The 143,131-nt window shown below is 36.4% G+C and overlaps 11 protein-coding genes and 1 long non-coding RNA gene across 14 annotated transcripts; 5 read left to right on the top strand and 7 right to left on the bottom strand.

Moving 5' to 3' along the window:
* The first annotated feature begins 3,051 nt into the window (after positions 1 to 3,051).
* On the top strand, positions 3,052 to 6,231 carry LOC104244541 (flavin-containing monooxygenase FMO GS-OX-like 9). Its single transcript, XM_009799988.2, has 7 exons — positions 3,052 to 3,738; positions 4,054 to 4,124; positions 4,440 to 4,598; positions 4,672 to 4,754; positions 5,049 to 5,184; positions 5,305 to 5,478; positions 5,573 to 6,231. The coding sequence occupies exons 1-7, from the start codon at positions 3,186 to 3,188 to the stop codon at positions 5,762 to 5,764; spliced, it is 1,368 nt and encodes a 455-aa protein (XP_009798290.1). The 5' UTR covers positions 3,052 to 3,185; the 3' UTR covers positions 5,765 to 6,231.
* Positions 6,232 to 6,947: 716 nt separating this feature from the next.
* Positions 6,948 to 9,230, bottom strand: LOC104244542 (pentatricopeptide repeat-containing protein At2g02980, chloroplastic-like). The gene has a single exon (XM_009799989.2). It carries the CDS (start codon positions 9,127 to 9,129, stop codon positions 7,345 to 7,347), a length of 1,785 nt encoding a protein of 594 aa, XP_009798291.1. The 5' UTR covers positions 9,130 to 9,230; the 3' UTR covers positions 6,948 to 7,344.
* A 25,574-nt stretch (positions 9,231 to 34,804) lies between these two features.
* LOC104242551 (DNA excision repair protein ERCC-1) lies at positions 34,805 to 39,032 on the bottom strand. The gene is made up of 9 exons (XM_009797629.2): positions 38,688 to 39,032; positions 38,464 to 38,560; positions 37,321 to 37,424; positions 36,970 to 37,069; positions 36,800 to 36,876; positions 36,445 to 36,544; positions 36,200 to 36,271; positions 36,049 to 36,117; positions 34,805 to 35,432 (listed from the first exon to the last, which is right to left on the bottom strand). The coding sequence occupies exons 1-9, from the start codon at positions 38,942 to 38,944 to the stop codon at positions 35,109 to 35,111; spliced, it is 1,200 nt and encodes a 399-aa protein (XP_009795931.1). The 5' UTR covers positions 38,945 to 39,032; the 3' UTR covers positions 34,805 to 35,108.
* A 6,940-nt stretch (positions 39,033 to 45,972) lies between these two features.
* On the bottom strand, positions 45,973 to 50,092 carry LOC104242560 (uncharacterized). Of its 2 annotated transcripts, XM_009797643.2 has the most exons (5): positions 49,969 to 50,092; positions 49,796 to 49,825; positions 48,589 to 48,829; positions 47,730 to 48,405; positions 45,973 to 47,532 (listed from the first exon to the last, which is right to left on the bottom strand). In XM_009797643.2, exons 3-5 carry the CDS (start codon positions 48,814 to 48,816, stop codon positions 46,181 to 46,183), a joined length of 2,256 nt encoding a protein of 751 aa, XP_009795945.1. In that variant the 5' UTR covers positions 48,817 to 48,829; positions 49,796 to 49,825; positions 49,969 to 50,092; the 3' UTR covers positions 45,973 to 46,180. The 2 variants fall into 2 exon arrangements, with proteins under 2 accessions (XP_009795945.1, XP_009795938.1); XM_009797636.2 differs by having other exon boundaries at positions 49,796 to 50,085.
* A 7,310-nt stretch (positions 50,093 to 57,402) lies between these two features.
* Positions 57,403 to 65,485, bottom strand: LOC104242572 (uncharacterized). The gene is made up of 6 exons (XM_070168670.1): positions 65,326 to 65,485; positions 64,970 to 65,111; positions 58,918 to 59,068; positions 58,736 to 58,761; positions 58,463 to 58,592; positions 57,403 to 58,341 (listed from the first exon to the last, which is right to left on the bottom strand). Exons 2-6 carry the CDS (start codon positions 65,096 to 65,098, stop codon positions 57,674 to 57,676), a joined length of 1,104 nt encoding a protein of 367 aa, XP_070024771.1. The 5' UTR covers positions 65,099 to 65,111; positions 65,326 to 65,485; the 3' UTR covers positions 57,403 to 57,673.
* A 5,183-nt stretch (positions 65,486 to 70,668) lies between these two features.
* Positions 70,669 to 74,620, bottom strand: LOC104242535 (probable LRR receptor-like serine/threonine-protein kinase At1g74360). Its single transcript, XM_009797609.2, has 2 exons — positions 74,208 to 74,620; positions 70,669 to 73,999 (listed from the first exon to the last, which is right to left on the bottom strand). Exons 1-2 carry the CDS (start codon positions 74,275 to 74,277, stop codon positions 70,779 to 70,781), a joined length of 3,291 nt encoding a protein of 1,096 aa, XP_009795911.1. The 5' UTR covers positions 74,278 to 74,620; the 3' UTR covers positions 70,669 to 70,778.
* Positions 74,621 to 85,395: 10,775 nt separating this feature from the next.
* On the bottom strand, positions 85,396 to 87,556 carry LOC104242542 (uncharacterized). The gene is made up of 3 exons (XM_070170592.1): positions 87,349 to 87,556; positions 86,007 to 87,224; positions 85,396 to 85,598 (listed from the first exon to the last, which is right to left on the bottom strand). The coding sequence occupies exons 1-3, from the start codon at positions 87,554 to 87,556 to the stop codon at positions 85,396 to 85,398; spliced, it is 1,629 nt and encodes a 542-aa protein (XP_070026693.1).
* Positions 87,557 to 88,083: 527 nt separating this feature from the next.
* Positions 88,084 to 93,569, top strand: LOC104242543 (uncharacterized). The gene is made up of 5 exons (XM_070170591.1): positions 88,084 to 88,480; positions 88,605 to 88,958; positions 89,072 to 89,668; positions 90,231 to 90,466; positions 93,402 to 93,569. Exons 1-5 carry the CDS (start codon positions 88,084 to 88,086, stop codon positions 93,567 to 93,569), a joined length of 1,752 nt encoding a protein of 583 aa, XP_070026692.1.
* A 22,992-nt stretch (positions 93,570 to 116,561) lies between these two features.
* On the bottom strand, positions 116,562 to 119,751 carry LOC104242536 (WEB family protein At5g55860-like). 2 transcript variants are annotated; one of them, XM_009797610.2, is made up of 2 exons: positions 119,389 to 119,751; positions 116,562 to 118,176 (listed from the first exon to the last, which is right to left on the bottom strand). In XM_009797610.2, the coding sequence occupies exons 1-2, from the start codon at positions 119,494 to 119,496 to the stop codon at positions 116,650 to 116,652; spliced, it is 1,635 nt and encodes a 544-aa protein (XP_009795912.1). In that variant the 5' UTR covers positions 119,497 to 119,751; the 3' UTR covers positions 116,562 to 116,649. The 2 variants fall into 2 exon arrangements, with proteins under 2 accessions (XP_009795912.1, XP_009795913.1); XM_009797611.2 differs by having other exon boundaries at positions 119,597 to 119,745.
* A 10,075-nt stretch (positions 119,752 to 129,826) lies between these two features.
* LOC104242537 (uncharacterized protein At5g01610-like) lies at positions 129,827 to 133,159 on the top strand. The gene is made up of 3 exons (XM_009797612.2): positions 129,827 to 130,138; positions 131,633 to 131,687; positions 132,464 to 133,159. The coding sequence occupies exons 1-3, from the start codon at positions 130,037 to 130,039 to the stop codon at positions 132,841 to 132,843; spliced, it is 537 nt and encodes a 178-aa protein (XP_009795914.1). The 5' UTR covers positions 129,827 to 130,036; the 3' UTR covers positions 132,844 to 133,159.
* A 1,914-nt stretch (positions 133,160 to 135,073) lies between these two features.
* On the top strand, positions 135,074 to 137,404 carry LOC104242538 (eukaryotic translation initiation factor 5A-1). Its single transcript, XM_009797614.2, has 5 exons — positions 135,074 to 135,417; positions 136,338 to 136,460; positions 136,554 to 136,610; positions 136,746 to 136,820; positions 137,166 to 137,404. The coding sequence occupies exons 1-5, from the start codon at positions 135,295 to 135,297 to the stop codon at positions 137,265 to 137,267; spliced, it is 480 nt and encodes a 159-aa protein (XP_009795916.1). The 5' UTR covers positions 135,074 to 135,294; the 3' UTR covers positions 137,268 to 137,404.
* Positions 137,405 to 138,105: 701 nt separating this feature from the next.
* On the top strand, positions 138,106 to 138,660 carry LOC138888787 (uncharacterized). Its single transcript, XR_011406356.1, has 2 exons — positions 138,106 to 138,241; positions 138,330 to 138,660. It is a non-coding gene; the product is annotated as an uncharacterized lncRNA (long non-coding RNA).
* Positions 138,661 to 143,131: the final 4,471 nt, after the last annotated feature.

The raw sequence follows: 143,131 nt of genomic DNA, 5'->3' as shown, positions 1-143,131 counted from the left end.
AACTCTAATATTTATTCGCTTATATACTGTATTATCTCGTATAAAAACGGGATGTGCAAGGCTGTTAATTATTATATTAAAAAAACTAACTACGAGGTAACAATATGGACGAGGTTAGTAGTGTATATGTTCAATATTTTCATGTAATTGAAAAGAAAGATATTGTGATTTGTGTACATGTACATTTGTAGAGGATGAGGTCCTTATTAATATACACTAGAAAGTATATATTGAAAAATGCTTTATCCACATTTTCTTTTTAAGAGCAAAGAATCATATACAAATTTGATTTTTGATTTTAAACCTTTCCTTGGGTAAGGTGGGGGAGCTGCAGTCAAAAAAATTAGTCATGAGCAAGTCAATCTGGCTACACGTAAGCAATTACAACTAAGGGGTCGTTTGGTAGGGTGCATAAGAATAATGCTGAATAGGGTGTATTAGTAATGTTGGTATTAGTTATACTTGCATTAGCTATGTTGGTATTAGTTATACTGTTGGTTTGATGTATTAAAGCATTGCATATTTTCTAAAAAAATTGTTTGCTTACAAAAATAACCTCAAAGCTAGTCCACACTCTAACTTTTTAAAAGAAACATATGTTGAGAAATCTTTTTATATGAAAAAGTTTAAAAAAAATTATTTTATTTGTCTACCTATAATGTAAAATAAATTAATTATTTATTTATAAAAAAGGAAATATGTTAAATATTTATTTATTTACTAGGGATATAATTTTATTTCTCACTATTTGGATTATTTTGAACTTGCATTAATATACTAACTAGTATATTTTAATCAAGCATAAATTTTGAAGGATAATTTTGTCTTTAACTAAGCTAATGCATGCATTAAAACCCATTGCATTGCTAATATTATTGTTTTCTATGCATTAGTTATGCATAGGATAATACCAAATAGATGTATAACTAATGCATAGGTTCAAAATGTCTACCAAACAATGTATTATTAATACACAAAGTTAATGCATACATTAGCTTATCCAATGCATCCTAACAAACGGCCCCTAAGTTTATTACTTGTTAAGAATAAATTTATTGTAATAAACGGGTAACAGTAATACAGTATATAATTTCAAACCGTCCTTTTAAATGAACACTTCAATCGATTTGTCCAAGACTCCAAGTCAAGCATCACTCTCTCTCTCTCTCACGCTTATTAATTATATGGTCTTTTTACAGAGTATTTATAAATATAAGAAATTCTATTCAAATAATTGAGAGGTTAAATTTTAATATGAAAGAAATAATGATAGTATAACAGATACTCCTCGTGGATTACAATAGTTGAGCTATATATCCCATGGCTCGAGGGGTCCATGGCCCCCAAAACTCTAGGTAATTTTAACATGTTATAAGATCTATTTATTCCACTCAAATTCTCTATATATCCACGTGTAATCGCAAACGTTTTATGTATGTATTTTATATTAGATGTGTCAGTTAACAACTACTGATATAGGATATAGGGTGTGTTTGGTACGAACGAAAATATTTTTCAATTTTTTCATTGATTGGCTTAAATGTTTTAAAAAATATTTTCCTTTTGAACTCATTTTCCTCCAATTGGAGGAAAATTCTTTATCAAAAGAAGGGAAAACATTTTCCAAAACTCCTTCTCAAATTTCTGATTTTCGTTTTTTTACACCACCCACTTCCCCACCCCGCACAACAAAAAGTTTTTTTTAAACTTTTTTTTTTGTAATTTTAAATTTCTATTTTTTTTCGTTTTTCTGCACACAACCCCCCCCCCACCCCCACCCCCACCCCCCTTCTAGCCGCCTAAAGGAAGTATTCAAACATAAGGCCCCCTCGCACAATTTTTTTTATTTTTTTTTTGTAATTTCAAATTTCTGTTTTTTTTTTGTTTTTCTGCACACCCCTCCTCCCTCAAAAAATATTTTTTTAATATATTTTCAGTTTTAGTTTTTTCATCTTTCGGTTTACAGGTTCGAAATTTTACGAGTTCCAAAGTTATAAGTTCGGAGGTTTATGTGTTTTGAAGTTTACGGGTTCGAAAGTTCGCGATTTCGAAAGTTTAGCGGTTCAAAAGTTTATGAAATTTGTAAGTTCGGAAGATTGTTGATTCGAAAGTTTATGGCTTCATGTTTATTGTATCTAAATTATTTATGAATACTCTTGAGAAGTTATTTTCCTTAATTCGCGTACCAAACATCAAAAAATAAATTAAATTACTCTCTATTTTCCAAGAAAATATTTTCTTGGAAAACATTTTCCGTTATACCAAACACACCCATAATGTAAATTAGAAAGACTCTAAAGGAATGTTTTTAAGTACCCCACCAAATCACCTAAGTCTATAGGGTATCATTATTAGTAATTAAAAGAAGTGGGTCGCACCCCATGCACGTCACAGCAGTAGTAGAAAATTAGAAATCATAAAAACAGCTAAGAGCTAAACAAGTGGCTTCTTTTTAAACTGCCCAATCTTTTGGTAGCTTTGTGGACCTTTAGATGTAAGTTATCAAAATGGGAGCCTTCTGCTTAACGCCAAGTTCCCCTACCATACATTTTGGGAAAATTTCTTCCTTTTAATTAAAGCTAGAAGAGTTCTTGGAGGAAAAAATTAAAAGGTAAAAGGAAGAAAACTTACCCCTTCTTTTTTTATTACTCCATCCGGTCTACTTTAATTGATTTTTTGGCCTTTTTTTACGGTCTATAATATTTGATTTATCAGATATGTTGTCGTTGGAGTAAAGAGCCTAGAAGTATTTGTTATAGTTTCAACAAATAAATTAAGGTTAATATGGTAAATTTTATTAATTAATTAATGCTAAAAAGTGAATTCCTTAATATGTGTAAAAACAATCAAAAAATCAATTAAAATAAACCGGAAGAAGAAATGAATAAAAGTAGAATTAATGACTCAAAATTAATGCCAACTCAATAAATCAAACAAAAGGAGTAAACTTTCCGATCGAGACATACAAGAGCAATTTCGAGACATACGCCAACCAAATTATTATTTAGTCACGTGTCTCTCCTTCCCAGCAAACTTATAAGATATTATAATAGCTAATCAGTCTCATTTTCTTTTAGTTCCAAGTTACTTCGCCTATATATAAACTCTTCACTTCATTTTTAATCTCAATAAACATAAAACACGAGAAATTACTGCATTTCTTCCAAGAGTTCTGAATACCAACCATGGTTTCTGAGAGAAATTTGTCCAAGAATGTGTGCGTGATCGGTGCCGGACCGTCGGGATTGGTGGCTGCAAGGGAGCTAAGGAAGGAAGGGCACAATGTGGTGGTTTTAGAACAAAACCATGATGTAGGAGGGCAATGGCTATATGAACCTAAAGTTGAACATGAAGATCCTTTAGGAAGGACTAATGTCCAAAATGTACATAGCAGTATTTATGCATCATTAAGGCTCATTTCTCCAAGAGAGATCATGGGATTTACTGATTTTCCATTTGTGGTAAAGACAGGGAGGGATTCAAGGAGATTTCCTGGCCATAGGGAACTTCTCTTGTATTTAAAAGATTTTTGTGAATACTTTGGATTAAGGGAGATGATAAGGTTCAATACTAAGGTTGAGCATGTGGGGATGATGAATTATCCTGAGTTTGGTAAGGATTTGAGATGGATTGTGAAGAGCAAAGAGAAGGAGTCTGAGATGGGGGTGGAGGAAGTCTTTGATGCTGTGGTTGTTGCAACTGGTCATTACTCTCAACCAAGGTTGCCAAATATTAAAGGTTTGTCAAACTCTCCATATTTTTCTCACTCGAGTTTAAGTTTTGTGCATTGATCGTATATATATTTCATACCATGAAAAGTGGCAACGAAAATCCAGGAGTTATAACTAACTTTATCAATCAAAGCAACTTCTTCATAGTCAGGTCATGTCAAAGTACAGTTAACAATAAAACCATAAGACCTTTTTATCAAAGTTACAGCATGTATTACATACTTGCATAAACACTATTTGTGTTCTGATATTTACTTATTTTCTTCTTATTCAATAGTGTAAGAGTGACATTAAAGGCTTTTTATCTGTTTCGTTTTATAAGGAATGGATGCATGGAGAAGAAAGCAGATGCATAGCCACATTTACAGGGTTCCAAACCCCTTTCAGGATGAGGTAATGCAAAAATTCACTTTTTCCTTTTTCATCTCTATACAATCATAGAGATGAATAGTTGGATTCACTTTTTCCTTTTTCTATTTTAAATAATAATTCTGTTGCAATACTAGCCAGAAAAAATAATTAATTAACATCTCACGTTGTCATAATTCGAATTCCAGTGCATGTATTCGAATAAAATATACAAAAAAGTTCAGAGTTGCCACCTGTGGAGCAGCATCTAAGTTTACTCTTAAAAGAAGTGTTAACTTTGGTTTGAAACAAAGTTCTGAATCTTGCCCCGTACAACTTGCTAACTGTTTTTAACTTCAGGTGGTTGTGGTGGTTGGAAACTCACTAAGTGGCCAAGATATAGGAATGGAGCTTGTAGATGTGGCAAAGGAGATCTATCTCAGCGCCAAATCTGTTGACGTTTCTGAAGGATTGTCTAAAGTTATATCCAAGCACAATAATTTACATCTTCGTCCTCAGGTTTGTTGTTAGAAATCCGACAATGAAAATACTGATTATTCAAATAAAATACTGATCCAAAATGAAAATGTAGATAGATTCATTACATGAAGACGGGAGGGTTTTGTTCGAAGATGGCACTTCAGTCGTTGCAGACACTATCATATACTGTACAGGGTAAGTGTTTTATTCTTATACATTAGAAACTAAAAAAGGAAGGTTGAAAAGATAAACCCAAGCAATCACACTAGATATTCTAATATTTCTTCTGCTTCATTTTGTATGGCAATTGTTAGTTGAGGAGTCATTGTTTACTTTGATCATAGTTTTTCAAACATTTTTTAATATTCTTATTTACAAGAATATATATCAAGATTCATAATATTGAACTAGGTAGTGCTTAGACGTGGTCTTGTCTTAAAGTGAAAAGAATATTGATAATGACAGATCCAAGTTGGTATGTTTCTGCAGGTACTCCTACTCCTTTCCATTTCTTGACACCAAAGGAACTGTAGTAGTTGATGATGACAGAGTGGGGCCCCTTTACGAGCATACCTTCCCCCCTTCTCTTGCACCCTCTCTATCCTTCATTGGCATACCCCGAAAGGTAAACCACTTCAACTGTTAGATCCTACGCATTTCTATAACCAAGCATTAATCAATCAAGTTTTGTTTTGGGAGGATAAATCAATTTTAATAGATGCTCACTCTCTTATTTATGATGTAGCTTATAGGGTTTCCTTTCTTTGAGTCACAAGCAAAATGGATTGCTCAGCTGCTGTCTGGGAAAAGAACACTGCCATCATGGGATGAAATGATGCAGTCCATCAAGGAGTTTTATCGTTCAAGAGAAGTTGCTGGCATTCCAAAGCATAATACCCATGATATTGCTAACTTTGAGGTACAACACTTAATCCAAATTCTACAACAAAAAGGATATTTCAGAGCCTTTGCACCGTATTTATATGTTGTGTTTGAATAATTTTCTTTGGCAGTATTGTGACAAATATGCAGACTACATAGGATTCCCACACTTAGAAGAATGGAGGAAAGAACTCTGCCTATCAGCACTAAGAAATGCAGATATAAACTTGGATACATATCGGGATTCATACGATGACAGTGAGATGCTGCAAGAAGCTTATCAAAGCTCACACTTCACTCACCTTGGTCCCGAGGCTTTTTGAATCTGAAAGCATCAATAGATACAGATGTTTAAGATGGAGTGCGGTCAATTATAATTCATTTATTTTCTGGAGTAGATTTGGTCACCTATTTAGTATACTTCGTATTTACTAGCTTCTACCAGAGTGGAAATAATTTTTTATTTATTTATTACACTCGTCTTCATCCTTACCTATGAAAAAAAGGGCAGAAAAGATATCTGGTAGAATGCTCGACTGTGTAAGAAAAGATGAGGATATTCATGAAGAAATTTTTGTTTTCTTTCTATTAAAGAATTTTAGCTTCAAGGCTATTCTCTAGAAACTATTGTAGGATATGTGAAGTGAAATCCATTTATAAGACTCGCATTCATGTTCTGATTAGCATCAATTGTAATTTTCACTCCTCAATACGTTGCCACCCAATTAAATGAAAATGAGGCACGATGTAATGGTTTCATGGAACTATTGGAGGTTCCTGCATTTAAATAGCTCCTCAAGTGAAGGACTTTTAACATGAATGCCAATTATTTCAGGGATAAAAGGCTAACAAATCCTGGCTGCCAAAGCTAGCCCAAGAAAGGGTCAAGAAGCAATACATTTGTTATGGCAATAACATATTCTGCCTCATTAATCAAATAAGAGTTTTAGCTGAAGATCCTACAAAAAGAAGCAATAACTATGTGAAAATAAAAATTAGGGTAGAAAGCAATGTACCTATGGTGTATATATTTTCCCGCAGAGATTTAGATACTCTGTGTCACCATCATTGACGTCTAGAAGGTGAACTTCTCATAGCATTATGGGTCATGCCAAGATGTGTTTCACCTGAAAAAACAGCTAATATGCTCAAAGGACTGTAATACAAACTTCAACATTAGTCGAACTGAATTATATGCCGGAACTACCTACGATCATGGATAAGGCAAACAGTCAGCCCATCAGTTCTGCACAGCTAGAAAAACACAAGTAAGCTCAGAAAACCTGAGAGCCTTCAAAGCACACATTCTGCAGTTCAATCGCCCGAAATATTTAGGATCTCGACAGAGTCGTAGAGCTCAAAATTAAAAAAAGATCTGTTGAGCCTAGTCCAATATTTCTCAGATATCAAGGACTAAAACTTTCACAAAGGAAGGTTTCTAGTAGCAAACTCAACTCAAGAAACCGTGATGATATTGGCAGAATGACTACCCAAGTAGCATAGAAGTTCATCTGAGGAGCGGTATCAAACACCATAAATCATATCCAGCTTTTACACATGCCATACTAGGCTGTCTAATGTACATTGTACAACAACAACAACAACAACAACTACTACTACTACTACGCCTCAGTCCCCAACAAAGTTGGCATCATCCGCTAGGCTGTTTGATGTATCAGAAACAAAGTAAAATATCCCACTTATCCTTCCATCAAAAGAAGAAATAACTACCCAAGTCCTGTGGCAGATTCTGAGACCTCTCCAGTACACTACCTTGGCTGAAAAGCGGACCATTACATTAATATTTGAAATATACATCCTGCGTGAAAATTGCCACTCTCTGAAGCAGTAATTGCCCCTCCTAACTTGTCAGAAGACAGAACAACACCGATACACAAGCTATTCACCAATAATCTTTGCACGAGCAAAGACCTCCAATGAAATGATGGAAGCGCTTTATATCTCTAACAACAATTGTCCTTTTATAAATTGCTGAAGCAAGCTTAAAGAATTGGTGGCAGTCCTGACAAATCCTCAAATTCTTCATTATCCTTAATGTAGGTTCAGATGAATTTAGCAGCCCATATGCAAGAGCAAGCTTTTCACTGTGGTATATCAGATTATGCTCCTTGTCCTCTTCATCAATATCATACAGAGCCATCTCTGTTTCAGCCACATAACCAGCTAATTTCAACTTATTTTTCATGTCTTTCAACATCTTATGGATTTCCTCATGCCCTGTTTTAAGAGGATCAGAGGCCTTAAACTCATACATTACATTTTCAATTTCAATTGAACTGCATCCAGGAATCTTTTTAATTCCGCCGCTGTCCATCAATTCCCTAACATCTCCAACTTCAGCCCATTGCTTTTTTCGAATGTAAACATTTGATATTAACACGTAGTTTTCCCCATTTGTTGGTTCCAGTTCCATTAGCTTACGGAAAGCAAATTCACCAAGTTCTTCTCTTCCATGAAATCTACAGGCACCAAGTAGCGCCCTCCATATTACTGCGTCTGGATTTATTCTCATAGAATGAATCATTTCTAAAGCTTCATCCAAGAATCCACCACGTCCGAGTAGATCAATCATACACCCATAATGCACAATCTTCGGCTGTAAGCCAAACTGATTTATCATGTTTGAGAACCGCCTTCTACCTTCCTCAACAAAACCTTGGTGACAGCAGGCGCACAAAACGCCCAAGAAGGTAACATCATCAGGCTTAAAGTCTTCTACAACCATCCTATCGAAAGCCTGCAATGCAGCCTCGCCTTGTCCATTCATGGCATATGCCGAAATCAATACATTCCATGAATAAATATTTTTAAAACCCATAGTTTCAAACACCTTTTTCGCCTCATCAATATCTCCACATTTAGCATACATGTCAATTAGCGCAGTACCAACGAAGACATTCACTCTCAACCGATTCCTCACAATGTAATCATGAATCCACTTCCCTTGGCTCAGAGCTCCCAAATGAGAACAAGCTGATAAAACTCCAACCATAGTGACTTCACCTGGCTTAGCCCCAGAAGCTAACATTTCCCTGAACACATCAATTGCTTCTCTAAATTTCCTATTATGCGTATAACTCGTGATCAATGCATTCCACGTAACTACATTTCGCTCAGGAATTTCATCAAACAGTTGGAGAGCATCATCAGGTTGTTGACAAATACCATACATATAAACAAGAGCAGTGTTCGTATAAATATCAGTATTAAAACCCAATTGAATTGCATTACAGTGGATGGACTTTCCAACTTCACCATAACATAACTGAGCAACTGATTTGAGAACGCTGGGGAATGTTGAGAAATCAGGAAGGATATTCAGTTTACGCATTTGGGTGTAAACAAAAACTGAATGCGAGTGCTTTTTAGAATCTGTATAGCGTCTGATAAGTGTGTTACAAAAATTACAATCAACGAAACGAGAGAACTCGTGGAATAGAAGAGCAGTGGGAGCAAACCCATTTGAAGAGAAAGAAGAATCAATTAGGTTCATGAGCGAGAATTGGTCAATGGTTTTGTCGCAGGCTATCTTTTGATTCGTGTGGCTCTGCGCCGGCATTTCTTGTAGCACTGTACGCATTGGGAAATCGACCGAAGCTGAGATTGTGTAAGCGCGGAAGCCATAGGTGGATGAAAATGGTGTAAGGATTTTCAGTGATGCTTTCATGGTGAAACAAATTGCAAGCTTTCTGCTACTATTATGACAGGAAATAATGCCTTAAAACCATCACGGTTTCATGGTCAATAGTTGAGTTTTAGCAAAGATTATAGTCTATTGACTATTGACAACAGAAAATGTTGTATGGTTTTATTCTTGAAAATGCAATTAAATAAAGCTTCAATTGTCACAAATATTTTTAAAATTTTAAAATACTTATTGTACTTTTGAGACGTAATATTCCTTGTAATTTCTACATAAGAAAATGGATATAGTTCTTATACAGGTCAAAATCTAACCATAGTGATCAACCAAGGTGGGACCTCGCCCAGGTGGCGAAATAGCGAAAAGCACCACGACCAACCCCAATCAAATCATCGAGTGTATGTCAAGTAAAAACGGTACTCGAATAACGACGAAAAAGGCTGTCACGTGAAAGCACGGTGGTCAAAGAACACAGTAAAACTCCAAGAACTATATATATAAGGGGATTCTCGAGAAAAGGGGGCGGGACTTTTCCTCCCTACTTTTTCTCTCACAGTCTATTTTGATGAAGGATGTAAACTCATTTCTCTTTTCTTCTTATCAAAGATGAGATTGTAACATCAATAAATCTAGAATGTTCCTACTTTTCATTCATGATCTCACTATACACTTTTAGATCTGAAGTTGATTATGCTTGGCTAAGATTTACCCTTCTTCTCATCATTAATTGGTTTAGTCAATCTATGGGGATTTCTTCGCCAAATTCTTTAGTTTCCTTCAGATCCAAAATCGGTGAAACATAATCATCCGCCAGAAAGAGTGGTAAGTAAACCTCACGTGCTAATCTAGATCATGATGCTACATACAAGCAAGAGTTACAACCAACATCCACGCAAATCCCACAAGAGGAAACGACACCTGCTGCGCAGTCCTATAAAAGAATTAGCACATCCTACCCTACTCTGACATCCTCCCCCCACACCGGGTGGTCCATGAACAAGTTAAGGCGAACCCAACCCATGCGGAGCTAGAGGACAAGGGGGGGGGGGAGCGCTGAATACGACCACCAAATTTAGAAACTACCATCACATCAACCATTTAAACGCCAGGGAGAGCACGCAAACACTATAAGTCTACCCTCGTTCACCGACTCATCAGATCAAGGTAAGGAAAATATCATTTTAGTTCACCTTCTGTTGTTTGTTTAAACAGGAACACAAGCGCTGCACAAGCAAGCGAGCAAAGGAGCATCTCAACTAGAGAATGGAAAACTACTACAAAATAACTGGAATATCGCTCGTCTGACACTTCAACTTCTGGAAAATGACGTCCCTTAAGTCGTACTCTCTCCCCCTCACCCAGGTGTTGTCCTAATTATGTTTTCCCCAGGAGGTTTTGACCGAGTCGATGAGGGGGACGTCACCGAGTTCAAAGTATAATTCATCGCCCCGCCTGCCAATGACATCTCCAGGCCGGAAGGTGAAAAGACTAGACAGGGAAACTCCAATATATGCATGAAACGAACGTGAGCAAAATAGCAACGGTTTATACCCTCCGACATCACACACTCTGATATAGACAAAACCAAGCGAACTGGGACTCACCCAGGAAACGTAGAGGTTGAGCAAAACTGGGACTCCTCCAGAGGACACTCGAAACTCTCCAAAAAATCGGGACTCATGGCGGGTTAACATTTCGACCAGCTCGAAATAACACCCCTACGGCCAAGGGCCATCGCCAAAATAGAAGAGTTCGACCTCGCTCGAATTGCAACGGGTTAATATTTCGACCAGCTCAAAATAACACCCCTACAGTCAAGGGCCATCTCTAAAATAAAAGAGTTCGACTCCGCTCGAATTGCAATGGGTTAACATTTTGACCATCTCGAAATAACACCCCAACGGCCAAGGGTCATCGCCAAAATAGAAGATGTCGACCTTGTTCAAAATGCAACGGGTTAATACTTCGACCAGTTTGAAATAACACCCCTACGGCCAAGGGCCATCGCCAAAATAGAAGATTTCGGCCTCGTTCGAAATGCAACGGGTTAGCATTTTGGCCCACTCGAAATAACGCCCCTACGGCCGAGGGAGGTCGTCAAAATGAAAAATTCGACCTCGTACGAACTGTAAGGGGACAATATCTCGATGCTATCTCGAAATAACATCCCTACGACAAAGGGCCAACGTATGAGGAAAAGTTTGACCTCGCTCGAACTCAACAACGCCTTCGCAACTATCGATCGTCGTCGTACATTTTCCTTTCTACTTGCTAAAAATTGATTTTGCTGCAAACTCCAAGTTCGACCTCGCTCGAATATATATATGTAAAAAAGAAAAGGGCGACTTCGCCTGAATCAACGACAGTTTGATCCCACTTGGTCGACTCAAGTCAAGATTGACTTCATTCAAAACAACGAATCCATTATATAACCTCGCTTGAGCCATGGGCGAATCTGCTTAAATCGATGAGTCGCAAGTCGATCTCGCCTAAAATAGGCGAGTCAAATGAGACTTCATTCGGACTCGCACGGTGAAGTCCTACTCAGTCCGATTAAAATTGGTCTTCTTGAAAAATCAGTAATTCACCATACGGAAATGCGAAAGTTCATGTCAAAGATATGTAAAGCAAAAGGAAGAAGGAGAAATACAAAGGACGTACAGCGACGAAAATCCCTTTTATTTAAACAAGTTTCGTAAGTGGCCGCAAATTACACATGGCTAACACCAGTCCAGTAGAAAAAAACAACAACAACAACAACAAACAAAAAAAACAAAGATAAGCAACCTTCCTACTCGGCATCATCACCGTCGTTCTCCTCATCGCCATCTCCAGGAAACCCCTCTTCAGTATCGACATCCTCGCTGACCTCCGATATCACAGGATCGTAACCACAGTCAACACGAGCCTCTCGTGTCTTCGCCTGAGCTCCTTCATAAGCGGACTCAGATACATTGCTCGTTTCCAAAAACTCTTATATATGTCCCGCTGGGCCTCAGCATGGACCCAAAGCTCGTGCAAATGGCGAGGAACAACGGTGGAGGCGGGTTCAACTTGGTCCAACAATTGCACCTTTTTGACCTCATGAACAGAGACCCGATCTCCCAAGGTTGAAGTTTCTCGGTCAATCTTGCCAATACGTTCCTCGAGCCTCGCCTCCCTGAGCGTAGCCGTCGTGCTTTCGGACTCCTGCTCGAATTGAAGGACGCATATAGTGTCCTTTAAAGTCACCGCCCTCACCGAAGCCTACACCAAGGCACTCTCCAACTCGGAGACTTTCCTCTCCAGCTCGGCTAAATTCCACATCCACTCCACACTGAGAGCTTCGACTCTGATGGCACTATGATCCAGCTCGGACTGCAATGACCGCACCTTCGCCTGAAGATGTTCACACTTTGCAGCTACCCCTTTGCTCAACTCAAGCTCTTCGTCCTTTACACGAAGTTGCTCCTCGAGCTCACTATTCCTACGAATAGCTTGCATCAGCTCCTGATCCCTCTTCTCCAGTTCCTCGCCGAGAGATTGGTTACCGATGTTCGCCCTTAGCCCTTCATGCATCTCACGACATCTGTTGCGGTAATGCCGATACTTCTCCAACATCATCAGAAAATATTTGGCCCGAGTATCGGCCCTACGAGCACTTTCAATCTCCACCATATACATCTAAAAGACGAAAAGATTTGGTAAAGGCCAAGGTCGCCAAAGATAAAAGGAACACAAAAAGAAAGAGGAAAAACTTACCCTCATGCCCATAATAGCCACGTCATGCATCAAATCGACGTCACGGATGTCCCAAAGAGCCTCACACTCTGCGGTAGAGCACAAAAGGTCAAATTGTGGTACCAAGTCCTCTGTGTCCCCTAGAAGGTTAATCTCTGACGGGATCTCAAGTATACATGTCGGACCTCCAGCCCTTATCACCGTACGAGTAAGGCCTTCCTCGAACATCCTAATATCATCAAGATCAAGATTGGATTCAGATTCGTAGTCATCGACCATGACATCTTTTCCCCTTTCTGCGGCTGAGGAAGAAGCACGACCCGATCCAAAAGACAAAGGCCCGCCCAAAGTAGCAACAACGGCCTCGGGATCTCGACTTTCCATCGCAATAGTCTGTTGGTCAATCATAACAGCCGAAGTCTCTGCTGTCGGGTTGGTTACGGTAACCGGTTCTACCTCTGTGGATGGGTTAGCATCACCTCCCATCTCAAACTTCGTCAAGGAGATGTCGCCCTCTAAACATACCACAACTGAAGGAGCCATTTCGGACTCCACTCGTCGTCTCTTTGACGGCCCTTCCCCGTCCTCAGCACGGGAAGACTCCCCCGTTAAGCGGGCAGTAGGAGTCGGAGCCCTAGACTGGGGAAAAGTTTCCATGCACACGGCTCCGGCCATAGATTCAACTTGATTAGCCCTTGCTATAGGTCGGATAACAGACCTTGATACGGGTCGAGCAGAAGATGTTGGCTAATGAAATGCAAGTGGAGGAGCCCTCGCCCTCTACACTCTCCCTAATAACGAAAATAGTCGTATAAGCAACAAAGTCAAATTGCAAAGCAGAAAACATAAACTACGGCAAGACGAATTATTAGTAAGGGGCTTACGTCCATATTTCTCATAGAAGGATGACCATTCGTGAATTCCCGCTGTATGAGGAAGAATGACATTCACCCATTCGCAAATATCGTCAAGCGTAGAGGGTAGTCTCGTGGCTGCAAAAGCAATAATAATTTAATACTACCCAAAGACGAACGGTCGACTATCATTCCGGCAAAAGATATAAAACTTACATGTGAAGTTCCACCTCTCGGGGAAACTTGCAGAATCCTCCACAAGGTGCTCGGTCCGCACATAAAAATAGTTTTCGTAGAAACGACAATTGGCTCTATCATCCATCTTCACCACTAGACTCTTCGTCCCTCGATGGCGCATGTGGATCATCGTGCCTCGAATGAGTTGAGGGGCAAAAATATTGAGCATGTGTCTCAGAGTGATCTCCCGACCCGCAAGCTCCGGTATCTTGAGTAGCGTGAGGAACAATTTATATAAATACGGTGTAAGTTGAACCAGACACACCTCGTAGAAACGACAGAAATCTACTACCAAGGAAGGGAGTGGAAGCATATACCCGACAATAAAAGGATATGTGTAGAACGCACAATATCCTGGGTGGTCGAAATGTATAATATCATCTCCCACCGCAGGTAGCATCTCGACGTGGTGCGGAATCCCCCACTTGGCCTTCAGCTCCACAATCGCTGCTTCATTCATAACAGAGGAAAGAGGTTTCGATTCCTCTCTGGCAGGGCTGTTGAAATTGGTCCATGGCTTCCCTGGACGAGGCAATATTTCGGCCGTCGTTGGAACCCCCTCATCCTTTACTACTCTTACTCCTCCGGGAGCAAGAACATCAATTTCCAGAACTGCGGCAAGATTGTCAGGCGCAGGAAGAGGTATCAGCCATTTATCTCAATTGAATAGAATGAATGAACAAAGGAAGTAAGAGGGAAGACGGTGATGTCAATTTCTAACCAACAGAAGAGAATCGAAAATCTAAAGTATCGGGGAAGATGAAGATTCGCAAAATTCTTTTGATAAATCAAAAAAGTGTGCCAATAAGAATGGTGTTTTCCCCTATTTATAAGGACATAAATGCCCCAAGTGGGAAACCCAAGAGTCGCCAATCAAAACTGATAGGGCATGAAATGGTCAATCCCCGGGAAACAAGTGTCATAATGATAGTAACTGCAAATGACGTTTTGAATCAACGTAACGTTTCGACTCCGAACGGAAGCGATGATCCAAAGGCATCGTTGAGGCATTGCACCATCGCCTTGATCTAAAAACCTCGTTCAAGGCATGAACAGTCAGATTTCTCCTAGCCTTCGAATATACAGAGTCCGCCCGCCGAGCCCACCAAAGGACGACCTCAACTGATGGGGGGACTAACTGTATAGGTCAAAATCTGACCATAGTGGTCGACCAAGCTGGGACCTCGCCCAGGTAGCGAAATAGCGAAAAACACCACGACCAACCCCAATCAAATCATCGAGTGTATGTCAAGTAAAAATGGTACTCGAATAACAACGAAAAAGGTTCTCACGTGAAAGAACGGTGGTCAAAGAACACAGTAAAACTCCAAGAACTATATATAGAAGGGGATTCTCAGGAAAAGGGGGCGGGACTTTTCCTCCCTACTTTTTCTTTTACAATATCTTTTGGTGAAGGATGTAAACTCATTTCTCTTTTCTTCTTATTAAAGATGAGATTGTAACGTCAATAAATCTAGAATGTTCCTACTTTTCATTCATGATCTCACTCTATACTTTTAGATCTAAAGTTGATTATGCTTGGCTAAGATTTACCCTTCTTCTCATCATTAATTGGTTTAGTCAAAAGATTTAACACTTTCTGGTCAAAGAGTTCTGATGTAATTTTTTGTTAGAAATTAAATAGTATGGTTTATATACCCCAAAACATAGTAAAATTACTCCAAGTAAAATTGGCATAAGACTTCGCTAAGTTAAGGGATAGAAATCCTCTTCCATTCACATGTCTTTTTATGGCAAACATGTTTATGGCAAAACTTGTTTTTAGTTTTATGACATCGTCTCCTTTTTTACTATCTTTTACACATAAGAGATTTAAAAAAGACATTTTTTTAATGAAAGAATTACAAGAAAATACACATGACTTCACACCATAACAAAAAATGGCTCATATTTTTAAGTTTTACCCCACCTAGCCCACATTGTACATATTTTGAAAGCACTTGCAAATTCAAAATCTGTTTTCTTACAACCATTGCCTCTAAAAGATATGGAGTTAATTTTTTGTTCTCACAACCATTGGTTTCACTCTCTCTTCTTCTCACATCTTCTACATATTCTTCAAGGGGCCATGTATTTTCTGCTTCTCCTCTTGTGTCACCTGCTTGCAATGTAAGAAAATTGAAGAGTATAAGTTCACCATTGAAGACCATTCAAAGCTTTGCTTTTGAAAATGGATTTTTTTGAATTTGTTAGTTATTTGGATTGAGTGTTGTTCCAATTGCTTGAAAATATCAAAAGGAGTTCAAAATTGAAATTTGAAATGATTTGGAGTAGATTTGAGCTAAATTTCAGGAAAGACGCTAGGAAAAAGACGAAGTCAGTTTTTTGTATAATTATGTATAATCTTGTATAATAGTGTATATGAGTGTAGAAAGACACTTTATACACTTTTATACATCTTTATACAAGCGTCTGTAGACGAACTTCTTCCACGATTTTCAATTGCAATTCTTGTTCAAAACCAATCCAAATCTCCATTAAATGACTTCAAAATTTATATACAACCTCCTTATACTATTTATAATAAGGCTAAATAACAGTCACTCCAAATTTCTCACAAAATTAAATTCAGAATTTAAACCCATATATTTAAGCTTGTTAAAAATCTAATTTTCACCACCCTAATGAATTTGGTTTGTTAAATTAATATTTGAGTCACAGTTACTGATTCGAAAATTAATTTAAAAGCTTGAGGAATATTTTTTAAAAATTAAATAGTAATTTTGAGAACCTATTGGAGTTGGATGTTGAATCTTAACCTATTATTTTTGAGCTAGTTGGTTGTAAACTGAAGTATGGACTATAAAATTGAAAAGTATGGAGCTCAGTTGTTCTAATGTGAAATTTTCCCTTTTTTAATTTCAACATTGTAAAAAGTCATGAAAGTCCCACCCCCACCCCCACGATGTTGCCAAGTACACATATAGCCATTTTAGGACCCATATGTAAAGAAAAGTTTTTTTACATTCCTATGCCATATAGGAAACTATATTACCCTCTGTTTAAAGTTTGATATAATTACATTTAGTATACCTAATTACCAATTATATACCATTAGTGGTTTTTAAGGGTATTAATTACTCTCCTAATTTAATGGTACCGTATATTCCTTCTAATATCACTCCCCCCACGTTTCTCTCTCCAATTTTCACACCTTCACCCACGTTCCCCCTCCCACACCCACGATTTTTGTATCAAAATCCCATTATTTCTTCCATAGCCAAGGCTTTGAATTCGAATTTGGGTTTTCAAAAGACATTGTTTGTTTGGATTGGATGTTGTTGCAAAGAATTGAGAATTCTCTCTACGTCTCTCTCTCTATTTTGTAATCCCAAATTTTAGTAATATAAGAGGAAAGGAAAAGAGAGCAGCAATTCCACTATTGATAGCCATTAAAAAGCTTTGAATTCTAATTTGGGTTTTCAAAAATCATTATTTGTTTGGATTAGGTGTTGTTGTAAATAATTGGGAATATGAGTTTATATCTCAATTTTGAGGGGTTTTGGTGAAGATTAGACTTGGTTTTGGCTGAATTTCAGATCGAAACTCGAAGAAGAAGAAGAAGAAGAAGAAGAAGAAGAAGAAGAAGAAGACATGACATACATGATATTGCAGAAATTGTAAAAAAATTGTAGACTGTTGTTTATTTATTTTTGAGCTTTGTGTTTTTATGTTAAAAGTTTTGATGGGAGATTATTATTCCACTTCGTCTGTTTTGGAGCTAACTTGTGCAGAGGAGAAGATGTTTTTTAAGTTATATATATTGCTATAGCTTTAAATTCAAGGAAGTATGGTTTCATTGTATTTAAAGAGGCGTGAATTTGTAGAATATGTTGAATGTGAGGAATGAGTCAAATAAGGCTCACAATGGCTTGTTTTCTACATTTAATCTGCAACAAAACTACATATCATTTGAAAAATTAATATGAAAACACAGAATTTCAATGTTTCTACAAATTATCTACAAAAGTTCTTAGGAAGATCTATCCCTTCATCATGTTTTTTTGGATTCCATATTTAGCATAAGAGTTTCGTAAGGAGTAACAAGAGCATATAGGAGAATCACAGAAATTGTAGCATAATCGAGATTTTCGACATAATACAAATAATCTACAATTTATCGACAAAATAAATACAAACTGGGTACATTGAATTTTAATATCACAATTCCCATTCAATTGTAGCATAATTGGAATTTTTGACATAATTGCGTTTTTTGCAGAAGATTTGTAGAAGTTTAGTCGTTTTTTATTTGTGAAAACAGAAAACAAAGCATCTACAATCAGAATACAAATAATCTACAATTTATCTACAAAATATCTACAAACTGGGTACATTGAATTTTAATATCCCAATTCACATTCAATTGTAGCATAATTGGGATTTTTGACATAAATGCGTTTTTTCAGAAGATTTGTAAAAGTTTTAGTCGTTTTTTATTTGTGAAAAAAAGAAAATAAAGCATCTACAATCAGAATACAAATAATCTACAATTTATCTACAAAATATCTACAAACAGGGTCCATATTTGGACTCGACATGCTTCCCCTGAAATGTATGTTTCACATTTTTGACACATATTTTTGTCCAAAACAGTACTAAATCATCCACTTAAATACAATTTTTATACAATGTTGTTCAACTTTCATACAATAGGTAAATGAATAAAAGAAAAATAAATAAACAACAGTCTACAATTTTTCTACAATTTCTGCAATATAATGTATGTCATGTCTTCTTCTTCTTCGAGTTTCAATCTGAAATTCAGTCAAAACCAAGTCTAATCTTCACCAAAACCCTTCAAAATTGAGATATAAACTCCAAACCATTTTCCCAATTATTTTCAACAACACCCAATACAAACAAATAATGATTTTTGAAAATCCAAATTTGATTTCAAAGCTTCAAAGCTTTTTAATGGATGTCAATGGTGGAATTGCTGCTCTCTTCTGCAAAAAACGCAATTATGAATGTGCTTGATTATGTCGAAATACGCAAATCTTCTGCAAATTCACATAAAACAGAGTGTATACAAATCTTCTGCGTTATTCGATATAATTGTGTTATTCGACAAATTCGCATAAAACAGAGTGTATCACGCATGTAGACATGTGATTTTTGACCCTCCCCAAGATTTTTCATATTTTAGCACGTAAATATATAATTTAGGCCTAATATAGCTATTTCAACTCATTTTGATTCTTTTACTTTATTTTGTTACAAGAAAAATAAAAATCACAAAAAATATTTTAGTTTATGTATTTTTCATAAATTTTTTTAAAAAATATATAAAAATGGTACCTTATTTTTATCTTTATATAATTTCGAAAACACAAAAATAGTTTCATGTTTAGTTTAATTAATCAGGATTAGCTTTGGATTGTGTAGTATTTTTATCTTATTTTAAAAGGAATCAATTAAGGTGTTGGATCATAATTTTAAGAGTTTTAGAACCCAATTCTTGGCCCAATTCGGATTAATCCATTAAGCCTAGGGTCCCTTCTAGACTCTTCTTTGGAATAAAAAAAAATAAATAAAGAAGACCCTAAGGACTTAACACAAAAGACCCATGGACTAATGGGCAAAATACACAAAGATACACCTAAACCTAGACTCTACCTATAAATGAGTGCTTAAAAAATCAAAAAAAAAAAGAGAAAAAAGGCTGAACGAAAAAGCTGTGCAAGGAACGACCCCTCCCCCCCCCCTCGGATCGTCTTCTCCGACGCCCTCTCGCCTGTTCATTTTTCTTCAGCGTTTTGAACAGAAATGACCCCGACTCCATCTTCTCCAAACGACCCCCCCCCCTTTGAGTCTTCTTCTTCAGTAGCATAAGCCCAAAACAATAACTCCTCACCGGAAAACCAGAAACCCACTACCCTAGCCAAGAGTTTTGTGCGTTGCCACTGCTTTGCCATATTTTCCGGCGAGTTTCGAGTTCGTCGAGGTCCCTCTGAAGATCGTCTTCTTCGCAGCCCCTGAAACCAACAACACCCAACAACAAAGAGGCAAACAACGCTGACCACGATTGCTTGATACTCGTCGGAAAAACGAGCCCCAACAGCTCGTAGGATTTACGAGCTCCAGACGCAGCCTCTGAAACCAATGACACACAACAACCAACTTCTCCATAGCTGCCAAGCTCCATCACCAGCTCAAACAAGAAAACAACCACGACACACGTACACGCTGAAAACAGTGAGGAGTTCACAAGCTCGTTTAACACTTTTCCGGCGAGTCTCAAGTTTTTCTGGTCGAGTTTCGATGACTATTCTGTTGGTTCCTTATCGAGGATGAATCCATCTTAGAGTTCGTTTGCGAGATCCGTACAGCACCATATATTGAAGTGTCGGGTTCGTCGAGGTCTCTGGTGCAAGCTTTTCATTTAGTCATTGATTCGAGTTTACCGCTGAGGTCGTCATCGAGTTTTCCGGTCAGTAAAGGCCCTGCTAGCATCGCCGACGTATTTTCCGGTCGGGCGTTGGTCAGTTGTTGGCTTGCCGTTCAAGGTCCGTTGAGATCCTTCTCACTATTTTAGATTCCTCTGTACTAGAAGACTTCAGTTTTTTAATTAAAAGGTCAGTTCCTTCCTTCACGGCATTACTCCATTTTCGAATAGTTTTGATGGACTTTGCTGGTGCACCGCTGCTTCATTTTCATTGATGCTTGTTTTAGAATAACGTATATCATTAGTAGTGTATGCATTAACTGCTGATGTTTGGTTGTTTCTGTGAATTAACTTTCGTTGTGTGGAACCAGGATTAGTATACGCCTTAACAATAATTTGAGACGTAGGTTTAATGTTTAAAACACGTAAGAGTGATAAATAGACTATAAGAGATAACGACGAGACTGTTCTGTTTGGATTAAATCACATTAGTTTGGATTTGTGTCATAGTTTAATTACATATTGGTCTAATAGGTAGAAATGACCATTTCTGATAAATTGATAGCATAAAAAAATAAACTCGTAGTTGCTTTAGGCGCGATATTTAATAATTTACTTTCCTAAACTCGGGTGCGCATTTATGTGACCCAAATCCAAATCTCAACAATGTTATATGAAATGTGTTGCGAACTACTGGTGCATTTATGTGACGTGGTTCGAGACATATTTTAAATGACGTTGCAATCTTCCTAAAAATGAATAAAAGCAGCTAATAAGTTAAAATGGCACCATAAGCTAAAACATGTATTAAAATCAGATAATCGGCCAAATATAACAGTTGAGCGACCGTGCTAGAACCACGGAACTCGGGAGTGCCTAACACCTTCTCCCGGGTTAACAGAATTCCTTACCCGGATTTCTGGTTCGCGGACTGTGATACAGAGTCATTCTTTCCTCGATTCGGGATTTGAACCGGTGACTTGGAACACCATAAATTATCCCAAGTGGCGACTCTGAATTTTTAATAAAATGATCCTGTTTCGATCATCACTTTAAGTTGGAAAACACTCCCTTATATACTCCTCTTCCGGGGGTGTAGGTAAAAAGGAGGTGTGACAGCTCTGGCAACTCTGCTGGGGAGCGAACCCAGAATCTCTGGTTCAGGGTTCAAGAATTCGAGCTTAGACGAATTGTATTTGGTTTTATTCATTATCTGATTTTATTACATGTTTGGGTCTAATGTGCTAAATGTTGCTTTTACCGCTTTGATATTAACAGTATATAAACTGCTACGAAACCCTTCTCTTCTCATCTTTGGGGATGTGCTCGCTGGTCGAGACTCCCTATTCTGTTAGTGTCATATCTTGAAATAAGAAAGAGGCTCGGACAAGTTACTAATTCGGATGGCCTTTTGGTTCCCGGTACGTAGCCCCCTCCTCGGCTCGAGTTGTCCACTCGGGTACACAGTCTATCACACAAACCCAGGTTTTGAACCTAGAATAACTCAGCCTCATGCCGGATCCCTAAATAGGAACGTTTGTTTGCATCATGTGCATTTGACTTTGGAGACTCAACACAGGGGTTGGGTCCATCTAGGACAGGTATACCCCAAAAAATAAAAGACCATCCTGATGCATCTTATGTGCTACATGTTGCATTTATTCAAGGGTAAGAGAGTCATTTGGCGGACCAATGATAGCTGAGGGTAAATGAAGAAATGAAAAAAAAACAATGAAAAAAGAAATAAAAAAAAAAGAGAAAAAGAGAGGGTGAAGTGTGAAGATAAAGCGAGTGGAGCCTAATTATGTTTTCTGTTAAATTTTGTTAAGAACAAAAAAGAGCTTGAAAAATTCAAAGGATTTTTGTACTTTTTTATCATTTTTCAAAAATCAAATCAAAAAAAAGGGAAAAAAGAAAATCAAAAAAAGAAGAGTTTACATGTTTCATCATTTTTTTAAAAAAAGAAAGAAAGAAAAGAAGAAGAAAAAATATTTTCTCTAAATTAGTTGTTATTTTTATTTGTCACCCGTATCCAATTTGCCCGAACTACGCATACCTGATTCTCATCTTTCGGGGCGTGATACGTACGCAACCCACATAGGGTCCGGTCTTCCTAGTAAATCTTAGGTTCTTGGCTTTGTGGGGTCATAGCCAAAATTCGCACTTCTAGCCACCTTTTGGCCAAATAAGTCATTTTGCAAAAATAGCCTCAATCATGTCTTGCATGTGTCTTAGAGAATGTTATTGTCTCACATAGTGCTAGTTTAAGTTTTCTCATATAGGTGTGGATCTACTTACCGGAGTTTGAGCACGAGAGATACCCCAGGATCACTGCATTCAGGAGCTGCTCGAGGAGCCATTTTATGTTTTTGAGTCAATTGTTTTTGTTTTATTTTCTAGTCCTGTATAGTAGTATTTAGTCTTTAGGTGATGTTAGAGTTTGTAATAGTCAGGTTAAGTTTGTCGAGTCTTTTGTTATTGTATTTCTTATTTTGTATGTGGAAATGTGTTACAAGTCGAAAATCCAGGGAAAAAAAAAGAAGAAAATTTGCATTTTTTTTATAAGAAATACAAAAAAAATTTCCTTTGAGATTGTTTTTCCTTTAGGCAATTAATATCTAGGATTTAAAATGAATTATTTTTATATTTCCTCTACTATATTAGGATCAAAATTCAAAAAAAAAAAGAGAGAATTTTCATTTAGTACTTCCTTAAAATCTTTCTTTAAGGTATTAATTCTAAAATCCAAAAAGATTTAGAATATGTACATAAAAAAAAACATACTTTGTCTTTTGTCTATCATTAGAATTTTTCCTTTAGGCAATCAAAATTGAAATCCAAAAATATTTTGTTTTATTTTGTTTATTGCTTGTTTCGAAATATTGCGTCACGATATCAAATAAAAATTCAAATACTTTTTTGTGGTTTGTTCTTTAGATTTTCTTCATAAAAAAATGAATAAAAAAAGGGAGATTTCTCTTCTAGGATTTTCCTTAATAGAGTATTTGTTTAAAAAAACATGCTCATTAAGCTTGAGTTTAGAATAGGTTATAGAGCATTCAATCTAGAAAATTCAAAAAAAAAGAAAAGATTTGCCTCTTTTATTTCTCTTTTCTCATCGGATTAGTCACTAAGGTAAAAAGAAAAAAAGAAGAAGAAAATGAAAAAGAAAACGTTAGTTTATGTGCTTTACTCTCGATCTTCCCGAACTACGCAAAGATCTGATTAATGCGGCGTCATGATACGTAGGCAACCTACATAGGGTTCGATCGAATCATTTTTTTTTATTTTTTAAAAGAAAAGAAAAAAAGAGAGAGAAAGATGGTGAAATTATGGGATGTAAGAATTGAGAAGGAAGAAAAGAGCGACAATCAGAAAGAAAAAGGGAAAGAAAATGAGCGAGCTAAGAAGTGCGAGGAAAGAAAAGAAAAGAGAAGATTCAAATGGACAGATTGGGATGATGTCAAGTGACCTTATGACCCTCGAAGTCATTCTAGAACCATTAATTGTTGCTAGGTGCATTGCACGCAATGTGATATTTCTGGTGTTAAATGCCCTAACGCTAACGGGATGACCCCATTTTGTTCCTTTTAATATCTTCATAGCAGAAGGGTGGTTGGTTTGTGTTTTTTTTTAAAGTGGTAACTCTTCTCTACAACATAAGGTCAAAAGGCAATGGCAGACAACAATAGAATTGAGTTGGTTGATACCGGTGCCCGGAAGCAATTGTTTGAACAGGACAATGGGTTGGTTGAAGAGGTAAAGATCTTAAAACAACACATGGCGGACATGTATCAGGCTTGGATGACTGGGAAGGCACCACCCCCGCCACCACCTAGCTTCCTAAATGATACCCTTACCCAAACACCGGTCACAGTGCCAGATGATCCCCCATACTCTCCAGATCCACCCGCTTATCATGGCTTTCCCAACCACCCTAGTAGCTCCATCACTCATCTTCCAATTACCTTTCCCAAAAATTGCCCTCCTGTCTTATCCACCATCCCCAACAATGAACACCCACTCAAAGCTCACGATGCCCAATATTACCCCTCAAAAGTTGCCCACAAGGTTCCTAACTCATACAAGCGGGGCCCGCGGATGAACCTCATGTTGAAAATGAAAAGTTCACAGGAAGAAAAGGGAGAGATGGGATACCCAGGAGGCCGAAAGGCATAGAACAGTCCTTAAAGAACAAGCAAGGAATGGGAGACCAGGGTAGCATATCTTACAAAGAATTGTCTATGTCCCCCGACGTTCGTCTGTCTGCGGGGTTTAAAGTGCCAAAGTTTAACTTGTATGATGGGTGTGGGCATATGGTAGCCCATTTGAGGGATTATTGCAGTAAAATGAGAAGTGTTGGCGAGAAAGATGATTTGTTGATGGCGTACTTCAGTGAGAGCCTGACTGGGGCAGCTTTGGAATGGCATAATCGTCAAGATGTTGGTAAATGACCTACATTGGGTGACATGGCTTAAGATTTTGTTCGATACTTTCAATACAGATCAGGTGTTGTCCCAGACCACTCCTCCCTATCTCAAATGGAAAAGAAACCCAAGAAAAGTTTTAGGGATTTTTGGCTCAGATGGAACGAACAAATTGCTCGGGATAGTCCTCCCATTGGTAGAAAAGATGTTGGTGAGCCCCGCCGACGACAGGGTCCAGTGGTCGTTCTTGCTAAATGCTTTCAGCCTCAATGTCGACCTCGTGGATATGCTTGTAATCCTCCCCAATGCTACTTCTTCCCACAGAACTCCCAAAGTCGTACATCACTTGCCTAGTACCCTGTCCACAATGCACCACCATATGCTCCACACCCACAAGGCCCGCAATAGCCCACACCACTTTCCCAAATGTCTTACCCGCCCCCACAAGCCTGCCGAAATCCCCTTGGATCAGGTTTTCGGCCGAATCAAGCATTTAAGAATGAGAGGTTGCTGAAAAAAGAAAGAACTTTCACCCCTATTGGAGAATCATATGCCAATTTGTTCCAAAAGTTGAAGCAATTGGACATGTTGAAGCCGATTCATATAAAAATGTCAACCCCTCTGTCAAAGAAGTTTGATTTTTCTCAAAGGTGCGCATATTGCTCAGATGCCCCGGGGCATAACATAGAGAAGTGTTGGAATCTGAAGAAAGCAATTCATAAGCTTATTGATGCAGGCGACATTGTCGTGCAAAATCCAGATGCAGCAGACACTAGCCAAAGTCCATTGCTTGTGCATAATGAGGCGCATATGGTGGGTATGGTTTATTTTGGAAAGGAATGTGAGAATTCATCTGGAAGCCTCAGAGGTCCACGTGCTACTAAGCTTTCAGCGCTATAAGGGATTGATCTTAAGAACGAGTCGGCAAAAGGAACCCAAAAGCAATTTGTTAAGAACAATGTGATGAAGACTTGTGAAGGTCCTAGTATTGCTGATGCAGAATTCAGTGGCTAAGATACCGCGCCTGGTAATTGGAAAGACGCTCCATTTCTTGGTCAGTCGGAGAGGAGCTTGGTGATTTAGTTTGTTGTCATTTCTGTTGTCCGGGTTATTGCAGGGTTGTAATCCGGATATCGTCTTGTGACTCAAATCCTTCTATCCTTTATTTTGTCTAGTTCCTTTAGTCGTATTATCTCACTTAGTGTTTTCTAGGTTTGTAATCCCAGTCTAGTTTGTTTGTTTTGTTGTCCAAACCCTTTCACCATCTGTCTAATGCAATTTTCTGTTTTCTGTTATTTTTGTGTAGTTCTCTTTTCCTTTTATAGTCCTTTTCCTGTTGACTCTAGTGACATGACATGCACACGTAATTCTCATCCTGGTTTTAAAAGTCAGTTTAGTCACGAAGCAACGAAACAATGTTGAATATGTAGGGACATTTGAGGGAAATAAATGAAGGCATTTTGAGATCACTTCAAGCCCGAATTGTGTGAAACTAGGGCAGATAGAACATAAAAACACACTATTGAAATGCATCATGCTGCATCGGGTGAAGATAACGACAATTTTTTCCCAAATTTGTAGGGGGCCATTCATGGTAGTGAGAGTGAGAGTGTTGACCAATTGTGCTTTGTATTTAACAAATATAGAAGGCGAATGTGTGGATATGGTCATCAAGTCTGGCGCAATCAAAAGATGTTACGAATGTTTTCCTTGATTTGTTTAATTGTGTTGTTTGTACTTGGCATGTTTTGAAGATTGGAATGACGAAGGCATTTTGTTCTGCTATCTAAACAACTTATCCTTCGTCACCCCTTTGAGCCTCATTTATTTTCTTTCATACCCCTCTTTCGGAATCAGTAGCAAAGATCAGAAACACAAGCGTGAAAGATAAGTAAAGGAAAAGGAGAAAAGAAAAGAACGAAAAGGGAGAGAAGAAAAATGAAAATCAAAAAAAAAGGAAAAAAAGAGAGAAAGAAAAGAATGAAAAGAAAAAAGAGAAAAAGAAAGCAAAAAAGAGAAAGAAAAGAAAGAGAAAATCACAACAACAAAGTAATTCCTATGTCATGAACTATATTCGACCTGATTCCTTGTAAGAATACGTAGGCAGCCTCACGGTTTGGTCTCGTCAAAATAAAAATCCAAAAGTCCCCAAGCAAGAAACTGGGGCAGAAGTTGTGGTTGTTGTAAGAAATCTGATTCCGAAAGTTGTAATTTTGAACCCATGTGAATTGTTTTGAGCCTTTGATATCCTTTATTTTTAACTCTATCCAAAAGCCCACGTTACGATCCAAAGAAAGACCTTTCGATCAGTCTTCGAGAGATGCCAAGTCAAGCAAGGAGAGGTAATTCATATCAGGGGCAACACTCTGATCCAAGCAGAAAAATAATGAAAATGAGAGAGTCTTGTTGGTGAAAACCCTCACGGGCACCGTAGGGCGACAAGAGCTGAGAGAAATCCAAAAATGAGAGAGTCTTATTGGTGAAAACCCTCGCGGGCACCGTAAGGCGACGGTAAGTTAAGAGAAAGAACATAATGAGAGAGGCTTGATGGTGAAAACCCTTCGGGCACTACCAGTCGAATAAGGATTGTGAATCAGATTGGATAATCGGAGCATTGAAGTCCAGTTTCATGGTTCAGGGGTATAACAAGAGTTGAACATCAGACTTGTTTGACAGATAAGGCCACCTAATCAACATGTGCATGTCATGGTCATTAGAGCTGGTATCCATATCTGATACCAGAAAACTTTGTAGTTTTCTTGTTAGGAATCATCTCTTTCCTTTGTCCTTTACTCTGTTCCTTTTGTCTTGTTTACTTCCTCTTCCTGAGTCTGTGCGGTTAGAACAAGTGAGAAATGAATTCAAAATTCGCCACCAGCTGTCCAATTGCACAAAACGGGATCTGGCCAGTACATCAAAGTGTTATAAGTCAGGAAAGAACAACAAGCGCACTAAGCTGGTAACAATCAACATGCTTTGGGACCCTTGTGAAATACAAAGGTTTGTTACACATCAATTCAGGAACAATGCAACAGATGAAGGGTGTTAGGTAAACGGATCTAAGGTATTTCCGGTGAAACACGAAGGTTTGGTACACATCAATTCAGGAACAATGCACAAGATGGAGGGTGTTAGGTGAACGAATCAAAGGTATTTTCGGTGAAACACGAGGGTTTGGTGCATATCAATTCATGAACAATGCAACAAGATGGAGGGGTTTGGTGAACGGATAAAAGGTATTTTCTGTGGTAAGATTGACAAAAGGTGTTTAATCAGTAACAAGCGAGGTCCTCCGAGTAGAAATCAAAGTTATCGTGGCAAGTGAAGGAGCAACAGACCTCAAGGCCAGGGCCAGTGGTTTAAGTCAAGAAAAAACAACATGCGCAATGAGTGGGTGGCAATTGTCGTGCTTTGAGATTCATGAGAAACACAAAGGTTTAATACATGTCAATGTAAGAGCACAATGCAATAGATGAAGGGTATTGGGTTGGAATGGATTAGAAGTATTTTCCGTGATAAGGGTGATAGAGAAAGTGGTTAATTAATAAACAAGCAAGGTCTTCGAGTGGAAACCAAAGTTATCATGGCAAGTGAAGGAGCAATAGACCTCAAGGCCAATGCCAGTGGGTTAAGTCAGGAAAGAACAACATGCACATTGAGTGGACAGTAATTGACGTGCTTTGGGATTCATGGGAGACACAAAGGTGGGTAAATGTCATGAGTAATGCGACAGATAGAGGATATTGGATCTGAACGGAGAAAAGGTATTTTCTGTGATAAGGATGACAGAGAAAGTGATTAGTCAAGGAACAAGCAAGGTCTTCGAGTGGAAATCGGTTATCATGAGAAGTGAAGGAGCAACCGCCCTCAAAGTCAAGGCCACAAACCAACCACCACATTTTTAAACTGACAAGATTTTTCTTTGATTTGAAACAGGGGCAGAAAATCTCATTTGTTTCGGAGAAACCCACCGCTAGGAAAGGCAAGCACCAGACAGGTTTGACAGTAAACTCTCAGGACCCGCCTGGATAATGGGATTTAATTTAAAATTTTCAGGACCCTCCTGAAAAATGGTATTTAGTTTAAAACTCGAAACAATCATGAGTAGCATAATCTAGCATAAATGTACCCCAAAGGAATATAAGCTGGTTTCAAAGTTTGCATGTTTAAGATAGGATGTAATTAGGAGTTTTCAGGACCCTCCTGGATAATGGGAAGTAGTTTAAAGACCCTCTTAGATTACAAGATTTAGCAGAAGTCGCACCTTTAGAAGATATAACTTAGATTTAAAATTATCGTTTATGTAAGAATTGTCAGGACCTCCCTGGATAATGGGACCTAGCTTTCAAATTCTTAGTAATACTTGGTAATATGATTAGTTTTACACTCACATCTGTGCCCAGCCACCAAACTGGGGCAGAAAAATTTTCTCTATTTTTGTCTATTTTGTTGAAGTCAGGAGCCCGCCTGGAAAGCAGGGAATACATTTCAAGTTAGTACTCAGGAGCCCACCTGGAGAGCAGGGAATACATTTCAATTCAGCAATCAGGAGCCCGCCTGGAAAGCAGGGAATACATTCAAGTTCAGCAGTCAGGAGCCCTCCTTGAGAGCAGGGAATACATTCAAGTTAGCAGTCAGGAGCCCACTTGGAGATCAGAGAATACATTCGAGTTCGGCAGTCAGGAGACCGCCTGGAGAGCAGGGAATACATTCAAGTTCAGCAGTCAGGAGCCCACCTGGAGAACAAGAGAGTATAACTCAAGTTTTATCTTTCAAGTTCTTATTGATATTTGGTAATGTGGTTCGTTTTACACTTACATATGTGCCCAGATACCCAAAGTGGGGCAGAAAAATTTTCTTTGTTTTTGTCTATTTTGTTGAAGTCAGGGGCCCGCCTAGAGAGCAGAGAATACATTTCAAGTTCAGCAGTCAGGAGCCCACCTGGAGAACAAGAGAGTATAACTCAAGTTTTAGCTTTCAAGTTCTTATTGATATTTGGTAATGTGGTTCGTTTTACACTTACATATGTGCCCAGATACCCAAACTGGGGCAGAAAATTTTCTTTGTTTTTGTCTATTTTGTTGAAGTCAGGAGCCCGCCTGGAGATCAGGGAATACATTTCAAGTTCAGCAGTCAGGAGCCCGCCTGGAGAGCAGGGAATACATTCAAGTTCAGCAGTCAGGAGCCCACCTAGAGAACAAGGGAGTATAACTCAAGTTTTAGTTTTCAAGTTCTTATTGATATTTGGTAATGTGGTTCGTTTTACACTTACATATGTGCCCAGATACCCAAACTGGGGCAGAAAATTTTCTTTGTTTTTGTCTATTTTGTTGAAGTCAGGAGCCCGCCTGGAGATCAGGGAATACATTTCAAGTTCAGCAGTCAGGAGCCCGCCTGGAGAGCAGGGAATACATTCAAGTTCAGCAGTCAAGTGTCCGCTTGGAGAAAAGGAAAGCATCTCAAAGTACAATTCGAGTTTAGCAATCAGGTATCCACTTGGAGAAAGGGAAAGCATCTCAAGTTAGCTAGTCTTTTTCATGTTTTGATTTTTGATGTAATAACAGGACTACGGACCAGAACCTCAGCGGAATGACACCTCGACTGGCTCTCCACCTCGGCATACTCCATCATCTCACTCACCTCTGAACTACATGTGGCCTGATTCCTTTATAGCCAAGGATATGTAGGCAGCTCAGATACCAGGGCTCGGTCACATTCCCCTTTTCTCTTAATTTTAGTCTCTCCAAATAAGGGTCGGGTCAAAAAACCTGTCTAGTTATTCTTTGTCTGAAAACACTTCGTATTTCGAGTCAAAGAGGGGCAGCTGTAGACATGTGATTTTTGACCCTCCCCAAGATTTTTCATATTTTAGCTCGTAAATATTTAATTTAGGCCTAATATAGCTATTTCAACTTATTTTGACTCTTTTACTTTATTTTGTTACAAGAAAAATGAAAATCACAAAAAATATTTTAGTTTATGTATTTTTTATAAGATTTTAAAAAATATATATATAAATGGTACCTTATTTTTATCTTTATATAATTTCGAAAACACAAAAATAGTTTCATGTTTAGTTTAATTAATTAGGATTAGCTTTGGATTGTGTAGTATTTTTATCTTATTTTAAAAGGAGTCAATTAAGGTGTTGGGTCATAATTTTAAGAGTTTTAGAACCCAATTCTTGGCCCATTCGGATTAGTCCATTAAGCCTAGGGACCCTTCTAGACTCTTCTTTGGAATAAAAAATAAAAATAAAGAAGACCCTAAGGACTTAACACAAAAGACCTAGGGACTAATGGGCAAAATACACAAAGATACACCTAAACCTAGACTCTACCTATAAATGAGTGCTTAAAAAAATCAAAAAAAAAAAAGATAGAAAAAAGGCTGAACGAAAAAGCTGAAAAGTTGCGCAAGGAACGACCCCTCCCCCCCTCGGATCGTCTTCTCCAAGCCCCCCTCGCCTGTTCATTTTTCTTCAGCGTTTTGAACAGAAACGACCCCGACTCCATCTTCTCCAAACGACCCCCCCCCCCTTGAGTCTTCTTCTTCAGTAGCATAAGCCCAAAACAATAACTCCTCGCCGGAAAACCAGAAACCCACTGCCCTACCCAGGAGTTTTGTGCGTTGCCACTGCTTTGCCATATTTTCCGGCGAGTTTCGAGTTCGTCGAGGTCCCTCTGAAGATCATCTTCTTCGCAGCCCCTGAAACAAACAACACCCAACAACGAAAAGAGGCAAACAACGCTGACCACGGTTGCTTGAAACTCGTCGAAAAAACGAGCCCCAGCAGCTCGTCGGATTTACGAGCTCCAGACGTAGCCTCTGAAACCAACGACACACAACAACCAACTCCTCCATAGCTACCAAGCTCCATCACCAGCTTAAACAAGAAAACAACCACGACACACATACACGCTGAAAACAGTGAGGAGTTCACAAGCTCGTTTAACACTTTTCCGGCGAGTCTCAAGTTTTTCTGGTCGAGTTTCGATGACTATTCTGCTGGTTCCTTGTCGAGATTGAATCCATCTTAGAGTTCGTTTGCGAGATCCGTACAACACCATATATTGAAGTGTCGGGTTCCTAGAGGTCCATGGTGAAAGCTTTCCGTTTAGTCGTTGATTCGAGTTTGCCGCTGAGGTCGTCATCGAGTTTTCCGGTCAGTAAAGGCCCTGCTAGCATCGCCGACGTATGTTCCGGTCGGGCGCTGGTCAGTTGTTGGCTTGCCGTTCAAGGTCCGTTGGGATCCTTCTCACTATTTTAGATTCCTCTGTACTAGAAGACTTCAGTTTTTTAATTAAAAGGTCAGTTCCTTCCTTCACGACATTACTCCATTTTCGAATAGTTTTGATGGACTTTGCTGGTGCACCACTGCTTCATTTTCATTGATGCTTGTTTTAGAATAACGTATATCATTAGTAGTGTATGCCTTAACTGCTGATGTTTGGTTGTTTCTGTGAATTAACTTTCGTTGTGTGGAACCAGGATAAGTATACGCCTTAGCAATAATTTGAGACGTAGGTTTAATGTTTAAAACAAGTAAGAGCGATAAATAGACTATAAGAGATAACGACGAGACTGTTTTGTTTGGATTAAATCACATTAGTTTGGATTTGTGTCATAGTTTAATTACATATTGGTCTAATAGGTAGAAATGATCATTTCTGATAAATTGATAGCATAACAAATAAGCGCATAGTTGCTTTAGGTGCGATATTTAATAATTTACTTTCTTAAACTCGGGTGCGCATTTATGTGACCCAAATCCAAATCTCAACAATGTTATATGAAATGTGTTGCGAACTACGGGTGCATTTATGTGACGTGGTTCGAGACATATTTTAAATGACATTGCAATCTTCCAAAAAATGAATAAAAGCGGCTAATAAGTTAAAATGGCACCATAGGCTAAAACATGTATTAAAATCAGATAATAGGCCAAATATAACAGTTGAGCGACCGTGCTAGAACCATGGAACTCGGGAGTTCCTACCACCTTCTCCCAGGTTAATAGAATTCCTTACCCGGATTTATGGTTCGCGGACTATGATACAGAGTCATTCTTTCCTCGATTCGGGATTTGAACCGGTGACTTGGGATACCATAAATTATCCCAAGTGGCGACTCTGAATTTTTAATAAAATGATCCCGTTTCGATCGTCACTTTAAGTTGGAAAAAACTCCCTTATATACTTCTCTTCCGGGGGTGTAGGTAAAAAGGAGGTGTGACAATGCAGATTCGCATACAGAGTGTATCGCAAAAACAGAGTATGAAAAATTTGAAACGAAGCCGACGATAATTATGAATGTGCGTAATTTGTGTTGTGGAAGATCTGGAAGAATATTTAATTCCCCAATTTTAGCGCGCCTAAATAAGGAATTCCACAGCTACAATGATTTCTTATTTAATGCATTGTCTATATTTTGTAGAAATACTATTAGCATGAAGGGTAATATGCATACTATGAATATATTTGGTAATATAGTTTCCTATATGGTATAGGAACGAAAATTTCCCTATAAAGAATAGCCGATATTACAAATTTTCCCGCTTTAGAATCATCTAAAGTTTGGCTCTGCCAAAGCGTAACTTCAAACCTCAAGTCTGAAGTTTGAACGACAATCAAATTCAGACCAGCAGTTTGAGGTTCGACCTTGGTGCAAAAATTGTACGGGGCGCCTATTTGGTCGCCCCCATTTAACCTATACCCATTTTTTAAAAAACTTTTAACTTGTACCCACTTTTTAAATAACTTCAGCTCTCTTTCTCCTCCTCCTTTTCCTCCTTCATTTTCTTCTTCTTCTTCTTCTTCTTCTTCTTCTTCTTCTTCTTCTTCTGCTGCTGCTGCTATTTTCTATCTTGCAACCCCAATAACACAGAGTTCTTCTTTAGGCTATCAAGTGTGATCACTCCTTTGTCACCATCCATTAAACTTCGGTATCCTTCAAAAGCCAGACGTTGTGCTTATTGTAGATCGAGTTAATGAGTGGATATTTACAACATGGATGCAATATATTCTTAAGGAAGTTTTCTGGTAAATATTGGAAAGCCATATTCCAATTAAAGACTAAGTCAGATGAGGAATTTCTCTACTATTTCTTAGAACTTGCGTTCAAAGGATGTTTGCTTGTTTGAAAATTCTATTTCAGACTTAGTCAGTCTTTTCATTCGTCAAAATGAGCTATTAAAGCACTGCCCAGATTGCTCAGAAATGCTTAACAACAATGGACAAAATGCTATGTATGTTGCTATATTGAACACTTTATAGCTGAAGTTCCCATGTTACAAAGACAAAAACTTCAGCTCTAGTATGTAATATTAATAGGTGGTAAAAAAACTTCAGCTCTAGAGCTGAAGTTTTTGTGTTGTAACTGAAAACTTCAGCTCTTGTATATAATATTAATAGGTGGTAAAAAAACTTCAGCTCTGGAAACTTCAGCTCTAGTATGTAATATTAATAGGTGGTAAAAAAACTTCAGCTCTAGAGCAGAAGTTTCCCAGTTACAACACAAAAACTTCAACTCTAGAGCTGAACTTCAGACCCCGCACTACTAGAATGCTGAAGTTTTGCGTGATTGACTTTGCTACTTCAGCCTTGTATGCTGAAGTTATGCGAAAAAGCGAGTACGCTTGTATTTTTTTTTTGCAAAGCGGACACAAATTAAAATATGACACAAAAAGCGGGTATAGATGCAAATGTCCCGACCTTGGTAGAACCCAACTTCACCCAAACCGAATTTGAACTTTTGACTATTAAAATTTCGGACCTTCACATCTAAAGTTGAGTCCTACTAAAGCTCAACTACAAACCTCTAGTTAAACTTTAGATAGTTTTAGATACTAGATATTTTAGATAAGGGCCAACATGCCCCTGAACTACTGAGAATAGAGCAATTATGATTTATAGCCTCCTTCGCTTTTTAGCACAAAAATGCCCTCACCGTCAGCCAAGTGGAGCACATATGCCCCTGCTCGCTAACCGAGCCCGCATCAGATATATCCACATAAAATAATGTTTCTTGTGCTGAGTTGGGAAAAAAATAAATATCCGTAATTTTGATCTCATTTCCTACGAAAAAGAAGTTAAATAAAGGGGGGGAAAGAAAAAAATTGTTGGGCCTAAAATTTTGAGTTACAACTACACGGCAATTGGAGAGCCTATTCATCATATTATCCTTTGAACGAAAAGCGCTGGCCACAATGGCATGCCATTAGATGAGCCTGTTCATCTTCTTCGAACTGCAATGATGTGCTCTTTGCACTCTCAAAATTAGCGTGAAATTAGGTGACTAAGAAACCTATTCTTCTTCAGAAGTTGCATAAAGAAATAGTCCAAGAGATTAAAAGATTCAGGTGGTGTTGCTGCCATTTGTATCACCAGTTTTAGTTTCTTCATTAGCACTGCATTTCCCTTCTTCCTCTACTTGTGATTTATTCTTTTTTCTGGCAACTTTGTGTGAGTACTTAGCAAAAGCAGCAGAAAGTGCTGACTTGACAGTTAGTTCGGTTTCTTTCTTCTCACAATTGCTTGTATCCCCAACTTCCTTCTCATCCTCCCTTGTGCTGCTGGAGCCAGGATGAGATTCATTAGCAACTGAAGTTTCTGGAACACATTGCCGTTTTGGCACTTCTCGTTTGAAAGGTTCATGAAAAGTGTCGTACAGGCGTTTTACCTGATCCATTACAACGCCAATGAGTAAGTCAAATTGAACAAGTCATTTGCGATAATACTGAAGCACTCTGAGGAATCTTAATAACTACCTCATTGACTTTTTGTTCCTCTTGTTAGAGATTTGTATGTCAGTAGAAAATACAAGAACTTCTAGTGTAAAGAGATAATTTATTGAAACCGGAAATAAGGTGGATCAAATGGAAGAAATAGAAAGTGAGGATTCACATAGCCGACCGTAACTAGTTTGGGATTGAGGCACAGGTGTTATTGACTTTTCGCTTCTCCAAATCCTCTTTAAGATTGCCACCAGCCATAAAACATTTCTATAGTTACAACGCAACCAAAGATCCAACAAGACAAGACAATTGCCTAAACATATTAGTAGCTTTAAGTATTAGTGATGCCTATGGTTAGACACATGAGCTTTCTTAATATAATTTGAGACGACAACCAGCAACAAAATAGCCTTCTCACTGCCCCAAATGAAAAAGTAATCGAAACAAAACCGTAAAGAATCTACACCGAACACACACAAAAGAGCAACAAAAGGGAAGACCAGAAGAAAACATTGAAGTAGAGAAACAAGAAGCTGAGAACACGATCACATGGAAAGATACCTTGCGCTCTCCTATGCCAGGGCATCGAGCAAGATCTTCCATAGATGCATCCATAACATGAGAAAGAGACTGCAAAGAATGCCAGTGTCTTAGGAACTGACTTGAACAGACAAATCCATATCTAAACCTTACACTGCAATTTCACACATACCCCAAATGTCGAGCCAAGAGTCACAACATCTGTTTTGTTAACATGTCTTACTGCTGTGAGAGCATGATTCAGCTACAATAAAACATAAACCACAATTCAGTGTGCTCATTACCAGAGGGCTTTGAGCAAAAAATCCATTCACGATTATTTTCTTTTCAGATAAGTTCCTGATTACGAAAATTTAATCCGATTCACTGAAATCAGAAAGTATTATATCATAAACTGTAATCAATCAAGAAACATACCCGTGATAGGTAGTCTGCATCCAGTTGGCCCTGAATGAGATCAGCGGGCTTATTTTCATAAACCTTTACCGTCTCCAAGTACCGTCCGCATTCTTCCAAACTAAAAGAAAACTTAAAGAACCTTAGGGTGATTGCCAAACTACTTTAAACAAATGTTCAACAGAACAATAACAACTAGTTGCCTGAGGCATAAGATTTTTCTCAAATGATCCTTGTGTGGTACAAGGAAAGACGTGATGATGTGCAGTCATGAGTCATGACATTAAAGAAAGCAGAAACACCTTGGAGGAATTCCAAGATGTTTCTAGGTTACCATACCACTTCGTGAATAAATTTACCTGAACATAAGACGTACCTCCAACCACATAACAGAGTGCAATCATGAAGGAGTGAAGTTCTGGTAACTTCAAGTAAAGGCTTGACCACATCTTCCTGAACCCAAAGATAACCATGAGCACGAGTCAGGCTATTGTACAAGCATCACAATGCAAAAACACAAAGAAGTCAAAAGTATTAAGGGCTTACGACATCAACATGGCACAAAACTATGCGGAGCCTAAAGTTCTTCTGCAATTCTCTTATCCGGAAATACAAGTAGTCTGGATGAAGCAGATGATACCGGAGGCTACGCCAAAAAAGGGGGGAGAAAGAGAAGGGCACAATGTCAAATATAAGTAGAAATGCACGTTCAAGAAGAATAATAACATGTATATTTCCACAACATCATCTGCCAAGTCAAGCTTAACAACCAATCATTATAAGAAAATAAAGCAATCATTATAAGCATTCAAAAACAGGCAACTATTATTAGACTTTACTATGATTCTTGCAATAGATTGCGTGAAAGATGAACTCAAATTGGAAGCACTTACGAACCTTAAATAAAGAGCACAAGTGTTCTGGCCCAATAAGTAGTCACAAACAATATCTGCAAAAGCCCACCTCACATTCCTGATATGTTTTAGCAACGGATTGCCCTTCTGCATTCCAATAGAAAGAACAGACTTACATGCTCCCGTGAAAGTGGACAGGCTAAATTTAAAATTTTGAGAAAGTCCAGTTATGCGTCTTTTGTTTTGATGATTTGACAAACTTCATGAGAGAACCAGATAAGGAACCTAATACAATTAGTTCCCTGGCATTCAGAGTAACTAGTCAGATGTCTGGTTCAATTCTCAATGAAATCAGATAAGGGAACATCAGAGGGAACAAATATGGATCAGTTCCCTGGTCGTCGTACAATCAACTCTACAGCTGTAAAAGTTGTTGCACTGTACCGTCAGGCAGCAGTACAACAACACAATTGAAGCTTGCTAAGGTCAAACTAAAGGACGCTTTATTGCATCATCCTTGATGACATCACACACTCATATTATCAACATGAGGCAAGGGATTTCATCTCTCTAACACTTGCAAATCAAAAGATAATATTCTCTCAAGTGCTAGCCACCACTCTCTCAAGAACAAAGTTGTTGCAACTTCAAGGACTAGATTCAAAGATTGAAGATATCTTAAGTCCTTAAGTTTGTTGGGTCTTTGTTATTTTGTTCTTCATTTGTAATCCTACACTACTTTCAAGAAGTGTATTTGTAGGATAGATTTAACCCATGGTTTGGTTTAGTTTCTTAACTAGAGTTAGTCAATGTTTGTTGCTTTGTAATAGAGTTATTGCAAGGGGCGTACAATAGAGTTATTGCAAGGGGTAAGGGATTAAGAGTTTAATTCCTCGATTGCAATAGGTTGTAATCTGAAGTTTGCTCGGCTTAGTGGAGTTGAAATCATACTAGGGTAGGTCGTGGTTTTTAATCCCTTGAGCAAGGAGTTTTCCACATAAATATCAGGTGTTCTTTATTTAATGCCGATTTACGAACAGATAGAGAACGTGGTTCCCTATACTGTTTGCTTTTATTGGGAACTGATACTGGTTCTCTATGCAGTTTGGGACTCTTAGCTTCTATCCGTCCTCGAATTTATCCAGATGCAATGTTGAAGAGTATATGAAAGCAAATTAAATCTTACCTGTCTATGACTCACAAGTATAGCATTTCGATTAGCTGAAGTTGAGGGCGTGGACGATGGTGATGATGATGTGGGAACGTCTGAATTATTAGTTGGTCTAAAGTCCACAAAAAAAAGAAGGTGAAATTAAATAGAAACCATAAAACAATCAGAGTTTCAAATGTACGATGTATACAGACAGCGAAACAAAACAGAGATATTGCGTGTGAAATGACAAAATTGACCTGATATTGGCGGTTTGGGAGGGGGAAGGGGAAGAAGAAGAAGAAGAAGGCTGAGCCGGAGGAGGTCGTGGAGGTGGGGAGTAGAATTCGGAGTTTTTGACGAATTTGAAGGCTTGAGTGAAAGAAGGGGTAGGGTTGAAGAGAGAAGGCGGCGTCGTTTTGGGCTGAGAACTCTCCATTACTTCTTCGTAAGAAGGTATCTGTATCACAAAGCTCTTCTTCTTCTCTGCTCCTCCTTCCTGCTCTTCGCCTTCCATTTCGTTGCTGCTTCTTGTCTTCTTCAGTCTGCTTTGTTTTCTGTTTCGCCGCCATTTTTTCTGATTTTCTCGCACCAAATACTATTCCCATATCAGCCCGGCCCGGCCCGAGCCGCCTCTCTTTTAATGTTTATGCTTATTTTGTCTCTAATTTTGAAGCGTGATTGCGTGAGGACTACTCTCGCTACACAATAGTTTCTCCGGTCCAAATTAATTGATTTTTTGACTTTTTTCTTGTGGTCCAAAATAAATGATCGTTTTCAGATTTCAAGAATAAATTAATTATTTTTTTTCCTACATTATCCTTGGAGTAATTAATGTTGGAGTATGTGTTAGGAGTGTTTATGTGAAGAGATAGTAAATGTTAATATGGTCAATTTCATTGCTAATTAATGTTAAAAGATGAATTTCTTAATATGTGTGAAAACAATAAAAAAATCACTTATTTTGGACCGAAAGGAATAGTAAATAGTAGGAGTAGTAAATAAATACAAGCATATTCCAGTCGATCGAACTTACATCAGTTACCCTTTTTAATACTTTTTTTTTTGGTAATAATAAACTGTAAATGATTACTATATATAACACACAAATCCATTACACCTAAAGAGCACCCCTATCTCATAACCACCTTCTCCAAAAGGGTATCATGACTATAGAGGCCTCAAACAATCAAAATCTAGTTACACATTCTGTTAATCAAGAAAGAACATCTGTGAGCCCTCTTTAAGATACCGTCAAAATTCTCTATAACAGCATCCATATATAACACTCATTCGCTATAAAAGTCAAGTTTTCTTTAGAACCGATTTTTTAAATTATATTTTACCTCTTTATAATAACTTTTTACTTATAGCAGCAACAATCATATTTATAACAGAAATGCTCTTTGTAAAATTATTCCTTTATAACAGTCATATAGAAACTTTAAGATCACTACTAATAATTCTAAAAATATGCATACAATATTTTCAATTAAACAAAATTTGTATCTTGCATAAGATATAAGATTTGAAGATTTATACATGATATCTTTTCCATTGGACAAATTCCCAAAAATATTTAGATAGAAAATTTAACTATTAAGCTCTTAGATTGTCTTTTTCAAGGAAAAGCTATTGGATACGTATTTGTTAAAAGTTTGGACACGAATCTTCGCTAATCCAAGCGTTGTATCGCTATTAAGAGAATGAAATCTACGAAACAAGCTACAATTACAAAGTTCTTCCATCAATCTTGCAAAGAGTTTATTTTTCTAGGTATCTTTAAATTGTGTGCCTTAGAGTTTAAATCTTTATATATTTAGTTATGAATTTATTAATAATGTATTAGCTTTTTTTAATATTTAACTAGTGAAATATGCATATCTACTAAGATTTTAAATTTGCATAATTTTTTTTATTTTTTATATGTAACGTTAAAAAAAGAAAGAAAAATAATTGATTTTTGGATAATATTTATCTATAACAGCCAAAAGATATTTAATCGTCAAATGTTGTTATAGGTGTATAACAACCATTCACTAAAAAATCAAAAAATAGCGGAACAAATGAGGCTGTTATAGAATGGGTTGGATGTATCAACATATATACCTGTATTGGGAAAAATTGAGTTTACATATTAAAGTAATTGGAAGATGACGTGTCATGACACGTAGACTGGTCAAAGAGTTATGATTGGCAAAGAGGCACGAGTTGCAACAGATACGAGTAGAGGCACATGAAGAGACACGAGCGGTTATTTAGAAGACTCAACGCTCGTACCTATTTAATCCAAAAATCAAGGAGAATGAATCTGACAGCACAAGAGAGTATAGATACAGTATTTAATAAGCATTAAATACTAAAAATGTTAGGGAATTTGTATTGAATCCCAATGATTATGTAATGTAGCATTTAATGCCTTTAGTTGTCTATAATGGCCTTATTATGACAAAGGCATAACGTATAACTTGGAGATAAAAGGAAGAGAATGGATCATTTGTAAGGACACGAAATACTATCTGAATACATTGGTTTACTTTGTTTTCTTCTGTTTATCTTATTGTTGACAAAATCACTTTCCTTTATCATTCTTTAATTATCAGTAACCCGAGTTCTTCTAAATTAAGGCTTTTACCGAAATTCCACCTTTTGGTTAAACAATACCCTCACTTTGATTTCCTGTTGTATTTGTGTATAAACATCATTAGTTTGTACAGTAATACCTCTAAACACCTTCCAATTCCTAGCCCTCCATGTGTGATATATAAGGTGGCGAGTGGGCCGGTTAGGCCCGGGATCAACCCAGGCCCGCAAGCCCATATGGGTAGTGGGCCTAAACGGTCCTACCCGTTTAAGCCCGACACAAAGGAGATATACAGGCTCATGTGAGCCGGTTCACAGTAGGGGCCCGTTAGGACTGGGACCATTTAGACCCGGGACCGGCTCCTAAGTGGACCGGTTCAATTGGTCCTAAACGGTCTCAACCGGTCCCCAACGGCTAATTCAAAAAAAAAATCTCAATTAAATTTCTGACCGTTGTCCATTTAAAATGTAGCCGTTATTGATGTTGGCTATTTATAAAATAGCCATTTAACCCCCATCCCCCCCAACTTTGTTTTAACTCCAAAGTTTTTATAATTACACTTTTCCCCCTATTTTTAACTATAAATACCCCCTCATTCTTTCACTTTTCTTCACCAAATCATCAATCTCTCTCTAATATTCTTCTAAAATTGCTTACTTTTTTGTTGCAACTTGTGTGAAAAATTGTGAAGTTGGTGAATTGAAGTATTCAAGTCTTCAACGATAATTAATTTCAACAAATTGTTCGTCAATTCGGTAAACTCATTCCAACTCTTTAGTTTTAATATTATAGTTTGTTTGTTTTATTTAATTACTTTGTATAATTATAATTAAGATGACTTAGTCCTTAAAAAAATATTTAGTAAAAATAAGGAAAAATCCAAGAGTGTCGAATCTAGTGGCCAATCTATTCCTCATCTAATTCCCCGACCTCCCCTACCCAAACCCCATAACCGCCCTCCACCTGCTCCTATTCTTGATAGTGATAATACTTTATTACAATTTACGTAGAGTCAATATGTGCATAATGTTGGAGGTGGTGAAAACTTAGATCATGAATATATAAATTCTCTTTATAGTAATCCAACTATTGATGAAAAAGATGAGCAAGAAATAGATTTAGATGAAACGCAACCGGATGATGATACACCCACTAGTCCTGTTGCTAAAGTTAACCCAACTAATCCAAATGATGCCCCGATTGACCCCCCGGTTACTACCCCTACTTTTTCTAGACAACCTTCTAAACAGGCGAAACATCTCTTGTTTGGCCATTTTTTATTCAAATAAGAGAAAGAAAATAAAGTTAAGTGTAAAACATGTGGCAAAGAGTTAGCTTTTAACTATGTTGATCGGGGGGGGGGATTTTAGGCGACACATAATGATACACCCTCAAGATAAAGCTAAATATTTTCAAACAAAAGCTGCGGCCGGAGGGTCAAGTCCAACTAGTCAGTCTGACCCTAGTACCGGGTCAAATCAATTTCAACCGGGAATTAACACTGTTACCGATGATATTTTATATTATGACCCAAGAAAAGATAGGGAAGAATTGGCAAAAATGGTTACTTTTATATGCTTACCCTACAGTTTTCCATCTAACCTCCACTTTGTGCATTATATTAGAAGAGCTTTTAATCCTACTTATAAAGCATTGCCTCGCACACCCGTAAAGAGCGGTATTTATAAATATAAACATGAATATGAACAATATTTGCGCTATTTATTTACTCATATTAATTGTTGTATTGCTATTACTACTGATATTGGTAGAAGTGGTAATGACTGCGATTATCTTACTGTTACAAGTCATTGGATTGATGAGGAGTGGATAATGCAAAAACGCATTATTGCTTATAGAATAATTAATCACGTCACACAGGGTAGTTTATTTCTAGCACGGTTACGGATATTTGTAGATATTTTTGCATTAGTGATAAAATAATATCAATTTCAATGGATAATGCTACTAGTAACACTAATGTTGTAGCCTTGCTTACCACTACACTAAATCCTGCATTTAGTAACATTTTTCATGTTAGATATATTTGTCATATTAACCATTTAATTATGGGTGATGGTATGAGAATTTTAAATGTTGAAATTAAAAAGGTTAAAATGGCTCTTAACTGGCTGTTTTGTTCAAACCGTAGAAGTAGACTTAGAGAATATTTTAAAAGATGTGATGAATTTGGCCTAAGAGAAAGAAAGGTTCCTAAACCTTGTCTAACTAGATGGAATTACATGTATGAAAGTTTAGTTGTTGCATATGAATATAGAAACTCCATAAACTCAACGTTTAATGCTCATGTAAGTGATGATGATGAGCATCTTACAAATGCGGATTGGGCTAATATTAAAATGCTTGTAGATTTTTTAGAAAGATTTCATGTTGCTACAAATGAATTTTCTGGGCAATATTATCTTACTATTTCGAACTGTTTAGTTTATCTTGCAAATCTTGCAAATTTGTTTGCTTATTTTTCAGAGGGTGGGAAAATTTATGAAGTAGCTATTGATTCTATGAGAAAGAATTTTAAAAAAATATTTTTACCCTATTCCCCCTATTTATAGTATTGCTGTCTTGTTAAATCCTACTATGAAATTAGGTGGTCCTTAATATTGGTATCGATCTATTTATAATGGTTTAGCACTTGCACCTGAGGAGTTGTCTACACTTTCGGATGCACAAGCTTCAATTAAAATAAATGCTCTAACTATTTATAGTACTTATCAAATTGCACTAGATAATGCTAGACCATATATTCCAACTCCTTCTTCTTCTAGTTCTCAATCGTCTAAAAGAACTGCAGGAGTAAGATCACTTACTGCTTGGACCGAGTTCAGGGGTTCTCAAGGTTGTACCACTAGTGATTGTTCACAACTAAATGAGCTTGAAGTTTATTTGTCACAGGGACTTGAGGTCCCGTCGGCTCATTTAATCTTTTGGAATGGTGGAAGGACAAAGAAAAACACTTTTCAATCCTTTCAAGGATGGCTCGAGACATTTTGACCATTCAAGCTTCAACAGTGGCATCGAAGAGTGCTTTCAGTCAAGCAAGACTTCAACTCGGTGATTATAGAGCGTCTATGAGGGAGAGCTTGGAAAAATCAGTACTTTTCAGAGATTGGATCCATTCGGAACGAAGAAATTTTGGACTTGCTGAATCACAACCAGAGGTAGACGAAGCTTACGAAGAAATGCTAGCTGAACTTGCGGAGGATGCAGCTTCACCCGGAAGCGGTGATGAACAAGCTTCTTTTCCGCCACCACCAACGGAAATTCCTCCGAACCTTGATGGATTTATGAAAATTGTAAAAGATACCATGTAAAATTAATATGTAACTTGTATTTTGGCACATCTTGATTAGTTTCTTTTTCTTCTCAACGGTGGTATTAGCACCTTGGTTGTGCTCATTCCATGGGGGGAGGGGGGAGCTAAGAAAGATTGGGTCATGTTTTCTTAATGTCATAATAATAAAAATTATAACGCATTACTTTGAATATCATTTTACAATTTTTTTTTGTTTTAAATTTGAATTAAAATTTTTTAAGTCACAATTTAATAATATAATTTACAAGAAAATGCCTTGGATAAAAAATTTAAACAAATAAATAGCTCCACAACTAAATAGGCCCGCTTAGGCCCATATATATATATAATTTACAAGAAATTGCCTTTAATAAAATTATTTTTTTTAAAAATAGTCAAGGCCCACTTAGGCTCGTTTAGGACCGGGCCTGGCCCACATAGCCCGGGACCATTAGTTCGTGGTTCTAGTCCCGGTCTGGTTACACTCAAAAGCTCACGAAGCCCGGGACCGTTTAACCCGGCCCAGAAGCCCGAGCCCACTTAGAACCGGACCGTTTAAGCCCGGCCGGCGAGGCCCGTTTAGGACCGAGCCCGGACCGTTTTCCATCCTTAGTGATATACCATCGAAACACTTAATAATACTTTTTATAACCAAAATGAATTAAGTAATTAGTTTTTCTTTCTTTTTATGGGCAAAGTGTTGGCCACAAGAACTCCCACGTGCAGAAGATGAGAGTAGCAAAAATGAGGATGTTGAGATGGATGTGTGGGTGTACCAGGTGAGATAGGATTAAGAATGAAGCTATCCGGGACAGAGTGGGAGTAGCCTCCGTGGAGGACAAGATGCGAGAGTCGCGGCTGAGATGGTCCGGACATGTTAGGAGAAGAAGCATTGATGCCCCTGCCAGTAGGTGTGAGAGGCTGGCCATGGAGAGTTTGAGAAGGAGTCGAGGTAGGCCTAAGAAGTACTGGGGAGAAGTGATTAGGCAGGACATGACGCTACTTCAACTCACTGAGGACATAACCCTTGAAAGGAGGGTGTGGAGGTCGAGGATTTAAGTAGAAGGTTAGTAGGTAGTTTATAGTGTTCATTGATAGGCTTAGTAGCGTGCATGTCCCTTCATATTCTTAGATTTTTTATTACGATATGTGATTTTGTTCGCCTCGGGTATTATATTCCCTGTTGCTATTATTTGATATTACTTATCCTTTATCTCTCCCTTTTTTCTCTTCCATCTTTCTTCCTTCCTTGCTTCCCTCTTCTTCTTCTTGCCCTTCCTAAGCCGTGGGTCTATTGAAAACAACCTCTCTATCTGCATTAGGTAGGGGTAAGACTTGCGTACAGACTACCCTCCCTAAACCCCACATGTTAGGATCAAACTGGATTTGTTGTTGTTATTCTTTTTATGGGCAATCTTATAACATGAATATACATTGCATGCTTTGGGGGCTTTGTTGTTCATTGTGCAAATGTAGCCTCTTAAATAGTCACAACTCACAAGTCAGCGAGGGATTACACTCGAGATTACACTCGAGCCAAATTATTCAGTTTCCTTCCATCTAGTTCTTGTCATCTAGTGTGTAGATGGCACTGTAATTCATGAAAGATGGCAAAAACCAAAAGGTCTATTAAACTAACAACAAAATATTGTTATCTTTGTCACCGTCATTGTTAACCACAAACATGAGCAGTTCCGTATTGGACCCAAAAATAAGTATACTATACGAATTTGGCCTACTACCTGTACATGCAATTCTCCAAGAGCAAAAAAGCCTCTGACTAAATCACTCCTATGAATCAACTTTGCGACCATATAATATATCCATGAGTCAAAAAATACTCTCTCAAATAATCATCAGCTAAAAGTGGAGATAGAACGAGCTCTCCGACCGTTTTGGCGCCCTTTAGTTACTCCCCAGCCTTTGCAAAATCTCTCCGTAATGCCCTGTTTGTTATTACAAGAATTTGGATGTAACCGTGAGCAAGTTGTTCTCCCCCCAATATGGGACCATTTCCTACTTCTCGAACTAGTCTTACGCAGAGTTTTCCTACATGGACCTGATTCAGATGCAGCATTTGCAGGTAACTTTAGACCTCCAATGGTCAGAAGATCTTCATTCAACTGATGCAGAGGCACAGAGGCAGCAGCAGGTAGCACTTCTGTTTGAAGGACTTTCTGATACTTTCTCCTCCTTGGTCGGCTGCTCCTTGCCCTACTACGCGATCCAACCTCATTCTCTAGATTACTTGCCAAAGAAGTTGCAATATCAGCAAGCCATCCCAGAGAGTCATGAGAGGCTTCAGATGGTTCACCAGTGAGAGTCTTTGAGCGTGCCTTGACAGCAGATGATGAAATAAAAAGTAGTGTCTCTGCTGCAGCCCTGTCAGTTTCCCCAGTGTAATCACTCATACGGTTTCTTTTAGACCACTGAGCAGATGTACCGATTGGATTGTCCAGAGAGTCCCCTCTAGGTGGAGAACATTCCTTGTTTTCTGGGCTTACAGGAGCTTCCAACTCTCTGTCTACACTAGTCATTGTTGCTTCACTGTGACCGGGTGATAATAAAGTTTCTTCCTTGATGCAGGTAGTGGAAGAATTAGTTGTAGCTTTTCTAGATTTGAGTGCAGAATCAGGACTCGGGATACAGTCAAGAAGAACAGATTTTTCACAAATCTCTCTTTCTCTGCCTTCAGGGAGATTCAGATGTGAAATATTGGAGGTAGGGGCGGAAAACTGATCATCAGACAAATCGGCAGAAGGTGTGAAATTCAAGTCCATACCCTTCACTGAATTCATGCTATCTGGATTCTTTGATAACTTAACAGCATCAGTCTGTCCAGATGTAGGGTCATTATCACCACATTTCATCAAGCAGGAGCCTGATGCACCAGAAGTTGGACTAGAAGCACTACTGTTGTACAGATCACTGTTCTTTCCAGTGAGACTAGAATTCCCAACAGAAGATTTAGGACTCTTACTGAGTGATGCATTACTAATAAAGCATGGAAGAGCTTGCACTGCAAAGGGTATCTCTTTAATTTTTTTCCGTGGAGAAACTAGCAATGATTTGTTAGTTTTGGTTCCATTACGACTCTTGTCCACAAATCTTGGAGGTGAACTTGCAGTTTGATTACATTGAAGACATGTTCTCTCAACAGAAGAAACTTTGTCAGAAGAATTCAGGTTGCTTACATCTGCCCCAGTAGCTGCAGGTAAATAAATTGAAATGAGAAAAAGTTCACTCTACCAATATTTTAGTCATGCGACTCATAAAAAAAAAACACATAAAGGATCTGATGGAAGAAATAGAAAAGCAGCCAGTATTGGCAAATCAAATGTTAAGAACGAATGTCAGCTTAAGTATTCTATTTTGAATATTTTCTCAAGAGAATAAACAGAATACCTTCTTTCTTCAGAGTTGAGCATTCTGCATAGACTGTTCCAGATAGATCCTGATCTATGTCGCTGATTTCCTCATGAACGTTCATAGATTCAAGTGCAGAATTTGGACACCCTGTTTCATCGGTCTGTATTGGTTCATTCAGGTCAAACAAAAGAAAGGTACCCCTAGGAGTTGAGTTAGAAATCGAAGAATCCCCAGGATTAACAAAGTTGACTTTTGAACTATGTTGAGGTTGAAGCTCTGAAATCAGAATATTGGGCCCTTGAACAGGACTTTCCTCCACACAGTGTTCTCTGTCTTCAATATCTACGTATTCTTCTGCTGGAAGTTCAAGATCGAATGTTCTCTTCCTTGACGCACTGCTTATCGAAGATGATATTTTCCAATCTTTTCTAAGATTTTGTTTCGTCAACAAGTCAGCACCTGGTTGCACTATCTGACCAGTAATAGAATTTGAAGAAGCTTGAAACACTTCTCTATGTAGTGCAGATGGTTCAATGCTAGTGAGGTCAACCAGAGGCCACTCGGTTTTCTGGGAAATTTCAGACCTTAACTGTGACATAAAAGACTGCGACTCTGATGCTTGCAAGTGTAAATGATCCTCCACTAGCTTTCTCCTTCTAATCTCATCCATTAACTCCCTTTGTCTTCTATATACGCGATGTAGTTCATTGACCTGAGAAAGAAAACATGCTTTAGAGTTATATCCATTCTGATCCGTTCAGAGAATCACCGCCTGATTAGAGCATTCCTAAGATAACTATCTGACCAGCATAAAAGAAAACATGTTGTAGAGTTCATTGATTGGACGATGACATGATCTCTTTCAAAGGGTAAGATCAAAGTCTTAGGTCTATACCTGATATCTAAATATTGCTTCATGCTTAAGTATCGTCTGCTTCAATATTTCCTTTTGATGAACTAATTCTACATTCTGGTCCACCGTAAATGGAGGCAAGGAAACATAAAAGCCTCTGGCACCGTTCCAGCTGATATCATTGAGTGGTACAGACCATGAATTACCAGTAAGGCTCCCATTAAGATCTTTTGGAGGGTAATGTCCTGGGAGATAGCTTGTACACTGCATTTTTCTCCCCACCCTTTGACACAAATAAAATGCAGAGTTTAGAATGTTATGCATATGAAACCTTTTATGAATAACCTTTTATGTTACAACAGAAAAGGGTATATATTGAAATATACAGAACAGAAGTCACAATTAATATGGGAGAGAGATGAAAATTCAAAGAAAAGAACTTACTGTACTCCCATATTAAAATAAATACAATTTTCCATGTTGTGTTAATCTATTTTACACTGTCAAGATCAAGGTCAGAATGGTAAATGAGTTGTGAACATTTTGGAATCAAGTGAAGCAAATATGAAATAAAGATTCTGATAAAGAGGCAGCATTCAAAGATAACTACAATTATGCTCCGTTGGTACCATAAAATTAGTTCAAGATATATCAGACTCAATGAGGAATCATTTGCCTAAAATTAAATCGAGACTTTGAAATCCATCCATACCAATTGAATGAAGGAAACGTCAAAACTGATAGGAACTTAGATTATATCGATAAAACACTCAGTTTCTAAAACCAGAAGCACTTGTAGTGGCAACATACCCAAAAAGGGCGAAAGAAAGAAAGAAAGAAAGAAAGAAAGAAAGAAAGAAAGAAAGAAAGTAACATATCTGACTTTTGACTCCAAAAATATTGAAACAGAGATCACATTGGCAAAAAATTCGGAAAATACCAGTACTACAAAACCCAAAATTTGGATAAAATATTTATTAAAAGGGAAAAGGTCAACAATCATAGATCCAACCGATACAATCGTCAGTCACAGGACTTGCAACCGTCAACCATCACAGATGCAGATACTCAGAAGGGGGAAGAAGAAGAGAGATGAAAAAAAAAAAAAAACCAACATACCAATCAGCAAATACGCACAAAGCCACAAACAAAGATGCATCCATGAACACCCAAAGTACCCAGATAGAAAAATCACAAAAAGTAAACAAATAAAACAGAGAAGACGATTGAAAGAATTTGTAGAAATTACCAGAGAGAAATTCCTCCAAATGAGCTTCAGCTAAAAGATAAAAAAAAAAAAAACCCAGAAAGAGATCAGCAATTGAAGACTAGCTCCAGCCGAGCTCAGAGTGAAGATAGAGCTGAAATAATATCATAAAATCATGAGGAGGCTTATAGGAAAAGCCAAGAAAGAGATGCTACCGAAAGTCCATTTCCATTGTCGTCAACCAAACACAGCAAAATGTGGGACTGAGAAAGGAAATGGCGTTTTCTGGATCTGCTGGGACCACTCTTTAGCTCTCTCTCTCTCTACAATACAAAGAAGAAGATGTTGTAAATAACTTACATAGGAAGAGATGGGCCATTTGTCAAACACTTTGGGGTCTATCTTTGCTTGGATTTTTCTTGATGATGAAGCGTTAGATATATGGATTTGTCTTTTAGATTCTTTCCACTATCCTTGTCCTTTTGTCATTGGGATGGCCTATGCAAAATATATTTCCCACTTTTATTATAATAATAATAAATTTTAAGTTTCATTCTGGATCATGATATTTTCTAGATCAATATAGTCAAGAGTTTATAAGTATCAAAAGTTTGACCTCAATATTAGTTTATGGATTTCTATATACAGTTATTTTATTATGTATTTTTATGATACTAATATATCGGTTGTTGTTGCTTTTTTGAGCTGAGAGTTTCCTGGAAATAGCCTCTCTATCCTTCGGGGTAGGGGTAAGGTCTGCGTACATATTACCCTCCCCAGACCCCACTTGTAGGATTATACTGGGTCATTGTTGTTGTTGTTGTTGGATTCCTATATACAGTGACATTGCAGTCTTAACAAAATAATTAATTTTATTAGTTTGAGTAATTTTCTATTTTACCCAAAATTAAAACTAAGATGTACTCTCTCCGTTTTAGTTTGGATGATATACTTTTTTTATTAATTTGTTCCAAAAGAATGATATATTTCTATAATTGGAAATAATTTAACTTTAAACTTTTTATTTTATCCATTTTACTCTTAATGAGAACCTTTTTATAATAACACAAATATCATGCCCCACAAAGCTTTTATTTCTTAAGTTTTTAAGATCACAAATTTTCGAAGTTTCGTTTTTTTTCTTTTAAACTCCGTGTCGAGACATATAACTCATCTAATTTGGAAAGGATTAGTCTTGTTCCTTTCCTGTTTAAGGCCAGTTATCTTTTTCATTCAACTAAATAAGGAAAGTTCTTTTTCCTAGTAAGGATTGTTGATATTCTCTTCTCATGAATCTTTTAACAAGCAATTTCTTATACTGCTCCAGCAAAATGTTTTTTTTTTAAATCTTTTGAGTAAAGTAGCTTTTGTTAGCTCTTTCTTCTATCATTGCTCCATACATATCCATCTACGTGAAAAAAATGTGTATCGCAGGACCTTACTTATTCTTATTAAAATAAAATAAAATAATGTAATATGATTGATAATATGTTTCTATCTTTAACCAGAATTTTTGAGTTCGAAGTTAAAAATAAATAATATATAAAACAATTCTCCTTTGCATAATTGACCATTCTACAAAGCCAACGGCCCAAGGGTCAATATAGACTTCATCTGGAGGAAATATCAACGGCTTAGGTTTAAGTTTTCTATGTAAACAGGTACACCTAATTTTTTTGGAATTGTGGCTCAATATGAGCACCGCCCTATTCAGGCGGAACCTACGGTCCGAGCTCCATTAGTCTTGATGGGCCCAATAATTATATCATGGCATTTGCATTAATACCCGTTTTTTGTGTTACGTTTTAATTTGTGCTCGTTTTTTAAAATAAATTGCAAATGTACTCGCTTTTTCGCATAACTTCAGCATACGAGGCTAAAGTAATAAAGGAATCACGCAAAACTTCAGCATTCTAATAGTCGAGCCTGAAGTTCAGCTCTAGAGCTGAAGTTTTTGTTTTGTTTGCATTTTGATCATCATCTTCTCCATTTTTCTTCAACTGATCAAGTCAGCAGAAAAAAACATTTTAGAAATTGAAAAAAAACTACTCCAACTTCCTATCTACCATGTTAAAAATACGTACTCTTTACCTTTTGGTCTGTTATAAAAAGAATGACGCCTTTTTATATTTGTAAATTTGTGACTTTAAGCTTCTTATTTTCCTTTGAAAGAAGAAGAATTAACACGTTAGCCGCCCAATCAATCGATTAAATTAAGAATAGACGGCGGAGGTATATTATATGTATAATTTAAGTTTAATATATGTATAAACGTGTATAATCAATGTATAATCGAAGTATATGACTAAAAAAAGTAAACATTAAATATGGATGACTACTTATGTAAAGATGCCTCGAAAGAAACTACCTATACTCACAGGCGTATCTAATATAGAAGCTATGTGTTCAACTGAACCCATAGCTTTCGCTCATACCCTGTATTTTTGCCCAAAAAATTATTAAATATGTATAAATAATAAATTTTGAACCCATTAAATTAGATGAGATGTGGTAGAATTGTGAATCTAAACCCATAAAATTTAAATCTTGGATCCGCCTCTACCTATACTTACAGTATTCTGGTAGCCAGAGGTCTGAGTAGTTGGATAATAAACATCTTGACCACCATAGTATATAGATGAGCTCAAATAGCTAGAGCTGAAGTTTTTTCTGAAAAAAATCAGCTTTTTATGTTATCGTCCGCTTTAAATGCATCCTCGTTTCGTCTAACTTACACTCAGCTTTGCTCAGCCATTTTTATTGCTAAGCAACTGATATTCGAAAATATATTATACAATTCTATTATACATTTAGACACCACAATTTTTCTTTTTCTGAACCAGAAACATATAATTCACATATACAAGGTTAGCTTTCTACTTGCTTCAATTATGCTTCTGGCTATAACAATAAGTTTCTCCACAAATTATGTTGGAAAATCCCAAGTACTAGTGGCTTTTTCTAAAAATGATTATTAATTTTTTGAAAACGAAATCCTAGATAAAAACGTTGTGTGAATACAAGTTATATACATAGTCGTAACAGATTTCTTGCAGAAAAGGGAGAAGGAGAAGTTTGAGAAAAAAGAGGCGGATATAACTTTGAGGAGGAGAAGGAGAAATGGGTTGAAGTTGTTTAAAAAGTAGGTACAAGTTAAAATATTTTTAAAAAATAGGTATACGTTAAATCGGGACGACCAAATAAGGCGCCCCGTACAATTTTTACCCATTTTCCGTTGCACGAATTCAATTCAGGGAAGAGAAACAAACGGATCACTGATTTCCCTTTAAAAAGGATCCGCATAGATAGCATCCAAATCTGTTAAAGCTTTGACAAACTATTTTGCTTAATTAATTTATATACGTATCGCTGGTCCTTGATTTGCGTTATTAAAATAATACTAAAAGTTCTTGAACTAAAAGTTTAGACAAGAGGGGTTGCTCTGATGGTAAGCAACATCCACTTCTAACCGAGAGGTTGTGAGTTCGAGTCTCCCCAAGAGCAAGGTGAGAAGTTCTTGGAAGGAAGGATGTCGGGGATCTATTTGGAAACAGTCTCTTTGTCCTAGGGTAGGGGTAAGGTCTCTTTGTCCTAGGGTAGGGGTAAGGTCTGCGTACACACTATCCTCCTCAGACCCCATTAAGTGAGATTAAACTGGATTGTTGTTGTTGTACTAAAAAGTTCTTGAACTAATAAGCCCTTAAATTATTTGCAGAGAAAAAAGCCCTTGTACTCTTTTGTACGGACCAAACTAAAGTAGGCATATAAGGACTTATTTTAATCATATGCGAACCCAATAAATGAGCTTGAAAAGTTAGCCTAACGAGCATTAACTTGAGTTAATCATGCTATGGCAATTCATTAATTAAACTATTAATACTAGCAAAGAAGCCAAAAAGAATACTAACATAAAATATATTCAATGTTGGTGGTTGTCTCAACTGTATAACTGCAAGAGATGATGCATTAACATCCACGTTATGTAGTTGTAGTTATTAGAGTTGCATTATTGAGTAAGAATATAAGTGTAATTTAATCCAGGGCTAGCTTGTCATTATCAAGAATATAATTAATCAACTTAGCTACCCCATGATTAGCAATCCATTGGTTACTAACTTAATATAAACAAAATTGTGACTTTTTAGACAGAAATTGCAACATTAGCCACTTATCGTTCTTTTCTAACAATAAGATCTAGTATAAAATCTTGTCTTCGTATTATTTTCCAGCATCATAAATGTAGGTCCTAGAGTCTAATAACCTTCCAGGATTCAATACAATTATCTATTGACAATTCTTCTTCTCTATAATTAATGTGAGTCCAAAAAATATTGATGAAATTAATTATTTAAAATTGTAAAATAACTTGAACATTCTTAGAACAATGTGGATGCTCCGAATATGTTTTGACTATCCAACAATGATAAGATATCGAAAAGAATAGAGAAAAATGTTTCGATAAAAACTAGATTTTTTTTTTGAAATAAGTTCAAATTAGAAATGATCAAATAAGACATTGCTTGCTTGATAAGGAAATAAATGAAAAATAAAATAAATTGGAGGAATTGAATATCCATAGTGTTACCAAAGGGAGATAAAACCAATTTAATGTAGTTTTATATTTCTCTTTCTTCCCTATTTTTGGGAATAAACCTTAATTCAAGACACCACCACTGAAAATTCCGAGGTTGCCCTTTTTTTGTATGATCTGTGTCTATGAGTCGACAATACGTTTTTTATATAGTATTACTTTTCTTTTTTACTCCTTCCCTTATTCTAATTTACATAACACACTTTTTTTTTTTTTAATATGTTCATATATTGTAATTGTTGTGTTATAAAATTCTTATTTTACTATTAATGCAAATGGAACGGTGGGAGAAATAAGGTGCCATGAGAGTCTTTTTTAACCTATAGCCGCTTTGTTTTTCTGTTTGCACCCGTACTCACTTTTTTGTTAAAAGCCTTTTAAAAAGATTATTTTGCCCTTCTTTATTAAAAGACTACTTTCTCTCCAAATATATGCTAGTCCTCTATGTTAAAACTGGAATTTTCTCAAAGGAAGCTAATAATACACCTATGTTATTTCAAGGAACAATGCAAAGTCGTTAAGCACGTTTTAGGACTTTGTTTTAACCAAAAATGGGAGGAAAAGTTGATTTCATCACCAATAAATTCACTTTCAAAATTTTCTTTTCTTCTAGCATTACAGAAGGATGATCTTAAAAAGCCTTTGCCATTACCTCCTTATAGCGAACATGCATGGAAGAATTCACTGGAAAGAGAATCTTCATCTTTTTCATGATTGATTATACCTGTGATTGCACGTTCCCACTGAGTCGAAATATACTGCAAGCCATTTTGTAACTGGTGAACTTCAGCTTTAGGAGCTGAAGTTTTTGTTTTTGTAACTGGTTAACTTCAGCTCTAGAGCTGAAGTTTTTGTTTTGTAACTGGTGAAGTTTTTATTTTGTAACTGGTAAACTTCAGCTTTAGGAGCTGAAGTTTTTGTAACTGGTGAATCTTAGCTCTAGAGCTGAAGTTTTTGTTTTGTAACTGGCGAACGTTTTTATTTTTATAACTGGTGAACTTCAGCCCTAGAGCTGAAGTTTTTGTTTGTAACTGGCGAACTTCAGCCTTCTTAGAGTTGAAGTTTTAACTGACTTTCCATATGATTTGCACGTTAAAAGTATTAGATGGAAATAAAGGTGCTCACTAACTTATGTAATCCTCTTGGTCAGATTCCTCCAATTTGGTATACTTCTTAAATACCAAATTGATGAACTAAAAGGTTTCTATCTCCATAGCCCATGTCAATTACCGGAACATTTTCACAATCAGCAACTTCAGAAAGGAGTGGCCTATCGAATTGAGGGCGGATATAACTTTGAGGGATAGTAAAGTGGCGGATTCCGCTGGACGGAACTTTTGTTTCCATGGAATATATCTAGTTATCCACAACATATGAAAAAAAGGATTTTTTGTTTTGGAAGGGGTATAATTGTCATATTATTACGGATTTTTTGTTAGTTGACTACGAAATCAATAGTTTTTAAAAATAGGGTACATGTTAAAAGGTGGCATAAATATAGGGTATGACTGCAAATCGCCCATAAAGAAGATAGAGTAGTTTAGCACTTTAGCTAAAAGAGAAGCTTTTTCAAACTCTTTAGAGTCCACTATGGGCCCAAAAAGAGGAAAGGGTTAAAATAACATGGTCTAGTCAGTTTTCGGACTGGTCATTCAAAAATAGACATCGTTTGCCAAGTCATTGAAAAATAGCCATTATTTTGCTGCAACAGAGACCGGTCCAACATAATATACTGGAGTTGGGGGCACCTGTGTATGAACTTCCAGCATATTATGCTGGACCGATATACTTTGTTGGCTCCAATATAATATACTGGAGACTAGAGCATCGGTGCTCCAAACTCCAGTATATTATGCTGGAGTATTTTTTCAGATTTTGAACAGCATTTTCGTTCAGATTTATCTTTACACGAAAAGTGGCTAAATTTCGATTACTTTTGAAACTGTGGCTATTTTTAAATGACCACTTGTAAATTTGGCTATTTTTGAATTTGTCCTCGGAAAGGTACGAGTTGTTGGGCTGGATAAGTTGCAGATCGGACGCTAACATCTGTCTTTTTCCTTTTGGGAGTTGGGACTCCGATAGAAAAGTAAGGGTCCCTAAAGTAATCGACCACTTATCTTTTTTACTTCGGCAAAATTGCTTGATCATTTTCTTATCCACTTTATGTCGAGCAAATTTTCATTGCGGAATAGTATTTTAAGAGAAAGAGGCCAGTCGGCAAAACACAATAATTTAAATCAGTTACATGCTTGTCTTTGTGTTATAAAATAAACAGACAATTTGTGGAAGGGTAAATTTACCCTTAAGATTGAATAGTGTCAATCAAATGTATACACTGTATTTCAAAAAGACAAAGTACTAGGAAACTTCGTTTAATAACTCGAGACGCTTATTGAAAAATTGTTAAAACTTGTGTGGCAAGAATTAGTCGAAGAATGTTGAACGATTAGTCATTAACTTGAAAGTACATCTTTGCTGCCACAACTTTTTGTCTCCTTAAAAAACACGTTGCTTTGCTGGTTTATGATACTTTGACATTATATATAGTTTCTTTTGAAGTTTATAACTTACCAGTGATTAAGATTTTAAATTGCAACGAAATAGTCACAGAATTCCTTAACTAATTAGATCATTTTGCACCTTATAATAGGAGTTAGATTATGCATTCATTCTTTCTGTCTCTGTCTTTCTTTAGGCAATGTTCCTCAATGTTGGTAATTTGACTTGTACGTGTTTCATTTTTGTTGTTACAACTTTACCATCTAAGATCATGTTTGCCTTTCACTTTGATCATGATCTATTCTTATTGTTGCTTTGATTGGTGCTAGCAAATGCATTTTCTCCTGCAAAACTTTTGTTTAAATATGTCATACATGTTAACTTAGTTGGTCTATTTGGCTGCAAAGCATGTCTAAAATGGACAGAGAGTAGCCTAAAATTCTTATATCAGTACTTATACATAATCAGATTAAGTAACGAGTACAAACAGAACTCTTAAATATTTGATCACATTAAGACAATAAAACTTAATAAATGTGACACTTCTTATGTTTGATCACCTTATAAACTTAATTTGGAATATCGTGAGATGCTATTGAAAAATAGCTATTCAATCGTCTAAGAATTCAACTGTCTCCTGAGGAGTTCAAGACATCGTAAAATGAAATTAAGACTAAACAGACGAATATAAAGACAGTTCTTATGTTAACAATTGTGACACTTCTCAACCTGGTGAGTGACCGAGTGGTGACTGTTTCCTGTTCTGTAGTGGATTCAAAACTAGCCATGGAAGAGTAAATGGCTCAGCTTTCTTCTTCTTCTGCTCCTCAAGCACATATATGTTTACGGTGTTTTTTCCCGTTAAGGTGTAATATGAAAATTTCTTTATTCATGCATGGAGTTTGACATAATTCGCACCAGAATTGCTGGCTGTTCTCATCTTTAATTTTCTCACCATGTTCGAGTTCTAGTAGCTTAGCCTTGTGTTTCTGACCTTCAAGGTGCATTTTTAATAAACTTTCATCCTGACAGAAAATTTTGCACAAGTCACATCTTACTTGCTTGTTTCTTTCCTCGACACTTGAATCCCCGAGTTTCAGCTTGTGCATGCGCCCTCTCAAGTGCTGCTCGAAACAAAGAGTCCCAGAGCAATGAACTCTACAGATTTTACAGTAGTACTGCTGCTGAGGTGGCAGGCTGCCAGAGTAGCTGGACTCTGCATATTTCTTTCTACCAGAGTAAGTAAATGTAGAGCTTAATGATGGACGTGGTCGCGATGTTGTCGTACTTGGGAAATGGTTTGGCAATAGCACTGCATTAGGGGTTTGTAAAGGGGTTGATGCATCAGGTAATGGCATTACACTATGACTTGTGGTCAGAATTTCTCCAGCCCCAGCGCCTGGAAAAGAAGATGAATTTGGAGATGGCTTTTTGTTTAATGGATCAAGGCAAGGACTCTCAGCATTTACGTTTGAATTGCTGTTGAAGATGGCACCTGACAAAAGGATAAATCTTGTAACAGCAGCAATACAACTGTATAATATGTGCCCGAGAAACATGACATTCAGTAGCAATTGCTTTGGTATTTGTAAAACAAAAATAGGAATAGAAACTACCTCTCGTATTATTTTCACCATCAGATTCTAAAATTTTCAATTCTTCCTGTGAAACTTTGGAGTAACAAGAAGTTGTTTGGTTCTTGGAAATCAAAGCTTTCCGTCTTCTTAAGTAAAACTTGGATGAATTCTGTTAGATTTGAATATTTGACACACAGAACATTAGAGGTACGAAGTTAATTCGCAGGATTGAGCAAACAAAATATAGTTTACAGGTAGTGTTGCCAAGGACGAGTAAGTTAATGGATCAGGGAAGGGACACTTAGCACTTACATTTGAATTGCTCCTGAAGTTGGTACCTGAAAGGAGGAAAAATCTTAAAACAGCAGCAATAAACTGTACAGTGTGTGAAAATAAATGTAACATTCTGCAGCAATTGCTTCGATATTTGTAGGTTGTAGGTGTACTTACACGAGAAAAGAATTATTAGTAAAGAAAAGACGAACAAAAATTACCTTTAGACGAACAGAAACCGCCATCGTATTCCAAAGGATTCAATGTTTCCTGCGAATCTTTGGCGCATTTAGAGGTTGTTGTTGGACTGCAATCTGCTATTCCATCAGCGGATCTTTTCTTCTTGGAAATCAAAGCTTTCCATCGTTTTACCTAAAACTTAGGATCATGTTCTATTAGAAGGTTTGAATCTTTGACACACAGATCATCATATATATAAAGTTAATTCTTTGGATTCAGTGAATAAAAACTACAGTAGTTTATAGGTGCCAGATATCAATGATCAAGTCTTACTACTTACTAGGATCCTTCTAACATACAAGATACAAGGAGTACTGCAAATATTATCGCTGTCCAAGATACAATGTAGCTTTTAGTAACTGAAGCTAAGATCAAACTTAAAATGGATTCTTTTTTCTTTTTAATTCAAGATAATATTGTGGGGTCCAGCCCACATTTTAAGGAAGTTGTTTTCTTCCTTTCTTCTTCATTTTCAAAGTTGGCAGAAGCAGGCAGCCCACGTTTCTCATTTTTCTGTCAAAAATGACAGGCTGCAGAAGTTGAAAGGCCAAGGTTGGTAGGCATATTTTGCCTATAAAATGAGAGCTTCGGCTCTCATTCTTTTATCACAATCTCAGAGGAAAATATATCTGAGAGCTAGAAAGAAAGAGCGAGGTTTCACAGACAGGGTATAAGAAAATAGTCTGTGAAGAAAATAGAGAGTGTGAGCGATATTGTAGTGAAGTGAAATATCAAAAGAGGGTTATTTCTTTTGAGTATTGTAGTGGTCTTTGTAGTATTTTTACTCGGGCCTACAAAGTGTAAATTCCTTACTATAGTAATATCAGTTGCTCCTCTCGGGGTCGTGGTTATTCCCTTATTCAGAAGGGATTTCCACGTAAAAATCTTGGTGTCATTGTTACTCTTTTATTCTTGTTAATTACCGTATCTCGGTGCTACATTATTATTCCGCTTTTATTACCGTGAATATTATTTTGGTAGGGGGTTTATTCCCAACAACTGGTATCAGAGCACAGGTTCTGCTCGTTCACTGAAATACTATTCACTGTCGGTAGTACTATACTTGGTGAAAAATAAAAATGTCCGGAGTAAAGTACGAGGTAGCAAAATTCAACGGAGATAACGGTTTCTCAACATGGCAAAGAAGGATGAGAGATCTGCTCATCCAACAAGGATTACACAAGGTTCTAGATGTTGATTCCAAAAAGCCTGATACCATGAAAGCTGAGGATTGGGCTGACTTGGATGAAAGAGCTGCTAGTGCAATCAGGTTGCACTTATCAGATGATGTGGTAAATAACATCATTGATGAAGACACTGCACGTGGAATTTGGACAAGGTTGGAAAGCCTATACATGTCCAAAACGCTGACAAATAAATTGTACCTGAAGAAGCAGTTATACGCCCTACACATGAGTGAAGGTACGAATTTTTTGTCACATTTAAATGTGTTTAACGGACTAATCACACAGCTTGCCAACCTCGGAGTGAAAATCGAGGAAGAAGATAAAGCCATCTTGCTATTGAACTCGTTGCCATCTTCGTACGATAATTTGGCAACAACCATCCTGCACGGTAAGACTACTATTGAGTTGAAAGATGTCACATCGGCTCTTCTACTCAATGAGAAGATGAGAAAGAAGCCTGAAAATCAAGGACAGGCTCTCATCACAGAAGGTAGAGGCAGGAGTTATCAAAGGAGTTCGAACAACTATGGTAGATCCGGAGCTCGTGGGAAGTCAAAGAACCGATCCAAATCAAGAGTCAGAAATTGCTACAACTGTAATCAACCAGGTCACTTCAAAAGAGATTGCCCAAATCCAAGGAAGGGCAAAGGTGAAACCAGTGGCCAGAAGAATGACGACAACACAGCCGCCATGGTGCAAAATAATGATAATGTTGTCCTCTTTATAAATGAGGAAGAGGAATGCATGCACCTGTCAGGTCCAGAGTCGGAATGGGTGGTTGACACAGCGGCATCTCACCATGCCACACCGGTAAGAGATCTTTTTTGCAGATATGTAGCAGGTGATTTCGGCACAGTGAAAATGGGTAACACAAGTTACTCAAAGATTGCGGGGATTGGTGACATTTGTATCAAGACAAATGTCGGATGCACATTGGTTCTAAAGGATGTGCGGCATGTACCTGATTTGCGGATGAACTTGATCTCGGGAATTGCTTTAGACCGAGATGGATACGAGAACTATTTTGCGAATCAAAAGTGGAGACTCACTAAGGGATCATTGGTGATTGCAAAGGGAGTTGCTCGCGGCACGTTGTACAGGACAAATGCAGAAATATGCCAAGGTGAATTGAACGCGGCACAAGATGAGATTTCTGCAGATTTGTGGCACAAAAGAATGGGTCATATGAGCGAGAAGGGATTGCAGATTCTTGCCAAGAAATAACTCATTTCTTATGCCAAAGGTACAACGGTAAAACCTTGTGACTACTGTTTATTTGGTAAGCAGCATAGAGTCTCATTTCAGACATCGTCTGAAAGAAAATTGAATATACTTGATTTAGTATATTCTGATGTTTGCGGCCCAATGGAAATTGAATCAATGGGCGGTAACAAATATTTTGTTACTTTTATTGATGATGCTTCACGAAAATTATGGGTTTATATTTTGAAAACCAAAGATCAGGTGTTTCAAGTTTTCCAGAAGTTTCATGCTCTAGTAGAAAGGGAGACGGGTCGAAAGCTAAAGCGTCTCCGAAGTGACAATGGAGGTGAGTACACTTCAAGGGAATTTGAAGAGTATTGTTCAAGTCATGGGATCAGACATGAAAAGACAGTTCCTGGAACCCCACAGCACAATGGCGTAGCCGAGAGGATGAACCGCACCATTGTGGAGAAGGTGAGAAGCATGCTCAGAATGGCTAAACTGCCTAAGTCATTCTGGGGTGAAGCAGTTCAGACAGCCTGTTACCTGATCAATAGGAGTCCATCAGTTCCGTTGGCGTTTGAAATCCCAGAGAGAGTTTGGACCAACAAGGAGGTGTCCTACTCGCATCTGAAGGTGTTCGGTTGCAGAGCTTTTGCACATGTACCAAAAGAGCAGAGAACAAAGCTGGATGATAAATCTGTTCCCTGCATATTTATCGGATATGGAGATGAAGAGTTCGGGTACAGACTGTGGGATCCTGTAAAGAAAAAGATCATCAGAAGCAGAGATGTAGTCTTCCGAGAAAGTGAAGTTGGAACTGCTGCTGATATGTCAGAAAAGGCGAAGAATGGTATAATTCCTAACCTTGTTACTATTCCTTCTATTTCTAACAATTCCACAAGTGCAGAAAGCAACCTGGTGAGGTTATTGAGCAGGGGGAGCAACTTGATGAAGGTGTCGAGGAAGTGGAGCACCCCACTCAGGGAGAAGAACAACCTCAACCTCTGAGGAGATCAGAGAGGCCAAGGGTAGAGTCATGCAGGTACCCTTCCACAGAGTATGTCCTCATCAGTGATGAGGGGGAGCCAGAAAGTCTTAAGGAGGTGTTGTCCCATCCAGAAAAGAACCAGTGGATGAAAGCTATGCAAGAAGAGATGGAATCTCTACAGAAAAATGGCACATACAAGCTGGTTGAACTTCCAAAGGGTAAAAGACCACTCAAATGCAAATGGGTCTTTAAACTCAAGAAAGATGGAAATGGCAAGCTGGTCAGATACAAAGCTCGATTGGTGGTTAAAGGCTTCGAACAAAAGAAAGGTATTGATTTTGACGAAATTTTCTCACCTGTTGTCAAAATGACTTCTATTCGAACAATTTTGAGCTTAGCAGCTAGCCTAGATCTTGAAGTGGAGCAGTTGGATGTGAAAACTGCATTTCTTCATGGAGATTTGGAAGAGGAGATTTATATGGAGCAGCCAGAAGGATTTGAAGTAGCTGGAAAGAAACACATGGTGTGCAAATTGAATAAGAGTCTTTATGGATTGAAGCAGGCACCAAGGCAGTGGTACATGAAGTTTGACTCATTCATGAAAAGTCAAACATACCTAAAGACCTATTCTGATCCATGTGTATACTTCAAAAGATTTTCTGAGAATAACTTTATTATATTGTTGTTGTATGTGGATGACATGTTAATTGTAGGAAAAGACAAGGGGTTGATAGCAAAGTTGAAAGGAGATCTGTCCAAGTCATTTGATATGAAGGACTTGGGCCCAGCACAACAAATTCTAGGGATGAAGATAGTTCGAGAGAGAACAAGTAGAAAGTTGTGGCTATCTCAGGAGAAGTACATTGAACGTGTACTAGAACGCTTCAACATGAAGAATGCTAAGCCAGTCAGCACACCTCTTGCTGGTCATCTAAAGTTGAGTAAGAAGATGTGTCCTACAACAGTGGAGGAGAAAGGGAACATGGCTAAAGTTCCTTATTCTTCAGCAGTCGGAAGCTTGATGTATGCAATGGTATGTACTAGACCTGATATTGCTCACGCAGTTGGTGTTGTCAGCAGGTTTCTTGAAAATCCTGGAAAGGAACATTGGGAAGCAGTCAAGTGGATACTCAGGTACCTGAGAGGTACCACGGGAGATTGTTTGTGCTTTGGAGGATCTGATCCAATCTTGAAGGGCTATACAGATGCTGATATGGCAGGTGACATTGACAACAGAAAATCTACTACTGGATATTTATTTACATTTTCAGGGGGAGCTATATCATGGCAGTCTAAGTTGCAGAAGTGCGTTGCACTTTCAACAACTGAAGCAGAGTACATTGCCGCTACAGAAACTGGCAAGGAGATGATATGGCTCAAGCGATTCCTTCAAGAGCTTGGATTGCATCAGAAGGAGTATGTCGTCTATTGTGACAGTCAAAGTGCAATAGACCTTAGCAAGAACTCTATGTACCATGCAAGGACCAAACACATTGATGTGAGATATCATTGGATTCGAGAAATGGTAGATAATGAATCTCTAAAAGTCTTGAAGATTTCTACAAGTGAGAATCTTTCTGATATGCTGACCAAAGTGGTACCAAAAGACAAGTTTGAGCTATGCAAAGAACTTGTCCGCATACACTCAAACTAGAAATTGCGAAGTTACCTTCTTTGGGTGAATGAGACTGGAGGGGGAGATCTGTGGGGTCCAGCCCACATTTTAAGGAAGTTGTTTTCTTCCCTTTTTCTTCATTTTCAAAGTTGGCAGAAGCAGGCAACCCACGTTTCTCATTTTTCTGTCAAAAATGACAGGTTGCAGAAGTTGAAAGGTCAAGGTTGGTAGGCATATTTTGCCTATAAAATGAGAGCCGAAGCTCTCATTCTTTTATCACAATCTCAGAGGAAAATATATCTGAGAGCTAGAAAGAAAGAGCGAGGTTTCACAGACAGAGTATAAGAAAATAGTCTGTGAAGAAAATAGAGAGTGTGAGCGATATTGTAGTGAGGTGAAATATCAAAAGAGGGTTATTTCTTTTGAGTATTGTAGTGGTCTTTGTAGTATTTTTACTCGGGCCTACAAAGTGTAAATTCCTTACTATAGTAATATCAGTTGCTCCTCTCGGGGTCGTGGGTTTTCCCTTATTCAGAAGGGTTTTCCACGTAAAAATCTTGGTGTCATTGTTACTTTTTTATTCTTGTTAATTACCGTATCTCGGTGCTACATTATTATTCCGCTTTTATTACCGTGAATATTATTTTGGTAGGGGGTTTATTCCCAACAAATATAACAGAGGAAATAATTTTCTGATTTCAAATTTCATGAGCTTGTAGACATACCAAACGGTGGGGATCTAGAGGTAGGGGTGGCAAAATGGGTCAAATATGGATAAGAACTATATTATCCATTTAGAAAATGGATAACCAATGTATAACTAATGGGTTTAACTTTTACATTTGTAAAGCCTCAAATTGGGGGTTCAAAGTTATGGATAATATGGTTACCTATATTATGCGTCAGTTAACTCGTTTTTTATCCGTATTAAATATGAGTCGGGTGGGATAAAGAAGATAAAATTTGAATGCATATCATAAACCTTATATGAAAAACACATGGCATGAATTTATAGGACAAGATAGATAGAAACAAACCTCTAAGGGCAAAACATCCTGTGGACATTCATCATCTGCAAATAAATTTGCGATCTTCTGTTTAAATGCTAACTCACGCTGAATTGCATACTCTACTGACAGGGAACGCGCTCCCTTATCTTCAGCCATTTATGTCAACTTCCTGCAATCAATTTTATCATGCCTAATTACTTGTTAAGCAAATATGAAGCTAACCGTAAACAAAAAAAGTCCAATAAATGCAGCATCTTTATACTGTCAAATAGAAATAGATGCAACTGTTAAAGGATTTGATTAATACTTAAAAGTTTCAGTAAATAGAGTTCAATTGGATAAATTTATAAACATAAAGGAAACTGTAGGGGTTAATGTATAACCGATAGAGTAACAATCAACAGACTGAAAGATCAATGTGCCTTCTTCGCCCGGTTGAGATTCAGAGTTTCTGTTTTCAGTTTTTGGTTTTTAGCTTTGTTGTTTCTATAGCAATGGAAACCAATGGAGTGTTGTAAGAGACTGAATCCGACGGTAGAGGAGCAAAGTTGAGATTAATTATCAAACGGCATTAAACTCAACTAAATGGTCAGGCACTAACTGTGTGCACTTTGCACGAATCCGTGCGAGCATTGGGGGAGTGCCACGTTATCTCCTCAAACCTTCCTCCTCCTGGCTCTTTTTTCTGGTTTAAAATTGAACTAGTAGTCGTACCCGCGCAATGCGCTATGATCGCAGCCAACTCCGCACCACTAATAAGTAGCGAGAGAGGGTCGCAATAATTTTTACCCGATTTTGGGTCGGAATCGATATCCACAGAGAGCTAAGATTGGAATTGAGTGTCTATTTAGCCTAGGATTGCGTAGCGTTCCAAATTGCACTTCTCATAATTTTTGGGGTTTTCTTTTATAATTCTACTTTTAACAAACTACAAATTGTAAATTAAGCTAAGAGTTAAATGCTACGAGTTGATCAAATATTCTAAAAGCACTAGGGTAGTGGCATCCACCTAGGTGGTCAATTGACGGGTACTTGAAACTAAGGCTCTATTGACATGATTGGGGAGTATGATATAACCGTTGCACTACTCTACCCACTCTACACCTCTCGGTGGTTCAAGTGATTTTGCCCAATTGACTTTCTCAAGACCAATGGGTATGCAGATTTACTCAAGCAACTTAGAGTTCAAATCAGGTATTACTCTCTTGAGGTTTAACCCTTTAATTGGGACTATCAATTCTCTTGGGTCCATCCCAATTCCTTGTTGGATCAATTTCGGAGACTTAGACTCTCTTTCTCAAGAAGAGCCCAAGTCAACTTAGCACAAACTAGTGTTTGCAACCACTAATTCAGTAATTAAACCATGAAATTGACCTAAATAACAAACACTCATAGTCAATCTAACCCTAAATTGCAACACCCATCAATTGCCCACACTAGGGTTGAGCCACAACCCTAGCTAATGGGTCAAGCTACTCATACTTGAAGAGAAAAACAGAGAAATAGATGAAGATAAACACATATTAATTAATTGCTAAGTTAAATACAAAGATTCAATGATGAAAACTAAGTAAAAATGTCCAAAATAGCTAAGAAGAGTCGTCTCACGAGCGCAGCTACTGTATTACAATATTGATACCCTAAAAATGGAAAAAAAATCTATTTATACTAAGCTGAAAAATCTGGACAAAAATGCCCCTGCGGGGTTAGTGCGGACCGCACAAAATGGTGTGCGGCCGCACTAGGCTCTTCAACATGAAAACTTGACTCTCTGAACTCAGACTCCGCGGACCACACAGAATGGACTGCGGCCGCGGAGGCTTCTAGTGCGGTCCGCACAGGCTTGAAAGCTCCAACTTCACCCTCTCTGAACCTTGGCTCTGTGGACCGCACAGAATGGTAGTGCGGCCGCATTGCCTTCAGTGCGGACCACACAAAATCTTCTGTGGCCGCACTACCTTAATGCCTGAAATACCAGCTCTCTGAATCTCCCTAGTGCGGACCGCACAAAGTGTAGTGCGGCCACACTAGGCCTGTTTTTTCCTGAATTTGTCTTGTCTTTGGTACTTGTGCAAGTTTCACTCCTTTTGAGCTGATTTTTGACATCTTGTCACTTTGTTGATCAAACCTGCAATCAATCACAACTTATGAGCCTTTTGGGACTATTTTGTATGAATTCATAATCAAAGCGTAAGCAAGAAGGAGTATAAAATGCGTCAAAATCCCTAGTTATCAACAGTCAATATTTAAAAAATGACCGGGCTTGTTTGATCATATTAGATCGTATTGCTTTAATAAATTTCAATTGTCATCTTGTTTGTCAATACGATATACATAATAATGAAATCTGTATTAAATCAAAGGTACTTATACAGTCAATGAATAACTTTTTTTTTTCCATATTTTTCTTTATTATATTAGCCAATATTTAGTATTATTACATTGTTAATAGAAATTTTGATTAATATATTACTTTGTCTGCTATTTTTGTCTACTCGCTTTCGTTTTATAATATATGAGAAGATATATAATTTATTACTGTTGAAATATTTTTTTATTTTAAATTTTATTATGGTGTTCTTAATAATATTATCTAAATTTAAATGAATAAAATCTCTATTAAACTAAAGGAACTTATACAGGCAGCGCAACGAATAACTTTTTTGTTATATATTTTTCTTTATTATATCATCTAATATTTAGTATTATTACATTGTTAATAGAAATTTTTATTAGCATATTACTTTATTTAATATTTTTCTTTGCTACTTTGTATTTGTAATATAATAAAAGATATATATTTAATTACTCTTGAAATAATTTTTATTTTAAATTTTATTCTATGGTACTCAAAAATATTGTCTGAATTTTAATGAACAAATTCTCGATTAAATTAAAGGGACTTATATAGTCATCAAATAACTTTTTTGTTTTGTATTTTTGTTTATCACATTATCCAATGTTTAGTATAATTATATTGTTAATAGAAATTATTAGCATATTACTTGTTTAATATTTTTGTCTGCTAAATTTTTTGGAATAAAATAGAAGATAAATATTTTATTACTTTTGAAAATATTTTTTTATTTTAAATTTTATTATATTTTTCTCAATAATATTGTTTGAATTTTAATAAATAAATACACTTTTTATTTCAAAAAAGAAAAAAGAAAATAATTTTTAAAAATGAAATAAAGAAATCAACTAACCTAAATCAATCCTCACCCATGTTTGAGTAGTTAATTTAGGTAGTTAATTGTCAATAACTAATTTCTTTGTTATTACCTAATTATGCCATGTGTCTTTTTTCTAGGCTATCACTTGGACTAATGTGGTGCCTTTTTCTTTGGCTTTTAATAGTATATAGATAGATTATTAGCATATTACTTGTTTAATATTTTTGTGTGCTAATTTTTTTGTAATATAATAGAAGATATATATTTTATTACTCTTGAAAATATTTTTTTTAAATTTTATTATATATTTTTCAATAATATTGTTCGAATTTTAATGAATAAATACACTTTTTATTTCAAAAAAGAAAAACGAAAATGATTTTAAAAATGAAATAAAGAAATTAACTAACCTAAACAAAATAAATAAATATTAATTAAGAAGTAGCACATAAACTAGGTGATAGGTCTTGGAAATTTACCTTGGGAAAATTGTAAATTTTGAAAAGTAAAATAAAGACTTAATTTTCTTGATTTTTAAACACGGTTTGTAGATAAGAAAAGTCAATGCATCCGCTGCATTTCAGTAGTCAGTTAGTGCCATTCCCTCTTAACCTTCTAGATCAACTTTAAGCGGTGATTATTCCATGATTTGACCTCATTGGTTAATCTTGTGCAAAAAATTTGTTAGTAACATTTACTATATGTGTGGCAATAATTATGTAAACTTGATGTAATACTAACACTTAACTGTTTGATCAAAAAGTGTTAAACCTTTCGTTAAACTAATTAATGAAGAAAACAGAGGATAAATTTTAGCCAAGAATAATTAACTCTAGATCTAAACACGTCAAATAAGAAAATAAAAGATAATCAAGTTGATAAACTTCATAAGATATCAAATGCGAATGAAAAGCTTACATTCTTGACATGTTATCCCATGATGTAGCGATTAAGACAGAAAAGATGAAATGTCATAGATGAGGACGAGATCTAACTTTATTGATTCAGCAAACACGAATATATAGATTTGTCTTCCCTATCTAAACCCTTTCATGGTTTTCCTCTCTTCTTTCCCTTCCGGGGGAGGAAAAAAGCCCCCTTTCATGTCTTTTTACCTCATATATATATATATATATATTATTAGAAATTCTTTTTATCCAACGGTCCTTAACCAGAATGCCTTTATCCATTGATTGTACTTCACGCCGCCTCCCTCAAGTATCACGACATTTACTCTGCCATACAAGCTTTTTGACGGTTTGGTCTCGGTGGTAGCCGAGGTGCTCGTTGTTATTACACTTAGTGAGTACGACCACGGCTTAGACGACCTCTTACCATTCCTTCTAGCACCAACCCACGTGTAGTCAAATTTTGACCCATACATTAACATCAAATAAGACAATTTAACTTTAGAAGTCACAAATTAAGGTAAAAAGTATATCAGATAACCATGATTAAGTGATAAGTGTATAACGGGACAATAACAACAAGATAGAATGGCAATTAGAAGATTTGACCACCTGACAACAGATTCAGCGCAATAGATAATACTAATGTTGATAATCATCCCCATAATCATTTCCAGAAGGAACTAATCCATCATTACTGAATCTTACACTTGGTTTCTGAACTATTTTGAAACTGTGATCATCACACATTAGGTTCTTGGAAAACAACCTAATCCTGTGAAGCACAGAATCTCCCCCAGACCAAATTCTTCACCGCGAATGCAAGACATCCTCTGCGTTCGCGAAGAAGGAAACCAACACCAGCAATTTTTGCAATTTGGACTTAACTCCAGGTGGTCCAAAACACACCCGAGCTACCCGCGACCCCGTCCAATTGCACCAATAAGTCCATAACCATAATCCGGACCTGCTCGAAGCCTCGGAACACATAAAATAACATTGAAACTAAGAATCGCACCCTAAAACCAAATTAATCAACTTTTGAACTTCAAACTTCCTTAACTAGCTCCGAACGCGACGAATCATGCTTGGACAACGCCAAATTTTATGCACAACACATATCACAATACGAACCTATTCTTAGGCTCGAATCCCAAACGGACATCGTTAACACCAAAGTCTACTTCAACCAAATTTAAGAAACTCTAAAACCTTCAAGGTGTCAACTTTCAATTTGAGCACCGAAACGCTCCCGGATGACCCGAAACTCGATCCGAACACACGCTCAAGTCCAAAATCATCATCCCTCATTAGAATTTGAGTTTTTATATATCGACCCTGTAAAGAACTTTTACACTACAAGTACAATTTAATTGGATTTAATCGGTTATAACAAGTTATTACTTATTTTACTGATTACTGTATTATATGCAGAGTTACTTGTTATTGTAAATCAACTTAAAACCGTTAGTATAAAAATTCTTACTAATATCAATGCACAAAACTTAAACTCTAAAGCAAAATATTATGTGAGGCTCCCAAAGCCAGCGAAGTTTAAACTTTCCATAGGAAACCTTTGAAAAGTTATTCACATTCCAACTCTATAATCTTCACAAAAATTATGGGATCTTAACAACCAGAGTGACAGAATAAAGAATGTAAAAGAACTGTATACAAGAAGAATGTGCTATGTATGTTACAAATGTGTAAAACTATTGACACTTTTGCTGTAAGTTGAAACAAAAAAGTTCATCAAAATGAAGGAGAAGTGCTACGACTAGATCCTGATCTTTGGCTTCGAGAAATAGTAATCAACATATCCAATACTTCCTTCATGTTAGGTCTAGCATGAGGATTATCAGCAGTGCACCTTATTCCTATCCTAAGCAATCCACTCAACTCCTCTGCTCCTTCTGCTAGTCCAGATACCAAAAGAGCAACTGGTATCATGGTTCTAGTAAATCCTTGCCTTCCGTCTCCCATCACTCGTCTCGCCCATTCAACTAAACATTCCTCGCCTCCATCTACAGCACGCCGTCCAGTGGCTAACTCCATTGCCAGCACTCCATAACTGTAAACGTCGCCTTTTGTTGTAGCCTGCCACGTCTGTCCATATTCTGGTGCGACGTACCCGACTGTGCCAGCAACCATTGTGCTAATATGACTATCTCCAGCATCCATGACCCTAGCGAGGCCAAAATCCGTGACTCTTGCCCTACCGTCTTTGTCTAGTAGCACATTGCTAGCCTTGACATCTCTATGAACAATACAAGGGTAGCACTCGTGGTGTAAGAAGAGTAAAGCACGCGCTACATCAATCGCCACATTAATTCTTCTCTTCCATGTGAACTTGGTTCTATCTGTGATAATGTCATCTAAGCTTCCACCTTCCATGTATTCATAGACTAACAATTTCTCTGATCCATTTAGGCACCATCCATAAAGAGTTACAAGGTTCGGATGCCAACCAAAGTCATTTCCACTTAGTACCTCCATTTCAGCTCTGAACTCTCTTTCCCCTTCAAATCCCTCCCTTTGTAGCTTTTTCACTGCCACTTCCCTTCCATCAGGCAAGATTCCGCGATATACTGTCCCGAATCCTCCCTTCCCTATAATTCTATCATTCGAGAATCTACCTGTGGCCTTCAATATATCAGAATATGTGAAGCTTGTTGTATCCAAACGGATAACCTTAACATCATTACACAACCATGGTGAGGATGCACCTGAACTTGATGGGAGATCATGTCGGCCCTTTGAATCCTCCAGTAGGTATCCTGGTGTATCTATCGGTGATTTTAGGATGAGACAGACAATGAGCGTCATGACTCCACAAACTAGGAAAGCCAGTACCAGAGCCAAGAATACCAAGATTGCACCTACCTTTGTGGTCCTTTTGAAACTTCCACCCTTGTTTATTGCATTATTGGTAGAGTTGTCAATGAAAGGTGGGAGGCGAAGCAATGGATCGCCAAGATATGATGACTTCTCAAATGTGGCGAATTGCCCACTTTCTGGTATAGAGCCATAGATGTATGGGTTGTACGAGACGTTGAACTTGCTCAGGTCAGTCAAGTTACTAAAGCTAGCCGGGAATAGACCAGAGAAATTGTTATAGGATAAATCAAGAATCTGCAAGCACTTAATGTATCCAATCTGACTTGGAATTTCACCAGAAATTCTGTTCTGTGACACATTAAGCACTACTAGTTGCATTTTTCCGATCTCTGGAGGAAGTGTGCCAGAGAATTCATTTACGCCCAAATGAAGCATACTGAAATTCTGCATACTGCCAATTTCAGAAGGAATCCCACCAGAAAATTTGTTCTTACTGAGTTGAAGATAACCTGATATCTGATTCGAACGAACATTACTACCAGGCTCACACACTGGAAATAAACCATACCCTTTAAGCAATTTATCCCATAAGCTTCTACAATTCTTCCTTGTAAGAAGAGGATATACAAAGCTAAATGGAGGATAATCAGCTGGTATCCACCTCCTCATAGCGAAGCACTCCCCCGAGCCAGCAGTGACCTTATCCTTTTTCCTATTCAACAAGAAAGTAGGCATAGGATTTGAGCCAATTCTTGCTAACTGAGGAGGTATTGGCCCTGAAAGTTGATTATTTGCAAGATTCAGCCACAGTAAGCTACTGCAATTTCCCAACTCGGGTGGTATTCCACCGACCAGTGAATTGTTAGCAAGCATCAACCACAAAAGTGAGTTTAGCTTTCCCAAACCAGGAGGTATCGCGCCAGTTAACTTGTTAGAGGAAAGATCAACTGCCTGAAGCGTTGGAAAATCCCCGTATTCTGACGGTATACTTCCATTAAACTGGTTGTATGCAAGAATCAGAAACTTTAAACCTTCCATCTTGGAAAGTTCAACTGGTAATGGACCAGAGAACTGGTTATCACTCAAATCCAACCGAGAAAGGTTCACTAAGTTGGGAATTCCAGAGGAAACTATGCCTCCAGTATAAAAGTTACCATGCAACAGTAGAAACTTTACCTGTGTAAATCGCCCGAAAATTTCTTGTATTTCTCCTCTAAAGTTGTTTCTACTAAGATCAAGAAATACCAAGTTGCTTAGGCCTAATAGAGTCTCTGGAATATCCCTTGAAAAATTGTTACTTCCCAAGTAAAGTGCCTGAAGATTAATAACTGATCCAATTTCCCTTGGAATTGGACCTGAAAAGTTATTTCCAAACAAATTCAACTCTACCAAGTTTTTACAATTCAATATCTCTTTCAACAATCCTCCAACGAATCCGTTTTCTGATAAATCCAAGGCCTGCAAACTGCAGTTTGGAGTGAAAAATGAATCAGGCAGAGAGCCAGTGAACTTGTTATTAGATACCGAAAACTCCATAAGCTTATCAAAACCAAGTGACAATTCCCCAGTCAAGTTATTATAGCTCAAATCAAGATACTTGAGATTCCAGCACTGATCAAAGGTACTTCCAATCTCACCAGTGAAATTGTTATTAGAAATATTTGCAACCACCAAACTGTCACAAATCCCCGGGAAAGTTAACTTGATGTCCCCATGAAACCTATTCATGGTCAAATCAAGAACTTGCAACTTGTTCAACCCAGTCAAATTAAGCTCCCCATCTATAATATTGTGTGACAAATTCAAGAATATCAGATTTTGACACTGGCCTAAGTCTGCAGGAATGGCTCCTCCAATTGTATTCGTCGACAGGTCAATATAAGTCAACGCTGTCATGGCCGAGAAGTTATCAAAAAACTTCCCAGACAAATTGTTGTTAGAGAGGTGAATTTCAGTTACACGATTGATTCCATTATCGCAAACAATTCCAGGCCAATTGCAAGGAGACGAGTCTATTGGACTCCATTCTGTGTGTTTGTATCCTTTATTAATTGGATTTTGTTCCTCAAGAAATGACTTGAAACTCAGCAACACTCGCTTGTCTGTTTCGAGTGAATTTCCACTAACTAGCCTTCCTATAATTCACAAACAGAAAAAATAGAAACGTTAGTATTTTACTATAAAAATAAGTAGTACCATTTTAAACATGCAAGAATCTTTGATAATTTTTATTAGTACTCCGTGTTAATTTAATTAGCCTATGATAGAAAATATTTGCTTTCATAGATGTAACAGTAGAAAATTTTTCTGGCTCTGAGTTAAGGATTTAAAAGGAATACAAACCTGTAGTAATCAGTAGCAAGAAGTGGAATAATGCAAGACGAAGAAGAATATCAGATTCCTCTTCTGACATGATCAATATAACTCAATCTTGTTTTCTTCCACTCAGTATTTCTCTTCTCTGTACTTTCTTTTTTGTATCACAGAGTTGACAGATGAATTCTTGTTATGTCAGGGGTTTAGAAATTTGTGCAAAAATAATTTTTAAGGGTTTTGGTAGTTCAGAGACAATATCTAAGGGAGGAGGAATAAACATGAGGAAAATGTAGTTGAATTTCAGAGAGCCTGCAGATGGACCAAACCAAACTTTTTAAGACAAATGCACGTACGCTAGAATAATTTAATACTATTGCTTTTGTAGTAGTTTAGTGTTTTGATTATTAAATATTAAAATGGTGTGTTTATTGTGGGTGTACTATAGTTATAGTATTGTTTTTTTTGGTGGAAAGAAGAGGGAGGAGGGTTTGGAATTTCATGGACCAGAACTTTTAGAAATGGCCATATATATAAAAAGCCGCCCAAATTGACCATTTGTGCACTGGTTCATGTTATGTGATAACTATGGAATTGTATTTGTTTAGTTCTAGAACTTAATGACCAGTTTAATTTCTTTCCAATTTCGCATTTTCTACTTTTGCTCCCCCCTTCAAACCTTAGACTAATATCTCTGTTGAATCAACTTAAAAGGGCGGCTGACGCGCTGACCTTCAAATGAAGAAAGATTTTTAGGAAAATACATAAATTGCACCCTAAATTAGTCCGGATAAATCAGTTATACACTATGAACTTTACGGGTGACCTTTTACCCCCTATTTTTGTTTGAATTGGAACAAACAAGAATGTGGACCGAGTGTGCACTACTAGAAAATGGCAGATTTTCGACGGCTAAAACGGTCAGAATTCGATCGGAAATCACGCATTTCCGACTACTTTCCGACCGAAATTGGTCGGTTCTGTCGGTGATTTCCGACCAAAGTGGTCGCAAATTTTAAAAGGTCAGACAACCAAATATTTCACGTTTTTGACTAAAGTGGTCGGAATTTACCGACTGAATCGGTCGTAATACAAATAAAATTAATAATCAAAAATTAAATTTTTTTATTCGTATTTGATTTCTGACGGAATCCGTCGAAAATTATTGAATATTGTAATTTTTTTAAAAAAATTTCCTACCGAATCGGTCGGAAATCTGGGAATTTAAATTTTTGAATATGAAAACCACGTGGTTTTCATCATATGAGTAAATAATTACCCGCATCAAAGGTTTATATCGTATCAATCAATACATAACACAATTATGCATAAATAAGAATGTCACTAAATTATAATTAATTAAATAATTTTCACCTTGATTATCACTTAACCATAATAAATGAGTATGATTTGGTGTAAATATTCAGTTAAGTCTTTACCCCTCATTATGTGCTCTGATATTCTAGTACTTTTATATATCATGTGTTCTATTACGAGATAACTATGCTGGTGGGAGATTAATATAGCTTATAAAATAATCAACATGCGTGCATAGGTTTAGTTGGAACATCACTATTATGATAATAAAAAAAAATGTATGCATACAATCTTGGGAAGAAAATTTGTTATATGATCTGACTAGGCACTAAAATCCTCAACTAAATTATTTTTTGAGTATTTCTTCTTAATTCATTTTTCGTCCTGGCCTTTCTTAGCCAAAAGCGTAGCTATTATTTCTTGAGAAACATTAATATTTACCTAGTTTTCTTCCTAAACATTAATATATATATATATCCATAAAAATTAGGAACACTCACAAGTGACAAATACAATAAAAACCCTGCATTGGGCATATGACATAAAGGCCAAAAAGTATGTCAAAAAGACAGCCATTTTGTTTGATTAATTAGTTGGTTGAATGTTCAAACAAAAACATTTGAAAGAAAGGGAAAAATAAAATAAAACCTCATTCAAAGCAAATGTTTGATTGTCTTCTAGAGTAAGTTCTAAGTAACATCAAGAAAAGGTTAAACCAAGTCTTCTGTTCAATAATAGTGAGAAACAAGAAGAAAATGGTTCAGCAATATGTTATAATAATTAATACAAAATTTTAAAAAATCCATGACCTGACTTGACATTTTTTTTTAATTGGATATGTTAAATAAAGTTGGATTTCTCTTGATGGATACGTGGACGGAAATTGGTCAAAGGAAAGATATATTTATTTCAATAGTGGTTAGGGTTGTTAGTTCCTTTCATAAAATTAGTATTTGTTTAAGCAGATAAAAATTAATTTACGATGGTTTTACATCATTTTCACTAGCTAACTTCGTTTTGGAAATTACAGACTAGTAGACACTGACATGTCCGCACGAGTGGATCCTTCAAGTTTATCCTTATTGTCTTAACTCTTAAACATCCTCCAAATTTCCAAATCAAAATATTAAACAAAAGAAGAGTGACTAATAGCCTGTTTGATCAACTTTCTTAAGACGGCAAAAGTGTTTTTTTTTTCCTAACTTGAGGTGTTTGGCGAAGCTTTTTTTGGGGAGGTGGGGAAAAAGTGCTTTTGGGAAGAAGTAGAAGCAGTTTCAGAGAAGCAGAAAAAAGTAGCTTCTTTCCAAAAGCAGAAGCAGAAACAGTTTTGACTTTTCTTCTTACCTAAAATACTCTTAACAAAATATAGTATATATCAAAATAACCGTTAAATCTAATACTTAGGATATTAATGTATAAGTATTTCTTCTTATTTTTAGGATAGCTTTCTAATATATAATGACTTTAGGGGTGAATGCTTTTATATTTGTTGAATGAATTTAATATATTTAATTTATATTAAAAGAATTAAGTACTTTTTAATTTTATTTTCATATTTTACTTAAATAAAATGAAAATATTTAATTATTTCCTGTAATAACAAAATTTTGAGATTATTTATTTACTTATAATATTAATTATTAAGTAAATCTATTCATGTCCTGATTCGTAATTTGATACTTGAGAACACTTTCTGAAAAGTTTCGCCAAATACAAATTATTGCTCAAAAGTGTTTTTCAGAGTAATAAGCCAAACACAAACTAATTCTATCCAAAAGTACTTTTTTCAAAAACACTTCTCAAAATAAGTTGATTTCTCCAACTTGGCAAACAATCTATAATTAATGTATACAAATTCTTTTAATAGGAAAAATACGTGGGTATTGATAAAAATCAATGTAACCATGCATTGATTGTGATTAATGAGTTGACTTAATTAATAGAAAAAATTATCAAATCAGGTGAAGATTTTCAAATCATACCGCCTAGGTATCTAATTCCATGTCATATTATTTTAATATTAATTATATTTTATTGTTTAATACGGTGTGCAAAAATATAATAAAATCTATACAAACTCAAAGGATATACATCATATAGTAACAAAGAAATTGTTCATTCGAATTATTTTTTTTAATATTTTTTTTTTATATATAATCATAAGATATTTATGTTTATTAATTCAAATATAATAACCAATTAATTAAAAATTTAAAATTCAAAATATTTTTAGTTAGAAAGGTGGTTTATTTTATCTTACAATGCCACTTGGCTTTTTGTAATTATGCTACTTGGCTTAATGAGATTGTTTTTTTTTTCTACTTTTAATTATAGATAGATTAGTGTAATGCAACTGCATGAGTGGGTCTTTTGGTAGGGGTGTTGAAAACCGACCGAACCGTACCGCACCAAACCGATTTTTAGGTTTCTTTTAAAAAAATCGTAGATTTTTATATAAATCTATAACCGTACCGATAATTAAGGTAGATTTTTTATTTTATAAAAATAAACCAAAAAATACCAAACTGTACTGAGTAAATTTTATATGTGGAAAATATATTTATATAGTAAGTTTATAAATAATAAAGCATTAAATTTTTCTTTGGGCCTTGAAATTATGAAAACGGTTACGAGCCAACAAGTAATTAAACTCAAAATACTAATTCCTAAAACCTATTATGCTACTTCTACTTAAACTAAGTTATTTCAAATATCTGTATTAGCAAGACACAAAGCATTCTAGCTATTATTATTAGCAAAATACAATGTATTGAATATGTTTCCTTTCATACAATTTAGATTTATCTTTTTGAATATTTAATCTTCTAAAAACTTTATTCTTGAGTCCCAGCTTGGTTAATATCTTTCCACTCGTGTGATTTATATTTTCTTTGCTTTTACTTGGTTTTTTACGTTGCTGTAGAATAGTTGATGGATCTATATTCTAGCCATCTTTCATGTTTTTTTTTAATTCATCACCCTTTAAACAGAAAGAATGTGTAGAGAGTTTTGCTAAGTCCTATAAAAGAACGTATATTCTATTGCATTCTACTTCTACTGGTAAATTTTACACGATATTTAAAAAATACCGAAAATTAACCGAACCGTACCGATACCGAATAGAAACCGACATGATTGGGATGGTTTGGAAATGTCTAATTTTGGTTATATATAATAGAATAACCGAAAAATTGGTATGGTACAAATTTTATAAAATAACCGGTCGAACCGAACCATTGATACCCCTATCTTTTGGGACGCGACATATATATTTTTTTTTTCTTATTTTTCATCATATATTATACTTATTTTAGATTTGTTGCATTTTTAATTACGCCTTATATCATGAAATGCAGCGAGCATTTTGTTGATAAATTAGAATAAAATGAAACTTACTTGTTAACTAATTTATGGAATATATTATAATTGGCGTGCTATTCTGCTGACTTATACTTGACCATGATTTGGCACTAACTTATAAACGACTAACTAATTCGTAAACTAAATCTCCCACAGTTCCATCTAATTCCACAGAATTAATGGTAAAAATAGCACGGTATAGCCAGTTTTCGGACTGGTCATTCAAAAATAGCCAGTATTTACGAAGTCAATGAAAAATAGCCACTATTTTGCTGTAACAGAGACAGGTCCAGCATAATATATTGGACTTCGGTGCACCTGTGTATGAACTCCAGCATATTATGCTGGACCGGTATTTGCTGACTCCAGTATAATATACTGGAGACTGGAGCACCGGTGCACTAAACTCCAGTATATTATACTGTACAATTATACTTGCTGGAACTCCAATATATTATGCTGGAGTTCTAGTGTACTTATGTTGAAACTCCATCATATTATGCTGGAGTTCCAACATACTTATCATGGAACTCTAGTATAATATACTGGCGTATTTTTCGGGTTTTGAACAGTGTTTTCGTCAAATTTATCTTTACGTAAAAAGTAGCTAAATTTCGATTACTTTTAAAACTGGACTATTTTTGAACGACCAGTTGTAAATCTGGTTATTTTTGAATTTCTCCCGAATTAATGGCAAAAATCTCAAGGACGGCCCATGTATGATTAAGACCTTAAGCAAGTAATTTTTTTTTCGTTTTTTGCCGGAAATTCAGATTTTATCAATGTAGCCAACTTGTTACACACAAAATTATATTCAAAATCACGTGTGAACAAGTGAAAGATCCATGCATCATTATGATTTAAATCATACGAAAATATAAAAAAGAAATAAAGGTCTAATCTCTCTTTTTATTTAAAGTTGTGGTCAATTCTTAGACTCCACATTTTGATTGTTTGACTGACTTCACTTTGGTCTCGCTATTGCTTTCCGACCCGACACACATGGACTGATTGCATACATATAGTGAATAACGATATATATACATGCAAAAATGAAATTAAATAAAATACGCTCTTTGAATAATTTGAATGTTGTATTAATTATTCCTAGCAAAATTAAAATTGAATTCTCGTTGTTCAAATTCCACTATATATCCTGTTGTTGGCTTGCCCATTTTTCACGTTCAAAATTAGAGAAACTTAAGATACATAGATTTGATCGTTGGTAGCTTATGGCAGAAGTAACTTTCTTCACTCATCGAAGCTCTTCCACCTCAAGAAAAAGACCCCCCCAAAAAAAACAAGGAATTTAAAATAAAAATTAATTGAGTGATAACTCACCTATAGAATTATAATCTTGCATTCAGTAAGTAATTGTCACCATCTTTCCCTTCACCTTATACCAAGGCGTATCTCACTAAGAGAACAATAAAAACATATCCAGTATAGTTTCACAAGTGGAGTCTGAGGAAAGTAGTGTGTACACAGATTTTATCTCTACTTGGAGAGGTAGAGAGGTTGTTTCCGATAAACCCATCGGCTCAAAGGGCAGCCCGGCGCACAAGGCATCCCGCGTTCACGAACTTTACCGAGGAAGGGCCGGACCCCAGAGGGTGTGATATAGACAACATATCCTAATGCAAGCATTAATACATGGCTGTTTCTACGGCTCGAATTCATGATCTATAGGTCACACGAAGACAACTTTACCGTTGCTCCAAGGATACCCTACAGGTCACTAAGAGAAAAAAATAAAAACAAAAGAAAAAAGTTAAAAAGGTAGAAGATGCATGGAATATAATATGAAGTTAGAAGGAGAGTTCCCCATTTTTCTTTCCCAAAAATGTAATCCGTGATGTCAAAGTTCCAACTGCTGGTGCTCAAAAATTCAAGACTTGAGTGGACATCAAGGAACAATCCAAAAGCTGAAATAAGAAAAGGTTTTAAAAAGGAGAAACGCATGGTTACCTTTTTCTTCTTTTTGATGGCCATTACCAAATATAAATAAAATAACAAAAGACATCATTAATTAATTAGGTTATATTATAGCCACTACTTGAAAAGACATTTTCTAGATTACTAAAGTGGCTTATTCAGCCAAAATGAGCTAACAAGAACTGCTGAATTGAATTAGTATGCTCTTTTTAAAAAAATAAAAAGCCTTAGTTCTTGGAATTATGCTCATATTCGTCCTCTAAATAAATCAGAATCAAAAGAAAGCTGCAATAAAACAGTGAGGTTATTTAGAAAGTTCACTGTGTTTAATGCATATGAGTGTATTGTCACTGGCATGAAAATTGAATCTTATGACATAATTAAGACACTTTTCTTATATATACAATTTAAAAGCTAATCATTGCTTTTCTCTCCATTATGGCAATTTGAGAAGATGCCAAAGTTTTTCAATGTAGACTCAACAAAAGTTTGGTAGTGACAACAGAATAAAAGATGATGAAAATGACCCTGATTTTTTTTTTTTGTGTGTGTGTGTGGGGGGGGGGGGGGTATGTCCTTAAATAAGGAATTGGGGATGTGATATTTTTGAAAGTTCAAATACATGAGATTTTTTTGGAAGAATAGGGATTGAATTTGATGTAAGTAGCCAATCATAACTGGAAAGGTATTTCTATTTTAGAGTGTAGGGGCAATAATATGTCTTTTCCACAAAAGGCAAAAAAAGTAGTAGTAGCAACATATCCTAAAAGGATTTAATTTGTATTTACTGACATTGCCATGAAAATTTACAATGCCAGTATTATTTAAAATGCTCTAGAATATTATTTGTCTTTATCTTTTAGGCTTGGAGGGAAGGATGCCGGAGGTCTATTTGGAAACAGTCTCTCTACCTTAGGGTAAGGGTAAGGTCTGCGTACACACTACTCTCCCCAGACCCCACTAAGTGGGATTATACTGGGTTGTTGTTGTTGTTGTTTTAGGTTACTAAATATTCTGTACTTCTATGAATAATTACCTTTCGAAAATATAATTACAGTGAATAGCACAACAACAACAACAACAACAATAACAACGACCCAGTATAATCCCACAAGTGGGGTCTGGGGATGATAATATATATGCAGACCTTACCCCTACCCCGAAGGATAGAGAGGCTATTTCCAGGAGACCCTCGGCTCAAAAAGCAACAGGAGCCGATATATTAGTACCATAAAAATGCATAATACAATAACAGCAGTATAAGAGATATGAAATATGACCTAATTACAGTAAATAGCACATGTAATTATTTTTGAAATGACCTAATAGCGTAAGACTAAACTCATACGAAAAAGGGGAGCTTCCGTCCAATAAAATGGCCTAAGGTCCAAAAAAACACACCGTGTATAAAGAGAAAAATGGGCAAGGCATTGATTTTTGACCATTCTGTGGTTTACTGCCAATCTTTGCTCCATAAAACTCTGTCTTGCAAAATCTTATAAGTCTTAACCCCTATTTCTGGGTACTTCATTAAACATACAAGACTGAGACCGTTGAAAATGTCGGTAGAATTTTTTTGTAATTGTAAAACAACCTCAGAATGAATATAACAATAAGACTCCTATGATAGTAACTAAATTTATTATTTGTGGATCCGGAGTTAGAACTTAAAAATGCCACTTTGACAACAAATGCAAGGAATTGAATGTGACACACGATAGTGTAATGTTGGTATATCAAAAGGGAGTTGTCCCATATCAAAAGGAACTTAGAAATGCTCACTCTTTCACTTTATTTACAATTATCCTTTAGTGGGCTAGTAAAGATGTTAAAATTGTATGGCGTGGCCAGTTTTACTTGTGGCTATCGAAAAATAGCCACCGATCCACATGTAATCGATTTCTAGCCATTTTAATTTAAAATATATTGGTAAATAACATAATTGCCCTTGACCTTTCTAACATACTGTTTAGTTACTTTTTATCGCCGTTCTCTTTGTTTTTACAACAATTGTACGGATTTCGCTTTCTTTAGAGAGCACTTTTCTTCGAATCTTGTGTGCCTTTCGTCTAATTTTCTTCAAAATTAGGGAAAGTTTTATTTTTTACGATAATGTGTTTGAATTTTTGTTGTTATTAATGGTTCTTTAGGTTTAATTTTGATTTCCGTACCGTTAGGGTTTAAATATTTGTTGTATTTTAACTTTTACGATTTTTTTCTCTGTTCATTAGTTTGTCTTATTTCTTGTAATTTTGTCATTATGTTATAAGTTTTATGTTGTAATGTTGTATTCTTATTTCTTGATTCATCCACATTTTAGATTTCTCCAGTTCTTGTCAAATTTTATTTATATTTTTGTCTACTATATTATACTGAAAGTCTGTCATATGAATGTTTATCTTTCAATATAATATACTGGAAGAATATTATAATGTAGTTGAGTTTTGTTTCATTCTAATTTTGCTTACTCACTATAAATTATGCTGGAAATGTTGCTTATGAAGGCATATAAGCTAATATATTATAAAGGAGAAGTTGAAAATAGTGAAAACTTGGTATCTAGTACAATTTACTGGAATTAAATAATTTAATATTTTGTTTCATGTATATTACACTGGAGGTATATATTTTTAAACCATAATGTCCAGTATTTGATACTGGACTTGAAATTCCAGAATGTTTTACGCTAAATTTGACTAATTTTGGTTACTCTCTATAAAATATGCTGGAAATGTTACTTATGAAGGGATATAAGCCAATATATTATAAAGGAGAAATGAAAATAGTGAAAACTTGGTATCTTGAACAATTTACTTGAATTAAATAATTTAATATATTTGTTTCCTGTATATTACACTGGAGGTATATATTGTTAAATCATAATCTCCAGTATTTAATACTGGTGTAACGACCCAACCGATCGTTTTGAGCTTTTGCATTTCGCTCGCCAGTTCTCGGGCATGACTTGCCCTGTGTAATGTAATATGACTTATGTAAATCGTTGATTTTGGTTTTCAGGATAATCAGAATAAATTTGGAAAAAAACAGTTCTCAGCTGAAGCTTGAAATTCGAAAGGTTTGACCAAGATTTGACTTATTTGTATATGATCTCGGATCGAAATTTTTATGGTTGGGTTAGCTCCGTTAGGTGATTTGGGACTTAGGAGCGTGATCGGAATGCATTTTGGAGGTCCATGGAAGGTTTAGGCTTAAATTGGCGAAATTGAGATTTCGGTGTTTTCCGGTTGATAGGTGAGATTTTGATATAGAGGTTGGAATGAATTCCGGAAGTTGCAGTAGCTCCGTTGTGTCATTTGTGGCATGTGTGCAAAATTTCAGGTCATTCGGACGAGATTTGATAGACTTTTTGATCAAAGGTGTAATTTGGAAGTTCTTGACTTAGGCTTGAATCCGATGTGATATTGGTGATTCGATGTTGTTGTGAGCATTCCGAAGTTTTGAACAAGTTTGAACGATGTCATGGGATGTGTTGGTACAATTGGTTTGAAGTTCCGGAGGTTCCGGGTAGGTTTCGGGATGTTTTAGGCCAAAAATCATAGCTGTAGCAGGTCCAGAAGGGTTGCAGGCCTCGGAACTCACCAGCGCGGTCCGCACAAAACGAAGTGCGGCCGCGGTAGGTGCTGTGCGAACCGTAAAAAATACAGTGCGGCCGCGGTGGGGAATACTTCACTGATTGGCCGCAGTCGTTTTTGTGCGGACCACACTGGTTTTGTGCGAACCACGATTTTTTGTGCGGTCCGCAGAGGTAGAAATCTGTGGGGTACTCTATAAATATGAGGTTTTGGGTTTTATTTAATTTTTTGACCTAGAGAGCTCGGATTTTGGCGATTTTTCAAAGGTTTTTCAAAAAATTCATCGGGGTAAGTGATTCTAACTCAGATTTGGCTAGAATACATGAATCTATCATTGAATTCATAATTTAATTCGTGATTTGGGATGGAATTTGGGAAGAAAAGTTGTGGAATCTTTCAAAATATAAAATAATGATTTGAAGGACCAAATGGTACCGAAATTGGATAATTTTGGTATGGTTAGACTCGTGAGGTATGAGGATTCTGAAAATGTAAATTTTACCCGATTCTGAGACGTGGGCCCGGGGCTCGGATTTTGGTAATTTTGGGAATCGTGCCCTTTGTTGATTGTTTTCACTTGGGCTTTGTTCCCTTAGCATATTGTGACGTATTCGTTCTGATTTTGGAGAGATTCGACGCGCGTGGAGGCCGATTTGAGGGGCAAAGGCGTCGCGAGCTAGAGATTTAGCCGGTTCGAGGTGAGTAATGATTGTAAATGATGCCCTGAGGGTTTGAAACCTCGAATTGGACATCGTAGTGCTATATTGAGGTGAGGCACATGCTTGATGACGAGCGTTGGGTCGTGCACTATTGGGGATTGTGACTTGGTCCATCCCGATTGATGATTTTACCGCGTATTTGACTGAAACTTGTTTGCTTTCATCATGCTTTGGGCTGAATCCACCTTTGGCTTCATAACCATACAAAAAGAAGAATCCACCTTTGGCTTCATTCACTGCTCTCATAATTTTATCATAAACCGACTTTTGTTCAACTGTCAAATTCATTAATAATTATTGATGTTCCTCTAACAGAGAACGACGATTATAACGCAATTCATCATGGATTAACCTATTGTTATGGTCAACTTCTTCCTCATTGTAAAGAGGTCTTTGCATTGTTGGAAAATCATGAAAACTTCTTCCACAACTTTTCAAAACTTTTTCCAACTTTTGTAAACAACGATTTTTCAATTCATCATCTGTTAGCTCTGCCTCTGAAACAACAAAAAGAATTATTGAATTTAAATAACAATAATATAAAAAAAATATTACATGATTTTGCAAATAAGGTACATTTAATTTAGCTTTTTAGTTAGGTTAGTTGCTTATAATAATGATTTACACAACAAAGAACTTATGAATGCTATGTCGTGAAACTCCATATTATCTTAAACATAAAGGTCATAAATTAAAGAATATCAATTATAAAGAATTAAGTGCAAACATATATGATAAGAGCAAGATTGCTGGAATCATTTTTTCGCTAGAATTTGTGTAGATTAGTTTCCTCTTTATAAGTATATATTTTTAGAATATACAATTGAATAATCTATTTATATTCTCATATGCATACTGAAATTATGTAAAAAAAATCATAACTGAAAATATAAGTTTGAACATACCTGGATTAGCCAGTAAGACTCTTTCTTCATGGAGGATATCTTCTGATAATAATTGCCATGTTGCTTGCCAAACATTTTCTGGTCGTGACATCGAATTCGATAACAACAACATAGAAAATAATTGCCTAAGATACGATGGCATACCCCAGCTACTTGCCTCCTTTATGCAATCCACATATTCTTTGTCATCATCAATTAAACCAAGTGCAAAACATGCTTCTCTAAATGTATTATGATCATGATTGTTGATTCTTTTAAGATTTTCATAACATTTTGGACCTTTAATGACATTCAACAACAACCTGAGGTAGTATAGATCGCCAGTTCCAGGCGGAACAAAGAAAATCCTTCCAATTGAAAATGCAGAAGTTTTTCTTTTCTCCCATCTTTTCAACTTTGGTTTCCACACAAACTTAAGGGGAAATTCTGCGTAAGTTAGTTCTCTTGCTTCAGAAGATGTTTTATTTGTCTCAAACCAACTTAAAAACATCGATTCCCTTACAGTAGGTCTACTGGCAACTTCATCAATCGGATCATCATCAGAGAATATGACATGTTGTTCACTTGGAAGATGAAATGATAGTCTTTCCACAAAAGGTTGTCTATAGTGAATAGGAAACTTGAATATTCTCCAAGTAGCTTCGCAAGGTGATATGTATCGACAATCATAGTACATATTAATTTCATCAACAACCGATGAACCCTCCTCTTGCACACTTATAGAAAAAGCGGTGGTAGCACGATCATTTCCTTTGTTAACATATTTAAATAAGTACTTAATTGATCTCGATTGATTGCACCACTCCACATTGATATGAGCATCATATTTCAATAATAAGAAACGATTGTGCGGCACCACATACCTGTTGTCCAAGTCAATACCATCCTTCTTGATAGTTCTTCCATTATCCCTTCTCTTATAAATAGGATAACCATCTTCATCAATTGTGGTGGACTCAGTAAACCTTTTTGGAAAATGCTTTGTACATCTCCCATTCTGCATGCAAGGGGAAGATTTTCTGGCAGAACCACATGGGCCGTGCATCATGAAACTTTTCACGGCCCTATAATAATGAGGATCAACTGTTTCATCTGGAATTTCTGCTGTTATTATTTGATCAATATCACCAACAGTTGGATATTTGTTATGCTCATGAAGAAAGAGCAATATATGAGCATGAGGCAACCCTCGCTTTTGGAACTCAATTGTATAAATCACTGCATGAAGAAGCAAAATGAATTTATAGGATAAATAAATAGTTTTTAATCTATATTGAAAAATTATTCCATGCAAAATCAGGCATATTGTTTAAATTATAACTTCAAAAGTTTATATTCAAACCTGATTTTACTGCTCCAAACACTTTATTGTCTCGCAAGTCCTTTATCAAACGATCCAATTTGATTTTAAATACCCTACTTAAGATGTCTGGACGATCCTCAGGATTTAAGCCCCTGCTCGTTACATGTCTTAGAATCTCGGGCCACTTCGGATTGCAAGTGAAAGTGATAAAAAGATCAGGGTATCCATCCCATTTGCATATCGCCATAGCATCTTAATAATTTTGAAGCACATATCGTGCACCACCTGTGAAGCTTGACGGTAGAATAATTCTCTTCCCTTGAGATGAAGGAGTAGTTTCTCCATGCAAAACGGCTTCTTTTAATCCTTTATACATCGCAACTCTCAATTGTTTTTGATGAGTCCTATAATACTTCAATCGACCAGATTCAATCATTGTATATGCATCAACTAAGAATTGCTGAAATAATCTTCTTGCAGATACAATTGTTGGAACTTCTGACTTTCTATTTTGAATTTTGTATCTTGAATATCAATTATAAAGAATTAAGTGCAAACATATATGATAAGAGCAAGATTGCTGGAATCATTTTTTCGCTAGAATTTGTGTAGATTAGTTTCCTCTTTATAAGTATATATTTTTATAATATACAGTTGAATAATCTATTTATATTCTCATATGCATACTGAAATTATGTAAAAAAAATCATAACTGAAAATATAAGTTTGAACATACCTGGATTATTTCAGCAATTCTTAGTTGATGCATATACAATGATTGAATCTGGTCGATTGAAGTATTATAGGACTCATCAAAAACAATTGAGAGTTGCGATGTATAAAGGATTAGAAGAAGCCGTTTTGCATGGAGAAACTACTCCTTCATCTCCAGGGAAGAGAATTATTCTACCGTCAAGCTTCACAGGTGGTGCACGATATATGCTTCAAAATTATCAAGATGCTATGGCGATATGCAAATGGGCTGGAAACCCTGATCTTTTTATCACTTTCACTTGCAATCCGAAGTGGCCCGAGATTCTGAGACATGTAACGAGCAGGGGCTTAAATCCTGAGGATCGTCCAGACATCTTAAGTAGGGTATTTAAAATCAAATTGGATCGTTTGATAAAGGACTTGCGAGACAATAAAGTGTTTGGAGCAGTAAAATCAGGTATGAATATAAACTTTTGAAGTTATAATTTAAACAATATGCCTGATTTTGCATGGAGTAATTTTTCAATATAGATTAAAAACTATTTATTTATCCTATAAATTCATTTTGCTTCTTCATGCAGTGATTTATACAATTGAGTTCCAAAAGCGAGGTTTGCCTCATGCTCATATATTGCTCTTTCTTCATGAGCATAACAAATATCCAACTGTTGGTGATATTGATCAAATAATAACAACAGAAATTCCAGATGAAACAGTTGATCCTCATTATTATAGGGCCGTGAAAAGTTTCATGATGCACGGCCCATGTGGTTCTGCCAGAAAATCTTCCCCTTGCATGCAGAATGGGAGATGTACAAAGCATTTTCCAAAAAGGTTTACTGAGTCCACCACAATTGATGAAGATGGTTATCCTATTTATAAGAGAAGAGATGATGGAAGAACTATCAATAAGGATGGTATTGACTGGACAACAGGTATGTGGTGCCACACAATCGTTTCTTATTATTGAAATATGGTGCTCACATCAATGTGGAGTGGTGCAATCAATCGAGATCAATTAAGTACTTATTTAAATATGTTAACAAAGGAAATGATCGTGCTACCGCCGCTTTTTCTAGAAGTGTGCAAGAGGAGGGTTCATCGGTTGTTGATGAAATTAATACGTACTATGATTGTCGATACATATCACCTTGCGAAGCTGCTTGGAGAATATTCAAGTTTCCTATTTACTATAGACAACCTTCTGTGGAAAGACTATCATTTCATCTTCCAAATGAACAACATGTCATATTCTCTGATGATAATCCGATTGATGAAGTTGCCAGTAGACCCACTGTAAGGGAATCGATGTTTTTAAGTTGGTTTGAGACAAATAAAACATCTTCTGAAGCAAGAGAACTAACTTACGCAGAATTTCCCCTTAAGTTTGTGTGGAAACCAAAGTTGAAAAGATGGGAGAAAAGAAAAACTTTTGCATTTTCAATTGGAAGGATTTTCTTTGTTCCGCCTGGAACTGGCGAGCTATACTACCTCAGGTTGTTGTTGAATGTCATTAAAGGTCCAAAATGTTATGAAGATCTTAAAAGAATCAACAATCATGATCATAATACATTTAGAGAAGCATGTTTTGCACTTGGTTTAATTGATGATGACAAAGAATATGTGGATTGCATAAAGAAGGCAAGTAGCTAGGGTATGCCATCGTATCTTAGGCAATTATTTTCTATGTTGTTGTTATCGAATTCGATGTCACGACCAGAAAATGTTTGGCAAGCAACATAACAATTATTATCAGAAGATATCCTCCATGAGGAAAGAGTATTACTGGCTAATCCAGGTATGTTCAAACTTATATTTTCAGTTATGATTTTTTTTACATAATTTAAGTATGCATATGAGAATATAAATAGATTATTCAACTGTATATTATAAAAATATATACTTATAAAGAAGAAACTAATCTACACAAATTCTAGCGAAAAAATGATTCCAGCAATCTTGCTCTTATCATATATGTTTGCACTTAATTCTTTATAATTGATATTCTTTAATTTATGACCTTTATGTTTAAGATAATATGGAGTTTCACGACATAGCATTCATAAGTTCTTTGTTGTGTAAATCATTATTATAAGCAACTAACCTAACTAAAAAGCTAAATTAAATGTACCTTATTTGCAAAATCATGTAATATATTTTTTATATTATTGTTATTTAAATTCAATAATTCTTTTTTATTGTTTCAGAGGCAGAGCTAACAGATGATGAATTGAAAAATCGTTGTTTACAAAAGTTGGAAAAAGTTTTGAAAAGCTGTGGAAGAAATTTTTATGATTTTCCAACAATGCCAAGACCTCTTTACAATGAGGAAGAAGTTGACCATAACAATAGGTTAATCCATGATGAATTGCATTATAATCGTCGTTCTCTGTTAGAGGAACATCAACAATTATTAATGAATTTGACAGTTGAACAAAAGTCGGTTTATGACAAAATTATGAGAGCAGTGAATGAAGCCATATTTGGGATTCGTGCCAACTATTTGACCCTTTGGGGATTTTTATTACCATTTCCTCACTGTTTGACTTATTACTTGAACTCAGTCCCGTTATTTTCCACTGTTTTACTACTCAGCCAATTTTACTCAATTTTGAGACTTAAATGATATTTTAAATGATGTTTTGGGCTGAGAAATACTGTTTTATGATTGCCCGTGGGGCTTATGAGTATTTTTGACTGAGTAAGGCCGAGGGCCTAGTTGTAAGGAAACACTGATATTGATTGAGGCCGAGGGCCTGAGATATGTACGCCACGAGGTGTCTTGTTGATATTGTTTATGAGGCCGAGGGCCTGAGATATATACGCTACGAGGTGGCTTGATTGATATGAGGCCGAGGGCCTAGATTTGATACCACGAGATGGCTTGATATTGCGTTTGGGCCGTAAGGGGCCCCCCGGAGTCTGTACACCCCTAGTGAGCGTGGGTACCCATTGTGATGTGAGACATAGCCCGAGGGGCTTATATTGTTCTATGTGATAGCCCGAGGGGTTGATATTGTTCTATGTGATTGCCCGAGGGGCTGATACCGTTCTATGTGATTGCCCGAGGGGCTGGTATTGTTTTGAGATATTGCCCGAGGGGGAGAGTTGTTGACATTGTGCCCGAGGGGTGAACCTTTATATGTTTATCTTTCAAATTTACTTGTCATTTTACTTGTTAAACTATGGTATTTGTGCCCGAGAGGCAGATTTCTGTGCTTATCTGCACTAACTGTTTTTGGCATTCATTTGCGTAACTGTTGGAAAAGTCATTTTCAAAGAAGTTTAAACTGAGCCAAAATATTCTAAAGAGATTTTATAGCTTCACTGCTCTCTTACTGGTTTGAACTACTTCTATACAACATCTTGGTATGCTTTTCGTGATTTCTTGCCTTCAGTCTTTATTTACATTTTTTACTCACTGAGTTGGAGTACTCACTTTACTCCCTGCACCTTGTATGTAGATTCAGGTATTTATACACCTGGTAGCGGGTTTTGGCTGATCGAAGGCAGAGTCATCGAAGTTTAGTAAGATAGCTGCCGACGTTCGCAACACTGCTTATCTCTTTCTTCATTCATTAGTCTGTATTTATACACTCAGACTTTCAATTGTATTTATACCCTAGTAGATGCTCGTGACTTGTGGTACCCCGGTTAGGGCTATGTTGGGTTGTAGTTCTGTACATTATTGGCATTATTCGCTACTTAGTATTGCTATATCATGTTTTAGACTGCTTTTATGTTATTTAACTGTTTAAAAAGTGAATTGGGTTTAATTGGCTGGCCTTGTCTTCATGAGAGGCACCATCATGACCAGGTCCGGGTTTAGGGCCGTGACAAGTTGGTATGTGAGCTTAGGTTACATAGGTCTCACGAGTCATGAGCAAGTTTAGTAGAGTCTTGCGGATCGATACGGAGACATCTGTATTTATCCTCGAGAAGCTGCAGAACCTTTAGGAAAACTTCACATTCTTGAATTCTAATCATGTGTCTTTGATTCAGCTTGAAAAGTAACTCTTGAATTCCTTCCACGCATTCGTATGCGCGCATGAGCCCTCAGTATCAGATGTGCCTCGATAGTTTGTGATTCCCTGATCAAGGCGTGATATGTGATCTCTATGACTTGATGTTGGGCCAGTCTAGAGAACTTGAGGCCAGATCTTTGCCTATAGCTTGAGCACCGAGGTGTTAATTGTGTGAACAAGAGTTTTTGAACTCATATGTTCGGTAGTGTCCCTACTAGTGGGAGTGATAATTGGATAACTATGTAATGAGATTGCTAGTACTGTGAGATGTATCCATATGATTTGGAGGCGACGAGAAGGGTCTACTAGAGGATAGAAGAACTATTAGGTGCTAGAATTCCATTTTAATTCGAGGTATAGCCCCGAGTTATGGGCGTGTGAAAGATCTTTTCATGTTTCCTAGTTGTGAGTGAAGTAAATTTCATGTTGCGGTAAGAGTTCAGACTCAGGAAGACTAAGTGACTGCGTACAGTTTATGACGGTGGAAGGTATACAGAAATGTTAGTTAGAGGCAAAATAGGTGGGTTGTCTCCTACGAAGTGTTCTGAGGTTGTGCAATCCTTATGTATCTGTTAGAAGATCTCATTTGCGAGTGAAAGATATGTGTTGCAATTTAAATTGGGTCGCTTAGAGAGTGGGTGTAACTGTTCCGAGAGTGGAATGCGAGATTTGCAGAAGAGTTAAAATTTTAGATGATATGTGTTTCCACAAACTTATAAAAGATTTGAATTTAATCTCACTATGGTATTATGGCATCAATAGAGTATAATCATTATGAGTTATTAAGTGTGTGTTGATCTATGGCTTCGAGCCAAGTGGGGGAGTCTGCTATTGATTAGGCGATTGCACGGTTAGGTGCTAGGGTGAATCAGTTATGGCTTGCGGAAATTGAGACTGAGGATGGCTCGAGTAAAGGAAAATTTTGACAGAGATTATATTATGCTACATAGGGTATGAGAATCACGGAATGTCTTGAGTTGTTGGTAATGGATGCTCGGTGCATAGAGCAGGAAGTGGCTTGGTTGTTCTAGGATGAGGTTACACTCAGCGGTGTCGGAGTGCTATTGAGGCATGGATGGTTCTGTTTGTTTGGTCAGGCTAATTGCAATTTGAATAGAGTGAATGACTCTCGAGAATGGTGCTAATGTGTTCAAGATTCTACATGTAAATGGGGAATTTTAAAGTTGTATATGTGGTTAGAAACTGAGTTTTCATTGGAAGATGTCAAGACTTGTGGTATTTTCTATATTAATTATGGGATTCTATGTATCCGTATCAAGAAGGTAAAGGTAACGGATTTAGATTCGCAGGAAGTTTTCTCAAAGTAAAGCATTTTGAATGTGGTGCTTTTAGGAATATTTAAGAGAGTATTCAGCGGCTTATGAGTCATGGACGATGTGGTTTTGTGCTTGGGTCTTGCGTGGTGAGTCTGGGTTGAGGAATTTTGGCATTGTAGCAAGAAGAAGTGTCAAGCTGACGGTAGATCAGAGGGAAACTCAGATAGATGGGATAACGTGGTAGTAGGCCAGATCAGTATGGTAAGGATATGATTAGTTCCTTGGGTGATTACGAGGTAACGAGTCTCTGCTGGTGTTTCGCGGCAATTCTTTTGGGTTATAGTGACATGCGTAACTCGGTTGAGTTAGAAGGATTCAGTCCTAATGAATTAGTGTTGTGCAAAAGGAATCCGGGGAGTTCTAGATGGTTTCCACCACAGTTAGAGAGGTATATTTCTCCTATTGGCATAAGGAGCATGGGATGTATAGTGGTTCTCTTCCAGATGGGATCAATGGGAAGTTCTTGACTAGTGGAATGCATAGTTGCTTGTGGTTCGAAAGGGATATGAAGTTCTCATGGTTATCCTAGGATGGTTTGGGTTATGCGGTATGTTGTGAAGGATTGAGAATCACGTGTGTAAGGTTGAGGTTCGACTCTGAAAGGAAGGTCACAAACTCTTAGGCGGCGGGCAGTTTCAGACAATTAGAGGAACGAGCTTCAGATAATTAGAGAAAGGGTCTTCGAATGATTAAGGAAATGGTATTGATAATTTGGGGTGATTTGACGAGGGCATATGTTTCAGCAAGGGCAATGTGATTAAGTTGATGATACTTCGGTAGTATTGCAGCATTTTTCTTGTTAGATCGACTGTTGATATTCGAATTTGCTCGGTGGCACAAAGGAATTCTAGATTATATCTCGTGGAATGATTAAGTATTTGAGGTGTGGTATGCATTCGGATAGCTGGATTGGGACCAAATATGTTGATTCATGGACCATATGGAGTTGGAGATGGGAAGTTCTCATATTCAGGCTATGTGGTGGTTGTGAGTCGTATGTATCGGCACTGTTTAGTGACTATCGGGATTTGGAGACCCAAGCGAAACTTTTGTTGCTTGGTATGTTAGATTTTGGATGTGATATTGGGTTCAGATTGTTTGTCTCTATGTGGTGTCATTCTGGACTATTGCACTAAGGCGACACTGTTGGCTATGCTGGAAAATGTCACGGATTGTGTGGCGAGGTTCGACGGATTATGTCCTAGTGGAGTGGTTTTATATTTCGAAGACCCAGCAGACGACTGGGAAGGATTGTCTTTCTTATTTGGGCTTTCGTGATGGATGTCAGTGTAGAGGCTTCTACCATTGATTCAGTTCCGGTGGTGAGGGATTTTTCGGATATGTTTCTTGTGGTGGGGCATGTCATCGGGCAAGGTTGTTGATTTCGGTATTGATTTGATGTCGGGCACCGTATCGTATGGCACCGGCAGAGTTAAAGGGGTGGAAGGAGCAGCTTCAGGATTTCCTTGATAAGGAGTTCGTTGGCAGGCCAATATGGATGCGTATTCTAACTTGAGTAGGCTTGGTTGCCTCCGAATTGTATTGTTGAGAAAGGTGTTGATTCGTCGGTTATTGAGCTTATTACTAATCTGGGGAGATCCATAAGTTACCTTTCTGTGTTGCGAGATGTTATGATTTGTTGGTTATGGGCACATATGGTGCGGTTCTATTGGGGTTTCATAGTGGAAGTCGAGCGGGAAGAGTGATTGGGTGTTGCTCGGTGAATGGAATATCGATTATGTCCTTTCGGGTTAGTGTGGTGTATGTTCATTGCTTCATCGTGGGTATGATAATATGCTTTGGTTCCAGACATTGAATTGTGCGTGGTTGTCGATTTCGAGCAATGTGACTTAAGGTGGTTCATGTGTAGCAGTGTTGGATAGGATCGCACATCGCAGCGAATTTATGTGGAGGTATGACCTTGCGGGTTAGATTCGTGTGTTCTGTTCCTATGATATGAGACGGGTTCTCAGCCTTGTATTGTGGTGGTACTGGTGAACCTGAGGCACAACTCTTTCATTTGAGTCATTTTCATGATTTGAGTATGTTCGAACTGTTACGTATTGGTGCGTGTATTGTGCAAGTTATGGCTTAGGCCAGTATGGATGTGTCATGTCACCAGAGTAACGTGTTGGATTAGAGGAGATCATTGGGGATCATTAATAAATACGAACGGATTCGATTTCAGCATGTTGGAAGGATAATACCGAGCTTTGGCTCAAAAATTTGCCGTGGTATTTGCCAAAGGAGAAGTGGCTTCATGAATGGTTGATATGAGAAATAGTTATGGCTTACTGTGTGGTTTATTTATCAGTGGAAGTATATGAAAGTGTTGGAATGAGATTTTAGTTGATAAGAGGTTTTCGACCGGTATTCGGTTGTTGTGAGCAGTTGCTGTGAATAGAAGTTATCGATACAAGCGTTTGAGTTATGTGGTTTATCATGAAATAGCATCCGATATTGCAGGTATGGGTTACTACATCTAGTTCGGGCTTATTCACAGTATAAATGTGAGATTCTGATCGTATTGATGATTTTAGAAGTGGAAATGTGGTTCTACGGTTTATGGGCTAGAGTGGATTGTGAAATTTCAGTTACAATGTGTTATGGGACCTATATGAGATAGGGTGACATGGGATCACCCTCGGGTATATGCATGGTAAGGTTATTCAGCAATTGATTGGCTTTTGGAACAACTCTGGGCATATTCGAGGATGAACATATGTTTAAGTGGGGGAGGATGTAACGACCCGACCGGTTGTTTCAAGATTTTGCATTTCGCTCGTCAGTTCTCGAGTATGACTTGCCCCGTGTAATGTAATATGACTTATGTAAATCGTCGGTTTTGGTTTATATGATAATCAGAATAAATTTGGAAAAAAACAGTTCTCAGTTGATGCTTGAAATTCGAAAGGTTTGACCAAGATTTGACTTGTTTGTATATGATCTCGAATCGGAATTTTTATGGCTGGGTTAGCTCCGTTAGGTGATTTAGGACTTAGGAGCATGATCGAAATGCATTTTGGAGGTCCGTGGAAGGTTTAGGCTTAAATTGGCGAAATTGAGATTTCGGCGTTTTTCGGTTGACAGGTGAGATTTTGATATAAAGGTCCGGAAGTTGCAGTAGCTCCGTTGTGTCATTTGTGGCATGTGTGCAATATTTTAGGTCATTCGGACGAGATTTGATAGACCTTTTGATCAAAAGTGTATGGAAGTTCTTGAAATTCTTAGGATTGAATCCGATGTGATATTGGTGATTCGATGTTGTTGTGAGTATTCCAAAGTTTTGAACAAGTTTGAACGATGTCATGGGATGTGTTGGTACAATTGGTTTGAAGTTCCGGAGGTTCCGGGATATTTTAGGCCGAAAATCATAGTTGTAGCAGGTCCAGAAGGGTTATAGGCCTCGGAACCCACCAGCGCGGTCCGCACAAAATGAAGTGCGGCCGCGGTAGGTGCTGTGCGGACCGCAAAAAATGCAGTGCGGCCGCGGTGGGGAACATTTCACTGGTCCTATTTCGGAAGCTCATATCTTTTGATCTACAAGGCATTTTGAGATGATTCAAAAACAAATATTGTAGCCCTTCATGTCGGGTTTCCAGAAAGGTAAAGATATTGCAATTTGGACATCTGTAGCAAAAGTTATGGCCAAAATACTAAAGTCTATTACTGCAGATAAAAACCTGTGCGGCCGCAGTCGTTTTTGTGCGGACCGCACTAGTTTTGTGCGGACCACGGTCATTTTTGTGCGGTCCGCAGACGTGAAAATCTATGGGGTACTCTATAAATACGAGGTTGTGGTTTTTATTTAATATTTTGACCTAGAGAGCTCGGAGTTTGGCGATTTTTCAAAGGTTTTTCAAGAAATTCATCGGGGTAAGTGATTCTAACTTAGATTTGGCTAGAATACATGAATCTATCATTGAATTCATCATTTAATTCGTGATTTGGGATGGAATTTAAGAAGAAAAGTTGTGGAATCTTCCAAAAATATAAAATGATGATTTGAAGGACCAAATGGTACCAGAATTGGATATTTTTGGTATGGTTAGACTCGTGAGGGTATGAGGATTCTAAAAATGTAAATTTTACCCGATTCCGAGATGTGGTCCCGGGGCTCGGGTTTTGGTAATTTCGAGAATCGCGCCCTTTGTTGATTGTTTTCGCTTGGGCTTTGTTCCCTTAGTATATTGTGACGTATTCGTTCTGATTTTGGATAGATTCGACGTGCGTGGTGGCCGATTTGAGGGGCAAAGGCGTCGCGAGCTAGAGATTTAGCCGATTCGAGGTGAGTAATGATTGTAAATGATGCCCTGAGGGTTTGAAACCCCGAATTGCACATCGTAGTACTATATTGAGGTGATACACACGCTTGATGACGAGCGTGGGGTCGTGCACTATTGGGGATTATGACTTGGTCCGTCCCGATTTATGATTTTACCGCGTATTTGACTAAAACTTGTTTGTTTTCCTCATACTTTGGGCTGATTGCCATATTTGGGCTTCGTGCCAACTATTTGACCCTTCGGGGATTTTTATTACTATTTCCTCACTGTTTGACTTATTACTTCAACTCAGTTCCGTTATTTTCCATTGTTTTACTACTCAGCCAATTTTACTCAATTTTGAGACTTAAATGATATTTTAAATGATGTTTTGGGCTGAGAAATACTATTTTACTATTTCCCGAGGGGCTTGTGAGTATTTTTGACTGAGTAAGGCCGAGGGCTTAGTTGTAAGGAAACACTGATACTGATTGAGGCTTAGGGCCTGAGATATGTATGCCACGAAATGGCATATTGATATTGTTTATGAGGCCGAGGGCCTGAGATATATACACCACGAGGTGGCTTGATTGATATGAGGCCGAGGGCCTAGATTTGATGCCACGAGATGGCTTGATATTGCGCTTGGGCCGTATGGGACCCGTCCTGGAGTCTGTACACCCCCAGTGAGTGCGGGTACCCATTGTGATGTGAGACATAGCCCGAGGGGCTGATATTGTTCTATGTGATAGCCCGAGGGGCTGGTATTGTTCTATGTGATTGCCCGAGGGTCTGATACCATTCTATGTGATTGCCTGAGGGGCTGGTATTGTTCTGAGATATTGCCCGAGGGGTAGAGTTGTTGACATTGTGCCCAAGGGGCGAACCTTTATATGTTTATCTTTCAAATTTACTTGTCATTTTACCTGTTAAACTATGGTATTTGTGCCCGAGAGGCGGATTTCTGTGCTTATCTGTACTAACTATTTTTGGCATTCATTTGCGTAACTGTTGGAAAAGTCATTTTCAAAGAAGTTTAAACTGAGCCAAAATATTCTAAAGAGATTTTACAGCTGCACTGCTCTCTTACTGGTTTGAACTGCTTTTATACAACATCTTGGTATGCTTTACGTGATTTCTTGCCTTTAGTCTTTATTTACATTTTTTACTCACTGAGTTGGAGTACTCACTTTACTCCTTGCACCTTGTGTGCAGCTTTAGGTATTTATACTCCCGGTAGCGGGTTTTGGCTGATCAGAGATAGAGTCATCGGAGTTTAGCAAGGTAGCTACCGGCGTTCGTAACACTGCTTCTCTCTCTCTTCATTCATTTGTCTGTATTTGTACACTTAGACTTTCAGTTATATTTATACCTTAGTAGATGCTTGTGACTTGTGACACCCCGGTTAGGGCTGTGTTGGGTTGTACTTCCGCACATTATTGGCATTATTCGCTACTTAGTATTGCTATATCATGTTTCAGACTGCTTTTATGTTATTTAACTGTTTAAAAAATGAATTGGGTTTAATTGGCTTCACTTGTCTTAATGAGAGGCGCCATCACGACCGGGTCCGGGTTTAGGGTCATGATAAGTTGGTATCTGAGCCTAGGTTACATAGATTTCATGAGTCACGAGCAGGTTTAGTAGAGTCTCGCGGATCGGTACAGAGACGTCTGTATTTATCCTCGAGAGGCTGTAGAACCATTAGGAAAACTTCATATTCTTGAATTCTAATCGTGCATCCTTGATTCAGCTTGAAAAGTAGCTCTTGAATTCCTTCCACACATTTGTATGCGCACATGAGCGCTCAGTATCAGATGTGCCTCGATGGCTTGTGATTCCTTGATAGAGGGGCGAGATGTGATCTCTATGAGTTGATGTTGGGCCAGTCTGGAGGACTTGAGGCCAGATATTTGCCTATAGCTTGAGCACTGAGGTGCTAATTGTGTGAATAAGAGTTTTTGAACTCATATGTTCAGTAGTGTCCCTACTAGTGGGAGTGACGGTTGGATAACTATGTGATGAGATTACTAGTACTGCGAGATGTATCCATATGATTTGGAGGCGATGAGAAGGGTCTGCTAGAGGATAGAAGAACTATTAGGTGCTAGAATTCCATTTTAATTCGAGGTATAGCCCCGAGTTATGGGCGTGTGAAGGATCTTTTCATGTTTCCTAGTTGTGAGTGAAGTAAATTTCGTGTCGCGGTAAGAGTTCAGACTCAGGAAGACCTAGTGACTGCGTACAGTTTATGACGGTGGAAGGTATACAGAAATGTTAGTTAGAGGCAAAGCAGGTGGGTTGTCTCCTGCGAAGTGTTCTGAGGTTGTGCGATCCTTATGTGTCTGTTAGAAAATCTCATTTGCGAGTGAAAGATATGTGTTGCAATTTAAATTGGGTCTCTTAGAGAATGGGTGTAACTGTTCCGAGAGTGGAATGCGAGATTGGTAGAAGAGTTAAAATTCTAGATGATCTGTGTTTTCACAAGCTTATAAATAGGTGCTAGGGTGAATCAGTTATGGCTTGGGGAAATTGAGACCGAGGATGGCTCGAGTAAAGGAAAATTTTGACAGAGGTTATATTATGCTACATAGGGTATGAGAATCATGGAATGTCTTGAGTTGTTGGTAATGGATGCTCGGTGAATAGAGCATGAAGTGGCTTGGTTGTTCTAGGATGAGGTTACACTCAGCAGTGTCGGAATGCTATTGAGGCACGGGTGGTTATGTTTGTTTGGACAGGCTAATTGCAATTTGAATAGAGTGAGTGACTCTCGAGAATGGTTCTAATGTGTTCAAGATTCTACATGTAAAATGGGGAATTTTAAGGTTGTATATGTGGTTAGAAATTGAGTTCTCATTGGAAAATGTCAATACTTGTGGTATTTTCTATATTAATTATGGGATTCTATGTATCCGTATCAGGAAGGTAAAGGTAACGGATTTAGATTCGCAGGAAGTTTTCTTAGAGTAAAGTATTTTGAATGTGGTGCTTTTAGGAATGTTTAAGAGAGTATTCAGCGGCTTATGAGTCTTGGACGGTGTGGTTTTGTGCTTGGGTCTTGCGTGGTGAGTCTGGGTTGAGGAATTGTAGCGTTGTAGCAAGAAGAAGTGTCAAGCTAACGGTAGATCAGAGCGAAACTCAGATAGATGGGATAGCGTGGTAGTAGGCCAGATCGGTATGGTAAGGATATGATTAGTTCCTTGGGTGATTACGAGGTAACGAGTCTCTGCAGATGTTTTGCGGAAATTCTTTTGGGTTTAGTGACATGCGTAGCTCGGTTGAGTTAGAAGGATTCAGTCCTGATGAGTTAGTGTTGTGCAAAAGGAATTCGGGGAGTTCTAGATGGTTTCCACCATAGTTAGAGAGGTATATTTTTCCGATTGGCGTGAGGAACATGGGATGTATAGTGGTTCTCTTCCAGATGGGATCAATGGGAAGTTCTTGGCTAGTGGAATGCATAGTTGCTTGTGGTTTGAATGGATATGAAGTTCTCATGGTTATCCTAGGATGGTTCGGGTTTTGCGGTATGCTGTGAAGGATTAAGAATTGCGTGTGTAAGGTTGCGGTTCGGCTATGAAAGGAAGGTCACAAACTCTTAGGCGGCGGGTAGTTTCAGACAATTAGAGGAACGAGCTTCAGATAATTAGAGAAAAGGTCTTCGGATGATTAAGGAAATGGTATTGATAATTTGGGGTGATTTGACGAGGGCATATGTTTCAGAAAGGGCAATATGATTAAGTTGATGATACTTCGGTAGTATTGTGACATTTTTCTTGTTAGATCGACTGCTGATATTCGAATTTGCTCGGTGGCACAGAGGAATTCTAGATTATCTCTCGTGGAATGATTAGGTATTTGAGGTGTGGTATGCATTCGGACGGCGGGATTGGGACCAAATATGTTGATTAATGGACCATATGGAGTTGGAGACGGGAAGTTCTCATATTCAGGCTATGTGGTGGTTGTGAGTCGTATGTATCGGCACTGTTTAGTGACTATCGGGATTTGGAGACCCGAGCGGATATTTTGTTGCTTGGTATGTTAGAATTTGGATGTGATATTGGGTTCAGATTGTTTGTCTCTGTGTGGCGTCATTCTGGACTATTGGGCTAAAGCGACGCTGTTGGCTATGCTGGAAAATGTCACGGATTGAGTGGCGAGGTTCGACGGATTATGTCCTAGTGGAGTGGTTTTATATTTCGAAGACCCAGCGGACAGCTGGGAAGGATTGTCTTTCTTATTTGGGCTTTCGTCATGGATGTCAGCGTAGAGGCTTCTACCATTGATTCAGTTCCGGTGGTGAGGGATTTTTCGGATATGTTTCTTATGGCTGGGCATGTCATCGGGCAAGGTTGTTAATTTCGGTATTGATTTGATGTCGGGCACTATATTGTATGGCGCCAGTAGAGTTAAAGGGGTGGAAGGAGCAGCTTTAGGATTTCCTTGATAAGGAGTTCGTTGGCAGGCCAATATGGATGTGTATTCTAACTTGAGTAGGCTTGGTTGCCTCCGAATTGTATTGTTGAGAAAGGTGTTGATTTGTCGGTTATTGAGCTTATTACTAATCTGGGGAGATCCATAAGCTACCTTTCTGTGTTGCGAGATGTTATGATTTGTTGGTTATGGGCACATATAGTGCGGTTCTATTGGGGTTTCATAGTGGAAGTCGAGCGGGAAGAGTGATTGGGTGTCGCTCGGTGAATGACATATCGGTTATGTCCTTTCGGGTTAGTGTGGTATATGTTAATTGCTTCATCGTGGGTATGATGATTTACTTTGGTTCCAGACATTGAATTGTGCGTGGTTGTCGATTTCGAGCAATGTGACTTAAGGTGGTTCACGTGGAGCAGTGTTGGTTAGGATCGCACATCGCAGCGAAGTTATGTGGAGGTATGGCCTTACGGGTTAGATTCGTGTGTTTTGTTCCTATGATATGAGACGGGTTCTCAGCCTTGTGTTGTGGTAGTACTAGTGAACCTGAGCCAAAATATTCTAAAGAGATTTTATAGCTTCACTGCTCTCTTACTGGTTTGAACTGCTTCTATACAACATCTTTTTATGCTTTACGTGATTTCTTGCCTTCAGTCTTTATTTACATTTGTTACTCACTGAGTTGGAGTACTCACTTTACTCTCTGTACCTTGTGTTCAGATTCAGGTATTTATACACTCGGTTGCGGGTTTTGGCTGATCGAAGGCAGAGCCATCGGAGTTTAGCAAGGTAGCTGCCGGCGTTCGCAGCACTGCTTCTCTCTCACTTCATTCATTACTCTATATTTGTACACTCAGACTTTCAGTTGTATTTATACCCTAGTACATGCTCGTGACTTGTGACACCCCGGTTAGGGCTGTGTTGGATTGTACTTCCGCACATTATTGGCATTATTCGCTACTTAGTATTGCTATATCATGTTTCAGACCATTTTTATGTTATTTAATTGTTTAAAAAGTGAATTGGGTTTAATTGACTGACCTTGTCTTCACGAGAGGCGCCATCACGACCGGGTCCGGGTTTAGGGTCGTGACAACTGGACTGTAATAATCCATAAAATTTCACCCTAAATTCGACCGGACAAGTTGAAAATAGTGGAACTTGGTATCTAGAACAATTTATTGGAATTAAATAATTTAATATATTGTTTCCTGTATATTACACTAGAGGTATATATTTTTAAACCATAATGTCCAGTAATTAACACTGGACGTAAATAATCCAGAATTTTTATACTAAATTCGTGCAATTTAGTTTATTCCCTATAAATTATGCTCGAAATGCTGCTTATGAAGGAATATAAGTCAGTATATTATAAAGGAGAAATGGAAAATAGTGGAAACTTGGTATCTAGAACAATTTACTCAAATTAAATAATTTAATATATTTGTTTCTTGTATATTACACTGGAGGCATATATTGGTAAACCATAATCTCCAGTATTTAATACTTGACTGTAATAATCCAAAATTTTTTACCCTAAATTCGATCAATTTTGGTTACTCCCTATAAAATATGCTGGAAATACTACTTATGAAGGCATATAAGCCATTATATTATAATGGACAAGTTGAAAATAGTGGAAACTTGATATCTAGAACAATTTACAGGAATTAAATAATTTAATATTTTTATCCTGTATATTACACTGGTGGTATATATTTTTAAACCATAACGTCCAGTAATTAATACTGGACGTGAATAATCCAGAATTTTTATACTAAATTAGTGCAATTTTGTTTACTCCCTATAAAATATGCAGTAAATGTTACTTATGAAGGGATATAAGCCAGTATTTTATTAAGGAGAAATGGAAAATAGTGGAAACTTGGTATCTAGAATAATTTACTCGAATTAAATAATTTAATATATTTGTTTCCCGTATATTACACTGGAGGTATATATTGTTAAACCATAATCTGCAGTATTTAATACTGGACTGTAATAATCCAAAATTTTTACCCTAAACTCGACCAATTTTTGTTACTCCCTATAAGATATGCTTGAAATACTACTTCTGAAGACATATAAGCCAGTATATTATAATGGACAAGTTGAAAATAGTGAAAACTTGGTATGTAGAACAATTTATTCAAATGAAATAATTTAATATTTTGTTTCCTGTATATTACCCTAGTGGTATATATTTTTAAACCATAACATCCAGTATTTAATAATGCACGTGAATAATCCAGAATATTTTATGCTGGAAATGCTACTTTTGAAGGGATATAATCCAATATTTTATAGTTGAGAAGTGCAAAATAGTGGAAACTTTGTATCTAGAAGAATTTACTATAATTAAATAATTTAATATTTTGCTTCCTGTATATTACACTGGAGGTATATATTTTTAAACATTTATATACAATATTTAATACTGGACGTGAATAATCCAGAATTTTTTATCCTAAATTCGTCCAATTTTGCTTACTCACTATAAATTATGCTGGAAATGCTACTTTAAGCCAGTATATTATAAAGGAGAAGTTGAAAATAGTGGAAACTGGTATCTTGTACAATTTACTGCAATTAAATAATTTAATATTTTATTTTCTGTATATTACACTAGATGTATATATTTTTAAACCATAATGTCTAGTATTTAATACTGGACTTGAAATTCCAGAACTTTTTACGCTAAATTTGACTAATTTTGGTTACTCTCTATAAAATATGCTGGAAATGCTGCTTATGAAGGGATATAAGTCAGTATATTATAAAGGAGAAATGGAAAATAGTAGAAACTTGGTATCTAGAACAATTTACTCGAATTAAATAATTTAATATATTTGTTTCCTATATATTACACTGGAGGCATATATTGTTAAACCATAATCTCTAGTATTTAATACTTGACTGTAATAATCCAAAAAATTTTACCCTAAATTCGACCAATTTTGATTACTTCCTGTAAAGTATGCTGGAAATACTACTTCTAAAGGCATATAGGCTAGTATATTATAATGGACAAGTTGAAAATAGTGGAAACTTGATATCTAGAACAATTTACTGGAATTAAATAATTTAATATTTTTTTCCTGTATATTACACTAGAGGTATATATTTTTAAACCATAACGTCCAGTAATTAATACTGGACGTGAATAATCCAAAATTTTTATACTAAATTTGTGCAATTTTGTTTACTCCCTATAAATTATGATGGAAATGCTACTTATGAAGGCATACAAGTCAGTATATTATAATGGAGAAGTCGAAAATAGTGGAAACTTGGTATCTAGAACAATTTACTTGAATTAAGTAATTTAATATTTTGTTTCATGTATATTATACTGGAAGTATCATGACCCGAAATCTAACTAGTAGTGATGGCACCTAACTCATCCCGCTAAGTAAGCCAACTCATCAAGTCCAATACAATATAACTTACCGAGGAAAAATAAATGATCTCTTATACACCTCCCCAGGACTGGTAGTACAAATCATGAGCTTCTAAGAATAGAGTTTACAAAGCTAATATGAAAAAAAATACATCATCTGTTTGACAAATACATAAACAGAGTTTAAAATTCTAAGGCTACCATGAACAAGAGGCAGCTACAATAGTGACGCCGGTACATTTTCCATGTCAACTCCCATCGAACACAGCAACGTTGACATCCGAAATCTGTACGCACTGTGCAAGAAGTGTAGTATGAGTACAACCGACCTCATGTACTCAATAAGTAACAAACCTAAACTTAGGTTGAAAGTAGTGACGAGCTTGTACCAAGGTCAGAGTCCACGCCAATATCCAATAACATCTCATAATAATATAATTAAAATATCACAAGGAATAACTCAATAATAAAATGCTCAGCTCGTTCACCGTTTCAAAAAATATTTTCTTTTCGAGTATTATAGTAAAACTCATTTCTTTTCACTGAAATTAGCAAAATACGAGTAAGTCTAAAAACTATGATCTTTCCTATAAAACTTTCTTTCAAAATAGGAGATTTCATTTTTCAAATGACATGAGGAAAGTACATCTCTATGCCTATATTTCAATGTGCATGCCAATGCAATGCAAAATAGTGTCAAACTATATGCATGCTCTCAGAGTATCAATTCACTCAGTCCTCCCTATCACTCAATCCTCTCAGTCACTTAGTCCTCCCAGTCACTCAATCCTCACAGTCACTCATGCCTCACAATCACTCAATCCTCCCAAGTCACTCAACACTCGCACTCAGTAGGTACCTGCGCTCACTGGGGGGTGTGCAGACTCCGGAGGGGCTCCTTCTGCCCAAGCACTATAACAAGCCATCTCGTGACATAAATCAATCAGGCCCTCGGCCTCACTCAATCATAAATCATTAACAACATGTTGCGGCGTGCAACCCGATCCCATAATCATCCTCACAATTAGGCCATCAGCCTCACTCAGTCATCAATCTCTCCAGTCTCTCGAGCTCAAAATATCATGAAAATCAGCCCAAAATTGATAATATAATGTATCAATAATAACAACTAAGACTGAAATATTATATGAATAAATGAATATGACTGAGTATGAAATATCAATGAAATCAATAAGATGACATCAATAAACGACCACTATGGGTCCCAACAATATCGGCATAAAGCCTAAACATGATATCTAACATGATATACAACTCAATTTACTTATCACATGATGAAAACACAGATATCAACAAGATAGGATCACTACACATTGTCCTGGAAACAGCACAGTCACCATTCACAAGGTGCATGCCCACATGCCCGTCACCTAGCATGTGTATCACCTCAACATCAATCACATAACACATAATTCGGGGTTTCATATCATCAACACTAAGTTTAAAAGAGTTACTTATCTTAAACCGTGAAGTTCTTTATTCAGCTATGCCCTTGCCTCGTAAATCGGCCTCCGAATGCCTTAAATCTAGCCACAATTAATGTGATTCAGTCAATACAATTTATATAAATTAATTCCATGTAAAAATATTAATTTTTCACAAAAATTCCGAAATTTAACTAAAAATCGCCCGTGGGGCCCACATCTTGGAATCCGACGAAACTCACAAAATCCGACAACCCATTCAACCGCGAGTCCAACCATACCAAAATTACTAAATTCCAATAACAACTCGACCTCCAAATCTTCAAATCTTATTTTCAAATTCATAGGTCCAAATCCTCAATTTACACCTCAAAAATATGTAATCTAGTCGGATTATTCGATGATAATTCAATATTATGGAGTAGAAATGATCACAAGTGACTTACCTCAAGATTTCCCATGATTTCTTACTCAAAAATAGCCCAGGCCGTGTTCTTTCGCCCAAAAATGTCAAAATGGGCTAAAAAAACCAGATCAGTATTAAAAACACGATTCTGGTCGCTAAAGGCCCAACTCATGTCGCTAAAAGTGTCCAATCTGGTCGCTAAAGGTGTGCTCCAGATCCTGCTGCACCAGCAGTCTTTAGTTTTATTAAAAATGCTCTAACTCCATCATACGAACTCGGAATTCGACGATTCTTGTTCCTATGAGTCACAAATAATAATATGGACCTAGTCCTTTAATCGAAACTCAATTTGGAACTCATTTGCTTAGTGCGATACCCATTTCGCTCGTTAAACAATTAACCCATGTTTCACGTCAAAAACCCAATCGCGACTTGACGAAATTAGACCAAAATTTCCAAATCGCTCCTATAATTCATTATAAAAATTTTAGAAGTCTCGAAATCAAATTTTAATCTCTAGAACTAAAAATGGACCTTTGGATCATTACATGTTTATGCTCAAAATACCACTTTCTTCCAAAAACTCTTCCAAAACTAGTCCGAGCCACATAGGACCCAACCAAATGTACTAACAAGTCACATAATATGACACAAACTTAGTCGATATCTCAAATTACATTGAACAATACTAAAACATGAATCACACCCAAATTCAAGCCTATTCAAAACTAACAAATTCCAATTTCTACATTCGATGCCGAAACCTATCAAATCAATTCCGATTGACCTCAAATTTTTGCACACAAGTTATAAATGACATAACAGAGTTGTTCAAATTTTCAGAATCGTATTTCGATCCCGATATCAAAAAGCCAACTTCCCGGTCAAACTTCCAAACTCAAATTTCCTATTGTCGCCATTTCAAACCTAATTTAACTAGAGACTTCCAAAAAGAATTTCAGACACGCTCCTAAGTTCAAAATTATCATACGGAGCTATTGGAATCATTAAAAATCCATTCTGGGGTAATTTACACATATTTTACCACTCGGTCCATTTATTCAACTTAAGCTTCCAAAACATGGATTGTTCTTTCAATTAAATTTTGAATCATGTGAAAACAAAACTTGACCACTCTCGCAAGTCATAATACACAAGACGACGCTACTTAAGACTTCAAATAGCTGAATGGGATGGAAATGCTAAAAAAATGACAGGTCGGGTGGTTACAGGAAGTATATATTTTTAAATCATAATGTCTAGTAATTTAATACTGGACGTGAATAATCCAGAATTGTTTATCCTAAATTCTTCCAATTTTGCTTACTCACTATAAATTATGCTGGAAATGCTACTTATGAATGCATATAAGCCAGTATATTATAATGGAGAAGTTGAAAATAGTGGAAACTTGGTATCTAGAACAATTTATTGGAATTAAATAATTTGATATTTTGTTTCATGTATATAACACTGGAGGTATATATTTTTAAACCATAATGTGATGACTCAAAAGGTCATCACTTGTGTTGCAGGTGCATTCAGTGTTTCGAGGCCTAAAAACCTCCCTTTTTACCCCACCTTGATTTACGTGCGTGGTTCAGGCCTATATTCAGAAAGCTTTCTATGTGAAAATATGAGAAATAGAAATTTTAGAGTTAAAACTTTGATTATGGTTGACTTTGGTCAACATTCTTAACAAACGGACCCGGATCCATGTTTCAACGATCCCGGGAGGTTCGCAGTAAAATATGGGACTTGAGTGTATGCCCGGAAATGAATTTCGAGATCTCAAGCCTTAGAAATCAATTCTTGAAAGAAATTGTCTTATTGAATTATCTAAGGAATAAAGAAAAGAATTAATGGTTGAAACCATTGTTATCGGGCCCGTATTTTGGTTCCGGAGCCCGATACAAACTTGTTATAGTATTTGAAAGATAACTGTGAAATTTGGTGAAAACGGAGTTTATTTGACGTGAGTTGGACTTCCGGTTGAAGAGTTATGAACTTTGAGAGTTCTTGATGAAAATGTTGAGTTTTGAGGTTTAATTCATGATTTTACATGTTATTTTGATGATGTGATCACACGAGTAGGTCCATATGATGTTTTTGAGTTAGTATGACATTTGGTTTGAAACCCCGAGGGCTCGGGTGATTTTCGGGATGCTTTTACACTTAGGAAAAAGTTGCAGATTCAGAGGAGTTACAGGTCTCTGAAGCCAGGTCTCGCGGTCCGCGGTGGGGAATTCGTGACCGCGGTGGGATTTGTGCAGTCCGCGGTGAGCAAGGCCAAGCCTTCGTGGCCGCGCTCGATTTTTTGCGGTTCGCGGTCGCAGTCTTTTTTATGCGGTCCGGGAGAGGGTCTGAGAGAAGTATATTTAAACGGACTTTTCAGTTATTTTTCACTTTTTAAAACCCTAAAACATAAGAGGCGATTTTCCAAACGCTCCTTCTTCTCCCAAAACACTAGTAAGTAATTTTTAACTTATTTCTTTCACTCCTTAACTTCTTTTAACAAGATTTCATCCTAGAATCTAGGGTTTTCATGGTGGAATTGGGAATTTGGGTAAAACCTAAGAATATTGAAATTTAGGGGTTGAGACCTCAGATTGAGGTCAAATTCCAAAACCAATTATATATTTGGGCTCGGGGGTAAATTGGTAATCAGGTTTTGGTCCGAATTTCAGGTTTGGACCAAGCGGGCCCGAGGTCGATTTTTGACTTTTGGGGGAAATCTTTATAAAACTTATTTTCATGCATTAGAATTGATTCATTTAGCATTTATTGATATCGTTAAGTAAATTGTGGCTAGATACAAGCGAGTTGGTGGTGGAAACAAGAGGTAAAGCGGTAATTGAGGCTTGAATTGTGTTCTTTGCATCGAGGTAAGTGTTTGGTCTAACTTTAGCTTGAGGTATTAGGAGTTGAGTCTTATTTGCTACATGATAATTGTTGAGTATGACGTATAGGCATGGTGACGAGTATCTATACGCTGGTGTCTAGCATGACCGTGAATCCTTAAATTTTGAAGATCTTGATTTCGTTGTATCTTTCATGCCTTGGTGATGATTTCTAACTGTTGTGAAAAGTTCCTGGAAGGAATTGTGCCCTTGAACATCGAGGAGCATTGGCTCAAGTTATATTATGAACTGTGAAAGTATATGAGATGATTGAACCCTTTGGAGCATTGGCTCAAGTTATATTATGAATTGTGAAAGTATATGAGATGGTTGAACCCTTTAGAGCATTGGCTCAAGTGGTAAAGTGAGTTATGAAATAAAAGTGAAAGAAAGAGAAAGAGTTATTAAATTGTTCCCTTGCCAGGATATTGTTGCTTTGTTGATTATCTCTCTTGCCGGGATGTTGAGATTATTGATATTGTTCCCTTGCCGGAATTTAATTGTTTAAATGTAGTTCCCTTGCCGGGATCTCTATTAATATTTTGTTTATTCCCTTGCCCCTTTGCTTGTGATTGTTGTTTGGGCGAGGAAGAGTGTTAAAGCACGAAAGGTGATGTCGTGCATTGCTTGCTATTATGAGGAAAGAGTGTTAAAGCACGAAGGGTGATGTCGTGCATTGTTTGCTTTTGTGAGGGAAGAGTGTAAAGCATGAAGGGTAATATCATGCCATAAGACGTACCATTCCGTACCGATTTTTATTGATTATATGGTGAGGAAAGAGAGTAAAAACACGAAGGTGGTGTCGTGCACATCTTTATTATGTGATTGATTTGGTAAGGACGAAGATAAAAGCACGAAGGGTGATGTCATTCACACTTTTATTATAAAATTACTTTGGAGAGGACGAGAGTAAAAATACGAAGGGTGGTGCCGTGCAAATTGTTGATTTCTGATTCTTTGTTGATATTCGAGTTATGTTGTTTCTTTCCTTACTTGATGCTTTTTATTCGGAACTGTTATTTCCCCCACAGCATGTTCCCCCTCCCACATTGACTGGTTATTTTCTGTATTTCGTTTCCGCTATATATACATTTGAACTGCACAGGTTTATTTGGTAGTCTGGTCCTAGCCTCGTCACTACTTCGCCGAGGTTAGGCTAGACACTTACCATCATATGGGGTCGGTTGTGCTGATACTACACTCTGCACTATGTGCAGATCCAGGAGCAGCTTTCGGACAATAGTTGGAGTGTTTCCTTCAGTCCACCCGGAGACCCAAGGTAGACCTGCAGGCGTCCGCAGGCCCTAGCGTCTCCCTCTATCTCTATTTCCTGTTTCATTTCCTTTAGTTCAGAAACAGTGTATTGTATTTCTTCAGACCTTGTATGTAGCAACTCTTAGACAGTATGTGACACTGTGACACCGTGACACCAAGTTTTTGGTATTGGAGGTTTTAAAGGTTGTAATAGACGTACCCTTAAGATATATAATTGTTGACTTCCGCTTATTTATTTAAAATTTCGATTTTATAATATTATCGACTTGTGTTTGTTAAAAGAAGCAAAAAAATGATAGTGTAGCAAGTAGTTAAGGTTTGGCTTGCCTAGCTCCCATTAGTAGACGCCATCACGACTCCCGAGGGTAGGAAATCCGGGTTGTGACACATAATGTCCAATATTTAATACCGGACTGTAATAATCCAAAATGTTTTACCCTAAATTCGACCAATTTTGGTTACTCCCTATAAAATATGCTGGAAATGTTACTTATGAAGGGATATAAGCTAGTATTTTATAAAGGAGAAATGGAAAATAGTGGAAATTTGGTATCTAGAACAATTTACTCGAATTAAATAATTTAATATATTTGTTTCATGTATATTACACTAGAGGTATATATTGTTAAACCATAATCTCCAGTATTTAATACTGGACTATAATAATCCAAAAATTTTTACCCTAAATTCGACCAATTTTGATTACTCCCTGTAAAGTATGCTGGAAATACTACTTCTAAAGGCATATAGGCTAGTATATTATAATGGACAAGTTGAAAATAGAGGAAACTTGGTATGTAGAACAATTTATTGAAATTAAATAATTTAATATTTTGTTTACTGTATATTACACTAGAGGTATATATTTTTTAAACCATAATATCCAATATTTAATAATGCACGTGAATAATCCAGAATATTTTATGTTGGAGATGCTACTTTTGAAGGGATATAATCCAATATTTTATAGTTGAGAAGTGCAAAATAGTGGAAACTTTGTATCTAGAAGAATTTACTGGAATTAAATAATTTAATATTTTGCTTCCTGTATATTATACTGGAGGTATATATTTTTAAACATTAATATCCAGTATTTAATACTGGACGTGAATAATCCAGAATTTTTTATCCTAAATTCATCCAATTTTGCTTAGTCACTATAAATTATGCTGGAAATGCAACTTATGAAGGCATATAAGCCATTATATTATAAAGGAGAAGTTGAAAATAGTGCAAACTTGGTATCTAGTACAATTTATTGGAATTAAATAATTTAATATTCTATTTCCTGTATATTACACTGGAGGTATATATTTTTAAACCATAATGTCCAGTATTTAATACTAAACTTGAAATTCTAAAATGTTTTATGCTAAATTTGACTAATTTTGGTTACTCTCTATAAAATATGCTGGAAATGCTACTTATGAAGGGATATAAGCCATTATATTATAAAGGAGAATTAAAAATAGTGGAAACTTGGTATCTAGAACAATTTACTCGAATTAAATAATTTAATATATTTGTTTCTTGTATATTACATTGGAGGTATATATTGTTAAACCATAATCTCCAGTATTTAATATTGGACTGTAATAATCCAAAAAAATTTACGCTAAATTCGACCAATTTTGGTTACTCCCTATAAAATATGCTGGAATACTACTTATGAAGGCATATAAGCCAGTATATTTTAATGGACAAGTTGAAAATAGTGGAAACTTGGTATCTAGAACAATTTACTGGAATTAAATAATTTAATATTTTGTTTCATGTATATTACACTGGAGGTATATATTTTTAAACCATAATGTCTAGTAATTAATACTGGACGTGAATAATCTAGAATTTTTATACTAAATTCGTGCAATTTCTTGTACTCCCTATAAATTATGTTGGAAATGCTACTTCTGAAGTCATACAAGCCAGTATATTATAACGGAGAAGTCGAAAATAGTGGAAACTTGATATCTAGAACAATTTACTTGAATTAAGTAATTTAATATTTTGTTTCATGTATATTATACTGGAAGTATATATTTTTAAACTATAATGTCTAGCAATTTAATGCTGGACGTGAATAATCCAGAATTTTTTATCCTAAATTCGTCCAATTTTGCTTACTCACTATAAATTATGCTGGAAATGCTACTTATGAAGGCATATAAGCCAGTATATTATAATGGAGAAGTTGAAAATAGTGGAAACTTGGTATCTAGAACAATTTATTGGATTTATAATTTAATATTTTGTTTCCTGTATATTACACTGGCGGTATATATTTTTAAACCATAATGTCTAGTATTTAATACGAGACGGTAATAATCCAAACTTTTTTACCCTAAATTCGAGTAATTTTGGTTACTCCCTATAAAATATGTTGGAAATGTTACTTATGAAGGGATATAAGCCAGTATTTTATAAAGGAGAAATGGAAAATAGTGGAAACTTGGTATCTAGAATTATTTACTCGAATTAAATAATTTAATATATTTGTTTTCTGTATATTACACTGGAGGTATATATTGTTAAACCATAATCTCTAGTATTTAATACTGGACTGTAATAATCCAAAATTTTTTACCCTAAATTCGACCAATTTTGGTTACTCCCTATAAAATATGCTGGAAATACTACTTCTGAAGGCATATAAGCCAGTATATTATAATGGACAAGTTGAAAATAGTGGAAATTTGGTATGTAGAACATTACTGAAATTAAATAATTTAATATTTTGTTTCATGTATATTACACCGGAGGTATATATTTTTAAACTATAATGTCCTGTATTTAATAATGCAAGTGAATAATCCAGAATATTTTATCCTAAATTCGTCCAATTTTGGTTACTCCCTATAAAATATGCTGGAAATGCTACTTTTGAAGGGATATAAGCTAGTATTTTATAATTGAGAAGTGCAAAATAGTGAAAACTTGGTATCTAGAACAATTTACTGGAATTAAATAATTTAATATTTTGTTTCCTATGTATTACACTGGAGGTATATATTTTTAAACCATAATGTCCAGTATTTAATACTGCACGTGACTAGTATCATTGCTATTTTTATGGTGTATGATACAAGTCACTCTAGTATAGCTGCCTATAATATTTAATCATTTCGTTAGTACTTCATGACTATTGGGTGCAGTCTTTTATGCAATAATTATTGATTGTCAATTTCCATTATTGCATTATCTTCTGGTTATTGATTTTGTATTTCTGATATTTCAACAACAAATTTGGAACATTTATAATATGGATCGTTTTTTAAAAGCATCATACACAAGGTGAGATCTTCATCTTTTGTCACTTGTATTCCTTTAGCAGTACCTAGGTTGATGTTATGCCATACTTTTGCTTCAAACTTGTTGTTGTCGAACTCTATAACTTCAAAATTTTACTCATGAATTCTTCAAATGAAGTCCCATCATTTATAAGGAGAAGCTTTGTTTTATGATCTAAGTACTTGTAATCTGCTGTCCATTTGCCATCGAATGCGATAAGCAAGAAATTTGTATGCATCCTATATTTAATGAACCCAAATAATTAGGTATTTAGAAGTTATACTGTTTAAAAATATAACTCCAGTATAATAAGCTGGAATTATTTGAGATATTCATATTAATAAAGCAAATTCCAGCTTATTATACTGGGGTTACTGGAGTCACACATACTTCCAGTATATTATACTGGAGTATCTAAGTTTTACATATTAAATTAACAAACATCCAGTATTCTATACTGGTGTTTTGTTCTATACCATTTTATTTACAATTTTTTATAGTAGTTTGGATGAAAGATACTTCCGGTGTAATACATTATAGTTTTTTGAGTTTTGTAGATCAATACAAAAAGCTCCAGCGTATTATACTTGTGTTTTGTTCATTTTCTGTGGCGTTATACTGGCGTTATGTTTTGCGAGGTTTTATATTAATTTTTGTGGTTTTGAACAATGTACATTTTATTAGTTACAATCTAAATTACAGAAAAGAAGATATATATTACAATTAAGCACAGATTAATGCATTGAGAAAATTAGACATTAACACAGATTAAAGCATTAAAAACAAACCAGAAAATTCGAAGAATTAAAATTTTTTACTGATACTTTGAATTTTCTGGTTTGAATTACAAAGAGAAGAATCATAGATTATCACAATTAAATTTGTGATTGTAGAAGAAATTCAAATAATCAGACAAATAATTGAGAGAGCTTACTTCGATCTGCAAATTGACGCCGCAAGATTGTGCTAAAGAAGAATATGAGGTCAAGTCGCATAAATTGAATAAACAAAGTAGGGGTATTTTAGTCAACAAATTGTTACCGTGCTAACTTTGCAGCTAAATATTGTTGACATTTAATTTTGTGGCTAAATTTGATTGACCAGGCGTAAAACTGACCGTTTATAAATTTTTCGCAGTAAAGATCCGCTCGTACGCTCAAAAAGTGGGGCCTCATGGCAGAACATATATTACTATATCCTTAACACGCCTCAAGCTTCGCTAAATTCTATTTTCCATAATCCATTTTTTCCCAAGAGATAGCAGAAAGAATCTTAGACAATCTTACTTTACTTTAAGCACTAAATTAGTTCCCTTACTATTCATGGGACAAGCCCAATGAACTACGGAAGATTAGAAATCTTCTTCTAATGTGTATATGCACATATAAAAGTTAACTAATGAGCATCGTATGTTGAATAATATATCTAATGTTGGACCAAAAACAAGTAACAAGAGAATGGGAAATGAAATTAATAGAGAAAATGACACCGTATAGCCGCTCTCAAAATAATAGTCGAAATAATATAGTATATTTTTTGTATATATACATACATTCTGTATGTTATATACCAAAATTATACAAAATTTAGATACTTTTTTGGCTACCGAGTTTAAATAGTTTCTGGTGCGAGCTAAATGAAGATCCATTCAAAAATTACGAGAAAATGCAGAAATTTCATAAAGATATTTTCATCATTGTCATGTTGATAATACCCCAAATTAATAAGATCAATAAAATCACAGAAATAAATTTGGTGTATCTATAACTTCATCTTTTCAAACTTGCAAAGTTATATTACAGAAAACATTCCTTGCTATGGAAAAGTTTTGCAATAGAATTGGTGTATCTAGAACTTCATCTTGAGAACCTTACCAAGAGGTTGTAATGTTTTAGGAGTGATATCAGCCTTGTATTCAGTAATTTCTCTGGAAATTGACTCCTCTCTAAGTGCTGCCAATGCAGCCTTTTTTCTTTCCTTGTGTTCTTTCCACCTCTTTATCTGATCCTCAAGTGTAGCTTTACCCTTTTCAGCTGCCTCAGCTCTGCTTATCGCCTGTTCAGCTCTCGTCCTTAACTCGCTAATTTTCACTGTTGCTGTTTTTAGTTCTTTCTTTAATGCTTGAATTTCATTTGGTTCATCATAAACTGGCTCCTTCTTCTTGATCAACTGCTCATACTCCTCCCTTGGTATTGTTATATAGGCCTTAGCCTTTTCTTTTGGCTCTTCTGATTCTTCATTTTGTGTTTCTTCAGAATCTTTACTTGCTTCTTTTAGTCTCTTGTTTTCTTTTTTGGCCTCTTCAGCTTCTAAGGCTAGCTGCTGAAGTGCTAGATGTAAAGCTGATTTCTCACTCTTGGCTACTGAATCAGCAACCTCGGCTGCTGCAATTTTTGACCTCCCTTTATGAAGCTCAGATTGTAGAAATGCTATCTCAACTTGTGCTTCGGATTCCTTTTCTCTTGTCTCAACCATTTCCTTTTTAAACTGCTCCAACTCAATGCTAATCGTTCCAACATCTGCATTGGCGCGAGCAGCCTCTTGGTTGGCTTTGTTGAGTTCTCCCTTTAATTGCCTTAGTTCTGACTCCAATAAACTTATATAGCCAGATTGATCCCAATTCTTTCTCTCTTGTAATTCCATATCGTCTTTTAATTTTTTCACCTCACTAACAGCATCAAAAGTGGCTTTCTCAGAAGACACGTGAAGCTCATTTACTTGTTGGAGTTCTATTCTCAATGAATCAATAAGTGCAGACTTGTCCAATAGCTCATTCTCTAAATCCTGCATCATTTCCAATTGATTTCTCATAAATTCTACTTCTTCCTTCGCATTTGCAGCCTCTAATTCCAACTCTTCCTCTCTCTCATACAAAAGTGTAGTGTTTTCTTCTGCCTGCAAAACAGTCTCATTGAGCTTTGACACATTCCTCAATAGCTCTTCAGTCTTTAACTTTTCGGTGCTCAAAGCAGATTCCATCACTTCTACTTGTGTCAAGGCTTCAAGCTTAGCATCTCTTGCGGCCACTAATTCTCTTTCTGCAACAAGTAATTCTCCTTGTGTTGCGTTCAACTCACCGATGGCGTGTGATAGCTGTTCTCGCATCTTAACAGGCTCCAACATTTGGTCAGCCATCTCCTGAATCCGTGACTCAAGCTCAACTACATGAATCCTCAATCCTCTACATTCAATCATGTAAATCTCCTTCTCGAGTTCAGAGCTCATTAGCAGGGAGCAGAGTTCATCAGCTGTGTTTTCGTGATGGTCTAGCTTAACTAGTGCTTGCTTGTGTGCAGAATCCTTCGCCTCAACTTGAATTTTCAGGTTTGCCAAGTCTTTTAACACACTTCCTATATCTTTTTCTTTCTCCATCTCCTGTAAGTTAAAAGGAAAAAAATGAATGAATGATTAACTTCAAATACATTTTGCACTTGAAATGAATGAATGAATGAATGAATGAATGATTAACTTCTAATTGAAAATAGGCTCAGTTGAGGTGTTCAGCTGGTTGTTGAGGACAACTTGAAGGGGCCATTTATGTATTTCGCCAATATATTTCTGCTGAAAGCTGAAATGTTCAGTATTAGATGTGATTAGACTTGGTTACTTGTCTGTTAAGATGTAATATCAATCTGTTTTAGCTACCTAGTCCTCCAAACAGTCCATGCCATCTATTACAACAACAACTACACCTCTATCCTAAGCTAACAGGGATCGGCTATATAAATCCTCATTGACCATATCACTCTATTTACAACCCGTTTGGATTGGCTTAAAAAATGTAGCTTTTCGGCAGAAATAACTTTTAAGCCAAAAAGCAATAAGTTGGGATTGCCCGGCTTATTGCTTTTGACTTGTTTTAAGTACTTCTTAGCTTTCTAAGATACTGAAAAAAGCTAAAAATAGCTTAAAAGCTGATTTGACCAGCTAAAAAGCAAATCCAAACACCCTTTTAATCTCATCTCAAACCAACATTATACGCTCATACTCTCAATTACGCCCCGAAAAGCAGAAAGATTGAGCTAGAGAAAAATAAACAAACAAGAAACACTTTGTAATTACCACCCTGCGGAGTGTTGCATAGACAGCACAACTATAAAGTACGCAATCTCAATTTCAGACAACAATTCATAGTTAGATTCTAGTCTAAGTGGGAAAATAATGAAAGCAAAAGGGCTTATCTTGAGGGAAGTGGGGGGAAACTAATTAAGTACAAAATTAAATAATCGACTGAAGCAATCTAAATCTTTTACTGGATAGAGGATATAATATACATGAACTTGATCAGCAACCTCTACTTCCAACCAAGAGGTTATGAGTTCGAGTCTCCCCAAGAGCAAGGTGGGAAGTTCTTGGAGGGAAGGATGCCGAGGGTCTATTTGGAAACAGCCTCTATACCCCACGGTAGGGGTAAGGTCTGTGTACACACTATCCTTCCTAGACCCCACGAAATGAGATTATACTGGGCTGTTGTTGTTATTGTTGTTGTTGAACTTGATCAGCAGTACTAATTATACTGTGTGCAAAAAATAAAGAGAGTACATTTTTTTGTGAAGCAGAGCATAATTTGGCCAGTAGTTGGCTTACATTGATACATGAAGTGAATCTGTTTTTCTTCTTGTCACTTGATTTCTCTCCAAACAAAGAAAGTGCGGCTTGCACCGATTCAATTGATTTTGTATCAATCTCTCCCATTACTTCCTTCTTTCTCCAAGAGAAAATAAAACTCCTTTTGCCGATCTCCACTAAAGAAATGAACTTTATTAAAATTTGAGAAAAATGAAGAAGAAATTACCTGAAGTTAGCGAATTAGAAGCAGCAAAAGATTTTTTGATGGTGAGAAGCAATAAGATTGACAATTCATTTGATTTATAAGTAGGAAATTTGTCGCCGGGGAATTGGAAAAAACGATAAGAAAAAGAAATTTCTGTCGCCGTGGAAGGATCCAACAGAGTAGCATTGTTTGTTCCTACAGTAAAACAATCAGCTTTGTTCTATGTTTTGCGATAGATGCCCCTCAGCCGTTTTGAACTTTTGTTTGCGCGCGCTTCCTCTATGTTCCCTCTTTCTTTTTCTCCCCTTCTTACTGCTCTTATTTCTTGTTACTGTACAGATATTTCATGATAATTAATACATAAAATCTGCTTCCAAAGCAATAAGTAATATTTTAAGCTCATTTAATATATAAAAAAATAATACAAAGATGTAGAATTTTTTTTGTATTTTTTGTATCTTGGAAAATTAGTATAAAAGATTGAAAATTTGGAATAGAGGTTTATTGCTTTGATCTATCACTAAACGAAATAATAATGAAATTAAAAATTTGTTGCCTTCCTAACGTAGCATACAAAGGAATAATGAGGTTCTTCAATTAATTAAAAGTTCAAACAATGAATAAAAAGAAATAATGAAATTCTTAAAACTTATTTAAAGTTATAATTTTATCCAACATAGAATATACTTATGAAAAATAAAAAGATTAATCAACATTTTATGTTGAAGGTTAGTACTTTTGTAAAATAATAGAGATAAATTTACTCGCAGCGGAATGAGAAGATGATATTCGATTTTTTTTCAAAAAAAAAAAATCATGGGATTGAAGTACAAGTAAATTTATGTTCTATTTACGAGTACTTTAGTTATCATATTAACTGTTCGAGTAAAAAAGAATTTGGTCAAAAGGATACTTTATTGTAATACTAGTTTAGAATTGTTCGTACATTGGGTTGTCGAGGAGTTAAGCGCATCGTACCAAATAGTGAGTAGTCCAAAGTTACATTTACAATATTACAATTGAATTGCTTTTTTCAAAAATAGTTCCTAGGGTGTCTGCTCATAGTGCTTCATTGATAAATACCGGAGGAACTATCAAAAAGTTGATTCCTTCGCCCAGTTGCTTCCCTGATTTTGTTGCCAACTTGTCTATCACTCTATTTTCCTCTCTGAATGTGTGGTTTACTAGTAGATGGCCCAGCGCTGCTAGGAGGACATGCATTCACAAATCAAGGGATCATATATTAGATGACCTTTGTTTATGCACTGTATTACTTCTGTCGAGTCTACAGTGGCCTCCAAGGGTATTAGATTATTTGATGATGCCATTTTCAGGCCCGGCAAAAACGTTGTTAGCTCATAACGGAGGGTATTTGTACACTTGGCTTTCCCCGTGTACCATGTTACCCAATCCCCAATGTTGTTTCTAATTACTCCTCTTATTCCCCCCATTTTTTTCTTTTTGATTGTAAGTGTTTAGCTTGTAAAAATCCCTATCTGGGGGTGCCATTTAATAGGGATAACATTACTATGTCTGGGGTCCTTTCCTCCTATTATTATGTGTAAGAATCCTGCGACCTTGTTAATGACCACTTTAAAAAGGACCGGTACCTTCCTATGATTGAAGCTATTGGTGTTCCTGGTTAACCAAATTTGCCAAAAGCAAAAAGGGAATAGGTTGACCCACTTAAGAAAATCATTGAAGGTTTGGTATTTAACCTTGTTAGAGGTGTACACCCAGTTAGCTTGGCTGGTGATAAGGTTTGGGATATTAAGGTTGGAAAGACTTCGCTCAGCTAGCTTCTGCTAGAATTGGGTAGCATTGTCACATTTGAAGAGCTGGTGTTCTATGATTTTTTCCTCCTTGTTACAGAAGAAGCACATGAGGTTTAGGTTCATACCCCTAGAGTGGATGTATTGAGTTTTAAGGAGTCTGGCATGGGTTACTAACCAAAGGAAGTATTTAATCTTATTGGGCAGCTTTTGGCCCCGGCCTAGTTGAAGTGCTTACTAGGATTGTGGACCTGATGATGGTTCAGCCTTCCAATTATCTATACATTCAACAACACCCTTTTCTATTTCTCTGTTTACTGATCATGTCCAAATGCACGCCTCTAACAAGGTATGCCACGGTCGTTTGCAATAATAAAATCCAACAAAGAGTCGGGATCGAATCCATAGAGGGCTTAGATGGGAGTTAGAAGTATATATTAGGAATGAGTATATGAAGTATCTAGATTGCATTTCCACAAATATGTTTTTATTTCTACAACTAAAATTAAGCTAATGATTTTAAATCTAAAGATATAAAACTAGAGATGATTGTTTTTGAGTGTTTTTCAAATATATAAAAGGCCTAGGGCTGTGACCATGACGTAGGTGTTTGCCCAAGGGGATAAAGACTTTTATCCTTGTTTTATTGACTGAGATGTATTATAGCTCACAACTTTACATTGCTCACTCAATACCTCTCGATCAGAGAATGGTTTTGCCCAATTTGGTTTTCTCAAGTCCAAATGGGTATCTACCAAAACAGTTGATAAGAGCTCAAGTCGGGTTGTTACTATCTCTAGGTTGAACCCTTTAATTGGGTTAATCAATCTCTCAATTGACCCAATTGCTTGTTAGCTTAGTTAACCTAAACTAGGTACCTCTTTCTCAAGAAGAGACTAAGTCAAATAGGCTTGAATCAATGTTTGCAATCATTAATTCTACAATTGATGTATGAACTAAGCTAAATAATAAACACGCATTCATAAACAAGCATAAAATTAATCACCCATAATGTTTACACACTAGGGTTGGGTCACAACCCTAATAAAAATCTAGCTACTCATAGTGGGTGTAGAAGAAATCAAAGAAGAAAAGATAATAAAACTCATATTAAAATATTAAAATATAGAAATCCAATGTTAAATCACCAAAATAAGCTAAAGTTTCCTAAAGAAGCAAGTAGAAATGGCAACAACACTTCAAATATTCAAAACTTGACCTAATTTCATGAAACTTTTCTATTTAGAAAAAGCTAACAATTTCGGACAAAAATGCCTCTCGGGAGGTTCTGCAACCGCACAATTTCATGTGTAGTCCGCAAAATTCTTCGTCTTGTAGGAGATGGGGTTCTGCGGCCGCACAATTCTTAACTGCGACTGCGAGGCAATATTTTTGCGGTCCGCAAATTTACTACGACGGTCGCAACCTAGTCTTTTGCGGTCCGCACCTTTACTTTTACGGCCGCAAAGTACTTCTTCTGCGGCCGCACAATTCTTGTGCGGACCGCAATTTGAGGAAGCTCTGGACTTGGCTTTTTGTCATCTCTCTGATCTTTGTCCCTAGTCCAGCTTTTGCGGCCACACATTTTATGTGATGTCCGCAATTTTTTCAAAAGTCTGCGAGTTTTTCCTCTTTGATTGCGATTGCAGATAGAATTCTGCGGACCGCACCTGGTAAGCTTCTATGAGGTTTAGATTACTCTGTTTTTAGTCGGATTTCATCTCGGGAGCTCAATTTTTATCATTCCTGCAATTTTACACAATTTGATCCATTTCGGGGACACAATTCAATGTTTTTAGACTAAAACAAAAATTGAAAAGCGCTAATAAGTAGTCAAAATCCCCACTTATTATTTACCGATTCTTAATTTCTTATACAAATAATTTTGACCCCTTTTTCTTACAATAGCACCATAATTTCACGTATTCTCGTGATTTATTTATTACTAAAATACCAAAAGTCTAAAGAGACATGCTTCTATGCATGTAAAACATTCGAAAGTCCATGTGTCCTATTACTATTAGTACCCTAGTAAAAAGATGAGCTAGTATTTTAGATGGTTCAAACCAAGGAATATGAAGGAGTAACTTTTGACTATTAAAACATTCTAGAATGTGGAAAACTACGGAGATATGAATTGTAAATTGTTGAAGATCTTCATGTGAATAGGAGTATAAGAAAATTATGGAAGAGACATCAATTTCCAAGTTTAAACTTTTAAAATTGTATGTCTCCTTTTTATTTTAATGTGAACATTTTTAGTTTTCATATTCAGTAATTGATAGGGAAAAGTTCATTATTATCCATGTACTATTGTAAATAGAATATGTTTGTCCTCAATTTTACTTTTCATCCAATACCCACCCTACTGTTAACAAATAAGTGGAACTGTCCCTAGTCCTAATGGATGGCCAATATGACACCTGACCCCAGCAAAATTTTTGGCACATAGGAACCAAGTTAGCGTTCCATTACAAATTAGCCTAGTTTCTAACTACCCAAATCTCAAATTATATTGACCCATTTTACACCCAAATAACTAAGACCCAATGACTTCTTTTTCTCCTCCAAAAGACACTCCATTATTGAGAAATTAGGGTTCGACTGAAATCTTCCATAAATCTCTCTTTTCTCCATAAATCTCTCTTTTCTTCATTCTTCTCGTATTTTTGGTTCATAAATATCGCAAGGTCGTTGTGCATCATATATTAGGTGTTGATATGGCAGTATAGCCAACTACTTCACTTCGTCGACTCCAAATAATCCCGAAAAAAAACTCTATAAATGTTTGTGGCCTAAGGTTGTTTAATTTCAATTTTTTCCTTTTTTGAAGTTTACTGTAATTATAAAATCTACAAGTTTAGAGTTTTGTAATGATTAGCTAAATGATCTTTTTAAATTATGTTTGACACCTTAGTTCATGTGGTTTTTGGGAATGGGAAGATAAAATCTTCCTGCAATGTGATTGGACTCATATTAAAGATGTAATATCTTCAATGAATGAGGTTAAGATGGAAAAGGACAAATTGAAGGAAGAAGTAATTGACATGAAGGCTACACACCAATATGAAGTGAATAGAGTCATCAACTTGGAAGATAAACTTTGCAAAGACAAGGTTGCTGATTATGAGTTATGGATGTGTAGCTGACTTTTAGGTCAATTAAGCCAAAACGTTTTTTTGCTTAGCGTATGATGATGTTGGTGTAATGGTAGTTGTTGCTTTCCAGTTCTGCAGATTTGATTGTTCTAAATGGCATGTTGAATATTGAACTAAGTCATTTAATTGCTCCCCATCCATGTTCTGCATATTTGATTGTTCTAAATGGCATGTTGAATATTGAACCAAATCATTTAATTGCTTTCAATCCAATTCATTTGACATAAAAGACAGCACCAAGTATAAAATGAAAAACTTACATTCTAGTCGTAAAATGGATAAATATAAAACTGAAATGGAAAAGGGAACAAACTGGACAACAATGAACTGAACATTCATCAATAAATATTCACCTTGATTCATAATCTACCAACTACCAACATTCATAATCTGCATTTAATAAGATAAGTGGATACCATATTATAACCCCAAAAAATATCAACACCTAGAATTATGCCAAATATCAGAGAGCAGAGAGACCGTTTTCGATATACGCTCGGCTAAAGAAGATGGAAGAAGCACTGATAGCAATTCATAGCAAGATAATATATTAGGAAAATAAATTGAAGATAACAATAAATAATATTAAAGAAACATCTATAGCAAGTAATGACAAGACAATCTTTTTAGAGAAACTAAACCTGAGGTCTGATAGCAATAGAGAATATAAAAGGAGCACTGATAGTTAACTAAGGAAGTGTTGGTGACAAGTAATAACAGAACAAGATATGCGAAAGTAGCAAACACATGATAAAAGGGTACCATACAAATACTAACACTAATGAACTACTGAAGACAAAGGGAAATACACGACTATCTTCTAACCTTCTATCATAATCCTCAATCGCCACACTCTCTTATCCAGGGTCATGTCCTCGATTAGCTTAAGTTGCGCCATGTCCCGCCTGATTACCTCTCCCCAAGACTTTTTTGGCCTACATCTACCCTTCCTCTTACCCCACAAGTCCAACCTCTCACACCTCCTGACTGGGGCATCTGTGCTTCTTCTCTTAATATGCTCGAACCATCTCAGCCTCGCCTCTCGCATCTTTTCCTCCATAGGGGCCACTCACACCTTGTCCCGAATAACTTCTTTCCTAATTCTATCTAACCTAGTATGCCCACACATCCATATCAATATCATTATTTCAGCTACTTTCATCTGCTGGACGTATGAGTTCTTAGCTGGCCAGCACTCTGCCCCATACAACATAGTCGGTCTAACCACTACCTTGTATAACTTGCCCTTAAGTTTTAACGGCACATTCTTATCGCACAAGACATCGGAAGCGAGCCTCCATTTCATCCACTATGCCGTACGATGTGTGACATCCTCATCAATCTCCCCATCATTCTGAATTATAGACCCAGATACTTAAAATTCTCTCTCCTAGGGATGACTTGTGTCTCAAACCTCACATGCCCGTTCACTTTCTGGGTAGCACCGCCGAACTTACACTCTAAGTTGTCATGATCATGCTGATGTAGACTCCAAGGTATGTCTCCAGACCTCAAGCCTCTCGTTAACACCATCGCACATCTCATCAATCAAGACTATGTCATCTACAAATAACATGCACCAAAGCACCTCCCCTTGAATATGTCGCGGCAATGCGTCCATTGCCAAGGAAAACAAAATAGGCTAAGTGTTGATCCCTGATGCAGCATCATCTCAAATGAGAAATACTCAGACTCTCCTCATGCTGTCCTAACCTGTTTTAGCTCCATCAGACATGTCCTAGATCATCTTAATATACACTACAATCACTTTCTTAACCTTCAAACATCTCCATAGGACCTCTCTCGGAACTTTGTCATAAGATTTCTCTAGGTCAATGAACACCATATGCAAATCCTTCTTCACTGCCCTATACTACTCCACCAATCTCCTCACAATATCGATGTCGACCGTCCCGACATGAAACTAAACTGGTTCTCAGAACTGGACACACTCCTCCCCATCCTCCATTCAATCACCCTCCCCAAACATTCATCGTATGGCTTAACAACTTGATACCCCTGTAGTTGTTACAGTTTTGGATACCCCCTTGATCTTGTACAATGGAATCATTATACTCTGCCTCAAGATAGTTAAACATGATACACATAAGATAGTTCAACACTTCAAGATAGTTAAACATGATATAAACAAGACAATTAGTGTATATAAAGACAAATGGAAGAATCAAAATAATATTTAAACTACATAAAGTACAGTTGGAAAAAGCACAAACAAAACAGATAAGGTACAAAGATAAAGGCATAAAGGAAAAAAATGTGAGGTACCACATATTGAAGAATTCAATCAACTTGAATAAACTAATAGATGCAGCCGTGGACATGGGAGACTATACATTAAAGTAACAAATAATGTGTCTCCTGTCCCACCCTCCAAGAAATAATACAGAAAAGAACAAATCAAACCCAATACAAAAAAATCAGGATCACAAACTATTGGGATTGAAACCCTAGACCACCAAAGGACTTTTTAATACCAAGAAGGAATAAACCAGATATGAGCCACATGCAAACAAAAAGAACCGCAAAAACACACACCTAACAGCTTGAAATAATTGATAGAGAAAGGGAGAAGTGAAAACCCTAACCAGCCAAGAACAAATTTGAAACCTCAAGTCCAATAAACAACATATTTGAAACCCTATGACAACTACACTTCAGTTCCATACAAGAAAGAGAAAAAACTAATAGAAGCATCAAGTTTTTTGAAATAATTCCTTACTTTTGGTTGAAATCGACACTGAAAGACGGTATTTTGTCTCTCTTTTTCTTTCATGGACTAAAAGGATCAACCAAATGAACGCCTCTATCCACATTTTACCAGGTTATTTCTATTTATTTAGTGGCCAAAAGGTTACAGGTTACGAGTTATTTGGGAGTGAAATAGGTCAATATAATTTGGGATTTGGGTCGTTATAAACAAGGCTAATTTTTAATGGAACACTGACTTGGATCCTATGTGGCAAAAATTTTGCAAGGTCAGGTGCCACATTGATCATCTGTTAGGGCTAGGAGTAGTTCCACTTACTTTATTAACAATAGGGTAGGTATTAAATGTAAAGTGAAACGGAGAACAAACGTATATTATTTACAATAGTATATGGGTAATAATGAACTTTTTTCCCTTTTATCATCAAATCGTTGCACAATTATGGTCTAGGTTCTTTAGCATATTAACGTTGGGCTCATTCACTAGACTATAAGGTATTAGTTTAATTAGGGCATTTGCATCTAGATCCGCTTTTTGGGTCACGTTTTAAACTTTTCGTACGTGGAAATATTCACAAATTATTGTCTACTAATTTACGTAATTATTTATAATTTATTTTTAAATAATCTGATAAACATTATGGCAATCATCCTATGAACTGAAGTTTCATAGCAGCACCAACAACAACAGAAGAAAGAAGAAGAAGAAGAAGAAGAAGAAGAAGAAGAAGAAGAAGAAGAAAACAAAGGAGGAGAAGGAGGAGGAGAAATGAGGTTGAAGTTATTTAAAAAGTGAGTACAAATTAAAATTTTTTTTAAAAAATAGGTATAAGTTAAATGGGGGCGACCAAATAGGACGCCCCGTGCAATTTTTACGTTTAATTGGATGATCTGATGGTCCACTCATTAAAGAGTACACGATAGTACATAACTATTTCCAAATTTAATTATTTTTTAAAAATAAAATCCAAAAATAATGGAATTTCAACTAAGGTACCCTTGGAAGCTAAGAAATATATAGCCTTTTGAATTATTTGAGTGTGCTTGGGGCGGTTCCCCACCATCACATGATTTCCAAATAGATGTTAAACATTTCACATGATTGCCAAATTGGATTTTAGGCAAAATAACATTATTGCTCCTTTGCCACCTACATAATAGAAGAAGACAAATTCAATAAGGTCTGTGCGGGAGAGGTAAATACTTATTTATCTTTAATTAGAGATTTTGGGTTCAAGCCTTAGAAATAAAATTATCTTTGTTAGAAATCGCTTTACCTCTGATGTGAGATTTTCAGGCTTTTTAGCTCAACAAAGAGGTGATTACTAATTTAGCAGAAATCCTAAGTTCAAGCCTTGATAAAAAAAGATACACTTTGATAGTAGAAGCATCTTCCTCTTTAACATACTTTATGCGATTGAGAATACAAATTAATCGAGCCCCAAAATTTGGTAACAGACCCCAAGTGGAAAATAAAAAAATAAGAAAAATACCTTTGAGTTCTTTAATATATTTACTTTTTCCTCCCAAATCACATCACAGTTTTTTCATGCAGTAATTATTGATTTACCATATTGTACGCTGTCTTTATCCAATTTTCTTATGCAATGCAACTTAATTTTCTTAAAAACTTTTGCTTACTTATTTTCAAAGCCATAGTTGTTTCTACATTTTTGCCATTTCCATCCATCTTTTTTATAAAAAGGGGTATTTTTTTTTAATTTATGCATGCGCTCGTCCTTACTAAAAGGTAAAAATTGATAAAATAGCAAAACATTACAGAAAGAACGAAAAAACACTGAAGATTGATTTGTTTTTTCTTAAGAAGATCTACTTTCGATAAGGAAAAACTTGAAAGAGAAATGAAAGATATATCTTCCTTTTCTGTGAAATTTCTTAGTCAATTTTAAAATGTTAAGCCTAAACTTTTGAAAGGTGGTCACTCAATTATAAGTACATTAACAAGGAAGGAAAGTTGCATTAACGTAGTTTCCAATTTAACTAAACTTTTGGTTGTTGATGATAGTAGTTGAGAATTACAAATCTATACTTAGATTTTCTAGCAACAGAATTTAATTCCTTCTTTTTTGGTTATAAGAGAAACAACCAAATTAGGAGAAAGGCTTTTAAATGCAATTCCGCAGATCACATAAATAAAATCTGATGACAAGTACTCTAATTGGAAAATGTTGATTTGCAATGGTCTCCTATGCTCCAACGACAAAACAGTAAAATAAAAAAAATAAAAAAGGAAAATGACATCTTTTTATATGAAGAAGCCTGTTAATTGCATAACATATTTGGATTGATTTGCGTAACTGTGGTAAAAACTATTGACTTATGTAATTTGCTACTAGTAATATATTCCAAGTCGGATAATTTAGATCTATATATATAAATTATGTAATTAACCAAAAATATATTCCAAGTCCACAGGACAAAACAGTTAAAAGAGAGAGCATGGCTTTTTTTTTTATATGCGCCGTAAAATTATTATTTTTTTAAAAATTAAAGTAAAATCAGGTCTATAGGGAAATAATTTTGAAGCAAAAGCGCCGTTATTTTGCTTATGTGTCTGCTAAATGCTGACAAATGATGAGTTGTGTGACACCAACTGATTCAGAAGGCAATTCACGTCCACACTCCAGGACAGAAAGAGAGAAACAGATATTGTTGCATTTCCTTCCTTCTCTCTAACCGAGAGAGAGGGAGAGAGAGAGAGAGAGAGAGAGAGAGAGAGAGAGGGGAGGTGTTGATCGAGTGAGTTATCTGTGTGTTTGTACTGAGAGAGAGAGAGAGAGAGAATGGAGAGAGCGCTGACGAAAGTAGGGAGCTTGAAAAGTAGTACATTCTGGGTTTCCAAAAAAGCCAAAGAAGAGATCTCCAACATCTCTCACGACCTCTCCGTATGCTCTCCTCCTTTTTTCTATTTCCATTTAAGGATTTTCTTTTCTTTGTTTCTTGTTATGTGCATTTATGAATGTGAAATCTGGTTTGCTCGAACAACTCTGCGCCAGGAGGCTAGATTCATACCAACAATTGGTGCTAAACATTGTGTGTTAACTTGCCTCTGGTTTTACTAATTTATTTTAATTTTGGGGCTAACATGGAAATGATGTTCCTTATTAAATTAAGATAAACTTCATCAACTGCCCGAGTAAAATTCTGGCCACTCGGTAAAAGGACAAGGAGAAGAGATCAATGCACAGCTGTAGATTGTGGAACTCCCAATTCTGATCTAGAGATGGGGTCTAGAAAAATGCCCCCCCCCCCTCCCCATTCCCTTTACATTTTTGTATGAAATCTTACTTGAGATTCACTTGATATTTAAAGTTAATTACTACCTCAATTAAGAAGGGGAGTATTGGCGTAACTGGTAAAGTTGCTGTCATGTGATTAGGTCACGGGTTCGAGCCGTGGAAGTATAATCTCTTGCAGAAATGCAAGGTAAGGTTGCATACAATAGACTCTCGTGGTCCTGCTCTTCCCCCGACCCCACACACAACGGTAGCTTCGTGCACCGGGCTGTCCTACTACCTCAATTAAGTTTAAACTTAATACTAAACCTTACGCTATTAGGTGCTGCCTTCTGAATTCTGTCATTAGATGGTTAGGTGCTGGAGATTTGTTTCTAACTTTCTATTGTTGTCTGTTTGATGATTCTGATTCCCATTGATATTGGTCAGGTCACCATTACGACTGTCCTTTTGAGGATGATGACACGGACAATGATATTTTTGAAGTCAATGAGAGGAATAGAAGGAGTGAGCGAGCAGTGAGAATAAAAAGAGTTGAAGCAATTAGAAATCGAGATCAATTATGATGACATGAAATTTTTTAACAACCAATAGGATTTGATGCGTGGAGTTATCCTTTGATTAACAACATTTTATATATGTGGTTTTGCCACCCTTTTTGTCATGAGAAAAGCAGCTATTATGTTCAACAGTTGGTATGAATTCTCTCTTTTGGAGTGTGAAGCTGAACATATGAATGCTGTTTTTCCTTATTCTCGGACCATATCTTCTGAATCGACAGCAGTAAATTCTAAAGAAATACATCTATCTCCATTTTTCGGAGAGCGAGGCTGAAAATATATCAACAATTTGTATAAGTTCATACTTAAGATGCTGTTATTCTCTTATCATATCTTTTGGATTCACAGCAGAAAATTCTAAAGAAATGTGTCTGTGTAGCAGAAATTGGCAAGGATTTCATCGTTGTTTACTTGTCCCTAGACTGCATAAAATTTTATATAACATAAAAGTCTAGTCTGTTCAAATAATAAAAATCGACAACCCTGTAACTTGAGCTTTGGCAATTCAGTTTGTTGTAATTACATATGTAAATAAACTTGTAAGTTACCACTTCATCACTCTGCTTGACTTCACATGTTCCAGAATTTGTCGAGCACTGTTGAAGAAAAGGCAAAATGGATTTTCAACAAGTTAAAAGGTATGCTTCTAAAATCAACTTCTGCATTTCTTTCTGCTTATGATTAAATACATATTCATATAGTTTTTTCTTGAGTAAACAGGTTATGTGGTTTTCAAGTTGTTACGTTCACAATTCTTAATTTAACTAGCACATTCGTGTCTTTGGTCCATGTGGATGACAAAGAATGGCTTATTCTGCTAAGAAAAAAATATTTGTTCCACTAGGAGTAAGCAGGAAAGAGTAGTTGTCACTTCTACTTGCAAAGCATTACAGAAATAAACAGTCACTACTGTTACATCTTTCTGCTCTATTCGCTCCAAAAACTGCGCCCCACTTAGTCTTCAATGTGGAGGACAATCTCGTCCCAAAATATTGGTCTTTGACTGGGTTTAGTGCCAAAATGTTGATTCATTCAAAACAGGAAGTAGCTGTCATGAAATGGCTGCAGTACATTGTTGTTTAAGCTTACTCTGGCTAACTTGTACGACTTGTGATGTGATTTTAACTTCTAGTCGAATCCTAAGAGGGTCTGAGGACTGTACAGTTTCCCTGTAAAGTAGAGAAAATATAGATTTTGGGGTGACATAATTCACATCCCCATACAATAGCATTGATATTAAAGGATTTGGGAAAGAGTACTACAATTGTTATGGCGACCCACGCTCCCAACATTTGTCCTTTGGAACTTTTAATAGTATCTCTAGGATGTAAAGTTAGTTCATACACATTTTCAGTTCATATTCTCTGTAACATTTAGCACGCCAATCTGATGCAAATAATCTGTAATTTGCTAGGTAAACCTACAAAATCATTGCCTGATCTCCTGCGAGAATACAACCTGCCTCCTGGTCTTTTTCCCCAAAACATAACATGCTATGAATTTGATGAGTCAAATGCAAAGCTCATTGTCTACTTGCCATCTGCCTGTGAGGTCTGCTTTAAGGATTCATCTGTTACGCGGTATGCTACTCGTGTCAAAGGAACTCTATCAAGGGGAAAGCTCACTGGAATAGATGGAATGAAGACCAAGGTCTTGGTATGGGTCAAAGTCACGAGTATCAACGTCGAGAGCTACAAGTCTGATAAGGTGTGGTTCACTGCCGGAGTGAAGAAATCAAGGTCCAAAGATGCATATGAAATGCCTCGTGATGCTGTTAAAGTTGAGGAATTTTGAGGTTTTGATAAAGAGCAAAAAGTAAAAAATAAATAAATCAAAGAGGATTTTTTTTTTTTTTTTGTGAAGTTGATGATGGTCACTGAAAACTGCAGTTCTTATGATTTAAGTCATTAGCATATCCATTTAATAGAGAAAGCAATGTGCATGTTCTAATAAACATTTTTAGCCTTCGTATTAACTGACTGAGGACATGACCATGGATAGGAAGATGTGTAGATTGAGAATAAAGGTAAAGGATTAGGTAGCTGAGTGTAGTTCTTGTTTGTAGCGGTAGCTTTGATACATCATTTAGTGTCATTCATGTTTTTTCATATCCCTAGACTTCTGTTATTACTTGGTGTTGCCTTTGTTTCGGTTTTCTGATTGCATTATTTAGTGTTAGTTTTGTATTTTCGTTTTGGTTGTCAGATTGGTTTGCTTGTTATTGCCCTCTCTTTTTTTCTTCCTGAGCCGAGTGTCTACTGAAAACAACTTTTCTGTCTTCTTAAAGGTAGGGGTAAGGTTTGCGTATACTCTACCTTTCCCATAATCCATTTGTGGGATTATACTGGATATGTTGTTGTTGCAGCCTATTAACCGTTGTTTTTATGTGATTGATGGGTACTAAGATGATTATCGAGCACAAAGTGTCTGATCCACGATATTGTCTTTTGACTCTTTGAACAATTTACTGTTAGCTCATCCTACAAAAATTTGATGTACTCTTTTAAATGATCGTTTTAATTGAATTTTAATGCGAAATAGGGTAATATAATGAAATATAAAAATAATTAAGAGGTCTATTTATTTTTTAAAACTAGAGAAGAGATTAAATAAATGCAGTATTCAATTAGAGAAGAGGTTAGGAAAATGATGCCAGGAGCATCTGCATTTTGCAAGGTGATCGGTCAACTACCACTATATTAGAATATTTGTAGGGTGATTATCAATTTCAAGAACAATGACTCCTCTAGCACTGAAGAAGGGACAAACATCACAGATACCTTTAATAAAGTTGTCCTTTGGCTATTTCAGAAAAAACTTTTCTTATAATAAACTGACATTACTTGAAAACAATAGTATAAAATAAATATTAATTTCAAGCAGAAAATAAAATTTCAAGACATTACTTGACAATATATATTATTAATAGGCTGGATAAGATTAGGAATGAAGATATTCGGAAAGGGTGGGCGTGGCTCCGTGGACGACAAGATGCGGGAAGCGCGACTTAGATGGTTCGGACACGTGCGAAGGAGAAGCCTAGATGCACCGGTTAGGAGGTGTGAGCGGTTGACTTTGGCAGGTACGAGAAGAGGCAGAGGGCAGCCAAAGAAGTATTGGGGCGAGGTGATCAGGCAGGACATGACGCGACTTCAAATTTTCGAGGACGTGGCTCTTGATAGGAACATGTGGAGGTCGAGCATTAGGGTGGTAGGCTAGGGGATAGTCGAGAGTTCTTCCCTCTTTGTACCGGGTAGTTTGATAGTGTTTTGTTTAGATTTGTTAGCGGTCTATGTTGTGTTCACATTGTTTTTTGCAAAGTTTTGTGTTATTGTCCTTTCACTTATTCGTTGTTATTATTTTCTTTTTGGCATCTTTTGTTGTTACATGCCTTTCTTTTATTTTTTTCTTATAATTGTCTCTCCTGTTGAGCCGAGAGTCTCCGGGAAACAGTCTCTCTATCCTTTTCGGGAAAGGGGTAAGGTCTTGTGTACATTCTACTCTTCCCAGACTTCACTAGTACGATTTTACTGGGTATATTATTGTTGTGTATGATTAATAAAAAATTAAAGTTATATTTAAATTATTTAACTATAGTTTAGTAATAACTGATAACATGTATGTAAAACATATTGTATACTGTGGGTTTATTAATTTATTGTACCGCGGCGGATAATATTTTGAAAAATTAATCTAAATAGTTGCCCACTAAATTTTTTTAAACTAAAAAATAGCCCACTGATATATGTATATGTTTATATATATAGTTGTATATAATTAATGTATAATCTATGTATACTATCAAAAAGAGTGGAACAATAGTTTCAGAATATTAATAATAATAACAACAATTCAGTATAATCCCAGTTAGTGAGGTCTAGATAGAGTAATATACTTCTTTCCAAAAACTTCTCACCTTACTCTTGGAAAAACTCGAACTCCCAACCTCTTGGTTGGAAGTGAAGTTGATTGCAAGCAACTCCTGTTTAGAATATGGAAAGAAAAATTAACAAGGAGGGCGAATGAAGAGTCAGACAGAGTGATGGGGTCACGTGAGCACGTGACAGACGGTGAAAAGGGATAAGGATGGGAAATTAAAATCGAAAATTCTCACCGTTAGACTGCGTCACTTGAACGCATCGTTCGAAACTCTTCAAGACTAGAAAAGCAAGCCCTCCCTCCTCAGTAGAGCTACATTTAGGATCCTCCTCTCCTTATTTCTCTCCAGTGAATTGTAAATCAACTATGTCGGACGAAGAACACCATTTTGAATCAAAGGCCGATGCCGGAGCATCAAAGACATATCCTCAACAAGCTGGTACTATTCGTAAGAATGGTCATATCGTCATAAAAAACCGCCCTTGCAAGGTCTCTTTCTTTTTCTTATAGTTTGCTTTTATGGCTGTTCCGTTGTTTGGTTATGGTCTTTTGGATCCTAGTTACTATAAACTTTGTTAGGTATTTATTTTCTGTTATTGTGATTTTAAGATACAGAAGAAAGATTTGATTTTTTTTCCGGTTTACCGAGAATCTGTATGATATACTGGAAATCACTATTGCTTTTATTTCGTGTCTGGCTGCAGTCTGTTTATCGATTGGATATAATAGGGTTCTATTCGGTCAATATTTGATCTTCATGGAATTTTGATTTTCCTTTTAGTACTCCCAAGAGTTCATCCATGTTTCAAAATCTAGTGGGAATGACAAGGTTGATATGGTCTGACTACTGTATTTCCTTTTCTGTTCTCTGTTAACGGCTGGAAAATTCCCTGAATTGATCTAGTAAAATGCTATATATATATATATATATATATATATTAACAAAATCCGATTTAGGGATTTATGGTGTCAAGTGAAACGTTGTTTTTTGCTCAAGCTAGTTGTACATTTAAATAAAGAATCTCGAATGTGTATATAATAAGATCACACCCTTTTAAAAAGATAAATAATAAGATAACACTTATTCTGAACTCACGGACTCTAGATTCTACATTCATCTCTGTACATATATGAAAAGAACAAAAAAGGCTGTATATTTGAATCTAAATATATCCCCTTTATTTACCGAGCTTTGAACCGTGCATCCTCGGGGGTTTCTGGGTTATCAAAAAATAAATGTAACAGCCAAAGTGCAAGTAATATAAGTTTTGGAGATCCAATCTGGTTTTAAGCTTTTGATCACGGTTTGATGTGCCTCCCTTTTTTCCCTATTCTTAGTCATGCTGTATATTCCCTGTTTGGTTTGTAATTGCGAGTACTGATAGGATTGTCGGGTTTTTTTGTTGAAGGTAGTTGAAGTTTCCACTTCCAAGACAGGCAAGCACGGTCATGCTAAATGCCACTTTGTGGCTATTGACATTTTCACTGGAAAGAAGCTTGAAGATATTGTTCCCTCTTCTCACAACTGTGATGTAAATAACTGTCTCTAGACATATCATTTCCCTTGCTGCTTTCTTCTTGTTCTTCTACTTAATTTTTACTAATCGACAATATTCTCTTTGCAGGTTCCTCATGTGAATAGGACTGACTATCAGCTTATTGATATCTCTGAGGATGGATTTGTATGTATTTTGTTGTTGCTTCTACTCTTTTTGTTATTTTGATCTCCTTGTATGTATTTTGTTGTTGCTTCTACTCTTTTTGTTATTTTGATCTCCTTGTTGACGACGACCATCTCACTTGTGATATTGTTTCAGGTGAGTCTGTTGACTGAAAATGGTAACACCAAGGATGACTTGAGGCTCCCAACTGACGATAATCTTCTGGCCCTGGTAAGCAGAATTACAGTTTCTGTTTTGAAACATCAATGTTACGGTTGCTATCTATTTTAAGTTTGTGAACATGAAGATTTAAAGTGAATGATACTTGGACATAGGCTATCATCACTGGAGGAGTAACATATAATGATAAGGTCGTATATTCCTACCTAATGGTTAGGAGGTGCCTGTAAATTTAGATTCCATAAGGCGTTAGCAGATGCTTTGCTTTATTTTCCTTGATTATTCCATGAGCAATCGATTCCTTTAACGTGATCTTAGTATTTGTGCCATAAGCTTGTGTATTTCTCAGATACTCTTATGTTAGAAATAACGTTGTTTTCTAAATGATGAGCACAGATCAAAGATGGTTTTGCTGAGGGGAAGGACCTGGTTCTGTCAGTGATGTCTGCCATGGGAGAGGAGCAGATTTGTGGTATCAAGGACGTTGGCCCCAAGTAGCTGCAGGATGTGGTGGTGTATGTTACAAAGTTTCAAAAAAAGCTGTATCAAAGCTATGTAGAAGTACCAACACTTTTTTACTTTTTGTTGTTCCAGATAACTGCTATTCAACTATATGCTATGACTGGATTCTTGTACCCAGTATGCGTTTCCTGTTTTATGATATTGCAACCTGTTAATCTCGTCTGCATGAAAAGCTCTGTTTCTGCATTATAAAGAGAGTTTTCTGGCTTGAGATGCATACGCCCTTTCCCTTGTTTCGTATTGTGGCCCTAACTCTTTATAGAGGTAATGTTGGTGATAAGTTGAATTAAGTTGGTTAAGCATCTGATCCTGGTGTGGCAACAGATGTATTTTGTTCTGTTCTCTTCTCTTCATAATCCAATTTCATCTCCAGCTTGAGCAATTAAAGATTGCCCAGTTTTGCAGTTGTTTTGCCTTCTCAAAAACTTCATTTTCATTTTAGCAGTTTGTTCTATAGTAGAGGTAGCAGTCTTCTTGGGCGAAAGATTGATATTAGTCCATCTACACAGTTTAGTGTATAATCTATCATCTAAATTAGTGGTTTACAACCGAGTGCATCTATTAAATTAAATATTAAATGGAGGGGTAATTAAAACGTGACAATACAATAGATTATGTCTTCAACCAAGTGCATGTTGAGAAGAAAAAAATGAAAACCATGAATGTGAAATTTAGATCTTGCTGCTAATTTGGAGCGATTTTTTTCCCAGTAAGCCTGGAACACAGAGGGATTGTTTTACTTTTCCCTCTACTCAGGCATCGTTTGGCCATTGCAGTGTTAGTGAAATGCCTTTCATTTGGTGTATTTTGTATCCTCTAGTCTGAACGCAGGGCCAAGGTTGTATTGTGCCAGGGACTATCCTGAACTTTGGCAACAAAATGCGATAAGGAGGATTTGGGCAACCGTTGTGGAACTATTGTAGAACAGTTGAAGTATCGGTCTGGGGAGGGTAATATTTTTATCTCTTATATTGCTGTTATTGTATTATGCATTTTTATGGTACTAATATATCGTCTCTTGTTGCTTTTTTTTTTTAGCCGAGGGTCTCCTGGAAACATCCTCTCTACCCTTCGGGGTAGGGGTAAGGTCTGCATACATATTACCCTCCCCAGACCTAACTTGTGGGATTATACTGGGATTATACTGGGTCGTTGTTGTTGTTGAAGTATCGGTTAGGCAGAAAAGGAAGGAGCTTGATGGAGTGTGTGTTTGGTAAGATGGAATTCATTCTACACAGAAAATGATTTCAGGAAAAGAAAAATTTGAAAAGTATTTTTTAGTATTTGGTTAGTGAGTAAAAAATATTTTTTACAACAAATGTGTAACATTACAATCGATTAAACTATTGAGCACTAAGAGATTAACAATTTATGTCCAAGTGTCATTTGAAACAAGTAATTTGAAGTTAAGATAGTTGTAAGGAAAGTGGCTTCCACTCTAAAGTGAGGGAAGCCATTTTACTCTTGTAGAAAAATGTTTTTCATATAAAATAATTTTAATTGTGCCAGACATTTTTAGAGAATCGCAAATATTTCTAGACATTTTTTTAAAGAAAATTTTATAAAAAATCTTAAAAGTATATATAAATATTAGTATATATTTATATGCCGGTTTGGTTCGGATTTTTACTCAATACAAAACCAAATCAAACCAAATCTAATCGTATTTTTTAATCGGTTTGATTTGACTTTTCGATTTGGTGCGATTTTCCGATTTGGTTTATACACGCCTATGAGAAAATATACATAAGAAGAGTGCAAAAATATCATTTTAAAATCCGAGGCAATGCCTCTATATTTTATAGGCAATGAACAGGAGTGTGAAGAAGTGAAAGCTAAAAGATGTCACTTTCCATTCACATCTAAAAAAACTAGCAGAAATTTATTTACATTAAATTGGTAGTCTACGGGATTGTCATCCTCCCATGCCCTTGTGGCACTGTTGTTGAAATATTGGGCAAAGACAAGTCAAAAGATGGAACTGAAGATTTCCTTGTAGTAGTAAAGTGAAGACAAGATTTGGGCTGATATATTAAACAATTTTCCTAATTAATTTTTTTCTTTTCAAAATGGCATTATAGTTTGTTTATTTCCGTGTGTGTCTAAATTATAAGTTTGTTTGGCTGACTTGAATAATGTAATGGGACGATAAGAACAAGCCCAAAAAACTAATCTAATGTGCTCTTCTAGCTTCAGTGGACCAATAGAGAGGATATTTAATTGTTTCTAATTATGCACTAGCCAAATTGAAGGAGGGGTTGGAAATTACATAGAGAGTGAAGTACTTATTTTAATCCAATATAAGAGAAGATGAAAACAATAATAATAGATTTAAGTACATATATTTGATCAATAAAAACAAAAAAGACGGCCAATGTAATTACCGGACTAATGATGCTCCCACATCGGATATTAATTAGGGAGTTTTGCGGCTTAAAAATGGGTTAGCGTGAACAGTGTTTGCACCCGGGGTGTGGGGATGAGATGGTTGGCGACATGTTGTGTCAAACCTTATATACCTAAATCCGGGCAAGTTTCAAGGCTTACTTGCACTGGCGGTTGGTTTGGCCGGCGATGCCCGTGTGCGCACATCTCTTGGTTGAAAATCCCCTTGGCCAAGTTTCAAGGCTTACTTGCCAAGCACCCCCTTTTTATTGAGATTTATATTATTATTATTTTCATTGAGATTTTTATTCTTACTGGAGAGGTTAGTAATTACGTTTTCATATATAATAATTACTAACTATACAAATAGTGATAAATGAGGAAATCAAATAGAAAAAATAACTCATATGTATTGATTTTTATTTTTGCTATAAATATATAACGTACTATCTACATGGATTTTACTAATAAATTAATATATGAATATAGCAGACTAATTTGTCTTTTTTTTCCTCTAAGGTTATCTCCTGATAGCTTACATTAGAGCGATCTAGGACATGTATGATGGAGCTAAAACTCGGGTTAGGGCTGTGGGAGGCAACTCAGAGCAGTTCCCAATTGTTATGGGGTTACACCAAGGATCTGCGCTTAGCCCGTTCTTACTTGCCCTAGTGATGGATGCACGGACACACTATATTCAAGGGGAGATGCCATGGTATATGTTATTCGCGGATGACATAGTTTTGATTGATGAGATGCGATGTGGTGTTAGCGAGAGGTTGGAGGTATGAAGACAGGCCCTTGAGTCTAAGGATTTCAAGTTGAGCATGATTAACACATAATACCTGGAGTGCAAGTTTCGGGCCGCGCCGAGGAAGTGGGCACAGACATCAGGCTTGGATCACAGATCATCCCCAAAAATAGAGATCATCACTGTGTATGAGGAAGTGGGGTTGGTTATCCAGGGGACAGAGAGAACGATGAGGACGTCACACACCGTGGGGTGAGGTGGATGAAATAGAGGCTTGCATCTCGAGTTCTGTGTGACAAGAAAGTGCCACCGAATAAACTAAAATAATAATACAATGTAGAAGAGCTAGTTGTTCATGGAAAACGAATCAAAACGATTTAAAAAGTTGGATAATTTTTTTGGTTTGATTTGATTTGGTTTTATATTTTGACCAACAAAATTTGGTTTGTTTTTATTTTAAGCAAAAAATAACCGACAAAAATCAAATAAAACCCATTATATAAATACCTATTAAAATATATATATATACATACACACACACACACTAGTTTACGGTACGTGCATTGCACGTGTGCCTCGCGTCAAGTAAATATGTGTGCAAGAACAATGTGTTTTGCTACAGATGCTTCATCCCGGTTTTGTATTTTTTTTTCTTATCAATTTAGCATTGATATATTTGTGATAATGTCTATATATACTAACATTGTATTACATTTTCAATTGCTGTAATTTCAAATGGGAAATATTTAAAAAAAATATGAAAAATTAAAGTTTTTGAATAAGAAAAATGAATCTAGTCATCTAAAAAATTTAGGGTTATTCTCACCATTTCAATCCTATTTTATCCCTTTTTTGATTCCTTGCTTATTCTTATCTCAAAAAAGTTTATACAACCAAAGTTAGCATGAGAACAATAGAAAAAATATCAAATACATGAATAAAGTTATAGATAAACATAAAAAATACTAAGCATCATAGAGTTTAAATCAATAATTAAAGCCTGGATAAATTAATAAGATTATGTCATCTTGCCAATAAAAAATTTACAATAACTTTAAAATACATGGCACATTAAAAAAATCTAAAAGACTAAAAGAATTTATTCCTACGCGCTTTGAGCGTATACCACATATAAACAAGTTTAGAACTTTAAAAAAAGTTATATAAATATTATTAAATTTTATATACCTAACGTGCAATTGTTAAGTGTCATTTAAAAAGTTTTTAGATTTGGATGTTGATTAAAGAGTATAATAATTATAAATATTAAAATAATCTATGTCTAATTATATAATTTATTATAATATTTTATATTTTGGTACATAAATTTTATAGTATAAATCTTTGATCAGGGGCGAAGCTACAGTGTATTAAGGATGGTCAACTTACCACCCTTCGTCGAAAAATTACACTGTAAATATAGGTAAAAATTTTGAATTTACATATATCTAATAGATATTGAACACCCTTGCAACAATGTAAAGGCGTTGCCCAGTGGCAAAGGGTGGTCAAGAGGGCCTCACGGGTGCGGGTTTGATCTCCACTCTCCACAATTTTTGTTGCGTTGCATTTTTTTAAAAGGCGAACAGACTAAACGACGTCGTTAGATCTATTTGACTTACTTTATAAAATAAAAATCTGGAACAAATAAATCTTTATAAAACAAAAATTTGGAATAAACAAATCAAAATCCCTAAAAGGTCAAAATTGATCCCTCTCAATTTCTCAATCCTTATGCAAACAAAAAGAAAAAAACTAGGTAATTTTGGTCTCCATCTTCTCCGATCTCTCAGACTCTCTGCTAGTGACAAGTGAAGTTCTGGGTTTGGAATTTCTGGCTCCTCTCCGTCGGCGTTACTCATCACTCTGACAACTCCATTACTCCAGTCTCCACTCTCTATTGAACTGGTCAGAACTTAGAAACTCTTGTCTTTTTTTTTTTTTTTGCTTCAAGATTTCAGTTTTGGTATTAAAGTTCTCTGATTTTTGGTTTGGTACTGTAGCTAAAAAGGGTCTACTCAAGAGATTTGAGCACAAATAGAAAAACATGTAAATTCTTGAGTTATAGTTAAAGTTTACTAATTTTGTGTGTCTCCTAATAAGCCACGAATAATGTGTTTTAACTACTTTATACATTCAGGGAATTGAAGTTGCAATGAACTTGTTGAAATTTTACAATAAAGTACCAAAAATAAGTTTGGCGTCTCGAAATCAATCTAACAGAGAAAAAAATGCTGATATAATTGCTCCACAATCTGATCTAGCTGAAAGAACTCCAACATTGGAGTATCATCCAAACCATCGTGATGAAATAAGGAGGGCATACATTTAAGGTGGTCCATGCCAACCTCGGTATCATGACTTCCCTCAATCTGACTTTTCTGGATTTAAGCGTCGTTTTAATCCTATATGGTTTGATGATTTTAATTGGTTAGAGTATAGTGTAAGTAACGATGTTGCATATTATTTACATTATTATTTATTTAAGGACGAAAGTATTCATCAAAGTGGTGGTGATGTTTTTTTCTAGTAAAGGGCTTAGGAATTGGAACAGAAAAGAATATTTTAAGAAGTATTTTGGTTTGCGAAATAGTATTCACAATAAAACAAATAGAAATTGTGATGATATAATGCGGCAACAATAGTCCATTATTGTTACATTTGACAAACAGTCTGATCAAACTAAGTGTGAGTATTGGCTTTG

This window comes from Nicotiana sylvestris, chromosome 3, assembly GCF_000393655.2.
Source record: "Nicotiana sylvestris chromosome 3, ASM39365v2, whole genome shotgun sequence".
Classification (NCBI taxonomy): domain Eukaryota; kingdom Viridiplantae; phylum Streptophyta; class Magnoliopsida; order Solanales; family Solanaceae; genus Nicotiana; species Nicotiana sylvestris.
The sequence above is the reverse complement of the archived record's forward strand: the minus strand, read 5'-3'. Positions and strand labels throughout refer to the sequence as shown.

What these genes read in the sequence shown, in the direction of transcription:
- LOC104242538 (XM_009797614.2), top strand. Translation starts at nt 135,295, where the DNA reads ATGTCGGACGAAGAACACCATTTTGAATCAAAGGCCGATGCCGGAGCA. An exon ending in TAAAAAACCGCCCTTGCAAG is followed by an intron (nt 135,418 to 136,337) that starts GTCTCTTTCTTT and finishes TTTTTGTTGAAG; the next exon opens with GTAGTTGAAGTTTCCACTTC. An exon ending in ATATCTCTGAGGATGGATTT is followed by an intron (nt 136,611 to 136,745) that starts GTATGTATTTTG and finishes ATATTGTTTCAG; the next exon opens with GTGAGTCTGTTGACTGAAAA.
- LOC104244541 (XM_009799988.2), top strand. Translation starts at nt 3,186, where the DNA reads ATGGTTTCTGAGAGAAATTTGTCCAAGAATGTGTGCGTGATCGGTGCC. An exon ending in CAAACCCCTTTCAGGATGAG is followed by an intron (nt 4,125 to 4,439) that starts GTAATGCAAAAA and finishes TTTTAACTTCAG; the next exon opens with GTGGTTGTGGTGGTTGGAAA. An exon ending in TCATTGGCATACCCCGAAAG is followed by an intron (nt 5,185 to 5,304) that starts GTAAACCACTTC and finishes TTTATGATGTAG; the next exon opens with CTTATAGGGTTTCCTTTCTT.
- LOC104242537 (XM_009797612.2), top strand. Translation starts at nt 130,037, where the DNA reads ATGGAGAGAGCGCTGACGAAAGTAGGGAGCTTGAAAAGTAGTACATTC. An exon ending in ACATCTCTCACGACCTCTCC is followed by an intron (nt 130,139 to 131,632) that starts GTATGCTCTCCT and finishes CACATGTTCCAG; the next exon opens with AATTTGTCGAGCACTGTTGA. An exon ending in GATTTTCAACAAGTTAAAAG is followed by an intron (nt 131,688 to 132,463) that starts GTATGCTTCTAA and finishes GTAATTTGCTAG; the next exon opens with GTAAACCTACAAAATCATTG.
- LOC104242560 (XM_009797643.2), bottom strand. Translation starts at nt 48,816, where the DNA reads ATGCAGTGTACAAGCTATCTCCCAGGACATTACCCTCCAAAAGATCTT. An exon ending in AAGCAATATTTAGATATCAG is followed by an intron (nt 48,406 to 48,588) that starts GTATAGACCTAA and finishes TTTCTTTCTCAG; the next exon opens with GTCAATGAACTACATCGCGT. An exon ending in CTCAACTCTGAAGAAAGAAG is followed by an intron (nt 47,533 to 47,729) that starts GTATTCTGTTTA and finishes ATTTACCTGCAG; the next exon opens with CTACTGGGGCAGATGTAAGC.
- LOC104242536 (XM_009797610.2), bottom strand. Translation starts at nt 119,496, where the DNA reads ATGGGAGAGATTGATACAAAATCAATTGAATCGGTGCAAGCCGCACTT. An exon ending in GATTCACTTCATGTATCAAT is followed by an intron (nt 118,177 to 119,388) that starts GTAAGCCAACTA and finishes TTTAACTTACAG; the next exon opens with GAGATGGAGAAAGAAAAAGA.
- LOC104242551 (XM_009797629.2), bottom strand. Translation starts at nt 38,944, where the DNA reads ATGGAAGGCGAAGAGCAGGAAGGAGGAGCAGAGAAGAAGAAGAGCTTT. An exon ending in TACTTGTGAGTCATAGACAG is followed by an intron (nt 37,425 to 38,463) that starts GTAAGATTTAAT and finishes ATTGGAATGCAG; the next exon opens with AAGGGCAATCCGTTGCTAAA. An exon ending in CTCTTGGCTCGACATTTGGG is followed by an intron (nt 36,118 to 36,199) that starts GTATGTGTGAAA and finishes CATTCTTTGCAG; the next exon opens with TCTCTTTCTCATGTTATGGA.
- LOC104242542 (XM_070170592.1), bottom strand. Translation starts at nt 87,556, where the DNA reads ATGGCGATATGCAAATGGGATGGATACCCTGATCTTTTTATCACTTTC. An exon ending in GTTTGGAGCAGTAAAATCAG is followed by an intron (nt 87,225 to 87,348) that starts GTTTGAATATAA and finishes TTCTTCATGCAG; the next exon opens with TGATTTATACAATTGAGTTC. An exon ending in AGTCTTACTGGCTAATCCAG is followed by an intron (nt 85,599 to 86,006) that starts GTATGTTCAAAC and finishes TTGTTGTTTCAG; the next exon opens with AGGCAGAGCTAACAGATGAT.
- LOC104242543 (XM_070170591.1), top strand. Translation starts at nt 88,084, where the DNA reads ATGATTGAATCTGGTCGATTGAAGTATTATAGGACTCATCAAAAACAA. An exon ending in GTTTGGAGCAGTAAAATCAG is followed by an intron (nt 88,481 to 88,604) that starts GTATGAATATAA and finishes TTCTTCATGCAG; the next exon opens with TGATTTATACAATTGAGTTC. An exon ending in GGATTGCATAAAGAAGGCAA is followed by an intron (nt 89,669 to 90,230) that starts GTAGCTAGGGTA and finishes TTATTGTTTCAG; the next exon opens with AGGCAGAGCTAACAGATGAT.
- LOC104244542 (XM_009799989.2), bottom strand. Translation starts at nt 9,129, where the DNA reads ATGAAAGCATCACTGAAAATCCTTACACCATTTTCATCCACCTATGGC.
- LOC104242535 (XM_009797609.2), bottom strand. Translation starts at nt 74,277, where the DNA reads ATGTCAGAAGAGGAATCTGATATTCTTCTTCGTCTTGCATTATTCCAC. An exon ending in CTTGCTACTGATTACTACAG is followed by an intron (nt 74,000 to 74,207) that starts GTTTGTATTCCT and finishes TGTGAATTATAG; the next exon opens with GAAGGCTAGTTAGTGGAAAT.
- LOC104242572 (XM_070168670.1), bottom strand. Translation starts at nt 65,098, where the DNA reads ATGGCTGAAGATAAGGGAGCGCGTTCCCTGTCAGTAGAGTATGCAATT. An exon ending in AGGATGTTTTGCCCTTAGAG is followed by an intron (nt 59,069 to 64,969) that starts GTTTGTTTCTAT and finishes CCTAAGTTTTAG; the next exon opens with GTAAAACGATGGAAAGCTTT. An exon ending in TGGTGAAAATAATACGAGAG is followed by an intron (nt 58,342 to 58,462) that starts GTAGTTTCTATT and finishes TCCTTTTGTCAG; the next exon opens with GTGCCATCTTCAACAGCAAT.